Raw genomic sequence first — 144179 nt, forward strand, 5'->3', positions numbered from 1 at the left:
GGGTAATCTGGTTGCCTGAAGCTGGCGGCTGCCGGGTCTGGGGAGGGAGGGGAGAGGCCGAGCTTCTTGCTCTGAATTTCTGATGCACTATCAAGCACAGATGGTTTTCTCACTTCTCAATTCTCCTTTATGAAGTGTATTTTCTCTGAGGCGAACACCACTTTCTCTGGAGAACTATTAATTCCCAAGGAGTAAGCCATTGAAGCCTGCATGGGAACACCCCCTCATTTGCAATTTGGCAAAAGAGTCTCCCACAAAGTAGAAGAAGGCTTGATTCAGGGCTTAAAGGAAACAATGGAGTCCATTTAACAAAGCCAACATTTAATGAACTCAAAACAGTGTCCTTAAAAAAAAATAAGTTAATAAAGTAGCCTTTTAAACTTTCACGCATGCTTATTAGCTTTATTTCTAAAGTCCCATCTGTTATCCCAGTAAGGGTTTCCTGGTTTATTTATCATCATGATTCATCACCTATATGATTTCTGAGCGATGAATGAAAATGTTGATTGGAATTTTGCAAATGGCAATCCTTTGGTGTCCGGGTCAGCTTTCACAAATCATGCAAGACCTTCAAATAGAGTTCTATTGCCTGGCAATTCGCAAAAGAAAGACAAAGGAGAGACAAGCTCACCTTTCAGATGAGTCTACCCTAAAACCCCCTTTACTGGATTCTTTTAAAAATCCTGGAAGTGTTCAAATCTTCCCATCAGTTTTGTTCATGTGTGTGATAGAGAAATCTCAATGAGTCTCAGTGGGAGACTTTGCTTTGGGATCCATCCCCCAGTGGCATCCCTCTGCCGCCAGCGTCCTCTCCAGAAGGGAGAAGGGTGTTGGAAAAAGCAGAGAGGGGATGGGGTGGGGTGGCAGAACAGTGGGTAATTACCACGAAAAAATAGGAGCCTCCTACCTTTTATCAGAGCAAGTATCAAATACTGTTCTGCCCAAGTACATTGTGTCCTGTTCTGTTTCTTATGCAAATTCAACATCTAGGGAGCAGCCTGCCACAAAAGTTGACTCGGCTTCCCCAACTTCATTCAACTTGCCCATGAAAGGAGTATCATATCCCTGATTGTTAGGCAGGCCCCCACATCCAAGAAACCGTAAGCGAGATCTTATCATTATCAGGCTTTTCTGGAAATCAAAAGCACCTGCTCTTTGTGAAAGTGGGCTTCTAAAGAGAGATTTATTCCCATTAGAAAATGCCCAGAGTTCATACGGGAACACTACTGACACGTTCTCAGTCTGAGGATACCATTCTCAGGTGAATAAACTTAATGGCAGTAAATCTTTACTGAGCACTTACTGCGTACCAGGTCTTGGGCTAAGCAATTTACATGTATCATTTCATTAGGCCCTTGCGACAGCCATTGGGGATAGGGAGCCCCGTTCTACAGCTTTAGAAACTAAAGGCTTAGAGAGATCACGCTATTTGCCCAAGATCACACAGTCGGAAATGTGACAGAGCCACAGTCTCTGATTCAGAACCTGTGCTCTTTGCTACTTATGACATAATTCATCCTTGATGGCAATAATATATACACTAGCCAGTGATGACCCACTCCTAACACACTCCCCTCTTTGGATTTCCCAAGTAGAACGAAGCATAAATCAAGTCTTCCCTGATGCCCTGACCCTTATAGAAGAAAATAAACTGTGTCTTTATAAAACAATTTATATCTTATTTAATACTCTAACACTATGTCATAGATGCCATCATATCCTTTTAGGATAAGAGGAAATTAAGGCTCATGGAAGCTAAGTAACTTGCCCAAGAACCCACAGCTAGTAAGTGCTAGGGGTGGGCTTCTGATCTCAGGCCAACAGCAGGGTCTGTCTGCCCAAACTGACCCTACACTTCCTCACAGCATCTTGTAGGTGTTTATCAGACATTTCCACTGGGAGACAAGAATGGTTTTGATTTCCACTGCTTCACTTTCCTTGAGAGAACTCTGCCCTTCCAGGTCAGAGGCTAGATGATCCTGTTGACCTGCTTGGGCCAGAGTTGGTCGAAAAGAAGTCCATACCTGAAGATGTGTGAAAAAAAATCTTCTTGGACAATAGCCAAACCATGGAAAGAACCTAGATGTCCATCAACAGATGAATGGATAAAGAAGATATGGTATATATATATATATGTATATATATATATATATATAAATACTATGCAGCCATCAAAAGAAATGAAATCTTGCCATTTGCAACGATGTGGATGGAACTAGAGGGTATTATGCTGAGCGAAATAAGTCAATCAGAGAAAGACAATTATCATATGATCTCCCTGATATGAGGAATTTGAGAGGCAGAATGGGGGGCTTGGGGGATAGGGAAGGAAAAAATGAAACAAGATGGGATTGGGAGGGATACAAACCATAAAAGACTCTTATTCTTACAAAACAAACTGAGGGTTGCTGGGGGGTGGGGAGGTAGGGAGAAGGTGGTTGGGTTATGGACATTGGGGAGGGTATGTGCTATGGTGAGTGCTGTGAAGTATGTAAACCTCTTGATTCACAGACCTGTACCTCTGGGGCTAATAATACATTATATGTCAATAAAAATAATTAATAAAAAATGCAATTCCTTTAAAAAAATTCTTGGAATAGAAACAAGAATCCCAACCTATAGAAAATAACAATAGTGGTTATCAGTGATGAACAATCATTATGTCAAATCAGAGGGCCATTCTCTAGAGGCTAGGCTGCTTTGGCCCTCTGTGACCTGGCTTCCTTTTTCATTCCTTTGTCAAGCATTTTAATTTTTCCCTTTCCCCTCCTCTCTATCCCATATTCCATCACTCTGTGCCTCCCCCACCCACCCACCCAGTTCCTTGACACCATTGACTTGCCCATGTCTTCCCAGTGCACAGTATACTATTGGAGCTCAATAGATGTTTAGGAAAAAGGACAAAGAAAGAAACACAGAGTTAGTGCTAAGCCCTAGGAAAGAGAAACTCAGAGAATTCACACATACTTGTTAGAGTCAAGTGCCTTTTTTGTGCTCAGAAAGTAATGCCTATAATGAACTGTGAAGATCAATATAAACAAGCCACAAAGAATTTGATCCTAGTGTCTATATAAAAAAATTAATATGTTCTATCCCCTCCCTTCTTCAGTCCATTTAGTCTTTATCCATAAAATACATGCTTGTCCATTATACATGCATGTCTGTTGTACAATATGCATGTCTTTATCTATAAAATATGTACATGTCCTTTATACAATATAGATATGTCTCCTGTTAAATGAATCTATGAGGAACACGTGGTTCTTCTCTGTGGGGGGGGGTTCTCAAGGACATACACACTTGCATGAAACTGTTGGTTGTCTTTTCATGTACTCTGTTATTTATTGACTACTTCATAGCTTGTAAGAGCCTTCATTTCATTGCTATTCTACTCCATAAGGTAAGCCCAGGGTTACGCCTTCATTTAGAGAGAAGGAAACTGAGTCACGGAAATTTTTAAGGACTTGCCACAGGGTTGCTTCCTCAGTTTTTTGACACCATCATTGTAAGACATACCAGCAACTTACCATTAGATTTTTAGGAAATAAGAAATCGCTACCATGTTAGGTGTGCGCATTGCTTATAAACACATCCCGGTGTTTCCACAACACTAAATTATGTGTGCTCAGAAGGAGGAATGGGTATCTTAAAACTAAGGAAATGTGGTAAGTAGCAAAACAATGCTTTAGCCCACTACTCTAACTCTGAATCACTGTGTATTGGTGACTTAGTTTCTCAGCTACATTATAAAGCCTTGCAAAAGGAGGGCACTTTCCAGTACTTTTTACGAAGGCTCTCCAAGGGCTTTACGCAGTGCCTTCCATTGATTGATAAGAGTCTGTTTCCTTCAAAAACAAAAATTAAAACAAACACTGATTCTTCATTCTTAAATTTCTGGGTGATTAAAAAAAAAACCCTCAGGTAATATATTCGGAAACTTCTCAGTTTTATCTGTTGTTTTTAGGGAGATCTTGTTTGGTGACTGAGGATTGAATCATAAGATTACCTTTCTAAATTCCTTCTTGCAATATCACTGCTCTGAGGACTAACAAAGCTTCAAAAGCCTGGAGATCTAAATTATAAAGTTGGATTCAGGATGACGTTTTAAAGAAATGCCAGGATGACAGTCTAGTTCAGAGTTTACTAAAAAAATATGTGTTGGCAGGGTGGCGGGGGGATCCCTTAACATGTTTGCATTAATACAAACAACCTATTTTTTGTTTGAGTAGCAATTGTAACACTGTCCAACTTGGGTCCTCTTTCATTTAAAGTTTAGATAGCCTCCATAAAAAACTAAGAATGCAAGAATTAAAGCCAAGAAACCAAGACATAAAAAAGGAAAATCGTCTTTTAGAAGGGTGCAGAAATTAGTTGGCCTCCAATCAAAGTTATTTTTTGTAAGAGGGGGAAAAATTCACCTTTTTATTCCAATCCTGTTTGAAGCAGTTAAAAACAACAACAACAACAACAACAACAAAAATGGTTTTTCCAACTCTGTAAAGTAAAAGGAACTAGATTCAAGTGGCTGAACCTGAGCGTCCCATCGGATTACTACGCAAGGTTTCCCTTTACTTCCCCCCACAGTGGGCAATGCATGTCCATTGTGATTTATCTGGAGCTGGTTTCTTTTACACCCTCAGCTGATATAAAGTCGAGCTAGGACTGAGGCTGGAGTTTTAGGGAGCACCTGGGAGGCAGCCTCTACAATCCGGAGAGAATGAAACAGTCGGAAACATGAGCAACGGCATGTGTCACGGACGTTCCCAGTGGTAGGAACACCACTTTTTGCCTCTCAGCACAGACAAGGAACCATTAAGAAAGGGGGACAGAATTATGGATCTCCCTTGAAAATTTCCCCCAAGATTATGTGTGCTGCTTTGTTTTCACCCTAGATTTTTAACTTTTCGCTCCTGTTTCTGACCTAGAATGACCCAGGCTCGGGCTCTCTGGCAGGATTGTGAAGATTTGGCCAGCTTGGTTTCAAGGCCAACTGGCAAAGAGCAAGTTCTGAGAAGCGATGGTGATGAGGGCCTTTGTCCTGTTGGCTGTCTTTGTGGAAGCCTCTGCGAGATCTTGCACTCCAAATAAAGCAGGTATGCCCTGGGGCTAGCCCATCTTTCCCTAAAGGGAAGTTTCCAGGAGACTGTCTTTGCAAAGTTCAGAGCTCTGTGCTTCTCTTGCTATCAAAATGCAGTATCAGTACCCTAACCAGGTAGATGCAGTTAAGCACGCCAGTGCCAACCAGACTTTTCCCATAGGAAATAACAGTGCATTGGAGAAACTTGAGACTTTTAAAATTATAGAATCCTAGAGAGATGAATGGATAGATAGATACATAAATAGATATGAAAATATTTATTTTTAACAAATAAATATATTACAATAATTTAATAAATACATAATCTATTTCCTTTTTGACTTATTGAATCTATGTCCTGTGCATGAAATGGACATTTTAAAAAATTTTTTAAATTATGTGCTCACTTCCATAAGCACAGAAATTTGTATCTATTTCTAAATTTATCTATATTTCTTTTTTTTTTTGAGATTTTATTTATTTACTTGACAGACAGAGATCACAAGTAGGCAGAGAGAGAGGAGGAAGCAGGCTACCTGCTGTGCGGAGAGCCTGATGAGGGTTGATTCCAGGACCCTGAGACCATGACCTGAGCCAAAGGCAAAGGCTTTAACCCACTGAGCCACCCAGATGCCCCAGAATTTATCTGTATTTCTAATCTGTTCAATCTGGTTTAACAAATTTATTCCTTAAAATAGATTAAAGCTGAAAAGTGGACCAGTTTTGAGTACATATTAAGTATTGTGCAGATATCACATGATGTAGCAGAAACTAGAAAACTTCAGTGACTGAGGTTTGGGGAAAACAGTCATCATGGTTCATGAAGAATAGCAAGGAAAGTGTTTTTAACCAACTGCTTTGCATGTTCAGGTGTGGCTAGAACCCACTGTCCTTTATGAATATTAATATGATTACCATACCTGATTTCAAACCATTTGTATCCTTTTCCTAGATGTCATTCTTGTGTTTTGTTATCCCAAAACCATCATCACCAAAATCCCCGAGTGTCCCTATGGCTGGGAAGTGCATCAGCTGGCCCTCGGGGGACTGTGTTACAATGGGGTCCATGAAGGGGGTTACTATCAATTTGTGATCCCGGATTTGTCACCTAAAAACAAGTCTTACTGTGGAACCCAGTCCGAGGTAAGTCTAAGCCACACAATGAAGAGTTGTTAGGATCATGCAATTGGGGTCCCAAAATAAGATGTCTGCTGTCTACCCTTAAAAGGATTCAGAATTCACCAATTTCCTTTTAAGAGCCAATCCTAACTCTTACTTCCTGGAATGTTAGTGTTACTTAAATTCTTCTTCTCTGCCTAGTTTAAGTGACTCTTTGGATTCGAATTTTATTCTCCTAATTCGTTGCCTGAGTGAACTAAGCCACCTTTGGTGAGTAGAACAATACACATTTCCTACCTCCACCTTGCTCTGAATTCTGAGCATGTGCTCACAAGCTACCATCCTTCCTGGTTGGATGGTGGGACATCCTTGGCTCAAGACTTTGAAGTAGTTGGAAAGGTACTTTACAGGAATAACCAAAGTATAATATAATTTATAATTGAGTCTTGTGAAGTACCTGGGACAGATAATCAAAATTAGAAGGAACCACATGCAACCTCTTGCTGAATATCCTTATAGGTCAGAGGAGACGTCGGAGACCTTCCAATAAAGTCAAAGTTGGGGACCACAGGACCAGTAGGAGTGTAGTCACAAAGGGAGTCTTCTCCACTGCTGACCTCTAGCATTCCTACTACCTTGACCTTGACTGCAGAAGACGTAGGGTCTCAGAAAATGACAGCAGACAGTACCCAAGGCCACCTCCTCTTCCTAAAGGCCCCATGAGGACTCAGTGGTTTAGAGAGTCATGGACATGATTCACAGAAACATCATGTCTTTGAGTATCCTGGAAGAGTGAACTAGAAATCTTCTGCGTGGTCTTAGGCAGGTCACCTCTCCCATAGATGTTCAAGATCCCTTACAACTCCAATATTCTGTGATCTGGGAGTTCAACAAGCCAGAGGAAAAAGCCACAGAAATAGTGTTCATTATTGGAAGAGGGAAAGAACAAATAATGACATGTTCTAGACATGGGAGATAGGCGAAGGCAGTCATGTAAGATTATTTGGATGGGGGAAGTGGATAAAAAGTTGATGCTGGGAAACAGAGATTCTTTAGCCTATTCTTTTTGGTTAGAAGCCCAATACAGATCTCTTGTAAGTGTGTAACATTCAACCCAGATTATTTTAAACAATCTTAGTCAAACATACTCAAGAACTCTTTGCAGAAATTCTCAGCTCACCATTGACGTCTCCCCATAGGTCTGACCATCTTTGATCACTTTTCCCAGGACCCTCCTTCTCATCATGGGGTCCAGAGCCACCATAACTGCCTTCTTCCTCTCTCTAGTACAAGCCCCCCATCTACCACTTCTATAGCCACATCGTTTCCAATGACAGCACAGTGATTGTAAAGAACCAGCCCGTGAACTACTCCTTCTCCTGCACCTACCACTCCACCTATTTGGTGAACCAGGCTGCCTTTGACCAAAGGTAAGTTGCTCTGAGAGTGGAGGGCTGGCTGCCTTGTGTGTGTTCTGCAGTCCCTGTCAATCAGGCATGTTTCAGTCCTTATGCAAAATTCTCTCCCCTTTTCAGAGTGGCCACTGTTCACGTGAAGAATGGGAGCATGGGCACATTTGAAAGCCAGTTGTCTCTCAACTTCTATACTGTAAGTGGTCTCCAGGATCTCATTAGTGCCCTGTGGTCTTTTCAGGAGATGACGGGAGGCTTCCTTGGGGTTTGCTCTTCCCTAAGCTCTCTGCAGAGCCCCATTCTTGAATTCAAATTAAGACATAAGCTTCAGTCTAGTTTTAAACCTCTTCAAAGACTAGATGCCACAGGAGGGTTGAGTCATAGACTGGGTAGAGGAGCCATAAAAGGGCCACAGAGATATAAAGTGCACGTTCCCATCTCATGATACAACTGAGGCAAGAGCAATCCTCTGAGTCATCAGAAGTCAAGAGGCAGTAAGACAGCCAGTGTCTAACTCTTAAACCATCTTAGTGTCCATTGCAACCTGCTCTGGAGAGTGGTACTAGAATCTAGCTTCTGTTAAAGCATCATTGAAGTTAAAGGCACACTTTGGTCTCTCAAAATAAAACTAAATAAGCCACAGCCATTAGCCCAGCTGCCCTCCTGTCTAGAAGGGGTGTTAGGTTTTTTAAACCTGCAGCTTCCAACGAAGAGGCATACTTACAGTGACGGTCCAGCTGGCTAGAGGAAGACGCAGGCAGAAATAGAAACTTTTACAAAGAACATTAGAACTGGGAGACATCCTTAGAAGCCATCGTGCCCAATGCATTCATTTCACAAAAGAAAGGACTCTATTACCTGGAACTCCACTGGCCTTGAACTCTTTGAACTTGCTTTACCTGCTCCCTAGAAGCTACCAATCCAGGTGAACTCAGAAGGTGAGAGATCCTCTAGAAGGAATCCCAGAGTCACCAGGTCCATTTTACAGTCAAGGATCTACAGCACAGAAGGAGGAAATGGTGTGCCCATGACCCCACAGGTAGTGTGGAGCAGTGCCCAGTCTAACATATGGATCTCTTAGCCCTGCTCTCTGAGCCTTACTTCCTATGAAGGGGATGGAGCTTGGGTTTCATGATCCTTCTTTTGCACTGGCCCCATTTAAGGCTCTGTGTTAAATTTCATATTCAAAATTTTTATTCTTTTTTTTTAAAGGACTCTCTAAATTATACAAGAGTTAAGGTCCCAAAGAACCTAGGTTGGACCCTGACCACACACGGCTAGTGATTAATTCCAGAGAAAAGGAATCTCTTAGAACTCCTGGGCCTATAATCAGGAGGGTGAATGCAGTGAGGAGCAGCAGGGGGATTAAAAGATGACAACATCATTGCAGTAACTGCTGAAGGTTGTCCAGAGAGAAAAACGGACTCACTCATCAACAACAGTCTCAGGGGACATCACGGCGATGGCCGGTCTTTACTACTGAGCCCCTGTCCAGATATGCATGATTGTTACTTTAACCAGATAAAATCATAGATATGATCCTATGAAGATTTTATGACAGCTGGCAATAGAGAGGCATGAGGGTTCTCAAAAATCATCACCTACCATCTGCCATGTTGGGCTAAGTTTCGGAAATATATATCAAATCTTAGCGTTGGAAGGAATCTGTTCTTTTTTAAGAAGACAAGCAAACAAAAAGAGGTGTAGCCTCATCATCTCCCAGATCATCCTCTGGGCTGGATAGACAGAATTACCAGGACACTTTCTTGAGCTGTTCTAGAAATGAGGCTAAGGCGTCCCCTGGGGCCCATCAAGACCCTTACAGGACAAACAGGTCTCAACAAAGAGGGGGTCTGATGTTGCAACAGAAACTTTTGTACTGATTAATATTCCTACCATGGGCTTGGTTTCCTAGGCCTGACCCGTGTGGCTGGTATTTTTCTTCTCCTCCCTTCTTCCGCTCTGAGAGCATTCTTGTGTGTCTCTGAAGCAACAGCTGCCCCCTGCATACATTTCCATCAAATTACCAGAGACAGAGCTGTGCCCTCGATTGGACAAAGGAATCAATGCACAGCTAATTGCTTAGGATTCCAAGAGCTCCGAGTGTTGGGCTCCAAAAACACCAGTTCTACTCAACGTGCTTCCTCTCTTCTCCCTCTACCCCCTCCCACTCAGTCCTGCCAACAGCCCATAGTTGATATTCCTGGCGAGAAGTCGGGAATTGACTTTATTTTGGCCCCTAATCCAAAATAAAGGAAGGTAGTCAGCCTGCAGAAGTGGACTAGCAGTGTGCTTAAGAAAATAGTCTGCCGTTGGCCCACTGGTTTAAGGTCTACTTTTGCCATTTACTAGTTGTGTGATCTTGGGTAAGTTAGTTAACCCCTTTGGGCCTTCATCTATTCATTTGTTAAATAAAAATAATAATAGCACTTATCCCATATGTTTATTAAGAGGATTAAATAAAATTATTTTTATGAAGCATTTACCATACTACCTGGTACAATGTATGTGCCTGCAAAAGTAGACTAACTCATGGTCACAGCCTTTGGCCCCATATAAAGTGAAAACTCTGAGAGTTCCTGGCACCAGCAGTTACCATTATAGTGTTGTTACCTTTACACCGTCAATGTCAGTGTGGGATTGGGTTGACTTTTATGCAATCAAAATAGTATTGACCATTCTTCTTAGTTAGACAGAGACCCGGGGAAAGACTTGGGATAGAACAAATGCAAGCAATAGAGTCCAAATTCATAGGCTTCCAAAGTCAGAACAATCTTCAGAGGTGATCAACCTTGTTCCTTCCACCCAATGTCCAAAGCTCTTCTGCAAGATTGCTAAAGAGTGGGCTCCCTACCTTTCCCAAGGACAAGGGCAAGTTGACCTTTCCCCTTTTCGATCAGCATGTGAAATCTGATATCCGGAACTATAGCCCATTGGTCATTGTTCTGTCTTCTGAAATAATACTGAGTCATGCTGTTGCTGATGGCCCTTCAACTATCTCAAACTTATCTTCCCCAACATCTCCCCACCACTGGTGCTCCATCATCCTACTCCCTCCTCTCTGGGGACTATCCAGTTGGCCACTGCCCCACTACAAAGCAAAGCCCAGACCTGAAATGTTATATTCTAGACCCTTTCAGACTTCTGCAGGGCACAGTGGGTCAGGGGTGACCTTCTTAGTTCTGAAAGACTCTAGGAAGATGTTCCAGAATTATATTAGCTTCGTGCCGCTCTCTTTCATTTCTGTCTCACATTGAGCTTATAAGCAACAACAGCTCCCAGATCTTGCCCACATGAACAGCTGTTAAAACAGATGTATTCATCCTAACCGTGTCAATGGACCATTGTGATTCAGTCTTTCCATCAAGTGAAGGGACTGGAAGGCTTGATTTTTCAAGGTGTTCTTCCCTCTTGTTCCACAAATGAGTAGTTTATGTGGTGTTTCTATGTTTCCAGGAATGCCAAAACAAATGATACAGGTATTATAGGATAAAGATATCTGGAAATGGGCCCCTAACCATGTTATAAAGAAAGTAGGAGATCATGCTGAGAAAAGAATTGCCTTAGCTATAAGGTGAGAAGTGGAGAAACGGACCATTAAAAGTGTTTGTTCCAGAAATGGAATTAACAGTACAGATTCTCCTCTCCACTTTGTAACAGAATCACACAAGTTCCTCTGCAAGTAGAGGCATTATTCCAATATTCTACTACCCCATGGGCTGGTTCCTGGGAGATGGGGCTGGGAGAAGCACCTGTGGCTAGGTTGGGGGACTGCACTGTGGTCCCCAGGTTAGGTCCCACATTTGTTAACAGTCTTGGGAAATATGACTAGTCTCAGAAAGTAATCATAAACAGTAACAACCATTGTAAATCTGCCACTCTCACTGTATGGTAAGCTAGTAAATCACTGATGGTTAAGAACATTATTGTTTAATTATTGCAACCATTTAAGGGGTACAGAGGTCGGCCGACAGGAAGAAAAGAACTGACTTCTGAGTGACTGACTTAGGGAGCCCTAGCTGGACCCAAAATCAGGAAAAAATACAAGAGCCACTAGAAGGTGATTCTGAGGCCTCTCAGCAAATGCCCTAAATTAGATGAAAAGGGGCTAAAGTCCATTGCAACTAGATACCCCTGCTGACTCTGTTTACTCATTGTAGTTCTGCAAATCTCTAAGTCCATGAAACTCAATCTTTTAACTAGCATCCTGGTTTAAGCTTTATGCTTCTATTACATAAAATCACCATCATAAAAACATTTCTGCAAGGTTGATGAAGGCAAAGATTACTTCCATTTTGCAGATGGGGAAACTGAGGACCAAACATCTGACTTGCCAGTAAGTTGGTGGTGGGAGCTAGGATTAGCCCAGCGACCTTGTCCTTCTGTCATGATGCTGTTGTCTCTGGAGGCTCAACTCAGAGAGTAGTGAAATGTTGTTACTAAAGTTGAGTGAAACTAAGACAATGAATGGAAAAATCAGCCTCCTTGGGTAGGTCCACTGGACATACTACTATATTGTAATAACTCCCCCAGAACTGCCTGATGAAGAGACGAAGTGAAGATCGCACACACCACACCAGGGACCAATGGCTGTTGCTCCTGTGTTTCAATCAGGGCCATACTCCCTTGGCACTTAGAGAGGCGACCACAGTCTTCTGGATCCATCCCCACAGCCTCTCCCACTTCACAGCCTACCCCCCTCACTTCCGACCTTTCCCCCACCCCCTCTGCTCACTCAAGCTTCAGCATATTGGCCTCCTTGCTGTCCTGCTAGCTACACTGTCACCTGGGGCTTTTGCCTTAGCTGGAACATTCTTCCCCAGATGTCTGCATGCACTATAGGCACTATAGAAGCATTTCTTTTGTATCAGTACTTAGCCTGGAAACACAGGCTTCCTTGCTTCCTTCAAGTCTTGGCTCAAATGTCACAACCTTGATGAGAGCTCCTTAACTACAACTGTATTTAAACTTGCAGCTTGCCCTCCATGCACTTCCAATTTACCCTCCCCTCCTCTATACTTGTTTTTCTTTTCCTTTTTTTTTTAAAGATTTTATTTATTTATTTGACAGAGAGAGATCACAAGTAGGCAGAGAGGCAGACAGAGAGAGAGAGAGAGAGAGAGAAGCAGGCTCCCCGCTGAGCAAACCACCTGATGTGGGGCTCGATCCCAGGACCCTGAGATCATGACCTGAGCCAAAAGCAGCGGCTTAACCCACTGAGCCACCCAGGTGCCCCTGTTACAGTTTTTCTATATCATGTACTGTATTCTCTTCCAACATATTGTATAATTCATTTGTCTACTGTCTATTGTCTGCATCCCTTGCTGGAATGTCAGGTGGTTAGAGACAGAGATCTTTGCTTTGTTCCCAGCTATATCTCCAAATACTGGATATCCTGACACAGAGACTATCCCAATGTAGAGAGTGGTGCCTGACACACAGTAGGTGATCAGTTAGTTATCGCTGTTGCCTTTGTTGGTAACTGTACTGGAATCAGATCATACACTCTCTGACCCAGGCTGGAATCTGCTCAGGCAAACAGTGGAAGTGAGCAAGAGCTCAGCAGGGTTGTCTATGTTTTATCCCTATCCCCATGGGTGCTTAAGTAAAGCCCAGTGCTTCAGCATTCTTGGATTCTGCCTTTTTTCCATAAGCCAAATCTTGCTCCTGGCTGGCAGAGATGAAGACATAGAGTATGTGTCTCACTGTGACCAGCAAATCCAGAGATGGGATACCCTCATCCCTTCCAAGATGGCACCAGCATCCTAGGAAGTGTAGCTTCTCTAGTCCCTGAGGGTCTCTCGGTGGTGTCGCCCATGCCTCTGCCCTTGGCTATGTCCCCACCAGCAGCCCACCCCAGACCGTCTGCTCCTATCACACCCAGCTGCCCAGTCTGAGAGGTTGTAATGTCCAGTGTCAATTTCTTCCCAAAGAATGCCAAGTTCTCCACGAAGAAGGAAGCCCCTTTTGTCTTGGAGACATCCGAAATCGGTTCAGATCTGTTTGCGGGAGTAGAAGCCAAAGGGTTGAGTGTCAGGTAAGTATGTTTCCTCCCTGTTTATATTTTTAAAGCCAAAGAAGAGAAAAAAAGATCAGCCAAGAGACTTTTTAATTACCAGATGTTTCTAGGCATACAACTCTCTGGCTCAAGGTGATGCATTTTATTGCATTTCCAGGTTTAAAGTGGTTTTGAACAGCTGTTGGGCCACCCCGTCAGCCGATTTTATGTACCCCCTTCAATGGCAGCTAATCAACAAGGGGTGAGTACCACCCTCCAGAGCACGGTGCTGAGAAGTGGGGTAGATCTGGGGCCCCTTTGGCTTGGGATGGCTTGGGAAGAAGAGGTGAAGCCTGAGGGTCACATCTGTGACACCCTCTGTGCCTCCGGACTGAGCACTGATACTAGCAAATATTTATACAGAGCTATCTGGTACCAGGTACTCTTCTGAGAGCCTCACCATGTATTAACTCTTTTGCCTTACAAGAGGCAGCCATTATGACTACCCTCCCTATTTTCGAGGTGAGGAAACTGAGGCACAGGAGGGGTTAAGTAATGTCACTTACCTAGTGTGTGTATTTGTGGGGAAGTGAGTTCAAACCCAATTAATCTGACACCAGAACCCTGGTTAAGACCTAAATCAGACAGTCTGTATAAAAAGTTAAGCATGTAGTACCTAGTCAGTATCCAGTCATCTTAATTAACATCACTGTTTTTTGTTACTGATTCAGTAGATAATGGGATAATGGGGAGTTCTTAAAATTTTTGAGTAGAGGACAAAAGTATTGGGATTCTACAATAGAAAGACAATTCTGGAAGTCATCCATGGCATGAATTAGAAGCAATATATGGGGGGTGGAAAGACCAGATTAGAGGCCATGGCCTGAACTGAGGTGTAGCCAAGTGAATGGGAAGGTCATCCAAGGGAGGGAGAAGTGATCAAAATTTAGCAACCACTCAGATATGGGGTGGAGAGAAGGACAGGGCAAGAAGCCTGAGACATATGTGCCATCACAGTTATGGGTTGTAGAGGTGAGGAACTGTTTGGTGTTGGGCATTAGGGAAGAAGATTCTGGATAAGGTTTTGGAGTCTCCTTGAGTTCCGGGATGACATGGTGAGCTTGAGAGGACAGTTTTCTGGAAAACACCTAGAATTGTACTTTTGGAAAAGAGAGGACAGGTTGAGCTAGATTAGAGATGTGGGCATCAGACACACAATGAACAGTAAATGCAAAAGAGACCATTCCCCAAACCCAAATGGACCAGTGTGCTCGTGCTGCCACCAAAAGCCTTCAGAGCTAAGTAGACATTGGGGTTGGGGACAAAAATGATTAGATAACAAAGGCAGAGCCACCTTGGACCTTTAACTATTTATTATTACTTAACAAACACTTAACAGCACTTACAACATACCAGCGTGTTCTAGGTCAGTGCCTTACAAACACTAATTTCATCAAACCCCTATAAAGTAGGTAGTACTTTAGTAGTAGAAATCTGAGGTGTAAACAGGCTCAGAAACTTGCCCAGAGTCTAGAGCTACTCAGGAGATGAACGATTTGGGACTCAACTCAGGCAGCATTATTTCCTGAGAGATGTCGGTAGGACAGGCCAGCAGAACCACATGTAAGTAACCCAGCAAAGCTTCCTGCAGAGATGGTAGCTTCATTTGGACATCATACCTATCACAGAAGGATTCCTTTAGGTTCTCTTGACAATGGTGCAATCAAATGACTTCAGGGAGATTGTGAAATAAATTCGTGACCTATAGGGACCTGAAATTATGATCAGGCTCTGGGAAGCTCTCAGACAATGGCTACACAGGACAAATGCTCTGCCATACCATGGAAACCTCTCCCTGCAAATTGCTCTGGTACTGCTGCTTCCAACTGGCAGATGTGTAAGATGGCAGACAAAGGAATGCTTGTGGCTTTGTGGTGGTCTATTAACCACAACAGATTCTAGTGCATATAGGAATTTCCTAGGGTATCTGTTACACATGCAGGCACACAGCTGACCTACCCCATCAAAGGGTTCCTGGGCAAACCCCGAGAACCTACGTTGAAGCAGAGCCAAATTAAAGAAGTCCTCATCTAGTTTCATATTCTGCCTAGCTAAAATGGCCCCTTGAGGTTGGAGATACTTGCACAAAAACCAGTGAAAAGAGAGGAATGAGAAAGTCCACTCCCTTAATCTCCCAGATGCTTTGGGTTCACACTGGGCCCTTTTGGAGGAAAATCCAGTTTCCAAGAGCATACAGAGGGGTTAGAAGAGATGTATTATTAGGAATTTTGATCTTAAGTCAGGAAGAAGGCTCCTGTGGTGATGTCACAAGAGTCTCCCTTGGGCTTTCCACCATCCCAAGTTGTCTGTCACAGAGGGGCAAGTGCCACAGCCAGTGCCAAGAGGAAGCAGAGCCAAGACATCTAATAAGTCCGCCCAGGACTTGCCTCCTCCCGCCCCCAACAAAGCTCTGTTTACATTGTTTTCCATTGGCTGACACCATGCCTTGGACACTCCAGCTGCAAGGAGCTATTTTAAGGACTCAGGTCCTGAGTTCATACAAGGCTCTCAGGTTTATTCACCAAATGAGCCACCAAGGTCTTGTTTCACAACTCGGAAAATGCCTCCAGCTGTCATTGCTCAGAGGTCACCACAACCATGGCCAGGCTTCTGACCTTTGGTCCAGAATAAGGTATACCGTTCACTTCTCATTTTGTTACTAACTCATGGAGTTGACATTCCTTCAGTCCTACCTCTAACTTGCCCCCTGATGTCTGGTTCTGATGGAAGTGTGGAGGAGGGCACGTCTCAAGGGCTCTCAGATAGTGGGGTGGCTCTCTGGTGTGTGTATACTGGGTTGGATTGACAATGGAGTGCACTCTGGGAGGAGCATTAATTTTGGGGTCCTCTGTGGTGCTGTCCCCTGGTCTTAAGCTTTTGGACCCATAGACCTTCTTCCACAAAGGACAGAATCTGCTGATCCTTGCCACCTGCAGACAACACTCCCCAAAGTGCACGTGGGCCTTGCTGTACATTTGTGTCTGCTCCCAACACCTCGCTGAATGTCTGCCACTTCAGTAGGGAATGAGCGTGTGTTTGGTAAATGAAAAACATTATTTTCATCGTAAGTTATTACCTTTGGGACTTTGGGATTTTCCAAATGCTACATTCTCATAGAGAATTTGGAAACTATATAAAGATATAAGAAGAAAGCAGAAACCATCCATAATTCCACCACTCCATAGTAGCCAGTATTAACATTTAGATGGTATCCCTCCAGTCATTTTTTTTCTGTGCCTATATTAAAAACATGACCAAATTTTTACAAAGGTAAGTATACAATATAGAATTTAAATAGCACAACATAAATTCAAATTTCCCAGCGGCAAGCCCTCACAGTATACACAGAGAAGGGCGGAAAGTATGACTTGGCTCAGGTGGCTATGGTAGCATCTGGGAAGTGCTGTTCTCAGCACCAGTGTCTTTATCTTGTAGGTATACTGGGAGTCAGTCCCTGTCCCAATCCTTCAGATGACTTCATCTCTCAGGAAATTTCCCTTCTTTGAGATAGAGGTGTGGTGACTTACCTGGTGTGCCGCTTCTCCTAAGTCTCCCCCTTCCACCCCACTGTCCCCTGTCTATAGAATGAGAACCAGCACACCGCCCCATAGCTCCTCAACTTGACCTCATATCCTGAAGATAAGCGAGGTGCTGCCAGTCAAAGTGCTTTGTAAGGATAACGTGCTGTAGAGAAGCCCAGGGCCGTGTTGCTGTTGTCTGCCAATCTACCTCAGATTTTGCTAGAGTTCACAAAGTAATTTTCCCTCCTCCCTGCCCCATCTGCTCCAGCTGCCCCACGGATGAAACTGTCCTCATACACGAGAATGGGAAAGATCACAGGGCCACCTTCCAATTCAACGCTTTCCGGTTCCAGAACATCCCCAAACTCTCCAAGGTTTGGTTACACTGTGAGACATTCATCTGTGACAGTGAGAAGCTTTCCTGCCCAGTGGTGAGCCTCCTCTCTCCAGAATGAGAATGTGACCCGAGGTGGGGGTGGGGGGTGGTATTTGAGAAGATGTATTTTTAGCTTGGAATCGTAACCAGACCGGTTACGAGGAGTGTGCTGAGGGCATTCTGGAAGAAAGGTCACTGGGTGTAGGCGCAGACATTCGGGCTCTATCCGTCCTGCCACCAGCAAGCTACATGGTCTGGCACATGCCGCTTACTCTCTGGAGCCTGGTTTCCTCATCTCTAAAGACAGTGGTGATGTGATAAGTCACTGTGGCCCTTCTCTTTTCAGAGAGCCATATTAGGTAAAATGAGAACAGTACCAGGCATGGAAATGCTTTGAAAAAAGTTAAAAGCACAAGGAAAATTTAAAATGTTGGTAGTAGCAATAGGTACTGTTTGGAGTCAAAAGATGGATACTTTTAGCTCTTGCCCGGCCAGCTTAAGGGTCCATCCCTGTGACTTGAAACGAGCCAGAGAGATGCCACAGAAATTCCCAACACCCGTTATTGCTGAACTGACTTTGTGAGAGGAAGCCCTGGGCGGCGGGGCCCCAGGTTCACAGCCAAGTTCAGTGCAGCCCAGGCCAGAGGCCAGTTTCCCCTCTGCACCCCCCAAACTGAGAAGCTGTTACAGAATCTATCCATGGACATGCAGAGTGAGTCGCACGTGGGAGACAGGTTTCCACGACAGCCAGGCGTGAACCTGGTCCTTAGGACAGTGGTGCCACAGCGTGGTCCCCAACAGCTTCAGCATCACCTGGAAACTTGTTAGGGACGCAAACTGTCAGGCTCCCCAGACCTCCTGATTCAGAAATGCTGGGTGGGCCCAGAAATCTGTGCTGCAACAGCCCCTCCAGGTGATTCTGAGGCATGCTCGGACCTGAGAACCACTGCCTTCACCAAACAGTGATAAACCAAGAATGACTGTCTGCTCCGATCTGTCCGGGTTAGAGACCCCAGAGAGCAGGAACGCGGTGTTTCTCAAGAGAACACCTGCTCATGTAGCCTGCGGTAACCAACCGAAAAAAGAGAAAAAGATTATAATCTCTATTTCTACTCATTTGTTTTAGCCAGAAAATGGTCACACAGAAGCACGTAAAAAATGGGGAGGGAGCAGACAGATATCTTACAGGTGATGAAGGGATAATTAGCGGCCCTACATTTTAAAGAGAAAAGAAAATGAGCCAGAGCACAATTCTCAAGTGTCCGCTTCTCAAACTACTGTCAGGAGACTAACAGCAGGCAAAAGCCTCACTTCTTATCAGAAGAAACCAGGCCAATCCCTCCCACATCCAACAACCCCTCCCCCCGCCCGCCGCCCCCAGGATTTCTTCCAGTTTAAGGAGTTCCTAGAGTAAAGCTTTGTCCTTCTCCCAAGTTAGAGAAGGGATGAAGACAGCACTCTGGATAATACACAAATAAATAGACAGACAAATAAGGTAACCAAGATCTGTTGATTGGGGAATTTTGACTCTATCAAGTTTGCGACTTCTTTTTTTAATCTCTTGCCTTTCTCTCTTTTCTCTCCTGTGTGCATTTCTCATGCCCCCTCCCCCACTCTTCCGCCATCCCTGCCCCTCCCCCATGGCTGGGGCTCTTCAGACCTGTGACAAGAGGAAGCGCCTCCTCCGGGACCAGACAGGGGGCGTCCTGGTGGTGGAGCTCTCCCTCCGTAGTAAGCTTCTCTGTTTTCCGAAAGCCTGAGTTCCTGCGGGGCTGCGTTTACAGGCACAGCAGGTCGGAGCATTTTAACTGAATTGCCAAACCAGTTGTGCTTGTAGACACTACCTTCACCTGCGACTCAAGGTTTCCCACCTGATGGGGAGGGGGAGGGTGAGGGGGAAGCCATAGCTCAGGCCAAACCAAGAAGTTGAGGTTTGTTAACTACCCTGAAACTGTCTGTCTGCAGCCTAAATTCCAGTGCCCCCAAGGAATTAGGAAGTGCTGAACTTCCCGGCAGAGCAGGCAGCCAACTGTAATAGCGGACAACGAAATGTACTGGGAACGTCCAGTGCGAGTCAGCAAAACTCCATAGAGCACCCAGTGCTAGCCCTGGGCTGGGCTGGACCCTGGGCTTCAGAATTAAAGGAGACCACATGGCCCTTGTCTTCAAGAACTCATCACCTAGCAAGGAGTGAGCTGCTAAATGCCAAGGGCAAGGGAGGGGACGATCAGTGGGTGTGCAGGAGGTAGGGCGCTAAGGGAGTTCACGGCAAGGGGATTCACCCAAGTCCAGGGCCTAGGGAAGACTCACGTCGGTAATCTTGCTGTGTGACCTGAAGAGTGGTATGGCATGAAGGGTGATCAGGGCCTGTGGGAAGAAGGCTGGGGCCTTTAGTAGCTATACAATTTTTACTAGCTAAGAACAATTTTTACCTTCTTATGTGGTTGAAAAAAAAAAATCAAAAGAATCATAGTTCATATTTTATGGTATATCATAAAAATGATATGAAATCAAATTTCAGTTTTCTATAAAGTTTTATTGGAACACAGCCACGCGTGTTCATACAAGGTGCTGTCTCCAGATGCTTTCACCCTATGGAGACAGTGTCAAGTAGTTCCAATAGGGACCAAATAGTTCCATAGGGCCCATAGCTGAAATACTTATTATCTGGCCCCTTCCAGAAAGTTTACGAACCCCTGCCTTAGAAAGCCAAGGAGAAAATGGTTTTCTTCTTCTTTCAAAGAAGCATTGGTGAACCCCGCTATAAACTTTGTCTTAAAGGCAATGAGGGGCTATTGGTTTAATCGGGAGAGCACGTGGTCAGGTCTGTATTTTGGAAACACATACCTGAGGCTCCTTCCTTGATCTTAAACCTTCAGTTTTCTCTCTCTTTACTCATTACAGGCAGGGGATCCTCCCGTCTCTATAGCTTCTCAGGTAAGGAAAAGAGGCACCTCCGGGAAGGGTCATGGGGCAATGCCTTTAAAAGGTAGATGTGTGTTTTAAAAGAAGCTTAGCTTTGGCCCCAGCAAAACCTTGAGGAATTGAAAGCTGCTCTTTAAAGCACACCTGAGTGGGACAGAAGGCGGTAGAGGTAGACTGATGTCTCTCCAGCCAGCTCCTGAGCTCTGCAGGAAGGGTGCATCTGGAGACAGATTGGACGAAGCAGGATTGGGTCCCACCTCTCTGCAAAAAGCATCACCAGGGGGCTTTGCTTGGGTTCCTGCATTTAGAGAATGTGATTTTCAATGATACATTTTTTTCAACAAATATCTCTGAGTCCTTGCTATGACTCTGCCCCTCATTCACTAAATGACCTTGGGCAATGAACTTACCCTTTCACTCCCCAGTCTCCTCTAAGAAATTGGGCAAATAATGGCTCCTATCATACATGGCTGCTCTATGGATTAAACGTTACAACCAAGGGCACCAAAGAATGCCCTGCATAGAGCAAATATCAGTAAGATGAGCCATCATTACTCTTCTAGGCACTGGAGCTCCTACAGAGGGAGATGGTCAAGGCCTCTGCCCTTCCCTGTAGTATTGGAGTGGGGGTAGAGGAATGATTTAGATAGTGGCCAGAGAAGCCTCTCAGAAGAAGAAACATTTCAACTAAGACCCAAGACCTTACCGAGTGATGAGGAGAACAAACTATGGGAGGAGATGGGGTAAGACAGTTCTATTGATTAATAAACTCACAGATGGAGACTTTGCTCTCACGGTTACAGGAAGTACATAAACCAACTTTTTAAGACTCTAATCCCAGATCTTCATTTCTAAAGAAGTCCCATAGCAAAGCCCTAAGGTAAAACGTGCCATCACTGTGTTGCCCGTGTTCAGACGAGGAAGAGGGCTAGGAACTGACAAAACCAAGGGGCAGAAACCCCAAAAGATAAATGGATTTTATATAAAATGTGCAGAGTTTTATGAAAACCCACTTAATGCTTCTGGTTGACTCTTTTGTCGAGTTAACCTCTTGTTGCCTTGTCGTTGCTCCACGTCAAGTGTTTCTATCTGCTCTCCTATCTGATTCACAGATGTCCTCTATCACCTCATCGTCATGCTGGGGATTTGTGTCGTGTTGTAGGAAATCGCCAGGCAGCCAGCAGCATCTCCTCCACCCAATATCACCTCCTGTGTCCGTGACAAACTTTTATCATGCTGCCAGCAAGAACCAACAGAAGAGCATACTGTTGGGAAGCAGAGAATAGTGCTTTGCCAATTACGTGTTCCAGTGATTTTTGTGAATTTCAGTGATTGCCTCGGGTGCCCCACTTCCTCCTGGGACTTCCTGCGGCTCTGAGATCCTGCAGTTCCTCTCCTGCGGCTGGCGGAGGAGTCTCCTTTCCCCCAAGCTCAAGGCAGGGCTGCAGTGGACTCCTTTGAAAGCGATTCTAATTTTAAAAGACTAGCACACCCAACCAAGTGCAGCTGAGCATTGAGGAGAATGTAGGGCATAACCGCAAAGTCAGTGCTATGTACAGAATGAACAGGAATAGCCAACTTTGCCAAGGGGGGGGCCTTTGTCATTGATGCCCTGCGATGCTTATTTAAGAACCAGGGCTGAGCCACCAGGCAGGGGTTCCGATCTTTCAAATGATAATGCAGGAATCAGACTGGAATATAATACTCAAACCTGAGTGTTAGAAAGGAAAACAATTCTTGAGAGGCCACCAGGGCAAACCCAATTTGTTTTTAGTATAGTGTTTCTTAAATAAGTATAAACATTATATAGATATTAACTTGTTTTTATAGCTGATAGAGATTTCAAAAATCAAAAGAAAATGAACGATTAAATAGGACTAAGAAGGATAAAACCCACATTAACAGAAATTTGACATCATGATGTGGCATTGCCTAAATGAAACCACTGCTGGCACATGACGCTGGAGTGACATCTGTGACATGTCCACTGAAATTTGTCAACCCAATCCTACTCTACATCTTGTGATGCTCAATGCTCTCGCAATTTTTTTTCTATTTGATCTAAGAAATCGTCATCTGTGTGGAATCGTCTGACCTTATTTAGTCTTTAACAGTCAAGCATGTATCTATCTGTTTTTGTCTCATTGATTTATGATCATTAGAATGGAACCTACCAAAAAAATCAGAAACACAACTGCAAAAAAGGTCAGTGGCATCGCATGGCACCACACCCTGAGGCCAGCCCCAGCCCAGGGATTAAGAATGCATGGATGTTAATGATTTACAGGGCCAACAAAATAAAAACTGATGAGCCAACCCTCATAGACCCTTGGGCAAGTCCCAAGAATGCACTGTCAACACCAGAAGCTAGAATGGGACAGGAAAAGCCAGAGCTCTCACTTTTTTTCTTAGTCCTGTACAGACTTAATTAGTGGGTTTTTACTTTGAAAACCCATCAGTGTGTCTCTCTGTGGCTAATGTATTTGAGAAGTTTTGAGATGTGTAGTTGGGTGGGTCTTTTAGAACTGTGCTGAGGAACTCAGAAATCCAGCTAGTTCCCAAATTTCTGGAAACATGGAATACACGTTTGTTTAGCAACAGACTAGATTCAAATGACTCAGCGGCGTCTAAACTGTTCTCAAAGCTGGAGCTCCAGCCGGTTTGGGATTTCTTCTTCTTATAAATTCAGAATTTTTATAACAAGGAAGGACTGAAGACATTTTATTGGTTCTAGTCAAAAACTCTTAGTCTATTTAGAGCCATGATCAAATCTTTGGCTGTCAGAGTAAAACAATGTTGTATTAGTTTTGCTTTATTTTATCATATTGTTTAATGATCTTGTATCTCCAATTGGTGCTTTAGGATAAATAAAATACCTTAAAATAGATAACCTGTGATTACAGCTTATGGTGCTACTCTATCATATTAATAGCCAATTCCTCTACCCTCCCACGGGTTCCTACAGCTAGAACTTCTTCGACTCACACACATACCACAGACATTCCATCGTTCTATCCGATATTTACTTTCCAAAACTTCCAGCATTCGCTTTCCAACACAAGGAGACAATTCCATCCGTATGATCTCCCCATCTCTAACACCCTAACACCAGCCACCAGCAATCAAATGTGTTTCAACCTCAGGTGAGCTAAAGCCCCTTCATGTCTTCTAATTTCTCTACCAAGGAATTAAGAGGAAACACTCAAAATAATCTCTGTTATAACTTCTCATGAGTCTTAAGCATAAAACATGTTTAGAGAACAAGGAAAGAGTAGATAAGTCCCTTAGGTATCCTTGGCTGACATAGAAAAAACACCAGACATAGATTTTAAGAAGTTAATCTTATCAAATTCCTGCTTATGATCCTTAAAGACTCCCTCTCTTAAAACTTGAGTAATATATAGAAAAAAATATATACAGACATGCATGTATCCTGAGTATATATACCCATCTAAGTCTCTACCTATTGATCTATCAATCAATAGATATGTATTTAGATACAGAGATTTCTCTGTGTGTATATGCATGTAGATACATATACATGTATATATGTACACATGTGAATGGACGTGTATGCACACATGTGGGTATGTTTTATGTGTTTGTGTGTGTATGGATGCCAAATGTTTATTATGTCCAATGAAGAAGGCAGAAGTAACAAAGTCTTTATTATCTAACTTCTATAAGCATGTGAGCTAGAGTTGAAAGGAAATAAACACACACACTCCATACTGACACAAAGATGGGATGATAATAGACAATCACTATATCCCATCCCGTCCCTACATCAGTGTACCATTGCCTAATGCCTTTTAGATGCAACAACGTTGGACTGCTTTGTTACCTCTGCACTTTCGTGCACACTTCTATAAGCCCTTAATATATTGCAGTACTACTGGTATGCTACTTCTCTTCAACTAATCTGAGAGCTAAACATCAAGGAACGTTTCATATTCTCATTTCCCTGGTGTGGTACCTGGCACAGTGTAAGTGCTCAGTAAATGCTTTTTGAATTAATGAACTGTCATATGGATGGATGGGTGGATGGATGGATGGATGGATGGATGGATGGATGGATGGTTAGGGTATGGCCTATCTCTCTGGATGGATAGGGTATGGCCTCTCTCTCTGAAAGGCCTCAGAGCAGAGGTTGTTCTGTTCCCTTCCATGGGAGAAGAAAGTGTTTGGAATCCAGGCACTCTACTCCCAAACAAGGGAAGAAGTTCTGAAGTATAAGAAGGTAAGTGTTGTCCCGTTGTCTCCATGCTGAGGTGGCAGCAGAAGCGCCCCTGTCCCTCTCAGGTAAATGCCTCCTTTTGACTAACGCTGTCAAGCCTTGGTGCTAAAGGCCTATGGGGAGGAGCAGAGAACTACCACAATAAAAATGGAATCATGTCAACAGAAAATGGAGTCTGTGAAAGTCCTTGAGTTGAGTTGCCCACCTCTGGGCAGAACAAAACTGCTGCGAAAGGAAACACACAGTAGCTCCACGGAGACGGGGCTGTCCGTAAAGCGCACCTCTCGGCCCCCTATTTAGCGGGCCTCTTCCTGAAGAAAGGCAAGAATTCCACCAAACCTTCCGTAAGATTTGATATTAAAGGCTCTCAACTCACCAAAATTATTTTCCTCTACAGAGTTCAAAAATATCTCTACAAAGGCGGGTCACAGGTCAAGTAAAAAGGAAACGTCCCCGATCTCAGTGGTTTTCACTCCTTCAGTCTTAGGAAGTTCACCAGGAAGGGGTCTCAAGCACCATACATTGTCCAAGCTGCTCTCCCATATTCAGGAGCCGCCACGAGGAAGATAATCGGGATGTAAGGAGCCGCAAGGGATTTAAAAAAAAAAAAGAAATAGTGCAAAGTGCATTAGTGGTTTAGTGGTTTAGTCAGTCTGCTACAAGAACCACTGACAGACACGGCGGCACCCTATTCTCTGTGTGAAGGGGGAGATGTTCATAGCAGAACGGATGGGTTCCTCTTCATCTGCTGGAGGTTGGAAAAAATTAAGCACTTCATATATCAATGAAATATTCCACTTAAACTTGATTGAAAGCAAAGCCTATCTTTGATCCTCTGCTTTGGATAGGAAAGAAATTAAGCAATAAATCGAGAGTGGGACATTTCCGTTTGGAAACTGCAGCACTCACAGGAAGTCAGAGCTCAGGACCAGGCCTTCCAGAGACCGGCTGCCCTAACCGGTCTACCTGATCAGGAATGGCCTGATCCTGTTGGACCGCTCGCGGACTGCTCACACCTTCCATAGCGCTTTATCCCCGGAAAACATTCCTGAGATGCCTTCTGATAACTAAAGGTTAGGGAGCAGGACCTGGTTAAAGACCATGGGGCCGGGGGGAGGGGGGTGCCAGCAGCCCCCGCAGCCCCAGTTTTTGTTCTCCAGCTTTTCTCTCTCCCAGAATGAAATTGGGTTCACCGCAAATTCACAAGCTAGTGGGCCGGAAATATCTGGGAGCTAGGGCAAGTTCACTGGCAGGTCTGGGAGCAACAGCCCAGCCCTGGTCCCCCAGAAATGAGTTCACCCTATTTGCTCATCCCAACTCCACAGAGCTCTGGGGCAGGAAGAGGAGGCCCGCTAGATAGCTCCCCCTACTGGTAGATTAACTCAGTACCCCACATCTACATCCCCTGAATGGGGTATTTAACGTGGTATCTAACCCAATGGTCCTCAGACTTTCATGGGACCCCACAAGCATCTTTAAAGAAAACACCTCAGTAGCTCTCCAGGACTTTAGCTTTTTCCTCAGTAAATTCAGGGATTGGAAGAATGATTCAATCAAAAACTTGTTTGTTCTCCTTTGCCCTGTGGGAGGCAAAGGAAAGTCACAGAGGAGGAAAGGCTGCCCGTGAAGCGAGTGAGCCCTCCGAACAGACAACTCGGTCTCCCTTGCTTGTTGACTGAAAATGTTGTTCTTAGCCAAGGTGCAAGTAGGCAGGAGAAGCCTCAGGGAAGGAAAGGCCTCATTACAGATGAAATGTTGATTTCCTTGGGCTTTGCTGATAAGCTTCAAAGACTAGTTAGCCATGGCCTCGGGGGTGAGGGCCCATCAAGGCTGAATTTCACTAAAAGGAAATCTTTCAAAAATAATAATAAAATCTATGAGCTCTTCTGATCAGTAGGGCACCCGGTGAAGCACCTCATACACATGTTCACATTTAATCCCCACAGCTACCCTTTGAAGGTAATATTATCACCATTCCCATTTTACTAGTGAAAAAAAAAAACAGGTCCCCAAATCAGACAGCCAGTAAAATTCAAAGCTAGGTCTATACTGATGGCTTCTAGAAAAATCTTTCCCTCACCTGAAGTCTGTTGATGAGATATAGTACTCGAGGGCCAGGCTCAGCACACTGGGGAGTTGATGCCATTCCCTTCTCTTTCACTTCTTTCCATGAATCCCCATACCCACCCAAACACCTAACATCATAGTAACCACTCACCACTTCCTCCGTGACCATCTCCAAGATGTTCTTGAGAACATCCATTCCCCCGCCCCACCAAAGGCCGATGGCTATCAGAAAGATGAGAATGCATTACGGTGTGTTTCAGATGGGCTAGATGGAGAAGGCAGAGAGGAAAGGGAAAAGAAATTTAGATGAATTGAGATGAGGTCCTCTGTCCCCAAGCCAATGGGCCTCTTTCTCCTCTCCCTGGCACTTTAGACCCAGGAGAAGGTACTCCGTAGAGGAAATATGGGCATTATAATTACTGGCCTTGTGCTTGCTGTTGCCTTGTGAAAGACTAGACTGGGGTATTTAAGTAGAAGCCAGGAGACCATTTACAGCTCGGAGAAAAGAGGTATCCCCAAGGTGGAGAGCTGCCATAAACCAGTTCTTGCCTAGTTACTAACTTGGTTGTGACTTGGGGGCCAGTGGGCAGGGGCTGCTGTGGAGAGGGAAGCCTCCACTGCTCGAACTCTTGAGCTACCAGCATCTCTCATTAAAGTTAACCACAGACAACCTCTCTGAGACACCCCCAACCATCCAGATATTCTTCGAACGCTACCAATATTGCTCAAACTTCAATATGTTCAGTTTAGAAACAGTAGACAGAACTAACTCCATATGCAAGCTGGTACTCCCCATGGATGGAGGTCCACTGGGCTCCTCGGGCTTCCTGGGATGGTCCCAGAGCCAGGACACATCACTGAAAATGAGGGTCACAACCAGCACTGCCTCCAGATTCAGGCTTGGAAGCTCCATCAGCAGTCCCATTTTCAAGACTTACCCTTAAAAATCTTGATTCACAAGTTTAAAGAGAGGTTTCAATCCATGTTTGAGACTTGGCCGATTAACGCAAACAATGAAGTAATCAGGAGAAAAAAATTTTTTTTTCTTTTAAAGATTATTTATTTATTTATTTATTTGACAGACAGAGATCACAAGTAGGCAGAGAGGCAGGCAGAGAGAGAGGGGGAAGCAGGCTCCCCACTGAGCAGAGAGCCCAATGCAGGGCTCGATCCCAGGACCCTGGGATCATGACCTGAGCTGAAGGCAGAGGCTTTAACCCACTGAGCCACCCAGGCACCCCAAGAGAAAAAAAAATTTTGTATGTTTTTATATATTGTGGAAAATTTAGAAATTCTAAAGGATGTCAACCTAAACATTTTGAAACTTAAATCCCCTATGTAATTTTTTTTCTAGCTGATAAACATCTCAGCCAATAAATAGCATATATTGTCTAGCAACAATTAATGCAATAAAATTACTGTAAAGCACTAGAATATGATATCCCCTGGAGTTCCTGCCCACAGATTAATTCTGCATCACCAAAACTATACTCTGCATCGGGGATGGGCAAAATACCACCCACTAGCCAAATCCAGCCCACTGCTGGTGCTCACAAATAAAGTTTTATTGGAACATGGCCACACTTATCACTCACATATTATAAATGGCTGCTTTCAACACTAAAACGTAGTTAAGTAACAGAGACTATGGCTCATGAAGCCTAAAATGTTTACTGTCTGGCCGTGAACAGAAAAAGCTTGCTGACTCCTGCTTTTCCTTTTAATGACCTTATAGGTGTACCTGGCTGTTTAGAATTGAAAATCCTGGAAAGAAGTAGTCGTGTGTGTTTACACAGAAAGCACTTGTGCAAAACCTACAAAATCTACAAAGATTGTGATCAATGTTGTCTGAAGTGGAGAATGATCTTATCCTCCAAATGGAAAACAGTAGACAAAATGAAAATGGCTCTGCTGAAACACCCTCCAGTGAAACGCGGGAGGGCGAGGGGACAGTGACAATTGTGTTTGCAAAGTACGGTCCATGATACCCACGCAGACCGCTGCTTTCCATTCTGGAGGCCATGTTCACGGTGTCTCGGAACAGATGGTACCTGGGCATGGTGATTCCCGCCCCACCCGCCCCACAGGACCTCCAAGAAGGAGAGCAGAAGGGCACAGGCCATCTGCATTTCCCAAGGGCTGGCCTGTGCCTGCACACGAAGTCCGTGAATGCAATTCGACAAGTATTTTAGCGCCCCCTTCAGGCAGAGATTGGCAGCACTTCTTTGCGCTTACAAAGAGGCAACCGAGGGCACCTGGGTGGCTCAGTGGGTTAAAGCCTCTGCCTTCGGCTCCGGTCATGATCCCAGGGTCCTGGAATCGAGCCCCACATCGGGCTCTCTGCTCAGCAGGGAGCCTGCTTCCTCCTTTTTCTGACTGCCTCTCTTCCTACTTGTAACCTCTGTCTGTCAAATAAATAAATAAAAATCTAAAAAAAAAAATAAAAAAAAAAAGAGGCAACCGACAGAATCCTTGGCTTCGGTGGAAAACAACATAATCAATTACGATAAGCTGAACGATGGTGAGCCCCACTCGTTCACTTGCAGAAGCCTGAACTCTCAAGATGACGGTATTAGGAGGCAGGGCCTTTGGAAGATACTTAGGTTTAGATGAGGTCCTGGGGATAGGGCACTCACAATAGGATTAGTGCCCTTATACCAAGAGGAGACACCAGAACTCTCTTTCTTCGCTATGTGATGAAAAGAAGGCAGCCAGCCTTTGGTGAGATAGGAAGAGGGTTATCATGGGAACCGACCACAATGAAACCCTGATCTCAGACTTCCCTGCCTCTGGAACTGTGAGAAAGTAAACGTCTGTTGTTTAAGCCACCCAGTCTACAGTATTTTGTTATAACAACCAAGCTAAGACAGAAATTAATGATGATGTTATTCATGCACTCATGTGAGCAAAGCAATTGTGGCACAAATGTGGGAGTAATTAATTCTGATTATGGGCCAGGTTTTATTTTAGTCAAGCCTCAGAGGCCAGGTAGGAGCAGGTCTAGCTACATAGCCTACAGGGCCTGGTCTAAAATGAAAATAAGGAACTCCTCATTCCAAACCTATTAAGAACTTAAGAAAATTAATAATTATTATTAATATTGTAACAATATTATAGTGATAATTATATTAATAATTTTTAAGAAAATACATTAATACTTAAGAAACTAAGAACGTTAAACCAAGTGATGGTTGCTTCCGCACAGGTCACATGCCCATGAGTTTGACCCAAAACAGACCAAAGAGGCACAGGAAATAACAGCCCTATTTAACTGTCCTGCTTCTTGGTCTCCTCCTAACTTTTGGTTCAACACCTTGGAGTCTCTGGGTGTCTTCTCTGTCCCCAAGTAATCTGGCTAGCTGGAAACACATTTACAGAGACAATTCAACATTTTGTTTCCCTTTGTTACCATTCAACTTCAGGGTCCTAAAAACCTCAGACCTAGGACTTGAATCCAGAACCACCCGTTGTCATCCATGGGTCCTAAGGCCAAGGGCTGTCTACTGTGTGGATGCCAGTCCAGAGCCTGAGCTGCTCCTCAGGCACATGCCCAATCGCGAAGTAGATGATGGCACTGAGGAAGTGCAGGGACATCGTGGCAATCTCATGCACGTGATGGATTCCATCGCGAATGGAAAGTCCGCTAGCCACCATGTACGCTTCTCCAGTGATTTCCACCTGAAAATAAAGCAACAAAGTGGCCTTGCTCTGAGGCCCTCCACTTTGAAAAGCCTCCACTCCTTCCATGTCCCAGCATTTCCAGGAGTTTCTGCCCTTGTCCTGCTTCTTCCACAAAGCCTTCCTTCCCCAAGCCCTCATGCACACATTCACTGCTTTCTCCTCTGAACTCTGAGAGTGGTGGGGACTGTATTTCCTCAATTCATGTTCAAAACCAGTTAAACAGGCAGCAATGCACAAATGGGGTAAATATTGAAGAATCACATGCATCCATCAAGAGGACTTCATCTTACCCAACCTGAAGGTACATACGAGAGCTTCACCCCATACAAGGGCTCTTAGATACATTTATACATAGGTATGCATTAGACACAACATATATGCTTCTACTTATGTACAAATGCATTTATCTGCCTGATTTGTCCTTTTCTCTCCCCTGATAAATCCTAATAAAATCACCTTTCAGATGTCTCATTCAAAATAGAGAATAAATGACTAGTGTAAACTTGAAAGGTACTGCCCTTTCCAGATACGTATGCATTTTAGCAGAATCCAAAGATGATGCAGTAAAGGTGGGATTTCAGGCTTTAGCCGGGCAGGAAAAGCACCTCTGTCTACTGGTCACCCCAAAATTATACAAAATCAACCCATACACAAGTCTGATTGCTTCTAGGCTACCTGTCCCCACCATGGGTACATACACCCTTTAGACACTGACACTGATTTAGTATTAACTCATGCAAAACGTAACGAGGAAGAGAACACCAAGAGGAAATCCCAGAAGATACCCTTCTGAGCTACCCTTTGATATTAGCCTCACCATCTTTGCTTTTACCCTTGAACAGAGGCATATCTGTGGGGAACATTGGGGGATAACCATTAAGGATATGTCCTTGTGGACATGACCACACTGTCCCCCAAATCTCCCTGGTCCCAGGGCCACAGGCAGAGCCCTGCAACCATGGTCAGAGCTGGTTGCCCCAGGCATGCGTGAGTTTGGGCACCTGCCCTCGGGATCCGGCCCCATCAGAAAACTCCGAAAACACCCAAAGCAGCCATCATTGCCACCACTTGAATGAATCCAAATTATTCATTTTTGCTATCCTCCCCTGAACAATCTTTTTTTTTTTTTAACTCTGAGTAACCATACTCCTACATCCCCTGAGTGGCACGAGGCAGATCATTGTTTCTCATTTTAGACACAAGTCTGATAGCCTACCCTTGGAAACCCATCTTCAACCACACTGGTAAGGATCACAGGAACGGAAGTGAGACTCACATAGGGTCCAAAGACAATCTTTAAAGGACGGTAAATGTGAGCCCCTCTGAATACGAAGGAAACATCAGGACCGAGCTGGAGGAATTAGTCAGTAGAAGGTCAATGCCTCTTTAGAAATGTGTTTACTGCGAGATAAAATAATGGAAGGAAACAAGGAGCAACTGGTGATTCTTGACAAGCGCATACATCTGTGATTAATTAAGCCCTTTCCCAAGAAAAAAACAAATAAAATATTGAGTTTCTGCCATGCACCAAGATAGACTGCCAGCCTGAAATAGAGCCTTCCCCTGGCTGACAGCGAGGGCGGCGTCCACCCTCACTCCAGCCCCAGAGTCAGCGACAAGGAGAGCGTGTCCCCTCACAGCCCAGGAGCCAAGTGTCTCACCTCATACACGTCATATGTTTTAATGATGTCATCAAATAAATTGTGCAGGTCATTAAAGAGCGTCACAACTTGCAAGGGGAGCTGAGAGAACTCAGATTTGTGAATCCAGCAATGTCAGAGAAAAAGATTGTCATGGACTCATGTTCTGGTTCCACAGACCTTCCGGCTGTGCGCTGTTCTCCAACGAAGCTGAAACCAGAGAATAGGGACCAGCTTTGAACAGACTCTCTTACTCATCTCGTCTCTTACAGACCCTGGCAGAGTCATGCTTATAGACCCTTTGGCTTCAGTGGATTAGGTTTTTGGTGAACAAAAATTCCACCACCTAAAGAGATTCTTCTGACTTCCATTTCTCCACCTGCATTTTCTCCAAAGAGATACTTTCCTTGGTGGGTATAAATTGGAGAAGGGCAGAGCAGGTTACAAGGAATGATTTTACCATAAAGATTTTCTCCCGGAGGGCATCTCATTTTCCCCTATTGGCTATAGAGTTTGATGGTAAAGATTCAATCTGCAAATGCAGGAGGAAAAGGAAGCAGCCACCAATCCACAAACCAATATTTTTGCCCTACTCCACCAATCTCACATCAACACATTCAAATCCCGATTCTGCTTCTTTGTCAAGACACACAGGAAGGGTGCTGGAATTTTAACAGCAGATGCTCCTGCCAAGTGTTTAGAGAGAGTACAGATGCGATTATAGCCAAAAATGAAGCGAGTTTTTAATCTGAAGTCATGGGCGCATATTGCATTGCGCAAAGAAAGGTTTTGGAGTACAATCCAAAATACTGGGGCGCCAGCAATTAACCAGACTCGTGCGGCCAGAGCGCCATCTAGTGGTCGCTCTGCTGCTGCTGCAGCCATCATCTTTTCCGTAAGACATTCTCTAGTCCTTTGAAGGGCCTTTGCCCCATCTCCTTTTACAATTTGGGTGTACCAAATTGCCTGCAAAATGCTTCACCCATTTCAGAAGAACCTGACTTCCTCTTATTAAAGGAGCAAAAGAAATATTCTCTCTATGTGGAGCCTCTTAGATAGTGACGCTATTTTTTTCCTGGGTCCTTTGCAAAGCTCCGTCCCCACCCCGTGCTCTGGGATACCTAGACAGCCTTGTGGACAGAAGCCTATCCACCTTCCTCTTCTCCGCCATCAGCTTGTTGGTCCTCTCTCCCACCACAACCTCCAGGTGATGGGCACACACCTCCAGCTTGCTCACCACACTGTCTAGGATGTTCACGAGGCTTTAAAACAACTCCCACATGAACATCTTTTCCCAAGAACTTTAGGGCCAGAATGGAGCACAACTTCCAGCCTTACATCCCAAGAAAAGAAAACATGTCTTGCCCTTCAGGTTCCCTACTTCAGGGCTGCCCATGGGCAGAAAGGAAATGACCATGGCAATGAGGCTACACGGCAGGACAGAGGCTGCCTTCTACCAGCTCTATGACCTCGACCTGCCCCCTTCATCTCCCTGAACCTCAGTTTCTTCATCTGGAAAATGAGGATAATAACACATACTTCCCAGGGCTGTTCTGAGGGTCTAGGGAGATAATGGGCATGCGGTGCCTAAAGCTTCATCTGGCACTCAGCAAGCATTTAGTGAACAGTGCCCTCCCCACTTCCCAACATCCTCCAGGTCGCCATCATGGTCAGTCGAAAATGTAGATTTCAGGACAGGTTTTTGGGTTGTTGTTGTTGTGTTGTTGTTCTTTTTTTCTGAACAATACCAGCTGTTTTCTTTTCAGATAAAAGATGTAAGGGGCACTTCTAGATCCCATAGGCTCTGGGTTTAGAAGCGTCTTCAGAAAAATTGTTTAAATTTCCCATTTTTCAGATGAGAAGACTGAGGCTCATATAGGAGGTAGACTTACCTTAACATAAGAGAGCAGATTTTCTGAATAAAAATCATGATTGACCTGAGACGTATCATTTAGAACAATTTTGATGTGGAAAATGCAGAATTCTGGGCTGTTGTGTTAAGAATGCACAACAGAATGGCCAAGTTAAGAGCAGATGCCAGACTTCCAGCCCAGGGCCCTTCTATCAACTCCAGCTGCTTCTAACATGGCCGTGCCCGTAGGTGCTCAATGTGCCAAAAGAAGACACTATCATCCTAACGTGAAGCAAGCTACTATTGAGGAAGTTGCTTGGGAGGCGTGAATAATTTAATCCTTTACTCTAAGGTCGGTGAATAGTTTTTTATCCCATCGTCCGACCCCAATGGATGAGTCATGACCCTTGGAACGTTGATTCAGAAAACATTCTGGGGCCATGTCAGAACTCCCCGGGAAAGAGTACCTGATTGACTAGTAGTATCTGGAATGGACAAAGGAGGACAATGGAAGTGCAGATGTCTGATACATTTTTGTATCACTTGTAAAACAAAGGGAGAATTTTTCACTCTACTTAGCCAGCGTGTAACACAGAGTCTTGCACGTGGCAGTCGTCTAGTGGGTAGATGATGAATGAATGAAGGAGTGAGTGAATGAATGAGTGGAGGAATGGATGAATGAATGGACTGAGCCACACGGGAGCCATCACAGCCACAGAGTTTCAAAATTCTAATGGTTAAATGATTAGGAGAAAATGTGATGTATCTCACTCACCCTTTGGAACTGGCTTCTTGTAAAATTTTCTTAACGGAAGAGAAAGTGGGCCTTTTCTCTGGAGATCATCCCAATACTCCCTCACCGTGACCACAATCTTCTCGTTCCCCTTCTCCTCCAACAGGGGAGGTCGAAGTGGAACTGGCGTGGGGTCTTTGATTCAGCTGATGATTTCTGAAACTCATGTGGGGTGGAGACGGCCAAATGACTGAAAACTGTGTGCCATTAAGGACACTTTACACATATGTGCTCTTCAATTTGTAAATTGAGTTTTTAAATAAATTGAGTAGACTGGAATGTCAGAGAAATCTGAATATTTTATGAGAAATACTTTGGAACCTCCTGGAAAATGCAGAATCCTACTGTAAAACATATAAGCACCTTTTAATGAACCTGTTTTTAGATTAAGTTTTTTTTTCTAATAGAACGTCTCTTGAAGTAAAGCATATATATGTCTATGTGACTTCAGGAGTGTATAAGAATTTGGGGTGCACGTTATGCAATTTGCATTCCATATACAATGTCACATAAAAGTTATTTTAGCAAATAATAGATGTTACCACGTACTGCCTCCATGCCCAACTTTGTAAACTTACTTTCTTTCACTTTGGCCTTGACTTCTACTGACATTTATTAAACACTCTGCTTATCCAAGTTTTGTAAAGGAAATAATAATTTGAGAACAATGTATACATGTTTTGGTATAAAAATACAATGGGTGTAACAATATGGATGAATCTTTTTTATTTAATTAATTTATTTTTTATTTGAGAGAGAGAGAGCATGAAAGAGATATCATGAGTCGGGGGAGAGCAGAGGGAGAAGCAGACTCCCCACTGAGCAGGGAGCCTGATGGGGGACTTGATCCCAGGACCCTGGGATCAGGACATGATCCAAAGGCAGGTATTTCACCAACTGAGCAACCCAGGTGCCCAACATGAACGAATCTTAAGTGCGTATTACTAAGTATAAAAACATACTCTGAAAAGGCTACACGATGTATGGTTCAGTTTATATGACATCCTAGAAAAGGCAAAATTATAGAGACAGAAAACAGAGGAAAGGCTGTCACTAGTTTGGGGAGGAGAAAGCGTTGAACAGGTGAGGCACAGAGTTTGTTTCAGGTAATGAGACTATGCTCTGTAATACTGTAGAAGTGGGTACATGTTATTGTGTATTTGCCAAAACCCATCGAACTTTATAGCATAGAGAGTAAACCTCAAAGGACACAAATTCTTAACAATAACTGTTAGGCTATTGGACAATCCCAGGGGAGATGCAGACCATGACGAAAGAATGACTTGAGACCCTTATGTCTAAACACAAGGATCCGTTCACAATCCCTATATTCTAGTCGGCAGGATTGCATCTCATGAGGGGACAGAATAAGGACTCTGAAAGCACCACACATGTACTCTGGGATTGGATAAGTAAATAAATGGATGGCAGATGGTGGGAGCAGGGTCTCACGGTTGGAAAGGGAGGTTTGGATAAGTGATAGGGAGACTAGAATAAATGAACCATGTGGCAATGATGTTGGAAATGTCAGTATGAACTCATGTTTAGCTTATATAGACACAGCTAGGTAGATACGGATATGGAAAAGTGTGTACACGGAGGGTAGTGTACACACACACCATGGGGCCTAGAGGCAATAGCACCCCAGCAGCTATGAGCACACCCAGCATCTAGGTCTTGGTTTCCAATATCATTCTCCAGTAAAAAGAACCAGGGTTTGTGTACCCTTGACATGATGGGACGAACATGACCATTGACCTCTGTGGGCTTCCTCCCAAGAAGCAGAAGCCCAGTCTAGTCATGAGGAAAAAAATAATCAGACAAACCCCAATGGGAAACATCATACAGAATACCCAGCCAGTGCTCCTCAAAAGCACAATGTCATGAAAATTAAGGACAGTCTCTGAGAAACAGTCCTGAGGAACTCGGAGTAGACATGATGGCCAAATGCACTGCGGTGTCCTGGATGGGACGCTGGGGTAGGAAAGACACCGGGTTAAAGACTAAGGACATTGGGGAGCACCTGTGTGGCTCAGTTGGTTAAGCATCCGGCTGTTGATTTTGGTTCAGGTCATGATCTCAGGGTTGTGAGATCAAGCCCTGTGTCAAGCTCTGTGCTGGATTAGAGCCTGCTTGAGATTCTCTCTCTCCTTCTCCCTCTGCCCTTCCTTCTCCTTTTAAACAAACAAACAAACAAACATAAACAAAAAAGCCCAAGGAAATCTGAACAAAGTGTGGCCTTTACTTCATAATAATAATACAAGTTCTAAAACTGTGTAAAATACTATCTTGTTTTTGTCAATGTACATAGTCGTGTTTAAGTGCATTTTAAATGCACCAAAATAATCTGAAAGAAAATACATTTTAACAAAGGATATACTATGGGTAACTGTGTTTTATGTCCCAAATGAAGTATCACCTGAGACGTGGGACCACAGTGGTTTCAAGGAGGTGATTAGAGAATCATTATCACTGCACCTTCCGCTTTTCTGTATTCAGCTCTGAGAACTGATAAAATGACAAAACTTTGAGCCACGGGTTCAAATTCAAATTGTGGCTCTGCCGCTCGGAGTACACATGTTCCGGAGCTGGTGATGTGCAGTCATTCTGTTCTTCTTCGGTGTGTATTGGGAAGGGGATGGGGAGCTTGGTAAAACACAGTTTCTGGGCCTACCCCCCCAATTTCCAATTCCGAAAGCCTGGGGTTGGGCCTGAAAATCTGCATTTCTAACAAATACCAGGGGGGATGCTGTTGCTGCTGGTCCAGCGTCACACTAGGCCAGGGCTTCTTAGACTGTGGGTTTTCAACATCCTCTGGGAACATGATAAAAATGTAAATTCTTGGGGGCGCCTGGGTGGCTCAGTGGGTTAAAGCCTCTGCCTTTGGCCCAGGTCATGATCTCAGGGTCGTGGGATCGAGCCCCGCATCGGGCTCTCTGCTCGGCGGGGAGCCTGCTTCCCCCTCTCTCTCTGCCTGCTTCTCTGCCTACTTGTAATCTCTGTCTGTCAAATAAGTAAATAAAATCTTTTAAAGTTAAAAAAAAATGTAAATTCTTGGCCCTCACCCCGGACCTACTGAGTCAGAGACCCTGAGGGTGGGACCCAGTGAGTCTATGTTTTAACAAGCCCTCCAGGTAATCCTGATGCCCACTAAAATTTGAAAAGCACTGGTCTAGTGTGTGCAGAGAATCGATATCTATCCAGTTCCCAGCACCAGGACTGTTTGCAGGGAAGTACGAGAAGTTAATGGAAGAAGTGTGTTTGTCCATAAATTAGGTGTACCTTGTACTTTTCCTGGTTGCAGTCCTGTGTATACATAGTCCCATATGGCCAGCTCTCATTTAACCCTGCGGGCATAGGACTACAGTGAAGGGCAAACATACCAAATGTATACAGTCTCCCCACCTCCACTGTTCCCTTCCCCCCAACCCCACCGAAGTTGGTGCAATCCCATGGTAGCTGAGCTTGGCGAATATAGATAGGCTCCTTCCTGGGCTCCGTCTGGGAAGACCTATGTAGCTGCTCGGTTCCAAGGTCAGTTGCACTTGGATTTGGTATGAACCTCTTTGAGTGAGTCTCCCCTCTATTTCACCTGACCATAGATTAGAAACTGGAATCCACCTTTATTTTTTAAAGATTGATTTTACTTACTTACTTATTTATTTATCTGAGAGAGATTGCAAGCGAGAGAGAGCCTAAGCTGGCAGGGAGGGGCAGAGAGAAAGGGATAGGCAGACTCTCCACTGAGCAGAGAGCCTGATGTGGGCCTCGATTCCAGGATCTGGGATCATGACCTGAGCTGAAGGCAGACTCTTAACTGACTGAGCCACCCAGGTGCCCCAGGAATCTGCTTTTAAAGCAACTACTTACATTCAGAAAGGCTCCTGACTTGAAAAAAAGTCTCCGGGGAACGCATGATGATCTAAAGATGAGACTTGAGGCTGGCCCCTGGGAAAGGGCTAGAAATTGTAGGCAAAGGGATTAAAAAAATAAAAAAATCAAGGAAGAAACTTTAGAAACTGATACACACACACCTCCCTGGGCTCGCTCTGAGATAGCGGCTCTCAGTGTGGGCTGCACGTTGGAATCACCCGCAAACCCTGATGCCCAGATCATGGCATAGGACATCAAAGTCTCCTTGGCTAAGACCCAGGTAGTAGCAGTTTTTAAAGTTCCTCAGGCAATTCTAGTGTATGGCCAAAGTGGAAAATAAGAGCGCTGGGGGTTATACCCCCTATGCTTTTTTTTTTTTTTTTTAATAAATCTGGATCAAATTTTTCTTTATCTCCCACCACTTCTGTCCTTAATTCCACGATGGGATGTGTGTTAAGAGACAACTCAGTAAAAAAATAAGCTTGAATAAATCCTATAAAGAAAATTAGGTAGCATTCATCAAAAAAAAATTAAATATGCTTAAAATACATTTATCTCTTTAATTTTATGTCCACAGAGATACAAGGATGCTCACTGAAGCAACTACAATAACCAGAAATGGAAAACAACCAGAAGGTGTATCAATCACTAATACATGACATAGCTTTACAATGAAAAATTGTGTAGTCCTTAAGAAAGAATAAAACCAATTTGTATATACAAATATGAGATGAGAGCTGCCCAAGCAGAAGGAACAGTGTGTGCAAAGGACCTGGGGTAAGAATATGTCTGGCATGAGGGAGGCACACAGAGGTGACCAGCATGACTAAAAGGAGCAAACCATGAGGGATGGAATTAGGGAGGTATACCGAGCTGAATGGTGATGCTCAACAAGATACGCCCATGTATTAGTCCCCAGAACCTATGAATGTGACCTTATTTAAAGAAAAGTTCTTTGCAGATAAACTTAAGCATCTTGGGTTGAGGGGATCATTTCAGATTTCCAGGTGAGCTCTAATCCAATGACAAGTGTCCTTAGAAGATACAGACGGAAGAGAGGTCTACAGAAGAGGAAGCAATGTTAAGGTGAGGGCAGAGATTGGAGTGATTTGGCCACAAGCCCATGAAGACCCGGGCAGCCACCAAATGCTAAACAAGGCAAAGAATAAATCTTCCCTAAAGATTCTAGGGGGGAGCACTGCCCTGCAAAACCTTAATTTTGGACTTCTGTCTTCTAGAACTGTAAGTAAATAAACTTCTGTCATTGAATTCTAGCAGGTTTGTGGTTAACTTATTATGGCAGCCACAGGACACTAATAAAGAAGGCCCCAGAGGTCGGGTGAGAGGGCTTTAGTGGTCTTGCAGACCACTGTAAGGGCTTGGCTTTCATTCCCTAAATGGGAAGCCAGGGGAGGACGCTGTGAACAGAAGTGATGCAACTGAAGTCACTTTCCAACAGGATCGCCCTGACTGCTATCATAGAATAAAGTGTATAATCCCGAGTTCCTGGATTGTTTTTATAGGCAAACTGTAACTAGATTTTTAATTTAGAAAAGAACATAAACTTTAAAAAAGAAAGACAATGAGATAAATCCTAAATTAATAAACATTGAATTAAAAAACAAGCATTTGAAAGCTAGCCCACAGACCAAAGCTTGACAAAGAGACTCTTTGAGCTCTGGTACCTTGTCGAGGCCATCAAAAGGCCCGTGGTCCTGGGGGTTGGATCAGCTCCATCATCAGGAAGGTAAAGCTGTAAACATCTCCCTTTGGGGTGCCCGACCACGGCGCCTCTGGGAGCCCCAACAGCTCAGGGACCGTCCAGTAGAGAGTTCTGCAAAGCAACAGTTTTGGTAAGGGAAGCATGTGGTGGGAAAGGGGCAGGAAGGAAGGGGAAAGCCACCTCTCTTTCTCAGGGAAGCACAGAAGAATTGAAAGGAGCCAGCCCCTGAGAAATGTGCTGTAGTGTTGCCTGACTTAAAGAGCAAATCAGAATCCGTGGGTGTGCATACAGAGAAATCAGGGGCCTGCACTAACATCTTTTCTGTGCCCAATACCTGCCTGTGTGGTTAGAAGAGCTCTTCCTTTTTCTTCCCCTTTCTGTCTTGTCTACATTTTAAAAACTAATTTATTAAAGTACAATTCATAGAACATAAAATTAACCATGAAAGCAAACAATTCAGTGGCATGTAGTACCTTTGCAGAATTAAACAATCAACCACCCAAAGAAGTCCCAAAACATGTCCATGGCCTCAAAGTAAAATCTTGTTCCAATAAACAGCTTCTGCCTGTTCCTCTAACCTCTGGCCCTGGGCAACCACCAACCTGCATTCTGTCTTTAAAGATCTCTGTGTTCCGGATATTTTGTATAACCTACATTTACTGTTTGCTGTGAGTTTTATAGGTTTATTTCACTGGAGGTTACAATTGCTAAATTACCCTGTAAGTGTATATATAGAGAGATGGGAAAGTAGAGTGGCTACCACCAGGTGTTCAGAATTTCCGCCTTTGTCTTTATAGGTTTATTTCACTGTAGGTTACAATCAATAAATGTATATGTATGTATGTGTGTGTGTGTGTGTGTGTGTGTGGTGTATACATGTACATACACATATATATGTGTGTGTATAGAGAGAGAGAGATGGGGAATAGAGCAGCTACTAGCAGGTGTAGAGAATTTCCCCCTTTGTCTTTTTCTGTAAGGCATCATGCTGTCCCATGTGACAGAAACTCCCCACGTACGCACAGCCAGGCTGCTGACAAGGTGCTGCTCCAGGGAGGGGTGGTCAGAGCCCCGGGGCAGGCGGGAGGTGAGACTCAAGGGTGCTCAGTTCACCGTGGAGGAGAAGGCTCAGGTAACCGAGTCTCTGTTTGCGCATGTGCAAAAGGGGATGGGGGGTTTGGGCTCCAGGCAGAAGGTCTCCTCCTGAGATAAGACGAGAATCATTGGAGAGCTTTTAAAAAACCACGCGGGGGGCGCCTGGGTGGCTCAGTGGGTTAAAGCCTCTGCCTTTGGCTCAGGTCATGATCCCAGGGTCCTGGGATCAAGCCCCACATCGAGCTCCCTGCTCAGCAGGGAGCCTGCTTCCCTCTCTCTCTCTGCCTGCCTCTCTGCCTACTTGTGATTTGTCAAATAAATAAATAAAATCCCCCCCTCCCAAAACAAACAAACAAACAAACAAACACGTGGATGCCCAGGCCCAGATTCCCTCTTCAGATATTCTGGTTCAGTTGATCTAGGACGGGACATGGCCACCTACGTGTATTTTTTCAAGCTTCCCAAGAGACACTGGAGCTCATCGTGTTTAGAGTGCCTGCCAATGATGCGCTCTGAGAACGCAGGATGACGACGCGGTGGGATACCGAGGCCTGAAGAGAAGGGCAGTGATTTGCTTCCGGCTGCCCAGCTTGGCCAGGATGAGACCCAGCCTCCTACCTCAGACCTCATACCACGGACTCACTGCCCTGGAGGCTATTTTTCTCTCGCACCCTCGGGTGGCTAGAACAGCCACACATGGTCAGCTCCGAAGGCAGCTCCCCGGCCCGTCCCTGAGCCAGTGAGCTTCAGAAAGCAGAGGTGGGTGGGGTCAAGGGCCCTGTGGCCACTGTGCTAGTAGTAGTGGGTGCAAGATCTCCCAGTGGTTACCAATTGCTTTGTCAGTCCCTCGCTGGATTTTCTGTAGGTCCCGACCCAAACCCATGAGCTTCACCTGTATCCGGCTGTCCACCAGGCAGGTGGAAAGCTTCGGGTTGCCGTGGGACCCCAGGGGGCTCCCAGGGAAGAACAGCATGCCCTGGAAGGGTGAAAATAAGCAAAGGCATTAGAGTAGGTAACACTGGCCCCTGCTGGAAGAAATAGATGGACAGAAACAGATGGACAGAAACACAGACTCAGGGGAGGGGGATGTGCCCATCTCTAGGTTCATTTGGTCCTAGAGCCACTAACATAGCCCCTTGCCCATGAGCCATCCTGGGTAGGGGTACCCTAAAGTAGGGGAAGACTAGTTCTGGCCCCCTGGTGTGGAGCCACAAAGGCAAGGCCAGCCTAAAACAAATAAGCTAATAATAATAATAAGCTAAATACAATAGAGTCTGACTAAGTGGTCAGTCAGTCTCCTTAATTGAAATCCCAGCTCTAACACTTAACAGGGAATAAGTTACTTTGCCCCGTAAGCCTCATTTTTCTCAACAAAATGGAGGCGACAATAATCCCTACCTCCCAGGATGGCCGTGGCGGGTTCATGGCATAATATTCGTGAGACATGTGACATGGTGCATGACACAAATTCAATCCCCACCATAAATTGTCATGAAAAACGTGAATAAATATGATAAGGGACACCAACAATATGGAAACAACACCATATAATTAAGACAATTCTCTTATTACCTACGTGTTCCAAATTATATTCTATTCCTACCTACATATAATGATTCTATAATAATAGAATATTACATTCTGTTATGTGCACTTAAGGGTCCTGTTTGAGCACTTTGCAAGGGAAAGGCACTAAAATGAAGGATGTTGAAAAATTTGCATTTCATCCACTGTGTTCTTAAGGGTTTATATTTATTACTATAATGTAATAATAAAGTACCATTACTTATGAAAAGGCCCAGAAAGAACACTAAACTCCGAAGGCGTGCATTCACATCTCCTTTTGACCACTCAGTCTCTTCAAGCAAGGCGCTCCATCCCACTGGGCTTCTATTTGACCATTTCTAAGATGGGCCTAGATCCCCACTACTTGAAAGATGGCCCGGGGACCAGCAGCAGCACCAGCATCTCCTGGGAGCTTGGCAGAAATGCAGAGTCTTGGGCCTTGCCCAGATGTACTTAATCAGACTGTGTATTTTAACCTGATCTAGGAGATTCGTGTGCACATAGCTTGAGAACATCTGTCCTCCTTTATTGTTCCGCACCTTGGCTGCCCATTAAAGTCCCCTGGTGAGCTTAGAAAGAAAAAGCCAATGCTTAGACCTAAACGCAAGAGCCTGTATTAGTTACAGATCACATGAGGTACATGCCACCAACTGCTGCTAAGAAGCCCAAATCAAGAGAAGGATCAGAAAGGGGAAAAGAGTGCCAGTGGGAAGACCTAGCTCAGGGTGAGTCACCAAGGTGGAGCACGGGCTCATTTGGCAGGGAGAGGAGGGCAGAGCATACAGATCTTTCCATAGGCAGGGAAGGGCTTGCAGAAAGACCTAGAATGAGGAAGTAAACAATGATGGCGGGAGGACAGAGAAGAGATAAATTAAAAAAGGAGAGCTGTCACATTTGACGCAGGATCAGACTGATGGATGTTGGTATTTCTCTGAGATTTCCCAGGGCTGGCTAGCAGCAGTGAAACAAAGGCTAAGGGGAAAAGGCAGACTGCATTTCAGAAGTAACCACAGTAGCGCAGGGATAGGGGTCCCCACTGTGGGTGATCTTGGGGTCTTTATTTTCTTACCTTCCTTGATGGCATCACCATAAGACATTCCATAATGCATACTCAATATTTCCAGCTTCTTGGACTTTAAGTACAGACATAAAGGCTCCCCATATCTTGATCCAAATTTCTGAGCCATTTGCCAACTACCCAGCATGGGAGCTGGCGGAAGGGCAGCAGCCTCAGGATGCCGCAGGTATGGAGCTCTCGTGGAGCTGTTTTACCTGCATCAGCCTGGGAAGCCCAGGCCCCTCCTCACACCTGCCTCACCCCTGAGGTTCCGGACAAGAGCAAACCTGACTATGTCTCTCTCAAAGGTCTTACTGGATCTTTTTCTGGTTTAAGTTTATAGTGCTAGCCTTATGTGGTATCGACCAAAGTTCCTTACTTGAACCAATTCGTGTAAGTCCCCCAGCGACCCTGTAGATGACAGAGGTGGTATTATCGCTAACCTCATCTTACAAATAAGGAACTAAGGAAAGGGAGAAACAAAGAATTTCACCTGTGCCAGCCCACAGGGCTGGCCTGGGGTGGAGCAGGACTGGGATGGCCGCAGTCCCATTCCCACATCCCCGCCCTTGACCAGCTGCACGAATGCCAAATGCCCCGTGGCTGACGGAAGAAAGCTCTGGAGGTCCAAGATGAGAGATGACTCTCTGAGCATTGCATTGAAGCCACAAGGGTCCGTGAAAATTCACACGGTGGTCTGGATCCCTGATGAGCAAATAAATCACAACAAAGCTTTCTTTGGGTACTTGGTACTATGCACTTTGCTTTCTTAATACATAGGATCACATTCTGTCTTTCCGGAAGATAGGTTAATATTCTTATTCTCTGTTTTCCAATGATTAAACTCACAGTTTTAAATTGCTCCCAGAGAGCGAGGGCAGAGCTAGAAGATAAACCCAGGTTGGGTTGCCTTCAAAACAGCCGCTCCTAAATCATTAGATTTTCCTGTTTCCGGTGCCCTGGTGATTGATTGTACAGGAGGAGGAGGAGGGCGGATCAAACACACCCATTCTCCTGACACCTGCTACGACCTGCTACAACAGCCAGGTTTGAACGTCTCCCAAGCCCAGCTGAGGAGGGGGGTGAGGTCACCCATGGGTGTGGTAGCAGGAGGCAGTGACGGCACTCAGTGTTCCAGCAAGGAGGATTACGAGGAGGCCCTGAATGGACTCTGCCCCCAAGGAGGGTGCCTTGGGCCTCGTGATCACCAGTACAGGGACTCACTCTGCTCTAGCAGGGATCACAGTCTGAATCACCGTCCTGCTTTAGCAAGAGCCCCAAGCCAATACTGGAAGTGCAGGCTAAGGCCGAAAGCAGGACTATGGACACACCACTCCTGCTCCCACCCCAAAATGCAATTTTTGTTTTTTGAGATGATACAGTTAAATTACATTTTAGAAACCACAACCCACTCACCCAAACCTGGAGAGGCCTGGCTGAGGCTGCCTCTGGAATTCTGTAAGGAGGGTCCAACAAGCTGAGGTCTGGGTTTGAAATCTGGGGAGACCTATATCCAATCCAGAATTCCCTCTCATTTTATGGAGACCTACCCATGCACCAGGGCTGTCCCTGAAGCTTTCAACTCTCTCTGCCCCTGCTAGTGCCAGGCCCACCCCAGGCAGGAGACATTTTGTTCAGTCATCACTGATTACCCTGATATCCAGGTTTATTGGCAGAGTTTACTCCATTAGAACATAAAGAAGATGTTTAAGATGATTTCGTGTATATTGTCACAGACCAAATAGGATATGATATCAAGGTTGTGAGATCCAGTCCTGCTGGGTGTGTAGCCTGCTTTAAGATTCTCTTTCTCCCTCTCTCTCTGTCCCTCCCCACCTCTCTAAAAAAAAAAAAAAGATGAATTAATAGTGGAGTTAATTGCTAATTATTAACAGCAATGTCCAAGAGAAACACGATATGAGCCACAGGTATAATTTTCAATTTTTCAGTTAAGGAAGTGAAATTAACTTTAATAATACATTTTGTTTAACCCAATGTATTTTTAAAAATCTTATTTTGACATGCAATCAACATAAAAATAATAAGATATTTTACCTTCTGGGTTTTTTGGGGTTTTTTGGTTGTTTTTCTGAGTCTTTGGATCTGGTGTGATTTTCACACTCAGAACACACTTCAACTTAAGCTCCCCACATTGCCACGGGCAAATAGTCCCATGCAGCTGGTATTGTTTGGACAGTGCTGGCTTACCCCAGAGGATCGTTGGGGGAATGAAATTTCTTTTTCAAGATTTATTTATTTATTTGAGAGAGAGAGAGAGAATGTGAGTGAGTGGGCGGGGGAGCAGAGGAAGGAGGGAGAGAATCTCAAGCAGACGTCACATCCAACAGGGAGCCCAACGTGGGGCTCAATCCCATCACCCTGAGATCATGACCTGAGCCGAAATGAAGAGTCGGACACTTAACTGGACTGAGCCACCCAGGAGCCCCTTGGGAATGAAACTTTTTAAAGGTACATGTTTTTAGTACTAGTTAGTCCTAGTAATGAAGTTATCTCTGATAATAGTAATACTACCACTCCTACTAACAATGAACATTTACTTCCTGGCGCCTGTTATAGGAGGGCATGGTGCTAAGCATACTTACTTCTCCCAACAACTCTATTAGGTGGGCACTGCTGTTATCTTTAGTTGATACACAGGGAAACTGAGGCTCAGGGTAGGTAAGATCACCTAGCCAGTAGTGTAGAGTCAGGGTTCAAACCCCAAGACAATTTCTATGATAACTGCCTTCCTCCTCTTAATCCATCATGACTTCTCTTATGAAGAAATGAAGATCCATCCCTCACTCAAGAAGAATATTATAATCTCCAAAGCTCCTTCCCAGGCTGGCTCCACTGGATTGAACTCTTTAGGGACAGGACGATGAGCCTATTCCTCTGTGCCCTCCATGCCAGAATTGGGTCTGAGCCAAATGAGGTGCTCAATCAACATCCATTTGTTCACTTGAAAAGTCTGTGGCATCTCAGAATCTCTCTGGTACCTGGTATAGAGAATGTTCTGGTCCAACAGACATCAAGAGAGGAACTGTTTTTATGATTGATATGGGATGGCCAGAAACGCAATCTGACCCGCAGAGCATGGCCAGTGCTTGGGTTCATGTCAAAGTCACCAGTGGGGAAGACTTGAGAAGCTGTAGTGAATTGTTACTCTTAGTCCCCTTTGAAGGAATGCTGGCAGAGAAATGGACCTTAAAGGGCCTAAATGTGCCTTGACCTAACTCACTCTGACTTCCTTATACCATCCCCTTATGTACACACTCGATTTCAGAAGACGCCAATCCTTCTAAAGCCAGGCGTCAGGTGATCTTCAGCTCCCCTGGCGCGAGGTGGGGGATAGACTCAGTGACCTGAGGTGACTGAAGACAACCAGGGAGACTTTCCATTCAGAGTGCCGTTCTCACCCGCCCTAGAATTTCTTCAGAGAAACTTTGGGGTTAATTCCTCTTGAAAATCAAATGCCACGGGGCACCTGGGTGGCTCAGTGGGTTAAGCCGCTGCCTTCGGCTCAGGTCATGATCTCAGGGTCCTGGGATCGAGTCCCGCATCGGGCTCTCTGCTCAGCAGGGAGCCTGCTTCCCTCTCTCTCTCTCTCTCTCTCTCTGCCTGCCTCTCTGTCTACTTGTGATCTCTCTCTGTCAAATAAATAAAATCTTAAAAAAAAAAAATCAAATGCCAATAGAAAAAGCTAAATCTGTTAGTTATCCCTACCTTACCTGGGGAGAACTTACTAGTTTTCTCTCCAGAGGCTGACTAGATAGATAGACAGATGATATGAGCAGCAGGAGACTGATCCCCAGAGTCTAAAGTGCTTCCCTGGGCATGGTGAGGAGGGATGGGAAAGTGGGTGAAGGGAAGGAAGGAGCAGCCCAGGGTGGGAGAAAATGCCGTATCAGATCTTCCTAATTTTTAACCATCCCACCACTTAATTTTACATGTGCATTTCCTGACTTTTTTTTTCCCCTGTAGCTAGATTTTAATCCACTCAGAGATAAAAGCAAGTCCTTGTCTTCCTATGCAAATGCCCAGAGTAAGGCAAACCCTTAAGAGATGCTCAGTGAAGTCTTACTGAAATACTAACCAACAGTGGTGGCCCAGGGTCATCTGTGAGAACCCGGTATGGGAGGCTTCTGTTGTCTGCCTTTCTTGGTAAATGACAATATGCTGGTTTCCCACTAAAGCCTAAGATACCAAAGTTTCACAAGTAAGACTCAGTTTCTCAGAAGTTAGGAGCAGTTAAATCCTAGGGGAAAAAAGAAAGCTCTTTGGTATCGATCAGGCCAACCTCATCTCTTAATCCAGCACGGAGGCTTCCCCTCCAGCAAGAGGAAGTGGCTTACGAAAGTCACTTCAAGAGCCACCAGCCCTCTACTGCAGGAGGGTAGATCTTATGTCTCACCCTGTGTCCCTCCCAACACTCAGGCCAGGTTTTGCCCAGAGGAGTCTGTTGGTTGCTGAGTGCATGGACTATTGATTGATGGATGATGACAGCCCAGTCCTGCTGCCCGTGTGTCAGACTGAGGGACTTCCTCACCAAGACCTACTCCCATGTCATTGGTGTGGTCCCCTCTGATGGTGAAAGCAGACACAGCGAGATTACAAAGAGCAGCTGGATTGTAGCCCAGGACGAGGTGGACAGCCTCAGGATGCTGGTCCATACTGACATGGCCCCTCTACTCACTGTCCATCTATGAAGTGGATAGAATGACAGATCTACCTCATCTCTTGTTGTGAGAATTAAATAAGTTGATATATACAGAGTGATAGAAAGTAGGCAAAAATAAGCACTAAATATATTTTAGCTACTGCTACTACTATTGTTACTCTTAATCTTTTTTTGCAGACACAACAGCCCTCTTTGCCCAAAGTAAAGACTCTGCCTACATGTACACCTTCCCAGGTCTGCATCTAGCCCACCTCTTAGGTTAACGGCTTTGTGGCCGTTTTCTGGGGAAAGGAATAAAAAAACGAGGCAGAGGAAGGGATGTTAGGAATCCTTCTCCCTGGCTTGCTTCATGGTCTCGTAATTAGATTTTCTTTGGGGTAAAAAGTTGCAGCTTGGAGTGTAAATACTTTGCTCCTTCCCGATTGGATAAACCCAGCATCCCTTTCAACTCTTCAACTCTAGTGTAAAATAGTTCTCGCTAATTACTGAGATCAGGGAGGGAGAAAAGGTTGGAAAATCTGATTGAAGCAGTGAATTTTAGAAGTGGAATCATTTTGGGGCGCCTGGGTGGCTCAGTTGGTTAAGCAACTGCCTTAGGCTCAGGTTATAATCCCAGGGTGCTGGGATCGAGCCCTATGTCAGTCTCCTTACTCAGGAGGGAGCCTGCTTCTTCCCTCTACCTCTGCCCACTACTCCACCAGTTTGTGCTCTCTCTCTCTCTCTCTCTCTGCCAAGTAACTAAATAAAATTTTTTAAAAAATGAGAAGTGGAATCATTTTGTTTGAGATCTGAAGAAGATCAGAATTTTCAGGAAAGATTACAAAGTATTACAAAGTCTTTTCTAGTAATAAAAATTGTATTTTGTATAATTTTGTAATAAAAAATCAATGTAAAAAAATTGTAATCAGTTACAAAGATTATGAAGTCTTGGGTTCAGTTTAACTCAACAACTCAAAAACACTGGTAGTTGTTCTTTAAATAAGTTTTATATGATACTTACATTGACAATGTCATATGCAAAGGAGAGTTTGAATATCCAATCCATCTCATTATCTGAGTTTCTCAAAACATCCTCAAAAAACAGTTACTCAAATTATCACCAGCGGCTCCACTGCAAGCCCAGGGAGCTTCGTGTGCTGAATGGATTTGATTCTAATACGCTGGAAGACTTTGACCAGAACTACTACCACCCAAGGCAGAGTACTCTACAGCCAGTACTGGAAATTTCCCAGGAGATATAAGTGGATTCAATGTTGAGAAAGTCACCCAGTCTGGAGTCTTTTAAATACTTCCTTGTTCCTAACGTATAGCCGATGGTCACATACGATGGGTAGGATGAGCCCAGAAACATAATTGGGAAGTGGCTCTAAAGTCTTGAGAGCTGATGTCAGGCTCAGATAATTTCCACCCAGAGCAAAGGAAACCAGACTATTGGCAATTCCACTGCTAATCATTGCCCCTGCAGGTAGCCCAACAAGATAATTCATGTCTTGGGATTAGACAGGAGAGGAACTGTTCCAGGATGAAGGGCAAAACATTGATAAGGTTCTTCATTATCTGCTGTTAATCAAAGCTGATATAGCTGTACTAGTTTGCTTACCTTAAGACTCCCTTTCTTGCCATACTGGATGACAATGCAGATGTTGGGTGGTTCTGTGCAAATACCATAGAAGGGGACAAGGTTTTCATGGCTTAATTCATATAGCTGAAAATAACAGTAGTAGCTGATGATTACAGTATGTCTTCTGTTCTAGGAACTCGTTCTGCACTTAGCATACTTGCAGCTAATTCTCACATAGAGAAAAGTGAGAAGAGAACTATGACTGCTCCCATTTTACAGATAAAGAAACTGAGGCTTAAACAGTAAAATATTGCATTGAAGATCATAGGGCTTATTAGTGGCAGACCTGGGAGGTTTATCCAGGCAGTGTACCTCTAACAAATAAACCAGAGGAATGATCAAAGTCTAACCTAAAACCACATCACAGTAAACAGACCAGACCCTGCTTCCAAATGTTCTTGGATATAAATGCCAGTGTGTGGAGGCCATGCTGGCTCACAGACCTCGAGCAAGAAACCAGACCCCACGAATCTGACTCCATCCAAGGACTAGGTTCAAGGGAGGTGAATTAAGGAGATAGAATTAAGGAGAAAGAGCAAGGCTAGAAGGGGTCCCAGATTTCAGGTGTCTGGGTCAGGCTAAAGGATCTGAAGCCCAATGTTTGGGCTGTGGGGGACAGGGATAGTGGGCCAAGGAAAGGGAAGCAGCTTCCTGTCATTGATCCTTTGGATGGCAGCATTCCCAGATGGGAACCAGGAGCGGGCAGCAGAGAGCCAGAGAACAACACTACTTTCTGTCTTCCAAGGGCAGGGGCCTCACCAGCCGGATTTCCAGCACAGATGGTTTCCTGACCCGGGCTTTTGCTCGGTCACCCACATCGCAGACAGCCACATGGTTTCCTTGGAACCAGAGAAAAAGTGGGATGTTCTTAATCTAGGATGATCCAGGAAAAAAGCTCCATTCAGAAGAGACTAGGAAGGGAAGCAGGAAAACTGGCAAGAAACATCTATGAAAGGGAAGACGGACAAGCTCCTCACAGTCCCATCAGCCCTAGGGCACCACTGTCCTTCAAGCAGGCACTCAGCTAGTTGCTCAACACGCGAGATCTCATTTAACAGACAACACAGTCCTGCTGGGGGGGCAGGGTTGTGATTAGCCTGTTTCCAGATGAGATCACTGAGGTTAAGTGACTTGTCCAAGGTCACACATTTGTAGGTAGTACAGCCAGAAGTTGAACATCTGACTCGAAGACTGCTCTGCTTCTGTTATACAGTAATGTCCCATTTTCTTTAAGGGGAATAGTGAGCTGAGGTCTTAAGTGTAAGTCTGGAATCCAAAACCAAGTTCAAGCCCATTTCTACTCCTTACTGCTTGCATAAGCTTGAACAAGGGATTTTGCTTCTCCAAGCTTCCATTTCCTCATCTGTACCATGGAGACTAAAAATAAAACTTACTTAGACTGTTCTTATGGGGGTTCAGTCAGTTGAAATATGTAACACTATTAACTCAAAGCTGGGCACCTATGAAGGTTTCAGTCAGTTGCCTGTCCTTTTGTCTGTCATTATCTACCGAGTTTGCTTTTAGAGAGTCTATCACTCACCATAAATCATAGGCCCACCTGGAAAAATCGATGTAGAAGAGGACAGAGCATCTGGATGTGAGAGATGGTAAGCCTTGGCATGATTTAAATGTCAGCCAAGACCTGCCACTTTTAGTATGGGATTAATTGCAAAAGACTCAGGACTGTGATGGGGCGTCCATGGAGGCAGGGACCTCTGTGGGATAGAGGAGAGGATCCTTGGAAGAGGTAAAGCTTAAGCTGAACCCCGAAGGGCAAGAAGGTTCCAGATGGAGTAGGGTAGGGACGGCAGGCATGGCATCATCTGAGGGTAAAAGACACATAGCATAAGCACCAAGACCCATTGGATGAGCACAGGGTTTAAGCCAGGGAAAACAATTTTTCTGAAAGTATGTTGGGACTAGGCAGTAGAGAACCTTGAGCCTGTGTTAAAGAGTTTGGACACTATCGTACGGGCAACAGAGGTGGGGACCCCAGTGATGGCACTGGAGGGGGAAGAGGGCAAACATTTCAGGAGGCTTCACCAATACAGATACGCTATGCATTGTTGGTTGCCATCTCTAAATGGCTACTTGACCATAATATACAGTTTTGTGGGGCACCTGGGTGGCTCAGTCGGTTAAGCATCTGCCTTTGGCTCCAGTCATTTTCCCAGGGTCCTGGGATTGAGCCCTTCATTGGGCTCCCTGTTCAGCAGGATGTCTGTTTCTCCCTCTCCCTCTGCTACTTCCCGATTGTGCATGCATGCTCTCTCTCTCTCTGTGTGTGTGTGTCTCTGTCTCTATCAAGTAAAGAAATAAAATCTTTCAAAAAATACAGATTTGTATTAATAAAGGTCCTTAAAGTTTGATGGGCGATGATAACCAAGACTGTTTTTTGTAGTTGGAAAACCCAAGTAAACATTTAGAAAGATAAGTTCAGTTGCATAAGGAAAGCTTTGGCTCCAATCTTTGCTAAATCCAGCTTAGGGCAAAGAACAAGTCTCCCCTTGCTTGGAGCTTTTGTTCCCTACTCTCCAGGACTTCCTTCCATTTCAGAGAATAAATACAAGGTTTATTCAGAGAATAAATACAAATACAAATAAATACCATTACAGAAAATAAATACAATAAATAAATACAAATCACATTTTTTTCACCCAGGGGACTTGAACTTCTAAAGAAGTGAAGACTATGAAACATTAAGGTGCTGGGAAACTAACTTTAAATTTTATATAATTTTAGCTAATTTAAATTTATTTAGCCTGCTGTGGCGAATGGCTACCTTATTGGACACTGATATCCTAGAGCTTGGATTACTGCATCCTTGGTACTTCCAAGCTGTGGAATCAGATGGATAATGGTGTTGCTGTGGTATAAGGACTGGCAGTTGCTGAAGCCTGCCGCAGAACCCCTGCCTGTCTTTGTCAGCCTCTCTCCCACACCCCAGACCATTATGGCTCCTTTAGAAGTTCAAGGTTGAGAAGCACCAGTCTAGAGCAACGGGACTACCCTGGCTTTTCCCTGGAGTGTCCCCCTATTCCCAATATCCTGCCTGACAGAAAGGACATGCAGAGAATGGGACAGAGACACATGCTCTGACCTACAGGCAGCCACTGTGCCCTCAGGAGTACCTGGCAAAGTCCTACCGGAGCATAAAGGAGCTCATCCCCCTGCTGGCTCTTGAAAAAAGAACTGACATCCCCAGAAATCATCACACCAGACGAATGGCTGTTGTCACATCTCGACACAGCTGTGCCTCTCTGGGATGGTTGTAAGACAGGAACAATTCCATTGTTCTCAGCACCATGACCAAGTCCTGAAGAGATGGTGCATTTTAGAGGTGAGGAAAATGAGTGCCAAGGTCACACAGTTAATAAATAGGAGAGTCAGGGCTCGGATCCTGATCCTCTGACCCAAAGTGTGAGTGCTTCTCTGTGACATGTCCCTCTCGTGTCCACACCACCACCAGACAGTGCCGTGGCTCGGGCGCTGGGCTCAAGCCAGTGCTGCCCAAATACTGGCTCTGGCATTTATCGAGATGTGTCACCTGTGTCACCTGAGGCCAGAATCCTCTTTCTAAATGAGCATCTAAGCACATGACCTCTCTATGTCATACTCCCAGTGCCTCCCCAACACCTGGAGAATGTGTTTAACACGGAGGAACCCTGTTTTTCAGGGAGACTCTTACCTGGAACCCTAATGCAGACACCAGGTGGGACAGAGCAGAGCTGCTTTGGTTGAAGAGGGAAGAAGGAGGCTCAGGACTCTTCTACATCACACCATCACCCTCCCTCTATCGTTCACCCCCTGACCAGACCAGCAAGCCCCAGAATCCCCAGGGACATTTTAAAAATGACTTGCTAATGAGTCCCGATCTGGTCTTCCCATGTTGGAGCCTCCTTGACTTTGGTACCTCCAAGTCAGCTTTTTTGGGAAAGTCCTAACTCACTTATTGAATGACTAGTGTATGTAAGGATACCAATAAGAAGAAATGACTACCACAAAGGACAGTTTTGAAAATAAAGCCAATATAACAGGAATAACATATACATAACATGTCTGATGTCTGATTTTGACCCATAATGTATTCCTCATCTTTACAGCCAACCTAAATGTCTGTTAGAACAAACTGTATACTTTGTCTACTTTCAGTGTCATTTGTTTCTTAATAAGCAACAAGGTTCAAGAAACTTTTCTTTTGCTTTAAACCTTTTAAGAGTCATACATCTGTTCCAGTACATAGATTCTTGTATTCTCTTACTACCTTGAGTAGCATGTGCCCCTGGGCAAGTACTATCTGAAATTCTAAACTCACTGATCTTTTAAAATTCATTGCACTTGCAGATTTCTAATAAGTTGAGATGAAGGTAAAATTGACCCCCTTTCTTCTCCCTCCTCCCAGGAACAAGGCGCTCTTCTTCTTTTTTTTTTTTTTTTCTATTTTTAATTTTTTTTAAATTTTTTTTTATTTTTTTCAGCATAACAGTATTCATTATTTTTGCACCACACCCAGTGCTCCATGCAATCTGTGCCCTCTACAATACCCACCACCTGGTGCCCCCAACCTCCCACCCCCCACCCCTTCAAAATTCTCAGATCGTTTTTCAGAGTCCATAGTCTCTCATGGTTCACCTCCCCTTCCAATTTCCCTCAACTCCCTTCTCCTCTCCATCTCCCCTTGTCCTCCATGCTATTTGTTATGCTCCACAAATAAGTGAAACCATATGATAATTGACTCTCTCTGCTTGACTTATTTCACTCAGCATAATCTCTTCCAGTCCCGTCCATGTTGCTACAAAACTTGGGTATTCATCCTTTCTTTTTCTTTTTTTTTTTTTTTTTTACAGCTTTATAAACATATATTTTTATCCCCAGGGGTACAGGTCTGCGAATAGCCAGGTTTACACACTTCACAGCACTCACCATAGCACATACCCTCCCCAATATCCATAACCCCACCCCCCTCTCCCAACCCCCTCCCCCCATCAACCCTCAGTTTGTTTTGTGAGATTAAGAGTCACTTATGGTTTGTCTCCCTCCCAATCCCATCTTGTTTCATTTACTCTTCTCCTACCCCCTCAACCCCCCATGTTGCATCTCCTCTCCCTCATATCAGGGAGATCATATGATAGTTGTCTTTCTCCGATTGACTTATTTTGCTAAGCATGATACCCTCTAGTTCCATCCACGTCATCGCAAATGGCAAGATTTCATTTCTTTTGATGGCTGCATAGTATTCCATTGTGTATATATACCACATCTTCTTTATCCATTCGTCTGTAGATGGACATCTAGGTTCTTTCCATAGTTTGGCTATTGTAGACATTGCTGCTATAAACATTCGGGTGCACGTGCCCCTTCAGATCACTACGTTTGTATCTTTAGGGTAAATACCCAGCAGTGCAATTGCTGGGTCATAGGGTAGTTCTATTTTCAACATTTTGAGGAACCTCCATGCTGTTTTCCAGAGTGGTTGCACCAACTTGCATTCCCACCAACAGTGTAGGAGGGTTCCCCTTTCTCCGCATCCTCGCCAGCATCTGTCCTTTCCTGACTTGTTAATTTTAGCCATTCTGACTGGTGTGAGGTGATATCTCATGGTGGTTTTGATTTGTATTTCCCTGATGCCGAGTGATGTGGAGCACTTTTTCATGTGTCTGTTGGCCATCTGGATGTCTTCTTTGCAGAAATGTCTGTTCATGTCCTCTGCCCATTTCTTGATTGGATTATTTGTTCTTTGGGTGTTGAGTTTGCTAAGTTCTTCATAGATTTTGGACACTAGCCCTTTATCTGATATGTCATTTGCAAATATCTTCTCCCATTCTGTCAGTTGTCTTTTGGTTTTGTTCACTGTTTCCTTTGCTGTGCAAAAGCTTTTGATCTTGATAAAATCCCAAAAGTTCATTTTTGCCCTTGCTTCCCTTGCCTTTGGTGATGTTCCTAGGAAGATGTTGCTGCGGCTGAGGTCGAAGAGGTTGCTGCCTGTGTTCTCCTCGAGGATTTTGATGGATTCCTTTCTCACATTGAGATCCTTCATCCATTTTGAGTCTATTTTCGTGTGTGGTGTAAGGAAATGATCCAATTTCATTTTTCTGCATGTGGCTTTCCAATTTTCCCAACATCATTTATTGAAGAGGCTGTCTTTTTTCCATTGGACATTCTTTCCTGCTTTGTCGAAGATGAGTTGACCATAGAGTTGAGGGTCCGTTTCTGGGCTCTCTATTCTGTTCCATTGATCTATGTGTCTGTTTTTGTGCCAGTACCATGCTGTCTTGATGATGACAGCTTTGTAATAGAGCTTGAAGTCCGGAATTGTGATGCCACCAACTTTGGCTTTCTTTTTCAATATTCCTTTGGCTATTTGAGGTCTTTTCTGGTTCCATATAAATTTTAGGATTATTTGTTCCATTTCTTTGAAAAAAATGGATGGTACGTTGATAGGAATTGCATTAAATGTGTAGATTGCTTTAGGTAGCATAGACATTTTCACAATATTTATTCTTCCAATCCAGGAGCATGGAACATTTTTCCATTTCTTTGTGTCTTCCTCAATTTCTTTCATGAGTACTTTATAGTTTTCTGTGTATAGATTCTTAGTCTCTTTGGTTAGGTTTATTCCTAGGTATCTTATAGTTTTGGGTGCAATTGTAAATGGGATGGACTCCTTAATTTCTCTTTCTTCTGTCTTGTTGTTGGTGTAGAGAAATGCAACTGATTTCTGTGCATTGATTTTATATCCTGACACTTTACTGAATTCCTGTACAAGTTCTAGCAGTTTTGGAGTGGAGTATTTGGGTTTTCCACATAGAGTATCATATCATCTGCAAAGAGTGATAGTTTGACTTCTTCTTTGCCGATTCGGATGCCTTTAATTTCCTTTTGTTGTCTGATTGCTGAGACTAGGACTTCTAGTACTATGTTGAATAGCAGTGTTGATAACGGACATCCCTGCCGTGTTCCTGACCTTAGCGGAAAAGCTTTCAGTTTTTCTCCATTGAGAATGATATTTGCGGTGGGTTTTTCATAGATGGCTTTGATAATATTGAGGTATGTGCCATCTATCCCTACACTTTGAAGAGTTTTGATCAGGAAGGGATGCTGTACTTTGTCAAATGCTTTTTCAGCATCTATGGAGAGTATTATATGGTTCTTGTTCTTTCTTTTATTAATGTGTTGTATCACATTGATTGATTTGCGGATGTTGAACCAGCCTTGCAGCCCTGGAATAAATCCCACTTGGTCGTGGTGAATAATCCTTTTAATGTACTGTTGAATCCTATTGGCTAGTATTTTGGCGAGAATTTTTGCATCTGTGTTCATCAAGGATATTGGTCTGTAGTTCTCTTTTTTGTTGGGATCCTTGTCTGGTTTTGGGATCAAGGTGATGCTGGCCTCATAAAATGAGTTTGGAAGTTTTCCTTCTATTTCTACTTTTTGGAACAGTTTCAGGAGAATAGGAATTAGTTCTTCTTTAAATGTTTGGTAGAATTCCCCCGGGAAGCCCTCTGGCCCTGGGCTTTTGTTTGTTTGGAGATTTTTGATGACTGTTTCAATCTCCTTACTGGTTATGGGTCTGTTCAGGCTTTCTATTTCTTCCTGGTTCAGTTGTGGTAGTTTATATGTCTCTAGGAATGCATCCATTTCTTCCAGATTGTCAAATTTGTTGGCGTAGAGTTGCTCATAGTATGTTCTTATAATTGTCTGTATTTCTTTGGTGTTCGTTGTGATCTCTCCTCTTTCATTCATGATTTTATTTATTTGGGTCCTTTCTCTTTTCTTTTTGATAAGTCTGGCCAGGGGTTTATCGATCTTATTAATTCTTTCAAAGAACCAGCTCCTCGTTTCGTTGATTTGTTCTATTGTTTTTTTGGTTTCTATTTCATTGATTTCTGCTCTAATCTTTATGATTTCTCTTCTCCTGCTGGGTTTAGGGTTTCTTTCTTGTTCTTTCTCCAGCTCCTTTAGGTGTAGGGTTAGGTTGTGTACCTGAGACCTTTCTTGTTTCTTGAGAAAGGCTTGTACCGCTATATACTTTCCTCTCAGGACTGCCTTTGTTGTGTCCCCAGATTCTGAACTGTTGTGTTTTCATTATCATTTGTTTCCATGAATTTTTTCAATTCTTCTTTAATTTCCTGGTTGACCCATTCATTCTTTAGAAGGATGCTGTTTAGTCTCGATGTATTTGGGTTCTTTCCAAATTTCCTCTTGTGATTGAGTTCTAGCTTCAGAGCATTGTGGTCTGAAAATATGCAGGGAATGATCCCAATCTTTTGATACCGGTTGAGACTTGATTTAGGACCAAGAATGTGATCTATTCTGGAGAATGTTCCATGTGCACTAGAGAAGAATGTGTATTCTGTTGCTTTGGGATGAAATGTACTGAATATATCTGTGATGTCCATCTGGTCCAGTGTGTCATTTAAGGCCTTGATTTCCTTGTTGATCTTTTGCTTGGATGATCTGTCCATTTCAGTGAGGGGAGTGTTAAAATCCCCTACTATTATTGTATTCTTGTCGATGTGTTTCTTTGATTTTGTTATTAATTGGTTTATATAGTTGGCTGCTCCCACGTTAGGGGCATAGATATTTAAAATTGTTAGATCTTCTTGTTGGACAGTTCCTTTGAGTATGATATAGTGTCCTTCCTCATCTCTTATTATAGTCTTTGGCTTAAAATCTAATTGATCTGATATAAGGATTGCCACTCCTGCTTTCTTCTGATGTCCTTTAGCATGGTAAATTCTTTTCCACCCCCTCACTTTAAATCTGGAGGTGTCTTCGGGTTTAAGATGAGTTTCTTGTAGGCAACATATAGATGGGTTTTGTTTTTTTATCCATTCTAATTCCCTGTGTCTTTTGATTGGGGCATTTAGCCCATTAACATTCAGGGCAAGTATTAAGAGATATGAATTTAGTGCCATTGTATTGCCTGTAAGGTGACTGTTATTGTATATTGTCTCTCTTTCTTTCTGATCTACTACTTTTAGGGTCTCTCTTTGCTTAGAGGACCCCTTTCAATATTTCCTGTAGAGCTGGTTTGGTATTTGCAAATTCTTTCAGTTTTTGTTTGTCCTGGAAGCTTTTAATCTCTCCATCTATTTTCAATGATAGCCTAGCTGGATATAGTATTCTTGGCTGCATGTTTTTCTCGTTTAGTACTCTGAATATATCATGCCAGCTCTTTCTGGCCTGCCAGGTCTCTGTGGATAAGTCTGCTGCCAATCGAATATTTTTACCATTGTACGTTACAGACTTCTTTTCCCGGGCTGCTTTCAGGATCTTTTCTTTGTCACTAAGACTTGTCAATTTTACTATTAGGTGACGGGGTGTGGACCTATTCTTATTGATTTTGAGGGGGGTTCTCTGAACCTCCTGAATTTTGATGCTTGTTCCCTTTGCCATATTGGGGAAATTCTCTCCAATAATTCTCTCCAATATACCTTCTGCTTCCCTCTCTGTTTCCTCTTCTTCTGGAATCCCAATTATTCTAATGTTGTTTCGTCTTATGGTGTAACTTATCTCTCGAATTCTCCCCTTGTGGTCCAGTAGCTGTTTGTCCCTCTTTTGCTCAGCTTCTTTATTCTCTGTCATTTGGTCTTCTATATCGCTAATTCTTTCTTCTGCCTCATTTATCCTAGCAGTGAGAGCCTCCATTTTTGATTGCACCTCATTAATAGCTTTTTTGATTTCAACTTGGTTAGATTTTAGTTCTTTTATTTCTCCAGTAAGGGCTTTTATATCTCCCGAGAGGGTTGCTTTAATATCTTCCATGCCTTTTTCAAGCCCGGCTAGAACCTTGAGAATCGTCATTCTGAACTCTAGATATGACATATTACCAATGTCTGTATTGATTAGGTCCTTAGCCTTTGGTACTGCCTCTTGTTCTTTTTTTTTGTGGTGAATTTTTCCGCCTTGTCATTTTGTCCAGATAAGAGTATATGAAGGAGCAAGTAAAATACTAAAAGGGTGGCAACAACCCCAGGAAAATATGCTTTAGCCAAATCAGAAGAGATCCCAAATCGTGAGGGGGGAGAAAGGGGATAAAAAGGTGTTCAGAAAGAAAAAAAAAAAAAACTATTAAAAAAAAGAAAGCTGATAAAGAAAAAATATAAAAAGAGGAAAAAATATATATATATTAAACTATTTAAAAAACGTTAAAAAAGAAAACGGTAAAAGTTAAAAAAAATTTAGCAGAAGAAGAGAAAAAGAAAAAAAATAAAAAATTGAAAAAGAAAAAAAAATTAAATTAACTGCAAGGCTAAAAAATCATGGGGAGAAAGCCATGAGTTCCGTGCTTTGCTTTCTTCTCCTCTGGAATTCCGCCGCTCTCCTTGGTAGGTGAACTTGGTCCTGGCTGGGTTTCCCGTTGATCTTCTGGGGGAGGGGCCCGTTGTAGTGATTCTCAAGCGTCTTTGCCCCAGGCGGAGTTGCACCGCCCTTACCCGGGGCCGCGCTGAGTCATCCGCTCGGGTTCGCTTTCGGGAGCTTTTGTTCCCTGAGCGCTTTCCGTAGAGTCCGGAGAACGGGAATGAAGATGGCGGCCTCCCGGTCTCCGGCCCGGAGGAGCCGAGAGCCCCGGGCCCCACTCCTCAGTGCGCCCTCAGAGAACAGCGCCCAATGACTCCCGAGCTGACTGAGCCCGCGACCGGTTCAAGGCAACCCCGAGCTGAGAGTCACTCCTTGGCTCTGTCTCTGCAGCCGGCTTCCCCGTTCTAATACCGGTAAGCTCTGGGACACTCAGCCCCCCCCGATCCTTCTGTGACCCTGCGGGACCTGAGGCCGCGCTGACCCCGCCTGGGCTTCACCCCGGTTAAGCCTCTGGAGCGATGTCCCTCAGCGGAACAGACTTTTAAAAGTCCTGATTTTGCTCCGTTGCTCCGCCGCTCGCCGGGAGCCGGCCCCTCCCCCCGCGGTCTGTCTTCCCGTCGCTTTGGATTCACTTCTCCGCCAGTCCTACCTTGCAGAAAGTGGTTGATTTTCTGTTTCTAGAATTGCTGTTCTTCTTCTCTTCAATCTCCCGTTGGATTTGTAGGTGTTTGCAATCTTTAGATAAGCTATTTAGCTGATCTCCCGCTACCCGAAGTAGTCTCAGCCTGCTACTTCTCCGCCATCTTGACTCCTCCCTCCAACAAGGCGCTCTTCTTAAACTACAGAAACCCAAGTCTACCTTTCTACTCTAAAGATCATTTCTCACTAACATTTTCCATAGGGCAATATGTGCTCGAGTGATTAGTATACACTTGCAAAGCTTGCACTGGTGAATATGAATAACAAAGAGAAAAAGAAAAAAGGAAAGAAAAGACACTTCAGAATTCCAAGCGAAAATATGCTAAGTCATAAGAGATGGTCAGAGTAGTATTTTTTGAAATTATGTAAATGTTATATACTTATCAAATAATGTTATGTTTACTAAATGTGTGCCAAACCTCCCAGCCTTGAGTACCCCACACCTGGGTAACCCTGTGTTACTTTTCTCCTGCTCACCACTAGCAAAGCACTCTTCCCAAATATCACCTCCTTTCTGAAGCCTTCACGATGCTGAAACCTTTACCCCCATTTGTAGGGCTTTCATCTCACCATGTAGACAGACGCCTCTCAGAGTGCTTGCCTCTCTCAGAAGACATAATCTGTCGCGTGTCGCCATACCCCGCACTATGTCTGACCTTCAGTCCCTGTCTCGTGTGTGTGTGTGTTGAGCAAATGAATCCTGTCTTCATCATCAGTAGATCAAAGGAGTTAATGTGGTTTTGAAAATATCTGTAGGCTGCCCAGGAGACAGCTTTAATGTTTGAACAGGATGTGTGGGTTTTTATGCCCACAGGGTAATAGGACTGAAGGGAACCTTCAAGACCATCTGATCATTCTTAAGTATTGAGAAACTGAGTCCTGGAAATGATATCTCCCAAAGATATTCATCAAGGAAGAAGTGGGGGACCCAGAAGCAAAATGCGTAGCTCAAGACTCTGTTAAGCACCCACTTTATAAAAAAAGTTGCCCTCAGCTTTCAGAAACTTCTAGATGAGGTCCCTTCCACAAATCACTAGCAGTGAGCAGGAAATGGATATGGAAATGGTCAGGTGTGGCCTCACCTTGTTCTGCTAGAATGGTGACATCATCATACTTGATCTGCCACCAAATGTCTTTATTTTGTTTTTGCAATTTTCCACTCCGCATCCTTAAAACAGATCTATGATCACAATTCTCAAGACAGTAATCAGGAGGGTCATTGTGAGGATCACAGCAGTCCCACGTCGGGGGCAGAGACCTGTCATTACTACAGTCTGCTGGAGAACCACACTGAGCACATCCGGGGTCCTGGCTGGTCCTGCCAAGCAGATGCCTCAAAGGCAGGGGCCCCCGCTAGGATATGCTGGGTCCACTGAGACTTGCCTCTTCCAAGGATTCTTTTCTGATCTCCCCTTCGGTTCCCGTGGCAACTACTCTCCCCTCCCACCTTTGTATGGAAACTTCCATTGTAGACAATGGTGATAACTACCACTTCTACTGAACCTTTACTGTGTTTTCTCCTTAGAGTCGTTCTTACCTACGATCCGTCTAACTTCAGGGCTGGTCTCCGAACCACAGGACCACACTCCCTTGTTCAGACTCTCTCTAACACCTTAGAAACAAAGTCCCTGAGACTCACATCCCTCTAGAGCCAGGTTTCTCTAGAGCCGAGGTTCTCTACAGGGGAGGCAGGCGATGTTGGAGATGTGGGGGGTTTGCTGCAACCAGAGTGTGCTGCTGGCGTGTATGGGGTGAAGGCCGGGCCACTGCTAAGCATTGTACAGTGCACAGGACACGTCCCCACACAAAAAGCAGCCTGCCCAAAATGTCAATAATGCCACTGCCATTGAGACACCCTCCCGTGGAGAATCCCTACCTGCCACCTTCTCTGATAACCTGCACTGACCTGTAGAAGCAGGTGTGGGTTCACAGGCTCATTATAAAATCCGCAGCGGGGTCTGTGTTCAGGGAGGGAGCCACGGGGCCAATGAAGCATGGAGAAATTCCTCATGGGTCTTAAAAAAATTTTTTTTAAAGTCAGGGCCCACTTGATTTATTCTGTCTCTAACTTAGGCATAGGAGCAACAACTTAAACATGAGTGTCTTTAAAATAAATTTGCAACAGGCTGACCTTGGTCTCTTAATTGAAACACTGGGTGCCCTGTCTGATTTCCACACCTCACCTAGATTCTTCAAATTCACCTGCAGGTAATCTAATTCATGAAAGGGCAATATCTTTCTGTTGGGTAAAAGAGGTGACTTAAGCTTTTGATTTAAAAACAATATCCCAACCCTTTGGTGCTGCTGGCGTTTTCTCCCAGGTCTAATAGAGACAAATCTTGTTACAGAGCACCTTGCCGTTTCACAGACCAAAACATCTCCCCCCATGTGGAGAATGACCATTCCTACCACGCTGAGGATCTATTTTGCCACGGTTATTGCATTTCCTGGGCCAAATTACTTTGGCACATTAAAATTCCATGAGAGTAGGGAGAGAAAAAGTGACAAATCAAATCTGGATTAGGGGTGGTGATGGTGGGGACAAGTAGAAATTCAATTCAATTTTAAGTTTCCTTTGAGTTTTCTCATTGATTAAGAGCTGAGAGAAAAAATGGATTTTTCTAGGGATTCCTGGGCTCAGGAACCCAGGACAGCAGCCAGGTCTTGGTATCCACAAAGCTCTCAGTTTGGGAATCAGGGTGCCTGGGAGTAAGTTTGGCTGGCTGGGGACTCAACACCACAGGGGGCACTCTGTCCCATCACCCCTAGGCCAGGGCCTCTCCCTGAGGTCACAGGCCAGTGGGACCTGCCTGGCTGCATGAGAGGAGGCCCAGGTCCCACTGGAGGTGCACTTGGTGCCGGGGGCAGGTGGGGTGGGGGGATAAGGTTGCTATGATCTCAACTGGAACTAGAAGTGGCTAAGCCACACCCAGCGTCAAGGTCAAGATTTTTTTAAAGGCCTAAAGTTGATCTTTATGAGTTCAGAGAGCTCCAGACAACCTGTGTGGTGGATTCCAGAAGCTGGATCTCAACCCGGGCTAATAGCAGGACCCCCAGACCACTCTTCCCTTCCAGGTCCCTTCCTGTAGCACCATGTAAATGCAGAGAACTGTCTTTCCCAGTACCCGATTACCTTCTGGTAGAAGGTAATGACCTTCTGGTAGAAGGACCCACAATAGGTCACCTTGGTCGTAATGGAACCCTTGTCATCAGTGACCTGTCAATATGTTCCAGGTCAGCTCTGTCCCATGCTGGGAGTACTTCCAGCTCTGGCAATGGTGTCTCCGTAAAAAATTCTCTGTGGGAGGGGTGCCTGGGTGGCTCAGTTGGTTAATCATCGGCCTTTGGCTCAGGTCATGATCTCAGAGTCCTGGGATCGAATCCCACATTGGGCTCCTTGCTCAGTGGGGAGCCTGCTTCTCCCTCTGCCTTCTGCTCCCCCTGCCTGTGCTCTCTCTCTGTGTCAAGTAAATAAATAAAACCTTAAAAGAAAGAATTCTCTATGGGAACCACTGTGTCCCATCATCCCCTACAGTCACCACTGGCTGGGATCACCTGGGATCACCTGGATCACCTGGGATCACCACTGGCTGCTGGTTTCTCTCCTATCTTCCCCCTGTGCCAGACCATCTGCTGGCCTTGACCTGTCCTAGTGCCACATCTCTGATCCCTCCATTCTGGGGCCTGATTCTGGCCTCCTGCCAAGCGAGGGAACTGGCAAAAGGGAACTGGCGTGGTCCGAGCTCACTGCTATCTCTTCCGCTACTTCCGTGCACTGGATTACTAGATACTCAAAACCACAGCTCAGAGGCAGATGTTTGCAGGAGTCTCATTTTTCAGGTAAAGAAACAGACGTACATGGAGGTTAAACAACTCCCCCTAAGGCCCACAGTTAGTAAATAACAGAACTGGGATGGGAACCCAGATCTCTAACTCCAAAGGTCACTGACATTTCACCTAGCATCCTCTGTCCTTCCTTGCGATGCTGGGGTGCAGATTTCACAAGACGTCATCAGACTATTATTTATTGTAGGCTCTGGAAGATGAGAAAGTGCGTGCTTGTGTTGCATATGCATGTGTGTGTGTGTGTGTGTGTGTGTGTGTGTGTGTGTTAGGACTGTGAGGGGAAATAGAGGGAGACCATCAGAGCCAAAGACAAACATCCTCTGAGAAGGGGGCGGGGCCCGTGCTGGAAGTAGACTTGTTTCCAGAAGCCTTCATCTCCGGGACCTTCTCCATAGGAGTCCGGGGCTATAAGAAACACTGACTCGTAGACCGCGGGGGAAGTGTGTCACCTTCTTATTTGTCAATACTTCCTTCCAAAAGCTGTCTTAAAACACAATGAAATCAATGTCGCCATTTGTAGGAAATAGCCCCGTTCGATGGAAGTGCCTAAAGATGATGTCAAATTTGAAACTCTTCATCATAATCCTCGGAAACACAATGACTCTGGAAAGCCTGCCCCCCGCCCCCCCACCGCCCGCCCACCACCACCAGGTCCATATTCTCGAGCCAGCCCAGAAGCAGTGAGAGGGAAGCCAAAAAAGAATAATAAATAAAGGCTTACCTGGGGTGTCAAGCAGCTATGATGCAGAAAGTTTACCTTCTAGCAATGGGTGGCAAAAACTTGAAAAATTGAGGACTGTTGATGCTCAATTTTCTGCTCGTGGCTTCCGTGGTTTGCTAGGATCGTTATTATCTGTGTTATTACTATTATGAAATTAATGTCCACTTGCTCTATGTATGCATACATGAGGTACAGACGGCCTTTCCCGATTTCCCTACGGCCCCCTCCTGTCTGTTCCGAGAGGTATCCAACCATTCTAGGCCTGTACAGAGGAGTGTGGGTGTGCATGCATGTACATTTTACATAAATAGTATCACACTAAAATGCTGCTCTGCACCTGGATATTTTCCCCACACCTACACCTATTTTGGGGATATTTTACAGAATGAATTTATGCTCTTCTTTTTTTTAAAGCTGGGTGAGTTCAATTGCATGGACGTTGTATGGTATATTTTTATTTCTATAAGCTTCTGCCACTGCAATTCAGTGGGAAAGTGATCAGGGAGGCTTGGGGGGAAAGCAACAAGGGGGCTGAGGGCTTCCCTGCCAGTACTAGGACCTGTCCCAGCCTCTCTTCACGTGGCCGCAGGCAGAAGTGATACAAGTGAAGAGAAAGGAGTGGCCAGCAGTAACACAGGGAGGCAGGGGGGTGTTCTGGGAAGTCTGGCATTTGCTTAGAATTCCAATTGCTGTCCAGAGAAATCCAGAGAAATACTTCTTGATAAAAAGGTAAAAACTCCAGACCATTGTTATACATTTTCCTTTACTTCCTCTTGCTCTATTTCAGCTCACGATTATAGAAAACAAGCTTACTTTATGGCGCACCTGGGTGGCTCAGTTCGTGTTAAGCATCAGACTCTTGGTTGCGGCTCAGGTCACGATCTCATGGGTCGTGGGATGAAGCCCCGCTCAATGGGGAATCTGCTTAAAGATTCTCTCTTGCTGCTCCTCTCCTCACTCGTGTTCTCTCTCTCCCAAATAAATATATAAATCTTAAAAAAATAAATAAAGTAAAACAAACCAAGTTCACTTTAAGAAGGGTAAAACTGCTGTTTAAAAAAAAAAATCATACAGCGTGTCCATAGCTAAATGTACTTGGTGTTTTTTAGAAGCCTGCGAGTGGGATGACGCTGGGGCCAGCCTGCTCGGGTTTGAATACCAGCTCTCCCTGCTCCTAGTCATGTGGCCTCGGGCAAGTCATTTCAGCCCTCAGGGACTCAGTTTCCTCATCTTTAAAATGAGGACAATAAAAAGTGTCTCCCCGTGGGGTGGTGTGAGCTGAAATGGGTTTCCATATATCAGGTGCTCATGGTGGGGTCTGGTACCCAGTCGACACTCCATAAGGCAGAGCTCCTGAGGCAAAGGGCTCAGTCCCAGGGTCCAAAAGACCCAGTCTGGAGCAGCAGCTATGCCCCTAGGAAGCTCCGAGCTCTTGGGTGAGGTATTTCAGTTATCTGAGCCCCCAGTTCTTTGTCTGGAACCCTAATAACATCTACCTTCCAAGCCTGTCGGAAATGAGAGCCACGATGGTGCAAATCAGGGCTGGCATATCTGCCTCACGGGGCTCTCGGGGTACCGAGCACAACAGGACACATAGTACATGCACATATAGGAACTTAGAGGAGGGAACGTGGTGTGCGTTAGCCGTCCCGATCATCACCACATAAACCAAACCACCTAAGACCAGTATGGGACCAGTATGCTGGTCTCTCCAGGCCTTTGCTGGGGTTCCAACAGGGACCTCTCACCCATGGTGCAGAAGAACTCTGGGTAAATTCTTTCTGCTCCATTTCAGTGTCCCAATCATAAAACAAGGACATGGGTTACCTGGCTCAAAGGGTGGTAATGAGTCCTCAGTGAGCTAATACACCTGACACACAGCAAGGGTTCCTTACTCGTTCTTTCTTTCTTTTTTTTTTTTTAAGATTTTATTTAATTATTTGAGAGAGAGAGTGAGTGAGCAACAGAGAAGGTGAGCGGGAGAGGGGCAGAGGGAGAGAGAGAGAGTCTCAGGCAGACTCCCCACTGAGCACAGAGCCCTGTGTGGTGCTCCATCCCATGACCCCAAGTCATGACCTGAGCCAAAACTAAGAGTCATGCTCTCCACTGACATGCACTCCACTGACTCAGGCACCCCGACTTGTTACTTCTTACTGTGGGGGTCCCCGAGGGCTTACCAGCACCCACCTCTGACTGCCGCACAATAATGGAGACAGATTCTCCTGCGCTGGTTCCCAGGTTCTCTGCAGCCAGCAGAATAAGTTTTGCATCCTCTGAGCTTCAGGTTAGGATGATAACTAAGAAGAGAAAACCAAATCAGTCCATCACACATGCTTGTGCACACACAGACACACGTGCGCGCGCGTGCTTTTTAAAAAGTGTGGCCTAAAGCCGCTCCCAGTGAGCAAATGAGATGTGAACTTTCTCTTTCCTTGAGCATGCTTGAGGAAACAGGGATGCCTTAACCTATCCCCAGCGTGGACACTTCCTGAGACACGTCCACAGCCCCCAGACAGGTAGCTTTGGCCCTGCACCCCCAAATCCTCGCCGTGGGTCTCTCTCGAAGTGTGAGCCAGCAAAATTGGTTTTCTGCTTTTGTGCTCAGTTTCTTCATTTAACTCACTCAGAGCAACAGGTCTGGCTTGTGGCTCATCAGCCACTGGGCGGTTAGGAGGGGTTCGCTGATGACTCAGAATCAGGAGCGTTCAGACCTGAGTCTGGGTGGGGGGTGGGGAGGAGGAAGAGGCCATCATGCTTTTCTCCCCTGCAAACACATCACCATGCATTTTGAGGACACCCAAATGAAGCAGTGACTTGTTTTCTGAATGTGGTAAATGAGAGCCTGCTTATTGGGGTCCCAATTGTGTGTCAGGCATGGCACTAAGCACAGGATACAGCAGCTGGCCAGAGAGAAGACCCGTGCCCTCGGGAAGCCGACAGTCACACAACGTACACGCAAACACATTAAAGACAGCATGTAAGATTCTAGTTAGTGAGGGGGAAGGATGCTCTGATACTATGGTGTGTTGGAGGGTGGGGAGGTGCTTCTCCCCATCAGGCAGTCAGAAAAGGCCCCTCGGACAAGGTGGGCTCTGGGCTGAGTCTGGAAGGCTAAGAGGGAGCTCCCCACAGGAAGAGTGCTGGGCGCGGGGCTTGTGGAATGGCAGGTAGCACTCCAGACCAAGGGATCAGCAAGTCCCCAATCCCAAGGCTACGAAGACCGTAAAGGGCTTAATTTATTTGAAGAATAGAAAGGAGTCATTACTGATTCATGCTAGAAAGGAGAGCCTCTTAAGTATCCCAGTAAGAGTGATTGCTCTCTTACGCCGACCCGTTGTGCCGAGCGTTGTTCAGCGCTCTACAGGCATGACTTCAGTTAATCCTCACCATTCTGTGAGGTGGATAGGATGACTGTCTCCATTCCACAGGGAAGGTACCTGAGGCACAGAGAAGTTAATGCACTTGCTCAAGAGCACACTGCTAGAAAGTGTCAGAGGCTGGTTTCAAATCCCGGGCTGTCTATCTCCAGAGCCCATGCTCTAAACATTAACCCAAACGAAGGAGCCAGCCCACCTGGAAGAGGCTTCCAGAACCTTCTCTGTGCCTCATAACACTATAAACATCCACATTTCACTTTAGATTAAAAAAAATGACTTTGTTGTTGGTGATGCTTTTATACTTCATTAATTTTACACCCTGTTTCTTTCTGCTTCTTACATTCATAGAAAGATGAAGAGTTCTGAGTTGTTGTTTTTCTCAAACAATCTGCTTTGCTCATTTGTCTCTCTAAACATAAGCAACAGAAGACTCTTTCCTACTTACTTCTGGTAGCCAGTGACAGCCTCTAAGAGTCTTTTGAAGGAAGGCTCAGTCATTGTTGGTATAATTCACACTGACAGTGACGGTGAACTGGGATTTGAGTCCATTCTCTACAACCTTCCACAGTTCATCCACTCCATCCCAGGAGGAAGTCCCAGAGTGACCTCCAACATTCAAATATGTTTCCAGCCCAGATACCAGAGCCTTCTCTAGAACACATCACCAATTTTGTTCCTGGGTGGCATGAGTGTCACACAGGTGTCATATAAGAAGTTATCCTCCAGTTTTGCAGTTTAACAAGGTCGAACACAGGGATATTCCACTCTGAGCCCAGCAAGCCAATAACCTTGAAAGGAACCAAAAGGATGTCTTTCCATAATTCAGTTTATGCTACACTCAAACCCCATGATAAGGTATCTGTATAATCTTTGGCTTCCGTAAGTCTATGGGTCATACTGGACCCTCTCTTTTGGAATATTGATGATAGTGTCTTGGATCATCTTGAGGATGCAATACCTCAAAGGACAAGAGTAACCACAAGAAGCATTTATTGACTGATTTGTTCCTCATTCACTTCTCAATACTTTTCATCAGGAGCCCATTATTTACAACCAACTTTGGAGACCTTGCTCTTAAAGGGGCTTATGATCAATTATTAGAGGAACTAAGACATAAACAAACAGTTTCAGAGTTGAATATACCTTTCAATATTTATAAGATATAGACTTATAGGGGTTAAGAAGTTCCTTCTGATTGGGGAATTAGGGGTATGAAGGGTGAGAGTGGAGAAGTGAACAAAAATTCCAGGGCATTTGAACTTGACTTTGAAGAATGGGCAAGCTCTGGACAGCTGGAAATGTATCAAAAGAAAAATTTCGGAAGAGACCAAGATCCAAGTTCAAACGTGAACTTCATCTGACACCAGCCACTAATGACAGTTCTGCAGTATTTTTGAGCGTAAGGGCGAAGATGCTCCTTCCTAGTCTGCCTTTGCATCCACACCTCTCTGCGTGCAAGATACCAAAGACTTCCACAAAGCTAATCCCATTTACTAAACAGAAACAAGTCATCTGTTTGTCTTCTTTGCTTGTCCCGGCTTGTTGTAATCTGTCAAACTTCACTCTTTCCCATTTACCGTTAACGTCACTGGATAGTTTATTACACCCACGAAAGGGAAACCTACACAAACGAATGATGTTTTTCTGCTTGAAACGGAACATTCATTTTTCTACTTAATTTTCCTGAGCCGTGTGGCTGACAACATTTGAGGGAATGGTACGAGTCTATACACAACAGCACCATGTCCGAACAATCGACAAGTTTGTTAGTGAACCTCTGCCTAATGAGTATTGATTTGACAGGCTTTCTTTCAAGAGGATGTTAACCATTCTAATTACATGGTCTAATTACATATCAAAGAAATGGTACCCAAATCCTACAGAGTTATTATCTATAATAATGTCATCCCTGCCACGAGATCATTCAAGTGTATCCCATCACCTTTAAAACCATCCCTTCTAATGACAAACAGCCAAAGTTTTTAGAAGGATATCCTCTACCTCAGTTGCTACTGGATGTGCTGGTCCAAACAGGGCAGAAATCTGTTGTCTCTGGACCTGATTGGTGAGAATAGCAACAGACTCCCTAATGCTGCAAGTTGAGTTGGTGTAAGTGAGTTTCCAGCTGAAGTTTCTGAGGTCCACTGTCTCTGAGTTGATCTTGTCCATGGTAGTCTAGAGGGCTACACCCAGCCTTTGCACACTGAATGAACGGGAGATGTTCCAGGGGGCCTGAAAGGCCACAGTGAGGTTGGCAGCCTCAAGCCACGTCACCAGCATACTGGTGAAGAGTGTCAGAACTAGTGTTGGGTAGACAGCATGACCTTCCATCCCCAAACAGAGCCCAGTCCTGAATGAAGCTTCAGCTCCTATCCTGGGAGCCAGGGATGGCATCTAACACCTGTATCACTGCCGAACTCAGGTGCTCAGCTTCCTGACCACGCATGGCTGGAGCTTAAAAGGTAGTGCAGAGTTCCCTGAGAACCACAGCTTGCTTTCTGGTCAATGCCATTGGTTAATCAAAACCTTCCCTTTTCAGAGTCTGTCCTAACACATCTAGAAGCTGCAATCTTGAAGAAAGAGGCTGGGGTAAGGAGTCAGCAAAACCCTGGTAATGGATCCAAGTGACACCACTGACAAACTTCATGGTCCTGGGAATGTCACAGCCCCGCCCCCCATCCTCCTAAAACCCAAATCTCTCCTCACTAGTAAGGGAAAAATCAAGAGAACCACTCAAATGTAAGCAGATGGCCTGGGCTGGAATTCTAACTCCACCACAAATTCTGTGACCTGCGACATGTTACTTCCCCTCTCTATGCCTTCATTTCCTGATCCCTAAAATGGGGGTAAAACTATAAAGGGACCTTCACCCAAGTGACATGGTGAGTATTGAAAGCAATCCAGTGCCTGACACAGTGGCTGGGCAAAGAACTATTTCATACACATTAGATGACTGTGGTGGTAATGATGATGATAGTGATGACTGATGATGTTGATATCATCACAAGGATGATGATTATCACCTGCTGAATCCATCTTACAGGAAATACTCCTAGATTGAGCAGTCTGAAGTCTGGGAGGGGGCTTACTCACAGCCACTACCATCCCTACCCCTCACCTAGTCCTAGGGCCCCCAGGGAGACGTTATTGACAGATCAACACTCACTCTCCCTCTATACAGCTCAGGGCCAAGCTGGAGAAAGTTCTCTGTTGATTAATTACATATGAAGTATTACATAGGTAATCGTTTACATATGAACTATAACTTCACATGAAGTAATATAAGATAGCAGGCCCCTTGGAAAGCCATCGCTATCCCCAGGTGAGATAGCCCAGCCACCAGCTGGGCAATTGCTCACCAGTAGAAAAGATTCAGTTTCCTCCTACCATGGGCTTTCTTCCGTATCCCACTGGCAGGGAAGGAGCTGGCGTATCCCAGTCACCTCAGGATTAGTAGACTTGCTATGGCTCTCAGGGCTTGACCTAAGGACCACCTACATCAGTGTCTTCTGATGATCAGATGGATAGGTTCAAGGGCCCCACTGCAGACCCTCTGAACCAGATGTCTTGGGTTGACCCTGGGAATCTGCATTTAACAGGCCCTCGTGTATCCCTATGCACACTAAGGCTTAAGAAACTTTGAGACAGTCTAAGGTGAGAGGGGGGAAAGGATAGCCTAATGACTATCCATCCTCTGGTTATGTTCCTTCAGTAGCAAGCTCCCCTCCCTGCCATGGGATTACTGAGTCTTAGGTCTTGCCTACCTCATAGGGCTGTTTCCAAACCTGTGGATTAGAGGGATTGGCTTTTCTCCAAACCAAACTCCTCAAAACTGGTTCTTCACCAAGCTACAGATTCTCTTTCTCCTCTGCTAGGACAGCTCAGTGTCAAACTGGCAAATCATATGAGTCTAGACTCCCATGCTCTAACCATAGTTAGAGTTCCAGGGACCTTTTTGACTCAGATGGTTACCAGATGTATGTGGCCCTGAGTAAGTCAGTTACATCTATGCCCTAATTTCCTCAATTTCAAAATGACATGACAACACCCCTCTGAGAAGGATGTTGTAAAGATATTGTGAGATTATGTAATTCCTTAGCAAGCTGCTTCCCATTTAGCTCAATATAGGAGCATCCTTGATGGGTATGTCATTGAACTGGTCATAATGCCAAAGCAAGGATTCTAGAAACAATGTCTTATTACATGCTCTGCATCCCCTCTCCCCCTCCCACACAAACTTCTTAAAACTTACACCCCCACTCTAGATAATTTTAGATTCTTTACATTTACAGATAGTCTTTCTCTGAGAAACTCTGAGGCCAAGGTGACTGTGTGGGTCCCTCCTTGTATCCTCAGACCCAGCACACTGTTGGGCCTTTAAACATGCAAATTAATATTAGTCATAATTAGTATGAGTAATCTTTGTATTCTTATATTTTTAAAAAGATTTTATTTACTTATTTGAGAGACAGAGAGAGCACAAGCGGAGGAAGGGGCAGAGGGAGAAGGAGAGGTAGAAACAGACTCCCCACTGAGCAGGGACTCCCCCTCCCCCCCCCCGCCCAACGAGGGTTGCAAGCCCAGGACCATGAGACCATGACCTAAGCCGAGAGCAGCCATTTAACCAACTGAGCCACCCGGGTGCCCCAGTACTCTGTGTATCCATAATGTGCTTACACGTTGATATGGTCAAAACCAGAAGAAGATACTAGTGAGATTCGGTGTTGGTGAGAGTTTGTTTAATCAACAGACATACACTGCTGATAGGAAAGTTAATTGATAGCAGTTTTTCCATATGCATCCAAGTCTTAGAATATATACATTTTTGACTGAGAAATTCCAATTTGGGATATTTGACCTGAATAAAGAAGATCATATAAAATTTAACTGCAGTCAAAAATCAGACACAAACTGTATACCTGAAACGAACATAACACTCTATGGTAACTATGTTGGAGTTAGAATTAAAATCTTAATTAAAAAAATTAAACACAAACTTTCTGTCCAACAGTAGGGGCCCGGATAAATAACCTGGCATGAATCCATATGATTGAGGACGAAGCAGTCATTCAAAATGATATTTTAAATGTACATTTACTGACTTGGAAAAACGGTCACCATGTTTTAAGTAAGGAAGCACACTATAAAAATGACATGTGCAGGTGTCTCTGGGTGGCACAGTTAGCCGAGCATCTGACTCGATTTTGGCTCTCAGGGTTATGAGATCGAGCCCCGTGTTGGGCTCGGCACTAAGCACAGAGTTAAGATTCTCTCTCCCTCTGTCACCCGTCCCCCCCTCCCTCCGCGCTCTCTGTCTCTCTCTCAAATAAATGCATAGATCTTTTTTTTTTTAAGAGACATGTACAGTATTCCATTTTTATTTCTTAAAAAGGCACACAGGCAGTATAGCAAAGATCACATACACCAAACCACTCCAAGTTGTTCTCTCTAAATGATAGAAATCATACTGGGTGGTTTCTTCTCCTTACTTAATTTTCATGTGTTTTGTCCTAATGTCTGCAATGAAGAAGAAAAGTGAAAGTTTTAAATAATAGTACACCCTACAGACTTGCATTTGTGGAGTAAAAGTACGGGCTTTCACTCATGCTGTCTGAATTCTCAGATCAGAAGAACCTCACAGCGGTCTGGGTCCTCACACCGCTTGGGTACCTGGCTTCCCTCCATGGGCTCTAAGTATTCCCTGTTGAACTCAGTCCCTTCCATTCTCCATTGCCTTCAGAAGGGGAGAGCACCAGAGATGCAGTGGTCCAGACGATGGCGATCACCACCAGGAAAACAGTTGCCATAGTTACAGGCCCACCTACTTTGTGTGAAGTGCTTGATTGGCTGGAGTGGAAAGGCCTGAGGTTAAAAGCAGCTTGGAGTGGGGGTGGGGGAGTTTCTGAAGGGACTGTGGTCGCTGAGAGGGGCCACACTGTTCCACACTCTGCTTCTCCAGCCCTCCTCCCTTCTAGGAGCCGGAGTGGTTGATGGGGGAGGCCACGTGGCTGCACGCCCAGCAGAGGTACAGAGTTTGGTTTCTTATGTCAGTGGGGTAGTGCTCAGACTCCCAGCAACTTTAGCCCATCTCTGCTTTCTGAAGAGATTATTACAGAGGGAGGGTTCTTTCTGCCTGGTTTATGGTTTCCTCAATCCTGGCCAGCCTGTGCCATAAACCAGACAAGCCAGCTGCTCAACATCCACGATCAGGTAGGATGAGCTGATCCAGGCTGGGAGAGTTTTAGTGAGATCTCTGGCTTTTCTCTAGCTGCCTTCCCTTTCCTCCTGCTCCCCCCACCCCAGCTGCTTCCCTTCAGCTTGTAAATCTGTGCCTTAGTCATGTTTAGAGAAAAAGTAAAGGTTTGAAATGTGTGAATTTGAACTTGTCCAGAAGCAGATAAAGGTGTGGAAGTACAAGATGAGCCCATAATCCCCCTGACAGAAAGACAGAGGGAGAGGCAACCCTCCCCCTGTCCTCACACGCTCTCTCACATCTCCTTGGGTATTTTGGGAAAAGGCATCAACCTCAGGTTTTGCCAAGTAAATAAGACTGGATTTGAGCCTCTGTTTTCTTATTGACAAAGTGGAAAAATGCGGGGGGAAGAGACCTTTGACCTTTCCAGTTCCTTGTTCTAAAACCCTAGGGCTCTGATAGATTCATAACTAACCAAGTATCCCATGCTTGGAGATGGTAGCATGTTTCCTTCAGGTCTGCTTACAGGTTTGCCAAGGGAGCGTCCCTGAAGATCTAGCACACCTCATACTAACCCTCCCGAGTATGAGCAAGGTACAAGTCAGCTAGTACCTGTCCAGGTGTCCACTGCCAACTTCCTGCCGTGTTCTCCACTCTTGCAAATAGTAGTGATGCGGTCAATGAATACAAAGCCACTAGAGAGCAAATGTTTGAAGAGTCACAGGACAGTGGAGTAAAGGTTGAACTTGTGTAAAGGGGGGAGACTGTGTTTCCTAGAGCTGAAACAAAGCAAGTTCCTTGGATCCAAAAGCCACTCCTTTAGGTGATCATGCAGACACCAGTCCTAGAAGCCAAGGAGGGGGCACTGGCCTTGGCTTCCTGATGATGAAATGATGCTCGTTTCTGAAAATGTTGACTCGAGGGGCCAACAATCTCCTTTCACAGCGACATGACCTTTTATGTTCTTCAGCACCTGATATGTATCCTGGAAGGCTAAAGACTCCTCCCCTGGCTTTGACGTGTTGTTCTTTCTCACACCTGTTTCCACCAGGAATGAGTCGTTGCCCCCCTGAATGGGGCCTCTCACCGTTTCAGGATCCTGAACCATACTTTGAAGTCTTCTTCTGGCTCTGCGTATAACCTCAAGTCTAGCAGGTTGGTTGAGCCTGAACCCCATATTTCTGATCTGAATATTTATTTTGTGGTCTTTGACCCTGTCTCCCAGATTACCACTCCCAACCCCCTACAAAGCCTTAGCAAGAACAAAAACATCCAGAAAGTGGAGGGGAGAAGGGGCAGCTGTCTGCTCACTAATCAAAGATGCTAGATGATTAACAGTGAGGTTTACTTCCCAAGCCACTTTCAAGAATGTTCTACGTTTTCTTTTTTTTTTTTTTAATATTTTATTTATTATTTGACAGAGAGAAAGATCACAAGTAGGCAGAGAGGCAGCCAGAGAGAGGGAGAAGCAGGCTCCCTGCTGAGCAGAGAGCCCGATGCAGGGCTCAATCCCAGGACCCTGAGATCATGACCTGAGCCGAAGGCAGAGGCTTAACCCCCTGGAGCCCCCCAGGCACCCAGTAATGTTCTATGTTTTCCAAGAACACCCTCATGGCTCCAGTGTCTCAAACACTGAGCAAACAAAATGTCCTTGGCTTAATACATCTTTTTCTGGCGAGGGTGCACTTTGAACCCATAAGCATGATCTGCTTCTCCATCGGATCAGGGACCCGTGTGGCTCTAGGCTTGTCGTCTGAGCAGCTCCTCTCCGGCGTGTAGCTCTCTAAAGCCAGGCAGGATGTCCCTTCTGCCTCCTCCACCCTCTTCAGCTTCTTGTCAGGAGAGACCAGAACCCCTCCCACTTCCTGGTATTTCCGCTCCACTCCTCGTGTGAAAACTTCCCAAATAACTCTCTAGCCAGGCACTCAGGGCTATGCTCTGGTGCTGCGAGCCCAGGGGGCCAAGACTGCAGAGCAGAGGACCATGTCCTTAAAGGCTCAATGAGGGAGGAGGTGTTGGCCTGCCCCCCACCCCCCCCCAGGAATTGACGCCCCCATTACGCCGATTCCTGCACAGTGAGGACTGTGGTTCCTGACTCGCTGTCCTGGAGGAGGTTGTGCAGTGAGATGGCTGGGACCACCGGTCTGGAAGGAGATTTAAGCTGACTTGGACACGTCAGGGAGTGTCTAAGCCACAGGCTTCCTTATTTCTAAATACCCTAATGAGCTCTCGTGAGGATTAGATGGAGTAACAGAGGGATGCAGGACACACAGGGTGGTGCCTGGCGTGGAACCAGCCAGAGAGTGACAGCAGGTTTGTAATATGGAACTCAGTCAAGGTCATGACCTCTGTCGAATGGGGGCTACAGAAATGAGAGGTTCAGGTAAAAGACCTTGCTGTCTTCAAGTTCCTCCAGAGCCGCTGTGACATGTTCGTGGCTGCCACTGGGTGACACCACTTGTGTTTCTATTCTAAAGGCATTAAGGCCGAGGACCTTTGGTCTAAATCAGTGTTGCCCGAGAAAGATACAATGCAAGTCAAACACGTAGCTTAAAAATTCTCAGCAGACTTCGTTATAAGAGGACAAGAAGCAAGGAGAATTACTTATCGAGCGTATCCTGGATTTTATCACTTCACCGTGTAATCAGTATGCTAACAAAATGGAGGTGTGATGCTGTTTTCTTCATGCGAAGTCTCCAGACTTTGGTGTGTGTTTTGTACACATCTAAATGTGGACTTACCCCCCTTCCAGTGCTCAGGAGTCGTACGTGGCTCCTGGTGAGAGAAGCATGCAGCGCAGACCTTAAGCTTCTCTCTGAACTCCCTGTCTAACCTGCTGGGAAATAGTGATGATCTTTATGGGGTTGTTGAGGGCTCTGGGAATTTAGAGCCGACACCTCTGTCCGGGATCTTTCCACTTTCCATCTGATTCTTAAACACTCTAGGAAAGCACTTGCTGACAAAGAAGCAAGTTGTCTGTGTCACTCTGTGACAACCTTGCTGACATCATGAATCTGAGAGCAGGTGTATTTCTATGACCCACCAATGCCCCGGATGAGGCTGGTCACAAGCTTGTGACCCAGCCATGGCGAAGGCTGAGGTCAGTACGTCGTGGCCCATCCGTGTGCTGTGGCTTACCAGTCAGAAAGCTCTGATCTAAGTCTACTAGGCAATTGCTGTGTGTGTATGGGAGCGGGGGCAGGAGGAAGGTGGCATATCTGGGGAGAAGGAAAACTTCGTATTGCAATCTGTACAAACACTTTTCTCATCCACCAAGTGCTTGTACTTGAGTAACACTTCCTTCCCACAAAGAATGACCAAGTGGCCTCAAGAGCCTGGGTGCCCCAAGCTGTGGCTGTCCATGACCCAAGCTAAGGAAAAGTGAGCTGCTCTAGCCCGGATCTGGGGGCCAGCTTCCCGCAGGTGTGTTGTGAAGTCCCGTGGGGCAGGATGGACAGCGGGGCCCAGCATGGAGCCGTGGGCACTTGCAGCACAGCAGACCACTGAGCAGACCCCCTGAGGGTCACACAGCTGGATCTAGGGTGCGGTGGCCCCTTCTACGTGAGTGAAGTGAGGCTCCGTGTGGGAAATGATCTCAGTGGCAGGAAGGATATCCAGGCAGATGGAAAGCCCTTCTGAGGAGGGAAAGTAGCTGTCATTCCACCCTTGGCATCAGAGGCTTATGGCTGGCATTGTGTCCTGCTTCCTCTAAGACAACAATTCTTCATTTTCTTTGAGAGGACAGTGAAAGATCCCAAGATAAATGCATATATACATGAATGTATATGTATCTGTATATATATGTGCATATATATGTACATATGTATGTATATACGTATATATATATATATATACACACATATATATACATATATATATATGTATATATATGCATGCTGGCAAGGGGTTCGTAGAATGGATTGTACTCCCAGGTACACACGTAAGCACTGGGCTCAAAGGTCCTTCAACTCAAAATCTGACTCTGAGACTCCACCAGCTATAAGCCCCATGCCTTGGGCAAGTTAATTGGCCTCTCTTAGACTTTCTTCTGCGGAATAATAACTTCCGCGTGGTGAGATTAAATGAGATATTGCAGACGAAGCTCTCAGAACAGCGCCATCATGTGGGACATGCTCAGTAATGTTCCTGACCCCCTTGAAGGCCTTCAGAAAGGAGTTGCCATGAGAACCGTAGATTGCTACCTGAAAAGGTGTACTTTGAGTGCCATAAGCCTTTTGAAACGTCAGATAACCAAGGGAAGGGTGGGTATGGAATCCTGATAATTGGAATGGCAATTAGGGCACCCTTGTTAAGAGTTTAAGGAACTTTGCCCCTTCCTTTTCACATCTCAGTAGAAGGGTAAACTTCAAAGTCAGCTCTGCCATGTGGGAAGCTAAAGGTCAGTTCCCTGCAGACTTATTTGTGTCCACGTGCCATCACGATGTCTGTCCTGCCATACAGCCCTTCTAGAGTGGGGCGTCTCGCCTCCATCCTCTCTGAGCCACCATTAATACGTTAACCTGAGTAGACTCCGCCTGTAGCCCTAGGGCTCTGCTCTTTCTCCTTCGGTCACATTGCCCGACTTCTAAAGACTTGAATTAGCAGTCAAAACTGGCTAAAATCCTTCCTAAGGAAGTGTTCCCCATACCACAAATCATAATCATCTGGCAGGTCTACTGGGAGGGCCAAAAGACATTCTTGTCTCGGGCCCCAACAGATACCCAAGGTTTGGGTGCTGAAGGTGCTGTCCCCACATATAACTCACAGGTTTGTTAGATAATAGTGGAAACGTTTTCTAAACTGGGGGAAGCTGTATAAATGCACTGTGGGGCTACCCCCCAAACACAGTCCCTTATGGTGTTCCAATAGTGGGGCTCACGAGAGGCCAAGGGGTGGCTTGGTACAGCATTGCTCCTAGTGGGTTTCCCAGACCAGCAGTGTGTCTGTCACCTGGAATTGTTAGAAATTCAGATTCTCAGGCCCTCACCCAGGCCTAGGGAATCCTAAGCTCTGGCACCAGCCCATAAGTCAGTATTGTAATAAGCTCTCCAGGGGCCCATGCTGTTCGCTAAAGTCTACAAACCCCTGGTTTGGAGCGTCTTCCTCTACCAGGTCTGGCATTGGTAGGTTGCTAATGAACACAGCTTGGCAGGGGGCCAGCCAGATGAGTCCAACTGGTGTCCCCGGTTCTCAGAGAACTGTATGTCCTTTGGTTACCACTCACAAAGCCCTCTTTCTTCAGGTGCTGAGGCCAGACTAGGGCTGTGTGCCATGAAATGACTTTAAAGAGTTAATGCGCCTCAGACCCGGATGAGAATCTGGCCGACTAACAGCCCCTCCTTCACACAGGAGTTTGCAAGACGAGATATTGGCTTCTGACTTTGATGACATTGGTTGACTGACTGAACACAGTTAGAAGAAATCCAGTGCAGCATGACCACCTATTTCTGCCAGCCCAGGATCCAGAAAGCGGTCAAGTGTCTGATGTCTGCGGGTGGTTAAATGAACACGGGTCAATGAAGCAGAATCCTAGCCGGGCAAAGGCACTGGGGTGACTGTGTGGGGCCAAGATCAGGTGTCGCTTTCACAACGAACTAGTTGTATAATTCTGGGTGATTTCCTTCACCTGAAGGGCCTTGGTACCCTCACCTATAACACAAAAACTCAACACAGTCTGTGAGTCTCTTTGTTTTCCTTTCTGTTGAGTAGTGAGTCTCTTTGTTTTCCTTTCTGTTGAGTAGTGGTGCCCTGCAGTCTTGAAGATTTTAGAACCAGAAATGGTGACTAGTGACCTCAGCATGCAAAGAGCGAGGGGCACCTGCATGGCTCAGTCGGTTAAGTGTCTGACTCTTTGGTTTCTGCTCAGGTCGTGATCTCGGGGTCATGAGCTGGAACTCCGCGTTCGGCTCTGCGCTCAGCATGGAATCAGCTGGAGATTCTCCCTTCCTCGGCTCCTCCTCCCACTCACTTTCTCTCTCCAAAATAGAAAAAAAATAATAATACCTTTTAAAAAAATGGAAAGAGAGAGCAGAGGTTGAACCGTGATGTAATAGCAATGTGCTTCTTTAAGGGCCTTGCTAAACTGTGGGAGGTGAATTCTCCCCGAGATTCTGCATTCTAAATACAGCCCAGGTAGGCTTGTCCCTCAGTCTAGATGTTGGAATGATTCAACTTATTTCGTTGTCTTGGAAATGTTCTAATTATGCAGGGGCCACTGGCCCCTTCTAGCAGGAGTCTGGTTTTGAAATGCAGACCTCTGCTTATCCGATTCTTAAAGTTATAGTTTGAGCCAATCAAGGTGCCTTCCCATGTTCTTCTCAACCTCAACTCATGGGCTTTATAAAGGTTTTGCTTGTTAAACATCAGCTTTTGGAGCAGAGGGCTGTCTTTCTTCTTCTTCCTCCTCAACCCTTGCATAACAATCTCGGTTTTAACCTTTTACCAAATTCTATGCTTGTCGCTGTTGGAGGTTACTCCAATGTGTTTGAACAGGTAACTTCTACCTTTGAACCTCTATCGCAATAGGTTCAAAGGTTCCAGGGAAGCTTGTGGGTCACTCTTGGGATGGGACGCATTGGCTTCAGATGTGGTCTTGTTGCAGGAGCTGTGGAAGGGGCAGAGGTGTCTGAATGAACAGGTATAGCCAGCCGTGAGGGGGCATTTTCTGGACGCAGCAAGTGAGCGTATTCTTACAAGGTAAGATGCAGTAACGCTCCCTACTCTAAAGTTTATACATTTATGGGACAGCTAAGGACGGGGGGGTGGGAAGGTGAGATGCAGGTCTCTTCTCGGTCTAAGGGCTCTTTTCCAACATGAGATTACACTTGATTAAGTAGTAACCTCAGCTGACCTGCGTGGAGGCAAAGGAGAAACCAGTTGGAAAGCGGTTGGAGACAGCAAGGCTATGTGAAAGCTGGCAGGGGGTAGGTCTGGGAGAGAAAGTTGTTAATTTCACTAAATGGAAACTAACACAGAGTTAAAAGCCTTAACTAAGGGTTAGAGACCGAACCAAGCTGCCTATCTCCATCTTTCATTCAAAACTTTGTCAGGATGGTTACAAAGGCTGTCTGCCAGCTGCTGATGGCAGCAAATCCCATTTGGAAGGGACTAGGGGAAGAGAACACTTAGTGGACATTGTCTTGGGTGCTGGAGTCTATACTAGGTGTGTGACTGTGTGATCTGCATTTCCTCATCCACCTGCCACCTTCTGTGAGGCAGGTGGTATTGTTCCCGTATCACAGGTGAATAAAGGGCTTTGGGGCTGTTCAACAGCATGCCCTGGGCTACCTACCTAGGAGGTGGTACGGCTGAGATTAGAGTCCCGATCCGTCTGTCCCTCTAGGCTGCTGCCGCCTAATGCAGAATTCTCGTGTGTTTCCAAAATCTTCCATTATTTCCTGAAATCTTGGGAGTGTCACTTATGTGCACCTAGGATAGAATAGGAATGCGACTCCAGCTGGACTTTTTGAACTTGGACATCCAGGTACTTCTTCTTCTGAACTTGGGCATCCAGTCCTGAAGGAAGACAGGAAAAAAACGGAAAAGCTCCTCTCACTCCAAGCTCTTCATTTAGCTGGTAAAAGAAGCCAGCACTCTGGGTGTTAGAATAGCTGAAACTTGACACCTAGTCTGCTCTAGGCTGGAGGGAGCTGCTTCTTAAAGGAATGAGCTCCTGAAACTAAGCAAAGCCAAGTTCCCTCCAGCTGTGAGATGACCCAGGAGATAGATCGGCAGGGTGGCTAACCACCTCTTCCCATACTTAGTCTCTCTTCCATGTCTAAAGTGGGCTCCTGTGAGGCCAAGGGATCAGCTGCCATCTCTGAGATTGCAACATAGCTCACCCTGGCTTTTTTTTTTTTTTCCCCCTAGTTTGGAGGTATTTAGGATCTCCTCCCTATAGAGAGAATGAGTCCTAACCTAGCTCTGCTAAAGGGCCAGGACCATGCTGAACTTAACATAAGCCTTTCTGAAGTGACTAAGGCTGGAGAAAGTGTTGCTTCATTCTGGGGTGTTGGTTGTGGGGGGCAGGAGGTAGCAAGAGAACTCATGATTTCGACCTCCAAATTTAAGAAGCTCTCGTGCCCTTCTGTGGTCCCAGCCTTAGGCGAGTCCGGCGAGACTCCTGCAGGTCCTGATCTGTAGACCAATCTCCAGGACACTTCCAGGGGGTCTCCAGCTTCAGAACAATTTTCATAATAACACTAAGAAGCGATTTGCCTTTTCCTGTTACCGGCTCACGTGGGTACAGTGGGTTTTCCAGAAGCTGCAAGATGTGGGATCAATCAGACAGGGCGCGGTGTACATGCTTGTTGCCTTCCTTTCAGAAGGCCCCAGTTTTTAATTTGGGGGAGGTGAGGGAGGCAGCGGACTAGATTTGTGGTTTATATTTTGAGGTATGAGAGGGATGAGCTGATGGGTCAGAGGAAAAGAACACAGCCTCTGTTCTGTTCTGTGGTTCCTGACTTGCTTGTTTTGTTGACTTTATTGGAAGTGCCTGGGGACTGAGGCAGGTGGGGGTGGGGAGGCGCAGGGGTTGGAGGAGGGTGCCCCCAGCATCGGAGGGATGCGCTCCCTGCCCTTGGGAGTCGAGTGGGGAGCCATGTCCCCTTCCCGGCACAGGCCATCTGCTTGGGGCTCCTCCAGTCGTGCAGTTTGTTTGCTTGCTTGGTCTCGGTTTCACGGTAGTCAGACCCCGGAGCAAAAGGTGATTGTGGGCTGCCGGCAGGCTCTTTTCAGCCCTAGGGCTAGGGGTTAAGGCTTTGAAAAGGAGCCAGGGCAGCTTGGGCGGCTGTTCTCCTCCTGGCCAGAACAGCTTCCACTTTCAGTTGTGAGAGAAAAACCAGGAAGTGAGGTCCCTGAGCACGTTAGAAAGCCCGGCCATGGCCTGACTCCGGACAGCTCAGGCAGGGCACCGTGGGGGACACTCGGAGCTGTGACCACCTGCCTGCCGGGATGCTCTGAAGCCAGCCGGTCCCTGGAGGAACCGGGGCTGAGGGAAGAGGGCCAGGGATTCTGTGCCAGGAAGAACCCGGAGCCAGGAAACCCCATTCGGAGGAAGCTCTGAGAAATGCACCCCCCTCACAGGGTAAGGGGAGCGTCCTGGTGGGGGGGGGGGTATTTAGCAAGGGGTCTGGTGAGCATGGGGCAGAGGCTGAAGGGGCACCCTCACCCCCAGCTTCAGCCCATCTAGAGCCTGCCAGGTCCCTGGCACGTGTCAGTGCTCCCTCTCTCTCTCTCTCTCTCTTTCTCTCAGATCTCTAAGGGACACCTTTAAACCTTCCTTACCAGGAGGCACGAAGGGAAGGAGGAATGTGTGTGTGGGGGGGTGGATTGGATTTTCTTTCCTTCTCCTGCCTCTCTTGGGGGAGGAGGACTACATGAGAGACCTCTTCAATTTTCATTGTGAACATTGGCTCCTTCTATGGAGAGAGGTAATGAATGAGTGGAGGATAGATGGTTTCTGGATGAACTTAGCTCTGTTTCATGGGTAGAGCCACAAGTTGAATCTCAGGTGGACTTCAAGGACCTTCAGAGAGTGAGCTGGAGGAAGGAGCTCCCTGGTTGGGGCTTATTACCTTGCATGGGTATTAATCTGCTGGGTGCTTTGAAAAGGTAGATTGAATCTGGAGCTCTAACATGTAGGTGGCTGGTCTTTTCCATCAGTCGCAGAGTCTTAAAAGTAGTAACATTGAATTTTTAAAAAGATTGATTTAGTAAAAAAATTTTAAAAAATGGAATAATTGATTTCACTTGACCCCTCCCTTTCTATTCCAGCACGAGAGTAACTCTGTCAGGGTCCCCTCCAACTGATAAGTATTTGAGATGAACACAGAATAGTCTTGGAAGAGGCAGGGTAAAAATTCTTGCACACATCACTTGTGTGCCTGGCACAATGAAGAGAACAAAAATCAAAGGCCACAAATACTTATAAAACAGGCAGATTAAAGAGTTAAATAGATGATATGTAATAAGGTGCAAGGTGGGGGTTCTAGCAAAATGCAAGGTAGGTGTACCCCCAGGTAAACACATTCCAAGTTAATTTAAACACACACACACTCCAGTCCAAACAGAATGTTTCAGCCAGGTATTTCTCTAGGTCCTGACCTAAAGTAGTCTTCTCTCCCAGGCTATATTCTAACTCTTTGAGGGCAAAAGCACTGACTATAACATCAGAGTATCATCGAATGCTTAAGTGCTAAACACACAGTGGGGGCCGCAGATTCTATAGGGAAGCTCGGGGTCCGAGAAGGAAAGAAAAGATGGAAGATGGAGCCATGGTCAGCACCAGCTCCTAAGAGCTGCTCTTAACATTTCCATAAGACAAGCTTATGACATGGATGGTTTCACCATCTTACAGCTGAGGAGGTTCAGAGAAGCGAAGGACCTTTCCAAGGTCAAACAGAGATCCAAGGTGTAGTCCGTGTGCTACTGGAAACCAGGCTGCATCCACTCCTGTGCGGAGTTAGTCTTTCTTCAGATTTTCTAGAAAATCGCATTTGTACAAAGATTTTCCTACGTGGGGACCTGGGAAGATAATGAGTTCACTTATGTATTAGTACTTTCAGTTGGGGACATTTTTCTAGAGCTGCAAATATGACCGCTTCCATTCATTCACTATTTTCTGTGGGGCAGTGCTAGGACTTTTTTGGGGGGGGTGTGGAGTTTATCTTTGAATCTTCTAAACAGTCCTGCAAAATAGGTTCATTGTTTCACAGATGGGGAAACTGAGGCTTAGCTGTAAAGAAACTGGACACGCTCTGAAAAGGTTGAAACTGGAATTTGAACTTTGGCTCCTGTAGTGAAGAAAGCAAATTTGTCTCCATTCCAGATGAGTCTAGAGGTGCTTGGGTGGCTCGGTCACCTGAGGGCCCCGCTCTTGTTTCAGCTCAGGTCATGATCTCAAGGTTGTGGGATGGAGCCCTGCGTCCAGTCTGCTCTCCCTCTTCCCCTCCCCCAGCTTGTGCTCTCTCTCTCTCTCGCTCACAGACACACATACAAATAAATAAATAAATCTTAAAAAGGAGAAAAGAAAAGAAAAAAAAATTCCAGGTGAGTCTAGTTTAGTGCCTTGACCAAAGAACTAGAAACTGGGAGAAACCTCTTTTTTAAGAACCCTCCCACTTCAATTCCTTAGAGAAAGCAGACAGGTGGTGCTGGGGTCAGGAGAGGAATGCGGAATGAGTGCTTAATGGGCACAGGCTTTCCTTTGGGGGAGACAGAAGTGTTTGGGGACTAGACAGAAGTGGTGGTTGCACAACAGTGTGAATGTACTAAATGCCACAGAATTGTTCATTTTGAATGATGTTATATGAATTGTGCCAGCGGGGGGGGGGCACAAAATCGTCCTACCTCCAGGCAGGTGATCTTGGGGCAGGATCCGGCAGCCGGTGAGAAACCAGGAATGAGGGTTGTGCTCCCGCCGATCTCCTATTGTTGGCCAGCAGGTGCACTGACCCTCAATGGGTGTGCAACCCGAGGTGATTCTCAGGCATGATGACCTGTCCCCAGGAGCCCCGAGTCAGCCAGCATTGTTCTTGTCCCACTCTGCTGTAAATGCATGCAGGGCTTTCTCTCCTGTAGGCGACGAGGCATCTGAGTCAAAAGAGGACTCTCTCACTCACTCTTCCCCTGGAAACCTAGGGCCTGACATGTCTCAGGCTCTTAATCCATGTCTTTTGAATAAATACATGAGTTTTGGAGTTTGGAATGTCAAGCAGCCCTGTATAGCTGCGGCCAGGTCACGGTTTCGTCTCTCTTCGGGGGAGCTGGTAGCCGATCTTGGGGTCTCCGTGGGTCAGTCTGCCCTATGAGGTGCGAGTTTGTGAGTCCCTGCAGGACAGGATACAGGGGTGGGCTAGGGTTGGAGGAGAGAGCTGGGTCAGAATTCAGGGCTACGCGGTGCCCTCTCCAACAAGACATCCTCTGTTTAAATAGAAATGAGAAGTTGTTAAGACCTTTGCTTGTAAGCTGGAGGGCAGTTATAGAATGAAGGTCATGATCATCACTTCTCTTTCAGGAAGCCTCAGGATGGAACATCTGATACTTGACAAGGAGTCAGACACTGGGGAAAGTGGGAGGGGGAAAGGGAGCCAGTCTTCCCAAGGACGTCCCATGTACTCAGCAGTGCACTCGAGGGGAGAGTGTGCAGCATCCCTTTTAAGAAGGAACTGTCACCTGTCTCTTCTTGTGTGCAGTTGAGGGAAACGGGCGCTCAGTGACATTATGTAACTATCTCCTGTGCCACATGAGGGGTGGAACATTGTTCCAGCGCCCGAACAGGCAATGGCCTTGAAAGTTGGCTGCTGGAAATGAGACCATTGGCAATAAAGCTAATTGTTTGCACTTTGACTCCAGTGACCCTGACCACTGGCAGACCAGGTGGCAGGAGGGCTGACTCTGCAGGAGTCCAAGCAGGAAGGCCTCTCTCACAACATTGTACATCAGGGCTTTTAGCCTGCGTGGGTGACAGGGGCCTAGCACTTTGTCCACACTATCTCTTTACAAGCTCTCTTATCAAGTCCAGTGGACTTCTGGGACTGATTCTCCTGACCCCACTTGTCCCATCATCCACTCGGACAGCAACAAGCTTGGGAAACCTTTGGGGGTGCTTCCTGAGTCAAGGTTTTCCTTAGAGTAGGGCTGCTGGGCCGTGGTTTTCTGGAAGCCCCATGGTAGATCCAGGGGGACTATGTTGATCTGAGATCTGGTGGGATTTGTCACTGCCAGCCACCAGGCTATGGGTGGCTCAGCTGTCCTATGCTATCTTCACAAACTGAGTTAAGAGGCTTTCGGTATTTGATGTAATAAGGGTTTTTTCTTAAATACCACTCAGCTCAACTGCAAGGCCTGGCACCACAAGCCTTGCTGGTGTTGGTGAGCTGAAATGACTTCCATCAAAGAGTGTCTCCACCAGCCCCGGGTATTGTCTCCCCCAGCCTTCTTGGAGGCTTTTCCTTCCCCACACCCTTTCAACCAGAGATGGATTCTCTACCTCCATCAGAAACAGCCCTTCACTGTTTCCCTTTCCCAGATAGGATGATTGTCTCATATTAGTGCCTCGAGCCATACTCTACCTCTCCCCCCACATCTCGTGGTTGCCCTCCCTGCCACCTTCCACTTAAGTTTATCTGGCCTACTGTGGTAACTTGTCTCTCCATTTAAAAAAAAAAAAAAGGATGGAGAGTTGCAGGCAACAGTTGAAAAAGATGGTTTGGTGACAGAGACTCTGGTTAGAATCAGAGTTGGGGACTTAACAGCCATTGGCTTAATTGGTGGGGTAATCCTCCTTAACTGACCTTGGAAATGAAACTGTTGGCAATAAAGCCAGGATCAAAACCCACATATCCTTGAGAGTCTAGTGTTCCATCTACTCCAGTCGACTCTAGGCTCTCCCTCCTTCAGATTTATTAGCTAGCCCCACTTGCTGAATCCTTCTAGAATTGTTCTCAGTGTTCAACAGACCCATAAATCCCCAGAGAACAAGAGGTATATCTTTTAAGTATTTGTCCCTCTGTACATGGCAGAATGCTGGGCACACAGTTGGTCTAAGACCTTTGCCTTATTAAAATATGTAAATTTATAAATAAAATACAGAGAGTCAATATATCTCTTGTCACACATACTTCTCCAGTCCACCAGATGCTCCCAAGTCTGGGGTATATGACATGGTGCATTTGTTTACTAGCTGGGGAATTGGCTTTAGCTCTTAGAAGACTATGAAGTCTGAGTGTGATATATGAGCCTGGTACGTAGTATATGCTAATGCTTGCAGAATCGGTGGCCCTTGAGCTCATTCAGGTCAAGCTGTATAGAGTTGCCCATGCCAGGGCACGTAGCTTCTGGCAGTGGCATTTCTGAGGAGGGGTCAGCCACCTATGCCCCACCCTGTGGATAGGAGCACATCATGTCACCACGAGACTGAATTCCGCAACCTGTTTCCTTCAGCAGATACCTCTCCCCACTTCCCTTCTCTGAGCCTGTGCCACTGGTGAACGAACAGGGAAAGTGACTCACTGGCACCCAGTGGATTTCCCACTGTACCTCAGGCACCATGTTGGGTGCAGTAGAATTTGAAGGCTAAGGCAGCCTCTGTCTGGGAACCCCCATGGCCAAGGTGTCCATGGAGTCACAGGAAGCTTCCCAAACCCAAGGATAGAACTGATCCTGCTCTGATTTGTACAACCCTCCTGAACTCTGGTTCCTGGAGATTTTCCCATGGGGTTCAGCAACAAAGATCTTACTGATGCGTATGCGCTGAAGACCTCATGGTTTATGGTATGCTTGTCTGTGGGCCAGGAATCCTGTTTCAAGCCTAGCCCTTTCTCATCTCCCTGCCAGCTGCCTTACATATTGGAGTTGTTGGGTATGGCCTAGCAGTTGGGCTGGGGAGAGCAAGATGTGTGATTTTGAGAATGCTTTCTTGTTTTATTTAAGCACTCATGGAATCTTTCCATGGTGTGGAAATGACCGCTCAGTTACCCTCTGGGTTTTAAGAGATCTCCTTCGGTAATGCCATCCCCCTTCCCTGTCCTGCATGATCCTGTGGAGATAAGGGGGTCCTTTCTCATCTACCTGGGGACATTGCCTAGTGTGTATACCACAGAGTGTCCTGGGTGCCAGGCCCCAGATGGACAGAGATGGTGCTGTGCCCAGTAGCTTGACACTGCTTTGCTGGAGAAAGCTAATATAGGCAATGGCCTGTCTGAGCACCTAGGGTGCCCTCTTATGACAGCCTGTCTTCTCGGCTCCTTGCAGTAAGTGTCGAAAGATGACCTTTGAGGCTCTGTTTGCCCCGATGATCCAACATTTACCTTTGCTCTAGCTCTTTAACTGCTAAAGAAATGAATGAAAACCTACCTCCAGAGCTGCTGTTCAAACCGGCTTGCTCTGTGGCTGAAAGCATTGCATACAATGTGAGCGCTTGAAAAGGCCACGTGTGTTGAAGTGTGGCTTTGGTGGTGGGAAGGCTGCACTTGCCAAAACGGGGCTGAGGCTGTGCTCTTGGGTGCACTCACACGAAATGCCGCCAACCAAGGTGACAAAACTTTCTAAGTCAGCTGCCTCGGTCAGAGGTGGGGTGATTTGGAGTTGTTGGTTTTTATGCTCATTTTTTTTTGAAACATGCATATTTCAGATTAAACTGTGTATACTCTTAAGTTATCTTCTCAATGAGACCTACTTGAAACCTTACCCCCCTGCTATCCACAATCCTCTTTCCTGATTCTATTTTTTTAAACGTCCATATACAATATAAGCTCATAATTGTTCAGACTTGTTATCAAACTCGCCAATAAAATACAAACCCCCAAGGGGGGGGGTTCATTGGGAGATCCCCAGCACCTAGAACAATGCCAATATACAGCCAAGCCCTTAAATATCTTTGGGTTAATTACTGAATACTCAAAACTTTCTGGAAAATCCATTAATGATTTCTCCTCTTCCATCTGTCTTTTCCTATGAGGAATATACTTCCAGAAACACAAAAACATACACATTTGTCCAAGTTGTTTTTTTGTTTTCTTTCTATTTGGCGATTATCATAGAGCTCTTTCCACATAGGTACACACTGATATGAATAAAGCAGACCTGCTTTTATTCTTATAAAGCAGGTCTGCTTTATTCTTATTGCCTGCCAAGAGTGCCACTGCGTAGACATGCTATAATTTATGTGGCTAGTCTACCAAGGGAGGCTTTCCTGGTCTCCAGCATTATAAGCAATCCTATAGAGGTAATGACGATGAACGTAAGACCAAGTGTCTGGGCCTATACACTAGGCACTCTTCTAAGTACTTTACAGGCACATTAACTCATTTAGTCCTGAGGAAGATATTATCATTGTTAGTCTGCAAACAAGAAACCACAGAGAGGTTATCTAACCCAGGTCACAAGGAAGCTGATCACACAGGGTATGAACCCAAGTACTCTGACTCAGAGCCCCACCCCGAACCAGTACCTTACACAGCCATTTGGGATGTATTTTACTGAATATTAAAATATTCACTGATTTTTTTTGTTTGTTTTGATTTTGTTTTTTAAGATGTATTTATTTATTTATTTATTTGACAGAGAGAGAGAGAGAGAGCGAGCGAGCACAAGAGGCAGGGTGGCAGGCAGAGGGAGAGAGAGACGCAGGCTCTCTCCACTGAGCAGGGAGCCCGATGCAGGGCTCGATCCCAGGACCCTGGGATCATGACCTAAGGTGAAGGCAGCTGCTTAACTGACTGAGCCACCCAGGCGCCCCTGAACTGATGTTTTTCTACAGGATAAGTTACTCGAAGGTCATTAGGCCAAAGGGCACACATTTTAAATTGTGGTAGAAGGCAACGGGCGCATCTCTAAGGGGCTGCCCCAAATTTACGTTTCCCTGATTAAGAGTGCATTTTACACGATTTCCTCATTGCCAATCTCATGGGTGGGGAAAAGACCTTTTCTTTAAATTTGCAACTTTTAAAACTACTCGCAAAGATGAGGGAGTGGGACTTTGACACAGGCTGAAATCCTGCTGTGGGGCTCCAAGGGCCACCTCCATATGCCAGAAGCAGCCCTTGAAAGACACTCAAGAAAGAAATGGGGGGAGGGGTGTAGCTTCCCTCTGCCTCCTCTTGTCCTTCCGGTCACCACCAAGAGCGTCTCCAACCACAATCTGTTTTCGCTGTGAATGTTCTAGTCATGACCTTTTTTTTTTTTTTTTTTATTGTGTTGTGTTTTGGTTTTCATTGACTTTAGAGTTTTCCTTATTGAGGAAATGAGCTCTTTAGACAGTATTTGATACTTGCCCCCGTTTATCTTTGTCTCTGGTATTTTTCCTGCAGGGCAAATATTTTTTAAATATTTTATGGCTCAGGGCCGCCTGGGTGGCTCAGTGGATTAAACCACTGCCTTCGGCTCAGGTCATGGTCTCAGTGTCCTGGGATCGAGCCCCGCATCAGGTTCTCTGCTCGTTGGGGAGCCTGCTTCCCACTCTCTCTCTGCCTGCCTCTCTGCCTACTTGTGATCTCTCTGTCAAATAAATAAATAAAATCTTTAAAAAAAATTTTTATGGCTCAAACTTGCCAGTGTTTCCATTTATTGCTCCTAGGTTTTGTGCCTGTCTTGAATCTTCCTCACGTCAGGATTATAAAAAAATTACCCCAAATACTCTTAGGGTTGTCATTGTTTTATATTTAAATCTTTGATCCATCCTGAACTTATTTTTATTGTAGGAATAAGACAGTAGTAATCCACTTTATGTCTTCTCTCTGAATGGCTAGCCAGTTGTCTTGATACTTTTATTTAAGTGAAAAAAAAAACTGTCCTTATTGGAAATGCAATTTAGTATATGATATTATGTCCACTGGGAGTTTCAGGTTTATTTTGTTACATAGTTTTGTCTATTCACAACCAATGGAAAACTTCTCTAGCTCTATAGAAGCAAATTTGGTAATGTTTAACTCTGTCCCCCTACCCCCAATTCCTATTATTTTTCAAAAATTTTCTGACTCTTTATAATAAGCTTTGTTTTTCTGGGTGAACCTTAGAATTAACTTTTTAATTCCCAAATCATTCCCTTTGGTCTTTATTAAAGTTGCATTAAATGTTTGGGTACATTTAGGAATATGGGGTCCCCTTGACTATTTGGAGCATGATTTGCAATTTTCAAAACTTATTATGTTCCTCAGATCTAAACTTTTTAAAATGAGTCTACACATTTATTAATATGCTACTGTGAATGACATTTTCCCCATTATTTTTGAATTAGTTATTTGCATGAAATCAAGGAAAGCTATTGACTTTGTGGCTACTGATTTGTTAACTGGTCACCTTACTGGATTATTTCATGGCTTCTAATTGCCTCTTCTTTCCTTAGAGGGTTTTTAGGATATCCCTCTCAGCTGTTTTTTTTTTTAAATTGGAAATATGACAACATATTTTATTTTGGATAGAACTGAATGCTGACCCTTTTGAACTTTGCATTATTTTATTTTATTTTATTTTTTATTAACACATAATGTATTTTTGCTTCAAGGATACAAGTTTGTGAATCATCAGTCTTACACAATTTACAGCACTCACCATAGCACATACTCTCCCCAGTGTCCATCACCCAGCCACCCTATCCCTCCCCCTTGAACCCCCACCAACCCTCAGTTTATTTCCTGAGATTAAGAGTCTCTTATGGCTTGTCTCCCTCCCTGGTCCCATCCTGTTTCATTTTTTCCCTCCCTTCCCCCACCCCTGCCCTGCCTCTCAAATTCCTCATATCAGAGAGATCATATGATAATCATCTTTCTCTGGTTGACTTATTTCACTCAGCATAATACCCTCTAGTTCCAACCACGTCACTGTAAATAGCAAGATTTTGTTTTTTGATGGCTGTATAGTATTCCATTATATGTATGTGTGTGTATATGTGTGTGTATATATATATATATACACACACACACCACACCTTCCTTGCCCATTCATCTGTTGATGAACATCTAGGTACTTTCCATAGTTTGGCTACTGTAGACATTGCTGCTATGAACATTTGGGTGCACATGCCCCTTCGGCTAACTACATTTGTATCTTTAGGGTAAATACCCAGTAATGCAATTCCTGGGTCATAGGGTTGCTCTATCTTCAACTTTTCAAGAAACTTCCATACTGTTTTCCAGAGTGGCTGCATCGTTTTAAATGGCATGAGGAGTTAAGACTTGCCTTTTTTTTAAGGAGTCAATGCTTTTCCATATCCAGGTTTTCTCTGTTAAAGTTTTGTGAAATGGATAATCATTTCAAATTATGTTATCTTTTATATCTTAATAGAGGAAAACTACATTTGATGCAGAAGAGTAAACTGGTGCAAGAAAAAGTGAAAAGCCCTTAGTCCCAGTGTCTGAGGAAATTGGGTGAAGGGTCTTAGGTCTTACAATGGAATGTTTATCTGTTTCATGTTTGTTGCATTCATTAAGGAAAAGGCTATTTTCATAAGGCTGCCAGTTTGTAATGTTCTTTTGATCTTTTGCCATTACTTTGGAATTTGTCTAGAAATATTGATGATGTGGTAAAGATCTGAGATGGAGGCTTCCTAAGTTGAGGGCAGCAGGAATTTAGGGGGCTGGGTTGGTGACTTAGGACCCAACGAAGAAGGCCAGACTTTCATATACAGCCTTCTAAGTCACACACAGGCCCCTTTGGGGTCATTATGAGTTGGGAAGCCTTGGAACCTAGTCTCTAAGAGAAAGCACATCATTCGGTACAGAAGAACATGTTAGCCAGCTGAGTATAAGAACCTGGGGACTCTGATCTCTCTTTTAATGAGCTCTCTATCACCACAGACTGAGCCCAATTAAAGAGAAACCAATTAAATACAAAATAGGATAATTAGAAGGTAGATTTTTTCCCCCCAAAAGCTCATAATTGAAATTTGTATCTCATTTTTGCACAGAAAATAATGAATTCTTCAGGCCTAAAAATGAAGATAATTTGCCTTATTTTTCTTTGAATTCCAGAAGCCTAGGGTAACCATAATTATTTATTTCTAGGCTGGATTTCCTGCTCACTATTGTAAATGGCTTCATTCGATAAGATTCATCCTGTATTTTCTTTCAAGCTCAGAGGATTATACTCCTCCTGAGCAGTCCTTGATACGTGTTAGAAATACATCCTTTTCACCCTCTTCCTTCCCTAACCCAGTGCTGTGGTAAATATTGATTTGGGAGTGCCCATCTCAAGATTGGCTAGAGTGACTTTGGATGATATAAGGTTTGGGAGCTTAGGAATGGGAGCTTTACTAAGGGAATAACTAAGGGATTAACAAGAGAGTATTTAAGACAGACAATTCTGAACCAGAAAACTGGTAATTTTTTTTCAACAACTGCTGATTGAAAGCAAACTATGTGCCAGGCATGGTGTAGGCATTGGAGACATAGGTGAACAAAACAAAATCCCTGTTCTGATTAGAACATCGGTTCAGTAGAGGCAACAGATGATAAGGGAGCTGGTGTATCTCAGATAGCGAACAGTGTTGTGGAGAAGAGAAAACAAGATTCTGTGATAGTGATTGGAGTGTAAAGGACCATATCAAATAGGGTGATCAGAGAGAGTCTCTGAAGAAATGACATTTCAGTTGAGGCCCAACCTATAACACACAACCATTTCAGATCTGGGGAACAGAGTTTCAGGCAAAGGGAAGATCAAACACAGAGACTCTAAGGGAATTGACTTATGGTTAGTGAGCTGAATACATGTAGGAGAAATAAAATCTTTCTAAGGAAAGGGACTACACGACAAGCATTATTTGCAGGCTAAAGGGATAGCCTGAAAGCTTCAGAGCAATAAACATAGTTGACCAAAAACTAGAGTAGTAGAAGGGTCCATGTAAGGACTTTGTTCAAAGAAAATGAGACTTAATGAAGAAATGGTAGCCCAGATCCTCAGAGGAGCAGAACTCAGAGCTGAATATGGAGTGATCCAAACCTAGACGCTGAGGCTGGTCCTGGGAGTTGGCAAGCAGGGGTTAAGGCAGAAGGTATCCTTCAGCTAGCTTGGGAATTAAATGTGTTGGGAGCTAGGAGATGACTGACTGCATCCTTCCAGGGGAAGGACTGGGACAAAGGGACATCCTGGTGTATGGGGTTATGGCATGTCTCTATCATCATATTAAAAAGCAGAGGAGGTTTTCCACCTGGGGCCATTGTAATGTACATTGTGGCCTGCACAACCATCCTTAGATGACCTGGAACAGAAGCTCCCATGTACAGTGTAACACAGCTTTACCACCATTGCACTTTCCCCTACCCCATTCTTTCCCAAATAACAACATGGCGGGAGGAGGAAAAGCCACCACATCAACTGTTTGCTGGAGGCTCTGTGAAATGCCCAAACCAGAACTGTAGCTCAGGTTCATAAGACACGTGACAAAAGAGATGGTGGCTTTTCTTCTCATTTACTTGAGTGCATCCAGAAGTGTTAATAGAGTCTAGAGTTTAGAATGCTAACCAGAGCTTCCTAAATCCAGTAGTGGTGGAGCCCAAAGGTTGTACCATCTCTTGGGCCCTCAGCTTCTCCCAACTGAACAGTGAGAGAGTGACATGATGCATGGTTGCAAATCCTTTCTGACACTTGCATCAGAAGGTTCAAGATATATGTATGTGTTAAAAAGCCTATCAAGATAGTGAAAAGATCACTATAGAATGGGAGAAAATATTTGCAGATTATGTATCTGATAAGGGACTAGTATCCAGAATATATAAAGAGACAAAAAGACAAACCTCCCAATTTAAACATGAGCAAAGGGCTCTAACAGACCTTTCTTCACAGAAGAAACACAAATGATCAACAAGCCGTTGAAAGGATGCTTGACATCATTAGTCATTAGGGAAATACAGATCAAAACCACAGTAAGATGCCATTTCATACCTACTAGGATAGCTATTGCCCCAAAACCCCAGAAAATAGCCGGTTTTGGTGTGGGGTACAAAGAAACCAGAATCCTCTGTTTTGTTCTTGGGAATGTAAAAAGGTACACCTCTGTGGAAAACAGTTTGGTGGTTCTTCAAAAGGTTAAATGTAAAATTACCATGTGACCCAGTAATTCCACACCTACATATTTACCTTAAAGAACTGAAAATAGGTATTCAGAACAAAATCTGCACACAAGGGACGCCTGGGTGGCTCAGTTGGTTGGGCAGCTGCCTTCGGCTCAGGTCATGGTCCTGGCGTCCTGGGATCGAGTCCCACATCGGGCTCCTTGCTCATCAGGGAGCCTGCTTCTCCCTCTGCCTCTGCCTGCCATTCTGTCTGCCTGTGCTTGCTCTCTCTCTCTCTGACAAATAAATAAATAAAATTAAAAAAAAAATCTGCACACAAATGTTCATTGCACTGGTCACCGTAGCCAAAAGGGGGAAAACACCCCCGATATCTATCAGCCAATGAACAAATCAGTAAAATGTCTTTCCACACAGTGGAATGTTTACTCAGCCCTAAGAAATGAAGCACTGACATGTGCTATAACATGGATAAACCTTGAAAATGTTATGCTTAGTGAGAAAAGTCAGACACAGAAAGTCACATATTACATGATTCCATGTATATGAAATATTAAGAATTTGTCAGAAATTATTCAAATAGAAGTAAAGCTAATGGTTGCCAGGGGCTGCAGGGAGGAGAGAGTAAGTACTTAATGGGCACTTGGTTTCCTTTTGGGGATGGAACTGTTTGGGACCTAACTAGAGGCAATGGTTGTACAACATCATGAATGTACTAAATGCTATGGAATTGGACATTTTAAAAATGGTTAATTCTACCTTCTGTGGATTTCACCTCAATTAAAAAAAAATGTGGAGAAGCAGAAAGGAACCATCTGAAATTCTGTACATGATCGTATTTGAACTGACTACTTAATTTGCCATTGCAAATTGCTATTTTAGTTGTCAAGTAGACACATCCCTCAGTGTCTTCTGCTAATAAAATCCCTTGCCAGTGTAAGCAAGGTATTTTGTTCTCCTGGAACTGCCCACCTGACATTTGTAAGTATCTCCCTTGTCTGTTACAGAGTAGACCCTCTCATCACTCGTGGGCAGTGTACTGGAACAGGTCTAAAAGGGAGGACGCAAGAACAGACCATGGTCCAGACTAAGCCAGATGTCTTTCTGTTTGTCTCATACCAGACTTACTAACCGAGCCAATAGTTAAAACTGAGGTTTCACAAAAATTCAGCGTTCTAGATTTTCCAGGGAGAAAAAAATCTGATGGTCTGGTGATCCTGAGCTCCCATTACCGAGCGGTAACAATCAGTGGGGGTGATAACAGGTGGTGCCTTTAGACTGCTCATGGGCTCTCTCTCCCTCTTCCCTTCCCTTCCTGCTCCCTGCTGGGCTCCTCAACCCCTCTCCTCCTTAGCACCCCCTCAAACACCAGTTTCACCTTGAGACCCTCTTTTGAAGACATTGTTTGCAAAGTCCCCTTTTTTTTTTTTAATGATTTTATTTATTTGACAGATAGTGATCGTAAGTAAGCAGAGAAGCAGGCAGAGAGAGAGGAAGGGAAGCAGGCTTCCTGCTGAGCAGAGAGCCTGATGTGAGGTTTGATCCCAGGACCCTGAGACCATGACCTGAGCTGAAGGCAGAGGCTTAACCCACTGAGCCACCCAGGCACCCCGCAAAGTCCCTTATTAAAATGTAAATCTGCAAGAAGACAGCAAAAGTCCTTAGTGTGACAATTTGTTCCCACAGACCAGAAGGGGAGTGAAGGTAAGAATCTCTTAATTTGAAGGTGTGATTAGGACAGAGAAGAGACTCTCAGATCAGAAGATACTGCCAGGCTGAGGGAAAGGGATGGGAGTGTAGGGTGGGCAGCACCACACAGGTTTCTCCTCCTTTGAGCGCCTGCTACCCACTCTCAATTTCACAATTTCCCCCTGGGGCCGCCCTGTTCCCCACCTGGTGAACAACAAAGTCCTACAGGGCTGGCTCTTGAACACATTCTGTCTCCTGGACATGCCACTTCACCATACTAATCCAGGTGAGGCTGGATTCCAAAATTCCCGGCTCAGAATCCTGGCAGGTGGTCACAGTAGCTCCTATTGTTAGGTAACCTAGCCCTTATGGGGCCTCGCTTTTGTTTTTGTTGTGTCTTTTTTTTCTTCTCCTAAACACAATGTGGAAGAAACCAAGGAGTGGGGGACAGTCATCCCAGTCTGTGGAAGTTCAGCTTTTCTCCATAAAATGGAGAGGGACGGCTCCAAGTTCAGGTAATAACCTGTCATGGAGCGGAAGAATACTAAGATGACTGACTGTCCCGTTCCAGTTCCCACACACATTTCCCAGACCCCCCCCCCCCACTTTGTTAGGGTAGAGGGAAGTATGTGTCTTCATGGAGAAAGTTCGAGATGCCGGCTAATGGCAGTTGCCCCAAAGTTCTCAGGCAGCTATGATCTTGCTCTTATCAAACTCTTTATCAGGCATGCTTTGCTCTCTAGGTTTTAAGTTGGAACACTTGGCCTCCTCTCTGAGATATTTTTCTGTAGGGCACTGTGATGAACTTTGAAAAACACAACTTCTGAATTTCCTTTGCTGTTGTCTATAAGGTTCCAGACAGGTTCAGTTTCCTTGAACTCTGTAGCTAGACTCGTGAGGAAAGAGGAGCTGTGGTTTTTGTAGCTTTCAATGGGGGAAGCAGCAGTGGGAAATGATGAGTAAACTTGGACAAGTCACATTACCCCTGGGAGCTTCAATTTTTCTCATCTCTAAAATTCTACTTCACGACATTGGTTGGATTTAAATTCCATGATCCATGCAGACAGCCCAGTCTGAAAGCAGTTTGGGGCAAGGGTTGGAAGAGATGGCCTCCACCAGAGGAAGTTCCTAGGACCTGCCCGGATACTAATTCCTGCGACTAGAGCAGTTTGAAGCTGAACTTTGCTGGAAACTACAGGAAAATCTGGGTTGGGGAAAACCTTTGTGGTGTCAGTTCCTTGAGGTCTCTTCCTGGCCTAAATCTTCAATGTTCACTTGCTACCAAGGGTCGGATCCATTCTCCAACACTTTTCCTGTGAACCTGGCCAACGTTGCCTCCAGTAAAAATGGTTTCTCTGGAGGAGATGACATTGGACAAAGCAAGCTGACAGGATGTTGCTCACTGAGACTCTCCCAGTGCTTAAAAAAGAAAGCAATGAGCAAGGTGCATCTGAACAGCAGGAAATGTCCTTCATGCAGAATGCTTGATTTTTAAACTCTGTTGAGTCACCTCTACAGATGTTCCCTTTTCTGCTTTATACTAGAGAAATACAGGCGGGAACAGTCCTTCCTGATGCTCAGTTGGCCTGGGCAGGGGAGGGTCTCTAGAGTGCCTAGCTTAGTCTGTATCTGACTACCAGCTTAGCCTGGATGCAGAAGGGCTTCTTCTAGGCCCCATGGGCCAAAAATAAAAAGACAGTCATTTCTTCTCTCTCTCTCTTTTTGTAAGATTTTGTTTATTTGACAGAGAAAGAGAGAGAGAGAACACAAGCAAGGTGAGTGGGAGAGGGAGAAGCAGGCTTCCCACTGAGAAAGGAGTCTGACGCAGGATACGATCCCAGGACCTTGGGATCATGACCTGAGCCAAAGGCAGACGCTTGATGATGGAACCACCCATGTGCCCCAGAAGGGCAGTCATTTCATAAAATTGTTGAGCAAACAATTAATTTGTTTCCTTTGATCCTTCCTTTGTCCTTGTGGAAGGACAGTCAAGTCACAGGAGTGGAGAACGCATTCTGTGATTTCCAACATTGCTAAAGCAAACAGTAATAGAAATTCTTTTGCTAGAGAAGGCCAGCCCTGTTTTCTTGGAGGGTTAGAAGTCTGTGTATGTGTCTGTGTGTGTGGGGGGGGGAGGGGTCCCTTTATAAACACAGCTATCGAGTAAAAATTTCAGCCATTTCCTTTAACTTTCTTTCCTCTTTTTTTTTTTTTTTTTTTTAAAGGCTTGAACTTCCTGCTGCTATCCACAAAGATGCTTTTTATCTTTAACTTCTTGTTTTCCCCACTTCCAACCCCGGCACTGGTCTGCATGCTGACCTTCGGAGTCGCCATCTTCCTGTGGCTGGTCAGTAGACCTCAGCCAGTTTTGCCTCTTGTGGATTTGAACAACCAGTCAGTGGGAATTGAGGTAACTTGCCAATCTTCTTTTTAGTTTGCTCAAGCACGAAGTGTAATTCAAGACCTTGGGATAACTTGGGAAGGGGAAGGGATCTACGGTGAAAGTAAGCCATTTAGGTTAGTAATCACCAGAAGATCTACGAATTTGGACTTCAGTTACTGGCGTACTTTGCTTTGTAATAAAAATGAAACCACAGGTAGATTTTATGAAGCCAATAATCAAGATCAGGGTTGGTAAACTATAGCCCATGGGCAAAATCCACCTTTTAATGAGCAACTAGCCAGCTAAGAATGGTTTTCACATTTTTATAAAGATACATTAAAAAAAAATAAAAAAGAAAAGCAGTTCATGTGTGTTCCACAGAACCCGAAGTTTTTCCTGTCTAGCCCTTTACAGAGAAATTTTGCTGACCTATGATCTAGATGATAGAGCCAGTGCTTTGGGGGTAGGAGAACGTTTTCATTAAAATACCCAATATCTGAGAAGGATAAAGAAGTTATTTCCTTGAGTTAAATTCTGGCTTTGAGTTAATAGCCAGTCTTAAAACTGGTGGAGGTTGAAGTGGGATTTTTTCCCCTCAATTCCCTGACTTTCAGGAAATCAGCTTCCTACATCTCCAAGCAAAGGAAAAGCTTCCAGAACGTTCTTTTATCATCTTTCATGTTCAGTCCTTTGCAGAGAAGAGAGCATTTCTGTTCCTTTATAAGGCTCACCTCTTCTGAACTTTTCAGGAACTTCTTTCCTCTACCCCGGAATCTTACTCCAAGTTGTATCCACTCTCCACCACTAACACTTTTTTGGGAGGTTGTTTTCATGGTTTTTGTTGGCCTCCTCATTTGCGTTGATCCTGTTCCTTCAATACCACCTCCTTTTAATCTTCCTTTTCCCCACTAGAGTTCTTTAAGAGTAACCTGTTGATTTCCTTTCCTGAACTTCAGCCCACTGAGATCTGACCTTTACTCTGACCATCCCCCCCAAACTCCTCTGGGTCACTCATGACCTAACTTTAAATTTCAATGATTTCTCCTTCAGCCTTCTTCTTACTTGACTTGAGAATTCTTCTCTTAGAACTCCTTTCAAACTATCTTTCAGTGAGGTTTCTTCCTAATTCCAAAACGGTCTTTGTCACTCAGCTTCTTTTCTCCCCTCATCTAGAGTTTCATTCTCACTTTCTCAATTCTCTAAGGCAGGGTTTGGTAAACCTGTGCTGACCAGACTGAATTGTTCAGGCTTTGAAGGTCGTGTGGACTCTCTTGCAACTACTCAACTTTGTTGTTGTAACATGAAGACAATATGTTTCATGCTGTTGAAAGCAGCAGACAATGCATAAATGAATGAGCACACTGTGTTCTAATAAATCTTTATTTGTAAAAGCAGGTGACAAGGCAGATATGGCCCTAGATTATAGTATGCCAATCCCTGTGAACTCCTCTCAGCTGAGAAAAACCCCTCCTCTCTCATGACTTAGAATTGTACCTAAAATGTTACAACACCCAAATCTGAATTTCTAGTTCTGATCTCTCTCCAGTACCAGACTATCTCAGTGGCACTCAAGCTCAACAAGTCTCTTTATTAGATATCTTCTCCCTCACACACACACACACACACACACACACACACACACCCTTTCCTATTTCCCCTCCTGCTCTATCTCAGTTAAAATGCATCTCTTCTCATTGAGTCTGAATCATCTTTCCTTCTTCCTTCTTCGTCAGCCCATCTACGTAAACCAACAGTAAGACGCTATCTTCCTTTACTAGACAGGGAACTCCATTGTTGACACCTTTACTAGACAGGGAACTCCAATGTGACATCTGGAAATTTTCCCTGATGCTCTAGACGAAGTTAGAGCTCTCACTGTGTTATGTTACCCTGTCCTCCTTTAGCCCTTATCTCAGTAGTAACTTACATTTTTGAATGTTTATTTCACTGATTCCTGGTCCTCTCTAGACTAACTTGTAGGTTAGACTTGCTGGAGGGTTAGACCATGTTGTAGCTTGTCTTGCTGCCCCAGGATCCTCATCAGGGCCTGATCCTGTAGTTCCAGCTGATTTGTCTAGGCACATCTGTAGCTACTGCCTCTTCCTCTGATACCCTGCTCTCTACAGGACTGTCAGAGGCCACCCACCAGACTCTGCAATGTGTCTTTTCGTCTCTGTGTCTTTATTCAGGTTGCTCTTTCATTCTGAATTGTTCTTCTTTCCCTCCCCTCTACCAAACCATAACTTTCTGGTAAATGCTTAGTTATCTTCTAAGTCCCTATGAAGTATTATTTCTTTGCCACCTTTCTACTTAATACAGAATGGGTAGCATGACCAGCTCCCAGAATGTATGCCTTCATTACAGCATGTACATCACAATATTATAGTTGTGTGTTTGTCCTTTTCACCCACCTCCACTCCAAAGTCTCTCACTCATGAGATGTTGATGGACAAAGGTTTGGTCATAACTCACTTTGTGTCTATAGTAATCATTGCACTGTGTTGGCACATAGTATGTGCTTGGTAGATGTTAAAACTGGGTGTGATCTTTACAACGTAAAACCATACTATGATTCTCCTCTCTCCACATGTGTATGTGTGTCTGCCTATAGGGGTTGGGGGAGATTGCCAAAAACATAACTGTGACAGTCACTGGGTTTCTATAATGTAAGGATACTACAATTTGGGGATTTAAAAATTAATTGAATAATAAAGAGCTCAATGTTCAGGATTTATGGTCTCTTCAATTCAATATAAGGGTTTGGAAAGGGTGGAAGAGAGTCAGGCTTGGCCTCAACTTGGTCTTGTGTCCTAGGGTGGGGCACGGAAGTGCGCTAGCCAGAAGAGCAACGAGCCACTATCTTACTACTACTCAGATGCCAAGACAATGTATGAAGTTTTCCAAAGAGGACTTGCTGTGTCTGGTAAGCCTGGCAGTCTAACCTTGACTGCAAGAAGACGGAGGTGGGGATCTCATAGCTTACACTTCTCTCCTGTCTCACTTCTTAAACACCAGTGATAGTCTGAAGGCTGATGTATAAAAGGTAGGGGATGTAGCAGAGTATCAGCACAGGTGTCGGAAACAGTGTAGGACAGACTTGCATTGGAAACCCAGCTCTTCCATTTCCAGGTGTGTGACCTGGCGTAAAATCACTTTGCCCCTCTGGATCTGTCCCTTAATACAAGGAAGACTTCCCTGTCATGTTGGTAAAGATCTGATAATAATGTGGAGGAAGGTGTTTTGATTAACTCACTGGTACCTTATTTTTGTTCAGAAACAGGACTTAATATAAATGCAGTTCCTTGCATTTATAGATGTAGAATCTGAGCCAGAATTAGCACTCAGGGCTCCTGACTTCTTACCTTGTCCTTGACCCTAATGCTGGTCCATGCCCATACTCTTTAAGACCACAGAAAGCAATGATCTTTTGGACTTCCTTAGAAAGGCCACCACGTGGACTTGGGCAAGTTCATTTGGAACTTATCAAGTCTCACTACTTATATCTGTATTACTGAACACAACGTGAGGTGCGCTAGTTTCCTTTCAAAATCAACCAGCTTATACTTCTCCCTCTACCTTCTTTATATATCTATATCTATCTATCTATCTATATATGTATATGTGTGTGTGTGTGTGTGTGTGTATTCTGTCCAAACATAGGTTTGCCTGTGTGACTTTTTAAAAAAGATTTTATTTATTTATTTGAGAGTAAGTGAGAGAGAGCATGAGCCAGGGGGGAGGGGCAGAGGGAGAGGGAGAAGCAGGCTCCCTGCAGAGCAAGGAACCTGATGTGGGGCTTGATCCCAGGACCCTGGGATCATGACCTGAGCTGAGGGAAGATGCTTAACAAACTGAGCCACCCAGGTGCTTTTGCCTGTGTGACTTCTCCCTTGTTCCCTTCTGCCTTTTCACTGTGACAATATTTACTAGCCAACTCCTGTCAAGTGCCAATGCATCAACCACTACACACATCCCAGCAGCTTAACCTCCCCTAAACCTTAGGATTAGCTGTTATTGCCTCTATTTTTAAAAAATGAGGAAACAGACACTGAGAGGTTCAGGAGCATTCCAAAGGCAACAGAACTAGAAAATGTTGTAGTTGATATTGAAATCTGTCTAACTAGATTGTTCTATTTTCAGTCAGCTCTGAAGTGTTTTATAAAAGTAGTTGTTCCTCCAGACAAAGAAAGGTTTATTGTAAAGAAAACTTCTATATGAAGGCTCCAAGTGGGACCATACTTGGTGTTTCTGACTCTAAATCAGTACTTATTTAGACTTCCATACAAATAACAAGCATTACCCAAAACATCCATTAGTTTCTTTCCTGTTCGGCAACCTAAGACACTATATGGCTAATATAACAAACTTGCCTTTGGAATTTTCTATTTTTCAAAACTTTCTTCATTGAGTTTTCTTTCTTGTGTCATTGCTATAACTAGAACCAACCCATTTAGCACATGTTATGTGGCATATAAGATCCTTCATTTAGAATATCTTTTTCAATACTGAATCAAAACTTAACAGGTAAAGTTAAAATGGCTTCTCCTCTAAGCAGTTAGGAGAAATAGAAAAATGATGTCTGGTCCCAAGTGGAGATGAATACATCGGCTTTAACATACACTCTTTCTTTCTTTCTGTCTGTCTTTTTTTCTTTCCTTCAGAAAGGGTGACAGAGGCGGTGGGGCAGAGGGAGAGGGAGACAGAGAATCTCCAGAATTCAGGCTGAGCGTGGAGCCTGATGTAGGACTTGATCTCAAGGCGCTGAGATCATGACCTCAGCTGAAATCAAGAGTCAGATGCTTAACCAACTGAGCCACCCAGGTGCCCCTGGCCTAACCTGCACTTTAACTCCTATCCAGTAGATGGTCTATATTGAGAATCCGCTAAAATACAGCTCCCCTAGCACCACCTTGTTGCAGAGGACCAGATTTCCACACAGTAAGACCTAAGAATCTGAATCTCGAACAAAGCTTCTCAGGGGTTCTGCATGCCACAGTTTCAACTCTGCCTAGCTGAGGGCAGCAACTTGGCCAAGAAGTTAACTGGTGGGGTCTTTGTAGATGACCCTACTGTTAGAGCAGACGGACGTCTGAGTTGAATATGTGAATCAAGGGCTAAGCTGTTGCCTGGTCGGGACTTGGGCTAAATAGGCTGAAGCTGATTGGGCCCAGAGTTTAATGAGACTTCATTTGGTGCCCCTAAGGGCCAATTATCTGACGTACTCCTTGGCCATGGGTCTCTGCTAGAACTTTCATCATTAGGGAAGTGACGTATGGTTTTCCCACATTTGCTGCCATTTCTTACTGGGTGAGCTAGAAGACACTGCCCCAGTCCTCCACGATGCTTCGTACCTTAGGGATAACAATAGTTGGGTAACGTGCACAGAGAACATTCCATCAGTGGTGGATATGGAATATTAAGACGGTAGACTGTCTGAGGCACATTCTCTGGGATGGAGTGGTGGCTGTGAACACCTCAGGACCGGGACTTGCCTTGCCTCTTGGAAAGCGACCGTGTGAGTCCCCACGTCTTGAGCTGTCATGCAGCTCTTCTAGCGGAGAGAAAAAGTCCTCATGTTTCCTGTGGACAGGCCCCTTGTTCATTCCTTAAATATTTCTTTCATCAAAAGGGTTCTGTCTTTCCAGGTTTCTTTCCCTTTCCTTCTGTCACTTAGATTGCAGGGTCACTGCTTTGTCTGCTTTGTCTCTGAATTCTTAGTCACCCTGTCTCTGAACGCTTCCTTTTGGCAAGACCTGAGTCCCTCTCAGCAATCTGACTAGAACCTCTAGGTAAAATTTCCTTCCTTCTACTTTTCTCTTAGTAACTCTCTCTCCCTCTGGCTTAGATGTCGGGACTTCTCGGTTAGTTAGCGTGGCTCTCTCACCCAACAGCACTATGCCATGGCTCGCATGGCTGACAGAACTGTTTATTCTAGTAAGCATAGTTCCCAAACTTGAGCTCTTCAGACATTTCATTCTTCTACTGTCAAGTGTACGACACAATTGTAAAGATATTGAAGGCAGATGTACGTGTGTACGGACAAGTGTGTACCTGTGTGTGTGCAGGTGTGTATGGGTTCCTGTAGTTCCTTATGAGCCTTGGTATCTCAGGAGACGTTCTCGTATAAATGGGAAAAGTACATTAACAGATGATTTGAGAGAGTAAATGAAACAAAGCAAAAGGTCCCACTTTAAGAGCTGTTAAAGTACTAACTTTTTAAAACCTAGCAAACAAGAAGGATATGGGAAAGATACTATTGGGGGTCTACAGCTTGGTGTGTCACTGGTGGGAGAAAAATCCTTTTCTACAACTGTTCTGCTAAGCAATGTGGTTCAGGAGATCAAAAACGTGAGCTGTCTGTCCACCACAACCCCCGAGATCCCCCCAACACACACACACCAACCACGTTGTTTCATTTCAGAGACTCTATTCTATGAAATGTTCTGAATTTGATATTAGCAATTTGGAAATATTTATCAGAGCATTATTTCAGGTATCAGACTTGGAAATGACCCAAACACCCCCCCCCCATGAGAAAAAGTCACTGCCACAGAGCCCTTCCTCAGTTGGCCAAAAAAGTCCACGGAAATCTCTGCAAAGAAGAAATAATAACAGGAATTTTCATATCAAATGGGGGATGAAAGTAGGATCCAAAACATATCTGTGGATTGAAAATAATCCTGTAAACCTATACAAAGGAACTTTGAAAATCAATATCAGTGTTAATAGTGTTTGGGTGGTGAAATCATTGACAGCTCATATTTTGGGTTTTTTTTTCTATATTTTTATGAGCATACATTTCTTTTATGATAAGGAAGCTCAATCCAAGATTGTCTGATAGAGGCGGGCTGTTTGTGTTTACTTACAGGATTTTACTTGTTCACATCATGTGAACATTTTCTCCAAATGCCTGTTACCACAAATGCCTGTTACCACATATTCCAACACCAAACCATGCTGGATTTCTCCTCCTTTGTCTCTTATCTCTCCCTAATCCTCTTTTACCTTCTATGATCCAAAGGATTTGCAGGTGGTGCTGATTTTCTTTAAATGTCATGTTTTTAGACAATGGGCCTTGCTTGGGATATAGAAAACCAAATCAGCCCTACAGATGGCTATCCTACAAGCAGGTAAGTCTTGCCCATTGTTTTGGGGGTAGACTCTTTTGTTAGTGTGGCATTCTAGCTAATTTGCTCTCTTTGGGGTCTTGTCCCCTCTCCCCACTCTCCATCTCTCTTGTAGGTGTCTGATCGTGCTGAGTACCTGGGTTCCTGTCTCTTGCATAACGGACATAAGCCATCACAAGACCAATTTATTGGCATCTTTGCTCAGAATAGGCCAGAGGTAACCATGCTCAAGTTAACTTCAGAAACTAAAGACTTAAAACCTGGCCCAAAACCAGCACTCTGACACTTGCTCACGATTTACCAAAAATTTTTAAAGCTCTCTTATTCTATAAATATTGTCCCCCCAGTAAAGAGTTACAGTTCAGTGCTCCCTTAATTCCTGGTTGAATGTCTAGGGTTCTAAGTTAGTACCTGGATTTCTCTTATTTCCTAGCCCATGATGATTCACTTTAAGTCCATCTCTTTGTTGTATGAAGAATATAAGGAAGCTATGTGGGGCTGGCAAGTAAGAGCTTGGGGACACTGTAGAAAGGGGGAGGTATTTTATTAGAATGGGAACTTGCATGTTATACTTGAACTTGTCAAACAAGGTACCCAGTGCTACCGAGAGAGACTGTACACATCTTTCCGCAGTGATTGAAAGCAGATGGTAGATGTTAAGATGATTGGAATTAAGCTTTAGTTAAGTCTTAGACCAATATCTTCAGAGAAAGCCTTTTTCTGCTGCAGAAAGGTTGGATGGATGTCCTATGCTCCCTAGAGCCGGCTGCTTAACCAAAACCCTGGGAGGGCACTGGCTGCACTTTGAGGTGATTCTACATAATCCACCTTTGTGACACTCTCAATCAGCCTCAGTAAGAAGAGATGTCCTTGACTCTTCATTTAGGAACTTAATGCCCAACCAAGTGTATTCGACAGCTTGGGCTGCCATAACAAAATACTGTAGACAGGGGGAGCTTAGACAATAGAAATTTCCTTTCTCATGGTTCTGGAGCCTGGAAGTCCAAGATCAGGGTGTCAGCAGGTTTGGTTTCTACTGAGGGCTCTGTTCTTGGCTTGCAGGTGGCCGCCTTCAAAGTGAGTCCTCACACGGTCTTTCCTCTGTCATCTCTGTCTTCCTCTTCTTACAAGGACACCGGTCATATGGGCTCAGGACCTCACCCTTATGACCTTATTTAGCCTTAGTTACCTCTTTAAAGCCCCTATCTCCAAACGCAGTCCCATTGGGGGTTAGGGTTTCAACATGAATTTAAGGTGGAGGGGACACAATTCAGTACATAGCACCTAGACTGGCGTTCAAGGCACCATTAGCAGATTCTGACCCACCTTTCTAATTCATTTCGTATTGTTCTTCATGCTGCTTGATGTACACACAGAGATATTGTGCTATCCTATCTTTGCACATCCACTTCCTTCTTCCCTGAATGCCTGCCCTGCTTCTAGCTGCCATACTAAATCTTACCAGTCCTTCAAAACCCTGCCCAATTTCCATCACTTTCCCCAAAGCAGTTCTAGATGGCCTTTACCCCTACCCTAAAGTGATTTCTCCCTCCTTAAAACTGGGGCACCTGGGAGGCTTGGTCAACTGAGCATCCAACTCTTGGTTTCAGCTCCGTCCATGATCTCAGGGTCTTGACATCAAGCCCCACGTCCGACTCCACGCTCAGTGAGGAGTCTGCTTGGAATTCCCTCTCCCTCAGCTACCCCCTCCTACCTCCCACCTAAAAACAAAATCCCTTAAAACCAGTGGTTTCTGTGCCCTTTATCGATGGAACTTACCATACTCTACCTCTGTATTTTGGTCCTCTTGTATTGTAGTTGTCTGTGCTAGCTTATCTCTTCTTTAACTTTACTTTATAGCATTAGCAATGGAAGTCTCTAGGGCCCCAAGTGATTTATTTTAACACAAAGGCATCAAATAAGCACTGATTGGCTGAATGACTGAAGTAATACTCTTCCTTTTCAAAGTGTTCTCTAGTTCTTACTTGAGCTTTTTTCCACATAGTGGATCATCTCTGAGTTGGCTTGTTACACGTACTCCATGGTAGCTGTCCCCCTGTATGATACCTTGGGAGCAGAAGCCATCATATACATTGTCAACAGAGGTAAGAGTTTGCTATTAAATTATAACTTGATTCTATCTTAATGCTGAGTAATTCCTCAATATCTGCTTTTGTTAGCCAACTTCAAATGCTATGGCCAGAATTTGGGGAAGTCTTTCCTGTTCTGTAATACTGAGGATATAATTTATAAGGAAATTACAAAGAGCCCAAGCAGGTGTTGGCTTCTACACAGAAGGTTCAATGAAATGTTCAAGGCGGCAGAGTGTGACAATAGAGTTTAGAGATAAGACTACTTACATTGGCCCCACTGGATAAAAGGTCATAGAGTGAGTCACTAAGTCATTTAATTGACTAAATCACTATGAAACCACTGATTTCATTTCCTATCGTTGTAAATCCAAGTCAGTACAGTTAGTCAGCATGTACCAATGGTACATCCATTTGTAGAAAAAATTATCATTATTAGAGAAATAAGTACAAGTTCAGTGGCTCAGTAACAACCCATTCACATATCCAAAATCTAACTTTCTGTCCCAGAACTAGGAGGTTAAGTGACTAGACCCGTTTGGACTATAGACACAATTGCAAGTTTTTTTTACCTTTACAGACAAGTATCCAAGAAAATGCTAACATGTAGAATCATAAACTGTTTGTCTGCTAAAATGCCATTTGTCCCTTCTTTTCCCTTCTATTCCCTACTCCCCTCCCCAAAATAAAACACACTGACAGAACCACACCTGAGGGATCCATCTTTGTTGTCTGTATTCTTAAGCAGGAGTTTTGTGACTCTAGGAACTGTAAACTGTCTGGGCAGCTTGCATGAAAATTATGCACTTCCGTTTCCGTTACACTCATTTATTATTGATAGAATGCTTCAGGTTTTATGCATTATAAATCTGATTTGCAGATGTAATCTCATCTGGGTACCTACTAGTTTTGAAATTTTCAAAAACGTCTTCCCCGTTGCAAAGCAATCAGGTACAGGGCAGAGCAGGAAGGTGACCTCCAGCTCTGTTTCTGCTTTCAGCTGATATCACTACAGTTATCTGTGATACGCCCCAAAAGGCATCAATGCTGATAGAGAATGTGGAGAAGGGCCTCACCCCGGGCCTGAAAGTGATCATTCTTATGGATCCCTTTGAGGATGACATGAAGCAAAGAGCAGAGAAAAGTGGAATTGAGCTCTTATCCCTGTTTGATGCTGAGGTATGTGCCTTAAATTGAACTACTAGCTCCAAGGCTGCTCTGCCACTAGGCATGATGAGGAGGATATTGACAGGAGAGCACAGGCTGCTGTCAGCCAGCAGTGGAAGGGGAGGAGTCCATGAGACTCCTGCTGTGAGGCTCTGAGGAGAATTTCCCTTGAACAATTCAGGGACTGTGTCAGAGGAGAATGGTCTGTGGCCAGTAGGCACAGACTTCTAAAGTAGAGGACTTATCAATACGGAGTTCAGTGGTAGCTAAATATAGGGGTCCTGGAGTCCGGTGGCAGGATTCACGTTCCAGCACCACATCCAAGAGTTAGGTGATCTGAGGCAAGGTTCTCCGCATCTCCCTTCTCCCCTCTGTAAGATGAGGCTGACAGAGTTCCCACCTCGCAGAGCAGTTGTAAAGAGTTGCCTGAGTTAATCTATAGAAAGTGTTCGGAACAGTGCCTGCCATGTAGTAAGCACTGAAATATCAAGGATTCCTGTTACTCAAAAAGGTTTAGTAATGGTCCTAGATGACTGAACCTCAAGAGTAGATGGGAAATTTGGACATCTGGAATCTGTCCTCCGGAGGTTGGAGTTCTAGAGAAACTCTATGCTCTATCCCTGGGCCTTTCACTGTACCTGCATGTTGGCTTCTGGGCCTGATTTGGGTTACAATTTTGGTTTTATTCTCACAGAAAAGGGGTGTGTTTGCATGGAAAAGAGAAAGAGACGGCTGTATTTGTCATTAGTCATCCCATCTTAACTAACTAGACTTCCTTTCTTGGCTTTCTGTTCATGTAGAATCTAGGCAAAGAGAACTTCAGGAAACCTGTGGTAAGTTTTCTTCTGTTCAAATTTGAGTCTTGCCCTGTTAAATTCCCAAAGTTCTTAGTAGGTTAATCTCTTGTGCTTCCCCCTCTAGCCTCCTAAACCAGAAGACCTGAGTATCATCTGCTTCACTAGTGGGACCACAGGTCAGTGTGCATGAAGCTGTCCCAGAGGCCCCTGGTTGGCCAAAAACATGGCTTGAGTCACTGAGCATGGGTGGGCTGGTAAATATTCCCTATAATGAGCCCTATCCTTAGGGTCTTACACCCCGAAGCTTTTGAATATGGATGCCCCAATGGAAAAACAGGTATAAGCAAATAAATTTCATAGAACACACTGGGAAGGGTTTCCATGCTCTGGATTTCAGGAGCCTTTCAGATGGCATCACAAAGTCAACTTTCTTCCCCAACCACCACTCTCTCAACTTGACATCGTCAGAATAGTTTCGCTCAATCAAGGTGACCCAGAGAGAGTTCTACGCAGATCAGTGTGTGTCTTCCCCACCCCTACAGTGACTTATCCTATTAGAACTCCTAATAGCTTTTGATATGGCCCATGATGGCCTATAGTCATATTCTCCTGTCCACTGAGCCAGTTTGTAATGTGATAAGTAATAAAGTTAGGTCTGAAGTCCTAAATATAAAAACAGCACAAGGTGGGGTTACTTGGATTTTTGCTTTTGACTGTTACAATCTGAAAATGTGACTGTACCCTCTGTGGTAGTAGAAGGCTAACAGTATTGTCAGTGGTGGTGTCTCTGGGTGCATTAATTGTTCATAAATGCTGTCCCATACCATTCATAAGAGGACACAGTGACAGGAGAAGCTCTTGGGTCTCTGGAACAGAACCAATGGAATGCAACTTCTTTCATAGCCAAAGGCTACCTTTTAGTTATTTAAAGGCTCTTTCTCTCCATGCCCTGTTTCCTATAGGTGACCCTAAAGGAGCCATGCTGACCCATCAAAATATTGTTTCAAATGTTTCTTCTTTCCTCAAGTGTATGGAGGTCAGTGGTCCATTGAAAAAGAGGTCCTCATTAAAATGTAAATCTGTCTTAAGATTTTAATCTTGATGGCAGAGGAGGCAGAGACAAACACAAAACAAACCAGAAACAAACAAAAATCATGTTAAAGGCCTGGATGTAGACAAATAATGGTGCATCTTGGTCCAGAGGTCTGTGCATTTTCAAGCCTTGGTCTTTTAGAATTGCTGCACATCTCTACACTCAGTGAAGTTAAGGGACAACCTCTCAGACTTATACAGTGTACTACCTGTACAACTGTGTGTGACAGTCCTAGGAAGGAGTGTTCTTTAAAATCAAAGAAAAAATTTTATTGAGATATAATTGATATAACATTGTGTTAATTCCAGATGTACAACATAATGATTCATGTGTGTGTGTGTATTTATATACATATATATGTTACAAAATGGTCCCCACAATAAATCTAACATCCATCACCACATGCAGTTAGTTTTTTTTTCTTGAGAACTATTAAGATCTAGTTAACAATTTTCAGATATACAATACAATACTATAAACTATTAACTATTGCTAACAATAGTTTGTTTTAAATCTCCTTTGGAAGCGAAAGCTGGCATTAACCCAATGTTGTCTCCTCCTTGTTCTGATCGCTAGCATGTTTTCAAGCCCACCTCAGATGATGTGACCATATCCTACCTCCCCTTGGCTCATATGTTTGAGAGGGTTGTACAGGTGAGTGTCCTGTGTTCCCAGCAGATATGTGAAAAGACAGTCCTGACTTGCTAGTTCCATGTTTTTTCCAAAGGCAGCTACACAGCGTTTCCAGTCCTTTCTCTGATGGGAACGCACAGGGAGGGAGCAGGTGCAGCTGAGTTCTGAGCCCGGCCTTACTCCTCACTTGCTGCGAAGCCTTTCTAGCAGGGTCTGGGTCTGTCCAGGGGGGCTGATGCTCGCTTCTGCCTTCACACAGTGTGCCTGTGAGTCCTGAAGTCCAAGCCAGGAGCTGACTATCTGCTCTTGACTCTGAGCTGGGAGAGGAAACATTAGTTCCTCTTTTACATTTTGTGTTGGTTAGAATTTTTTTTTTTTTTAAATCTTGGGTTAGACCAGGGCACCTGGGTGGCTCTGTCGTTAAGCGTGCCTTTGGCTTAGGTCATGATCCCAGAGTCCTGGGATGGAGCCCTGCATCAGGCTCCCTGCTCGGCGGGGAGTCTGCTTCTCCCTCTCGCACTCCCCCTACTAGTGTTCCCCCCTCACTGTCTCTCCCTGTCAAATAAATAAATAAATAAATCTTAAAAAAAAAAAATCTCAGGTTAGCAAGACGAAAGTTAGCTCCTGGAAGGGCAGAGAAAGAGCATTTGATCCGGCAAGATGTTCAGTGTGTGTGTGTGCCAGAGAGCTGCCTTTCTGTGAGTGGACTGCTGGCTTTTCAGGCAATTCTGGGGCGGATTTGAGAACTGAAAGCAGTGCTGGCTTCCCAAAACCCATTTGGTAAGATGGACAGAAAATCCCCTCTCTGCTTCCTGCTTAAATCCCTCTTCAGCCAGCTTATCTGTTGATGGGTGAAGTGCCAAAATGAACAGTTCAGCTCCTTGGGTTGAGGTATTGACATCTGATTAATACGATATCAGTTTTAATAAGGATACTTTTTCACATTTTAATGTCTCTGAAACTGAGACGTCTTGCAGCTATAGGCATGTTCTGGTCTAAGTGGCAGTGTTTTCCTTAGTGCTATGGAGTGAATGAACGGTCTCTGACAAAGGACAGTGTCTCAGACTGTCACTCAGAGCTCTGGGTGGAACAGGGTGGGCCCTCAGTCTCACGGTCTGTCTCACCCATCCTGCCACCTCAGCAGCAAAGAGTTTCCAACCTGTCCTGGGGGCAGGCTCTCAGAATTCTGGGTATCTGAAACGAGTGGGTTGGGGGCTATACAGTGGACAGTGTGCATGGATGTCACCTTGGTTCCTCGATTCTGTCTAAAACAGTCCTTACCCAAAGGGGGCCTTTGGCTCTGAGCCCTGATCTCTGGTTTTGCTTTTAGGCTGTTGTGTACTCCTGTGGTGCCAGAGTTGGTTTCTTCCAAGGAGATATCCGGTTGCTGCCTGATGACATGAAAGCTCTGAAGCCCACAGTATTTCCCGTCGTGCCTCGACTACTCAACAGAATCTATGATAAGGTACTAACCTCGCTTCTGCTGGGCTGGCCCTGAGGTGAAGAACCTGTCTGTGGCTGAGGCCTGACTAAGCTCTCAGGGACTCCGTGTTGCTAAGACATTTTTTCCACGTCCACCCTATCGTCCCTACAAGCACCCGCCTATGGCCACATTCACAAACGCGACTGTGAAACACCGTAGTAAATGAAACCCCTTCATCTGGATAGGATAACGTGGACAAGATCTGGAGAAAGAGCTCAATTCAGAGACTTGGTGAGCCCCTCAAATTTAAGCTGACTTACTGAGGAGTTGTCACTCTGATCAACACCTGTTGCTACGGAGCTTCCTGCTGAGGCACGGGTCCCACAGTCAACATTTCATATGCATTCCATTATCCAAACCTCACAAAATCACAGGAAATCACATCTGGACTTACCATTTCCAAATTACAGCTGAGGAGACTGAGCCTCAGAGGTTAAACAAACAAACAAACAAACAAACAAGAAGCTTGACTGAGTCTATCCAATGAAGGGTTGGGCCACAATCCTACTGTCACGAAGTCGTTCCTTGTCATTGATCCCTGCTCTGTTTTTCTTCAGAGTTTACAATGTGATTTTTCTAATTCGATTAATTCATTTACTTCCCTCGAGTTCCTTAGCTGAGGTTCTTTCATAACGACATGACAAATATTCTTTCCCTTTATTTATCAATCTTCAGGATAATGAACTGGTGCCTCAGTGGTCTTCAGAAATGACCCAGATTTTTTGCTTTGTAATATTACGAACTTGTGATTTGCATAGTTTTACACTTAATGCACTTCATTCTTCGTGATGTCCAAATTGGCCCACCGTGGAAGCTGGGAGCCCCATCAAGCTGTTCACGTGTCCTTTTGACCTAACCCCTGTAGTTTCTAACAGCTTCCCTGCTTTATAACATGTCCCCAGGTTATCTTTTTTTTTTTTTTTTAAGATTTTATTTACCTATTTGACAGACAGAGACTACAAATAGGCAGAGAGGCAGGCAGAGAGAGAGGAAGGGAAGCGGGCTCCCTGCCAAGCAGAGAGCCCCATGAGGGGCTCAATCCCAGGACCCTGGGATCATGACCTGAGCCGAAGGCAGAGGCTTTAATCCACTGAGCCACCCAGGCGCTCCCCCAGGTTATCTTTAATGTCTCTCACCCAAGTCGTGGATTGTTTAATCTTCCCAAGGAGTCCTTGGAACTGGGCTATGAGCCCAGGCAAGATAGTAATAGACTCCAGGCTCTGAACCAGATGCTAGATCAGTTCATAATTGCACAGGCGTGGGAGCCCCCAGCAAATAACGGCCACATGGCACTCTTCACAGGCTTTGGACTCCACCGCTGAGACTCTAGCTCTCCCCTTCACACTGATTCTTAGATACTATCTTGGGGCTCCAGGGATGGGGCAGGCAGCATTCTAGAACACAGATGACCCTAGGACATTGAAAGTGCTGTCAGCATGTCATAGCAGCTCTCAGCATGCTATGGAATTATTTGCTGGTTATTATGGTTTATGTTCATGTTGTTAGATATTTTTACTTTGGAAAAAAAAAAGATTTATTTATTTATTTGTGAGAGAGAGAGCACATTAGCAGGAGCAGAGGAGGAGAGAATCTTAAGCAGACTCCAGGCCAAGTGTGGAGCCCAATGCAAGGCTTGATCTCATGACCCTGAGGGCACGACCTGAGCCAAAACCAAGAGTCAGACACTTAACTGACCCTACCACTCTGGTGCCTCAGACAATTTTACTTTTTTTTTTTTCTTTATAAATAAAGATCACTTAATTTCTTTTTTAAGATTTCATTTATTTCTTTGAGAAAGAGAGCACAAGCAGAGAGAGGAGGAGAGGAAGAGGGAGAAGCAGACTCCCCACTGAGCAGGGAGCCTGATGCGAGACTCAATCCCAGGACCCCAGGATCATGACCTGAGCTGAAATCAAACACTTAACTGACTGCGCCACCCGTGCCACCGCCCCCCCCCCCCCACGTTTTTACTTCCAATGGTTTTTTAATGATATGGTGATACTTAACACAGAGTTTACTTGTGTCACTTATTTTAAAAATGGAGGACTTTATTAGTTTGAGTCTCCAAATTCCAGCTTTTGTCAGTGACTTATTAGGAGGAGATTATCTTGTGACTAATGAAGATAAATCTCTTAAGGTTGAAAGAGGTATCAGGTATGACAGGATTCTGGCAACATTTGACTGTAGATCTTAGAGCTGATGAGACATTAGTAAAACGATGGCATAGGCATGAGTAGATGCCTAGAGCACTTTTGGCAGTTGAACAGCTCTATTGGCTATAGGCTCAGAAATGGAAGTATCGATAAGGAAGATGGCTGGAGAGTTCTCTTCCAATTTTGTGCAGGAAAAGAACCTTGGTTTCCTTGAATCTGACTTCCAGTAGGATGGAGTCCTGAAGGCCAGAATATAGGGTTCAGGATTTAATTTTGGAAATAAGGGGGATTTCAAGTTGTACTTGAAGCTCTCCTTTGGCAGGTGTATGTTTGAAGGATTAGAGTCAGTGAGGCAAGGGAGTCTAGAGAAATAATGTGAGCTTGTAAAATAGTGTCAGAACTAAGCCCAAAGTGAAGAAATAAATAGGAAAGTCCATTGGGTTTCGTATGGTGTGGCTAGAGGAACTTTAATCATAGAGAAAAGTGGTGTTTCTTCAAATTTAATGTATATAAGCTTCAGAGGTATGGGGATGGGGGGATGTCGTGCTTGTTTAAAAAAAATAATCAGATTCCTAGGTCTTTCTTTGATCTATTGAAAGCCCAAAAGGTATTGCTCATTGAGCTGTTTCTTATCTATCCAAATGATTTTTGTAAGCAGATATTGAGAACATTTTGAGAACATGATCAAAGTTGTCAAGATTGTTTGCCAAGGACAAGAAATCTGCAGGAGCTTGAACTCTGTACATATATACTCAGTGTACTTATGTCTTGGTGTGGCCATAATTATCTGGAATTATCATTATTTAGCAACCCAGTTCATGAATGAAAGTCACTTCCTTATGAAGCAAGAAGGCACTATCTCTTGCTCACTGATGAATGGCTTTGGTGAGCATCTCCAATAGGTTTTGAACTAAGAGGAGCTATCATCTTGCAGGTACAAAATGAAGCCAAGACACCCTTGAAGAAGTTCTTGTTGAACTTGGCTATTTCCTCTAAATTCAGTGAAGTGAAAAAGGGGATCATCAGGCGTGACAGTTTATGGGACAAGTTCATCTTTGCAAAGATCCAGGTAGGTTGGCGGGGTCTTGGACAGAGCCAGGCAAATATCTGGGCTTTCTGCTAGCTTATCATACTTGGACAACTTTGTCATTAAAGGAAATTGGTCAAAAAGAAAAAAAAATTGTTTTACTTAAGTTCTAACGTATACTCTTATTCTCTTAGGTGATCTGTTGACATTATATGTAATGCAAAGGGCCTGAGAATATAAATTATCTGAGGAAATATTTAAAAACTGCAGGTTGAGTCTCAGCTATGGGTGATAGGGACAAGGGCAGCGAACATGTTAAGTGCTCTTCCTCAAGGCCCGCCCTGTTCTAAGTGCTTTGCAAATTACCTAGTTTAATTCTTATACTGGGTAGGCTGCTCTACCCATTTAGCAATGGAGGAAATTGAAGCCAAGGAATAGGTTTCAGAGGCTTTTTTTTTTTTTTTTTTTTTTTTTCTACTCAACAGGCCAACCTGGGCGGGAGGGTTAATTTCGTGGTCACTGGAGCTGCCCCCATCTCCTCTCCAGTCTTGACGTTCCTCCGGGCGGCACTGGGATGTCCGGTAAGACAAGCACCTTCTTTGAAGATAGCTTATTTCATTTTTGCACAAATAGAGCTCACTCTTTAAAAAAATGAAAACATGACTGAAAAACACCATGGAGAAAGTTACCCCAAAAAAATCTCAAAATCAGTAAAAATAATCCTTCTCTTTATGCATCTGTGTATAGAAACTTTTATATAAACTGGCATCAGTTCTAAAATACTTATTAAACTATGTCCCATCCACATTGGCCTGGTCAAATAAAGATCTACATCATTTTAGTTGTTTTGAGGTAGTTTATTGGATATACCTGAGTGACTCATCTCCTACTGATGGACACTTAAGCCACTATTTTTTTCACTATTATAATCAGTGAGCTGATAAGGATACTGTCTACCAAAATAGTCATAATATATGGGTTTGCTTTGTATGTTAATGTAGATTATCACACTTCCCTCCAGAAAGGTCTTGTCTTTTTTTTTTATACATTCCTGCAAATAATGCATGAGACCTTATTTCCCTACATTCTTGCCAGTGTCAGGCTTTCTCAGTTATTTAAATCTGAACCAACCAGATGCATGAAAAATCTCAGTGCAGTTTTGTTTCTTTTATTGACACTGAACATCTTTTATATCACTTATTGGCACTTGTATTTCTTCCATGAGTTACTCTATTACTTTCTTACAGAAAAATTGCTATATCCCAGTTTCAAATGTTTATGTCATCAAACTGATTAAACTTTTTTACTTGTGGTTTTTGAATTGCTTAGACAGGACTCTCTGACTCCAGTATTCCACAAGACTGCTGTCCTTCATATTTTCGGATACTCAAATGGTTCTACTTTTTTCTAATGAAGTCTCTATTCCATCTCGAATTGCGTACAAGTGCTTGGGTGTGGACATTCTCTTTTTCCCCCTAGATAGCTAACTAGTTCATCCATTTGACCAACATGCACAGCATGAGAAAAACAGGTCCTTGTCCTCACCATGTCCCCTTGGGTAGGACCACCAACAGAAAAGATTCTGAATTGATGCAAAGGCCAGAGCTCTTCTATGCTTTCAAATTACCATCCTCTTGGCCATTTTTAATACTTTCATTTCCCTCGGCCCCTAAAAGCCATGGACCGGTAGGTCCTGTTGCCATCAGAAATGCCCCTTCTCCATCTCTACAGAGTCTGCCTAGCACGGCCCAGCCCGCACTGCAGTAGCTGGGGCCCTGGTTTGCCCCACCAGCCTCTCTCTGGTCAAGGTTATCCTCTATACCAGGGTTTGGCAAACTGCAGCACAGGCCAAATCTGACCCCGCTGCCTCTTTTCAGAAGTGAAATTTTGGTGGAATGGAGCCATGCCCATTCATTTACATGATGTCTACAGCTGCTTTTGTTCTCCATTGGCAAAGTAGTCCAGACAGAGCCCAGAGGCTCACAACACTGAAAATATTTACTCTCTGGTCCTGTAGAGAAAGAGCTCGCCAGTCACTCACTGTTCTGTATCATAGCTGGAGCTATTTCTTTCAAAAAGCAACAACGTAACACACCAAGAAACGAAACCCCAAACAACTGAAACACTGCTGTGTGTTTTCAATTCCTTTAGAAGGGCTCCACTGCTCAGGCTCAAGAGCCATTGTCCCCAGGTGTCACTCCACTTCAGAACTCACATTTTCCTGTCAACTTGAAATGCTACCTTTCCTGAAATACAGTAGAAGTGTTAATACTTTGGTCTATTTCTGGAGAATTTTGGTTTTTGGGTGCATCCCCGCTAACGATTTCGGAACTCAGGCGTGGTATTAGGTATTAATACCTGAAGGTATTAGGACACCAAGCATCTTCCAGACTTGAGAGACCTTCCTCCTGTCTTGCTGTAAGGTGTTGCCATTTCATGCTTTGTCTTAAGTTTAAGTCTCAGACCCTTCTTTGGTTTCCCCAGGTGTTCGAAGCCTATGGTCAAACAGAATGCACGGCTGGCTGTACGTTTACGTCACCAGGTGACTGGACTTCAGGTAGGTTCTCTGCCTACTGGGCGGGAGATGCGGTGGTTGGGAGAAAGGTTCTACCTGAACTAGGGCTTAGGTTAGATAACCTCAGTGCTCTGGCCAAATGTGGCACATGGCAAACTCAAGTTTCAGTCCAGAGGTTTCTATCCTGGCTATCCAGCATAGGCACCAGGTAACTTTTCAGTCTTTCTCTTTTAAAGTCAATCCAAAAATATCTCAGAAATGTGCCCAGAACTATCACCGGTTCATGGCTTCCCAGCTGAATTAATGTGGTGTGTTCTAGGGCATGTTGGAGTCCCCCTGCCTTGCAATCACGTGAAGCTGCAAGATGTACCTGACATGAACTACTTTTCAGTGAACAATGAAGGAGAGGTGGGTAGGTTGTGCTCTGTAGTCACGCCCAGACAATCAGAGTAGAGACGTTTATGTCAGAAAGAGCACACAACTGTGAGCAGACATGGGTTTGACTCGAGATCTTTAACAAGGAACTGAAAATTTGTGCACCTCACTTTGCCAGCACCTACAACAGGGACTGAAATCTGGTGGTATTCCCACTGTAGTGGGAATCATCCAATGGTTTAAGGTGGGAGCAGGTGTTTGGTCAGTGCCTCTGCTGGGAGTCCCAACCTTTGCCACTGGTACCACCCTGTGCTGTCTTCTGTGCAGATCTGCATCAAGGGCAGCAATGTGTTCAAAGGATACCTGAAGGATCCTGAGAAAACCAAGGAAGCCCTGGATGAGGACGGCTGGCTTCACACAGGAGACATCGGCCGTTGGCTCCCGGTGGGTGCTTCTTCAGAATTTCTGGAAGCCTCTGTTGTTGGACTGAAGAAAACTTATCTGTTTATAATATGCAGAGATACGAGTAGATTCATCAGCTGAGGCAGCTGGAAGGATTAGGTCTGTATCCTGCCTGGCTTGTGGCATCCTCAGACTATAAAGAGGAGAACACCACCACTGAAGAACCGGTGGGAGATCTGTGTTCTAGTCCCAGCTATTCCATGGACCAAGAATGTAATTCCGAGTACGTCCCCACACTAGAGTGACAGAGTGCCGTGCCTTATCAGTCATTTCCAGATAATGTCCATTAGGCTGAACTGAAAGCTAATTCCTGGAGTCAGCCTTCTTTATGGTTCCATGGTTGGTTCAGTCTGTTGTCCTACTTAGGGTGTGTTCACGTGGATTGTATTTGCTACTTGTCCCAATTCTACAGTTCAAATCCCTAAGAACCTAAGCTCCTCAGACCAATTGGCTCAGAAAAATGAAGCTGCAAATGACCTCGGGTGGCTGGTCAGAGCCTTCCCTGGCCCTCCTTCAGTCCTACCGAGCACAATCATTGACATGCTTCATTAGCTTTAGGACAGTGAAGCTCTTTCAGCCTGCTCAGGGTCTAACAGGAGCGATACACGAAAGGGAGTCAAAGACCAGGAGATCCAACTAATCCAGAAATCTTAGTAAATATAACTCCTTCCCTATTCCTGAGAGTTCTGGAAATGGAATAATTGGAAATTAAGTTATTGGAAATTCAGAGCTGCGAAGTTTCTTCACTGGATGAGGAAACCACTTGCACAGCTTCAGCAGGTCCTGGAGATGCTTTCTGAGGCTCTCCACCGAGGACAAAACAGTATAGACAGGTTCTTGCTGGAAGCCTCTCCCTCCCCTTTCCCCAAAGCCAACAAAGAAAAATGAAAAGTTTGCTCAAAAGTCTCTAGAGAGATCAAGTTTACAGAAGGAAAATACCTGTCACTTTGCCGCTCTATCCACTGACATCCCCCAGAGGGCTCAAACACTGACGCTCTTCTCTCTTTCCTATAGAACGGAACTCTGAAGATCATTGACCGTAAAAAGAACATCTTCAAGCTGGCCCAAGGAGAATACATTGCTCCTGAGAAGATAGAAAATATCTACATCAGGAGTAGACCAGTGTTGCAAATTTTTGTGCATGGGGATAGCTTACGGGTAATACGCTGATTTAACGATAGCCATTTTCAGATACGGGCTGCGCTGGCTCCAATAGCTACAGGAAATCTGGATAGGTGGGTGTTGGATGAAAAGATTTGTGTTTGTAAAACCAAATTAAGTGAAGTCATACTCCAACCCTCGAGGCAATATATATGTAAAAAAAAATCATTTAAGTGTGAGGGAGTCTGTGAACAAGTCAATAGAATTGTTCTCATGGTTACTCTAAAGAGTAGCCATTCAGTCACAAAGGGCCCCATGTCACACTTAGTTCCCACTACAGTGGGAGTTCCTCTGGCACAAGGAACTATTTTATACATACTGTGCTTAAACTTAACTTTTGGGGAGTGGGTGGGGATTAGCAAAAGACAGGCCATAGATGCTTTAGGCTTGATGCTGAATACCACTTTTTTTTTTTTTTTTTGCATAATCAAATTTGAATAGGACATTTTTGTAAAAAAGATACTGAGTAGGAAAATGGGATCAGAATTCCATGAGGGTTTGAAATACACGGTGAGAGGAGAGTGTGTAGTATAGTATGTTGAAATGAGATCTTGGGGAAGTACCTATTATCAAGCTAGAATCCTTGTCTTCGCCCCTATCCTACCTCTCACGTGGCCTTGTTTCCTTTCTACAGTCCTCCTTAGTGGGAGTTGTGATTCCTGACCCAGAAGTGCTGCCCTCATTTGTAGCCAAACTTGGGGTTAAAGGTTCCCTTGAAGAACTGTGCCAAAACCAAGTAAGTCTTCCTTAGGAAAGCTCGATGCACACCCCTGGGGCCGGTGGTGGCAGAGCACAGGCCGCTCCAACTCAGGCACCAATGATGCCTTTCTTTTTGGAAGAAGAGACCCTTCCTGTGCTTGGGATAGGTGGCTGTAGCTGAAACAGATTGATGGGTTTTATTAGATTGGAGGATAGGATGGGATGGGAAGTTAAAAACAAAAACCCCCTTCTATTCTTTTTTTTTTTAATAGATTTTTTTTTTTAAGATTTTATTTATTTATTTGACAGACAGAGATCACAAGTAGACAGAGAGGCAGGCAGAGAGAGAGAGGGAAGCAGGCTCCCTGCTGAGCAGAGAGCCCGATGTGGGACTCGATCCCAGGACCCTGAGATCATGACCTGAGCCGAAGGCAGCGGCTTAACCCACTGAGCCACCCAGGCGCCCCCCTTCTATTCTTTTTATAGTTATGTTCATTACGGGGGGAAAATTGGAGAACAGAGAATCAAAAAATGCCATCCAGAGGAAATCCCTGTTAACATTTATATTTGCCTTTCCTTCTCATTAGCTTCTTGAGCAATATTAAGCATGAAATGTGCTTGTACATACATAAACCTATATATGTCCTTTTATCCTGATGAGCTTTTGTAGGCATTTTGAGTTGGTTCACATTTAGCCCTTCATTTGTTCTCTTTTTCAAACCAGCCAGCTTTAAGCTGTGTTTTATATTCTTAGGTTGTAAAGGAAGCCATTTTAGAAGACTTGCAGAAAATTGGGAGACATGGTGGCCTTAAATCCTTTGAACAGGTATGTACTGCTGATATAATCCTGGTCTCTTAAGTCATAGTAGAAAGTTCTAATGTTTAGATTTATAAGAGGGTTTCAATGTGACTTCCAAGGGATGGATTTGAAGCTTTGTACCATTAGCCCACTAAGAACGAATGGCAGTGACCTTTTATAGTTACTTGTACAATCCTTATTTGCCATTTATTATCCACTTCCCCTTCTCCGTTCTTTCCCAAATTATGTTTGTGGGAATGGGCATGTGTTACTGTTCTCTTTACCCTCCCACTGCATCAACCCCGCTTTCCTCAAGTTCTTTACATAGCATGCAGGGGGCTCTGCAGAAAAGTCTGAATCACTAATAAACGTGTGTGTGTGTGTCTTCTCTTCTAGGTCAAAACTATCTTTCTTCATCCAGAGCCATTTTCCATTGAAAATGGGCTCTTAACACCAACACTGAAAGCAAAGCGGGCAGAGCTTTCCAAGTACTTTCGAAACCAAATCGACAGCCTGTATGAGAACATCCAGGAATAGATTAAGGTACTTAGAGCTGGAGGGGGCTCAAAGGTAGCCTGCCTTGTGGGAATATGGATTAAAAACTAATCCTGTGTTCATTTTCTGTCTTTCCTCTTGTCTGTTATTTTTGCCCATTAAATTAACAAAAACCATACTTTACAGCTTTCTAAAAAATATTGAATTATAATGTAAACGCTTAGCCCTGAACTATTTTGTCCTTCCCCTCTTAAATACTCCTGATACTTAGGTTTTTGGTCTACTTTTATCAACATGCCTTTCTTCAGGGTCCACTTGTTATTCTGTCCCTTCTTCACAACCTCTAAGCTTTGTAAATGACCACCAGTTCAAGAGCCAAAGTGACTTCTTCCTTCTTGTTTTACAGTAAACCCACCTTGCTGACAGTCCCAGGACTTAGGCATTCCAATGTTCAAATTAAGAGATCATTAAGTTTTAAGAACCTGTTTAGGGGTGCCTGGGTGGTCAGTCATTAAGTGGCTGCCTTTGGCTCAGGTTGTGATTCTGGGCTTTTGGGATTGAGCCCCACATCGGGCTCCCTGCTCAGCGGGAAGCCTGCTCCTTCCTCTCCCCCTGCTTGCGTTCCCTCTCTCGCGGTCTCTCTCTCTCGCAAATAAATAATTTCAAAAATAAAAAGCTGTTTATAATTCATATTTTTAAACTATTCCTCAAAACCACTGAAATTTTTAATCATTTAACCTATCACTAATATCAATCACACCTTTGGGACTAATTTCTTCTATGTGCTCCTGTGTACGCTAATGTCTGTCTACAGAAGGGAAGTTTGATCATACTGAACATTTCCTAAACTCCCTAGTTTCTGACTTAGGAGAATTTTTAAAATGGGGCCTAGAACATGTCCAAAATTCACAAAATGTTATCTACAGTAGTAACTGGTGACTAAATCTTTTCCTTACAGTTTGCTGCTGAATTGGAAGCTATGGGGGAAGGAGTTTAAACTCACGTCAAGTGCACTTTTCCAGTAAATGAAGCTGGCACTGAGGAGAAACCTCCTGAACTGGGAACAAAGACCTATGGGCAAGCATGGACCCTCCACAACAGGCTTATCTTCTGGGAAGAACCTGACTGATCTTTTCTCCACTGGACTCCAGTTCCTATTATACCTTACCTCCAGACAACACATTGCTTCCACTTGTAAAGTCTTTAAAATAAACTACTGCAAACATGTACACTGTGGTGTGTGTTTCCTCACGGACCATAATAAGAATCACAATCAAGGACCACTTATCAAGTAAGCTAGGGGCTCTCAAACTGGGCTGTAAACTAGAATTACCTGAGGGGTTTAAAGAGATCCTAATAATGACTGAGTGTCACCCTAGGGACTCTGACTGAAATGATCTGGGGTATGGCCTGGGCATTGGGATTTTTAAAAGATCCCTAGGTGATTCTAATATGCAACCTAGATCGGTGGCTACTAAAGGCAATACTGAGAAGACCAGGCCCTCTTCTCCCACAGCTGTGAATAATAAACAAATACCAGCTGAGCCCAAACTCTAACCAAGCACACGACTCATTTCCTCCTTTATCATCTGTGTTGTGCTGTCTTCAACAGTGTTCCTCTCTGACCTCTAACTGGAGGTAAGGAGAATGTTCATGGATGGTCTTTCTAGACCCTGAGCCCAGAAAAGCTGAAGAGATGCCTATTCTTGAGTATCTGCAACAAAGGGAAGACAAGAATTAACCTACAGGGTCCCTTGGTGGTCTATCTCCTATTACCTCCTTGACCTCTCCTGCTCTCTCCCTCCCTCATTCCAACTAAACCACACTGGCTTCTTTACTGTTCCCCAAACATGCCAGGCACATTCCAGCCTGTTGTTCTGGCTGTTCCCTCTGTCTAAGACACAGCTGGCTACTCTCAGAGGCAAACAACTTGTCCCTTCAACTGTCAAAGGTTACGTCCATCAGACCATCTTACCTGCTCTCTTCACAATGTGTATTTTGCTTGTCTGTCTACCCTTCACCTATCACTAGAATGGGACAGAGTCATGTTTCATTCATTGCTGAATCTCCAAGTGTCCTTCCCTTCATGTTAACTGCTATAACCCCCAAAAGCTCAAGTTCCCTGCCTTGGAAAGAATTAGAAGGGGAGCAGATGACTTCTGTAATTCTACTTGTGCCTAGACAAACCCAACATTAAGCATCCAATCTATCAGCTTAGATCCTACCATTCGCATAAACTTCAAGATTTGAGAGACTCAAGTGTATAGTTGTAGGAGTTGGAGCTCACCAGGCTGAAAGTTTCCCAGAATACTGTGATCTCATACCACTAGTTCATTTACTGAATATCTTAAGACTCAGGATTAAGATGCCAATTTCTCACAAGGTAGTAGAGGAGTTTTTCCACAAAGAACTATGACAAAGCTTTTTAGTCAGCCAAAAGAAAGAGGCTAGTAAAAAATTAGATTTATACAGAACAGCCATTGATCTTTATTTGATTTGACAAAATCTGCATTATTAAAAGACAGGTAATAAAATTTAAGCTTATATTGAATCTGACGTATGTTTTCTACAGTATCTAGAATATTACATAAGAAGTAACTGAGGGGGAAACAGAATAAAAGCATCACATGCAGATGCTCCTGGCAAAGGGGGAACTATATCTGCAGGTGAGGTCCATAGTGTGCAGTGCATAAAAAAAATCCTAGAGAAAATGCAATTGACTTACTTGGGTGAAGTGTTTTTCCTTTTGTGGAGAGGAAGAAGTGACAGAGGGGCAGGAATTCAAAGGCATATGCAGAATGGCTTCTCCATTTCAAAATGGTAATAAAAATATTTAGATTATGGCACTAGGGCACCTTTGAGGAAAAGAACACCTTAACCAGAGTAGGCTCATTGCATAATTCTTTAGTAATATGTACAATTTTCAAGTAATGGAGAGGACTTAAAGAGTAATTTTACTTCAGCAGTGGCTATCTATTTTTCTTCTCGCCCTCTGGGGCTTGATCTGTTTCAGCATCACAGGGACATTTCTCCACACAGTTTCTAGGGAACCAGCCTCTGATTCGTGAAACACCTGATGGAGAAAATGAAATTGATGTGAATAGATTTAGTGATATTGCTGAGCCAAATAAGTCCCTTTACTTCAAATCAGTAAGTTTTTAGTTCTGCTTTACTTTTTTCCTCCTTTACCATCTTTTTTAAGCATAATTTGAGAAAAAAAAATATGTATATGTTTAAAAGCTGTCTGTCAAGTCAGAAAACCAGTATTTCCCAAATGCTATTAGCTGGGAAAGGTGCTAATGTGGTTCAGGACAAGCCCTAAGTGGAGCATGGGGGTGGGGGGCACATGGGCAGGATTCCTCGATACGGGTGTTCACTTACATACGTGTGATCGTGGTGTTCTGGGCACTCTCATACTTCACCTGTTCCAGGGAACCACCTCCCTGTAGCTTCTGTGAATTTCCTTCTTAGGTTTCTTCCTAACATGTAAATTTCTGTGTCAAGGTTGCCTAAGCATATGGGGTGAATCTAAAGGCATCCAGAATTAATCTTTACTTTACAAAGAACAGTTCTAAAACTTAAAAAAAAAAAAAACTAAAGACACAGAAAATTTCAATCTGTTAGTTTCTGTAATAAAATCATAGGAATATGCATTCAGAGAGAGAGTTTAGGGCAAAGGGGTCTGGTGTATAGGCTCTAAAGCCGGACTGCTTGGGCTGGACACCTGGCTCTACCTGTTTTTAGTGCAGTCTTGGGCAAGGTGCTCAGTCTCCGCATTTTGGTTTCCTCATCAATGAAATGTAAATGAGGGCTGTGGGGGCTTCACCACAAGTGAAGCACTTCTACAAGTGCCTGTCACACAGATCATGACGACCTCCGATATTAGCTGCCACTAAAAAGACCTGATAAATAGAAGTGCTATGGAGAAATAATCTAAGAAGCCTTTTTCTGTTGCTTGATGGTGTGTCTTACTATTATATGTCCTAATGCACATGACACTGATTGTAACAGTTGTTCCCACACAATTTGGAATTATTACTAGCTGCCGGTCTATTAAACATTTCCTCCCATTTCCATACCTTCTACAGAGGCATCATCAAGAATTTTATCTCCATACAACCAGTATCTGAAATATTTAAAAGATTAAAATTAATTTTTTCAGGCTAGATGCTAATTTAAAGAAGAAATTCAGTACTTTCTATCACTCACCGTAACCCTCTTGTGGCTAAAATGAATTCCCCTTTCTGTAGCCTTATTCGAGGCTCTTCAGTGCAGGGGCTCGTGAAGAAGGTTTTGATTCCTTTATTCAAAGGACAGCAGGCACCACTGTAATCTTCTATTACTTTATACCGTACCTGGCATCAGTAATCAGAAAAACAATTTAATGTTTACCTCTGATTTCTGTAAATTTGAATTTAAATTGTTAAAGGCAGACCCAAAGTTATCAGGTGACAAGTCTTTCCCTCCCAGATCCTTTATAAGAGGCAACTGACATTTCTAATTCTCTAGGCTTTTCTTAGCCTGCATTTCAAGCACATAGCTACGAATTAAATTCTAGAGCAGTGCTGTCCAGTAGAACTTTCTGCAGTGAAGGAAATGTTCTATATTTGTGGTAACCAATGGGTAGGCCCTAGATACACACAGATACTAAGCACTTCTAATGTGGCCAGTACAACCAAGGAGCTCAATTTTTTATTTTATTTAATTTTAGTTACTTTAAATTTAAATAGCCACATGTGACTAGCGGTCATCAAATTGCACAGAAGTGTAAGGATGGGTTTCATACTGAAGAGCTATAATGAGGATTTCTGTTGGCGATATAAATTGACTACATTCCCTCCAAACCTCCAAACTACTTAAAAGAAAACCAAAGTGAAGTGTATCAAATTTCAACAGTTGTAGTAAGAAACATTATTTCATAAAGCCAACAGCTGGCCTCTACTCCGAGGCAATTTTGAAAACTATACAGCAGGGTAGAGGCTGACAAAAGGAAAAAGAAACTAGTATCATTGCAAAATTTTTACATACACTTCTGATTCTTTTATCTGCTTTTTGTTTCAACTGTTCAATCTGTTTGGAGATATAAAAAGAACAAATGTTATCTCAGTGTTGAAAACAGCCTTTTGCCATCTACTATCCCAGAGGGACACGACAAACTCCCAATTTTCCAGCATTTCACAGTGCTGACAATTCAAAGGCCCCATGTTTTTGTTTTGTTTTGTTTAGAAAAGTGGAAAGTGGGCTCTCTGACTGAGAGCAGGAGCTGACATGAGGCTTTCTTCTCCATAGTCTCTGTCTTCATCTGTGTGTACTTACTGAGCATTTGCTATGGCCCAGGGATCAGGGAGATGTACTCACTGCCCTCATGAGGATTCTAGGCTAGTCCTGAAAGTGATGATGACAGAGATTCACGGATTCTTCAGAGACAAGGTAGACAGACTGCAAAATTCATCTGCAAGTCTCCAATGAAAGTCATCATTATGATATACTTTTCCTCACTTATTCAGCAACAATTTATTAAATGGTACTATATTAGATATAGTAAGGGAAATCAAGATAACTCGTGGTCTCTGTATTAGAATCTTGTTAAAGTTGTAAGATAAAAGAATTAAATAAAAGTGAGACCTCATGGGCACCACAGAGTTGCATACGGTTAAGTGCCAAATCAAGATGAGGTGGAACTGGAACTGGCCTTCATAATTTCTGATACAGAAGAGGTCACAGAAGAGAGAAAAAAACAGCATGGACAGAGTTAGGTGGCAGGAACACACAAGGAGTTCACTGAGGAAACCAGGCCGGTTGGAAAGGGTGATTTCCATTAGGAAGTAGTTGGAGGCAGTTTTAGGCCAGATTTTGTAACTAAGTGAAGGGATCAGGGCTTTATGTCCCATGTATGGAGGATTAAAGAGAGATTTAAATTAAAAGAGAGAGAGGATAGAAGGAGTGCCTTGGGATTTTTAACTTAGATTTATTTTTGCCAAACTGAAAAAAACTGTATGACTTATCTTACTATAAAATGTCATCTGAGTTATGGGGCACTTAAGGAGACAAGGGCTAGATAGAAAGGAAAGCCTATTTGCGCAGAAATACTTACTGTTAAGCTGTACGGGTGACAGTCTTCTCTCACTGGCCACGCTAGTCCATTTCCCTCCGGGACCCCTGACCATGTAAATACCTGCTTAAAGTTCTTCCACCGACTTCCCATATCATAGGGAAAAACAAAGACTTCATCCAGTTGGTAATACTGAATTCGATCCTTAGCCTGTGGGTAACAAAGAAGTAAGATAGCAGATGCCTCTGCCTCCAATGGCTCTAAATACTGTCCTATTGATAGTATTGACAGTAACATACATTTATTCCTCAAATTTGTATCACTCCTAAAAATGCTTCCTCCCTGTTGTCATGTTACATAGAAGAGACAGACAAACTTATCATAATATAAGAGGAACTTGCTATATAACACTGACCTCATATGAGATCATTCAGGAAATATCTGACTGGGCTTATTCAGGAACACACATTCCAAAATCCTTATTAAAAGAGTTAATAGAGGGGTGCCTGGGTGGCTTAGTTGGTTAAGCATCTGCTTTTGGGGCTCAGGTCACGGTCTCAGGATCCTGGGATGGAAGCACGATGTCAGGCTTCCTGCTCAGCCAGGAGTCTGCCTCTCCTTCCACTGCCCCTCTCCCTGCTCGTGCTCTTTCTCTTTCAAATAAATAAAATCTAAATAAATAAATGAGTTATTAGCTTTTTTCCACATATAACATATCCTTAATGCTCTTTGCTCAGCAAAACAAAAGAATACAGGTGTAAGGAAGGGATGGTGATAAAAAGATTTAAGAGAAAGCAAGAGTTTATTCAGGATGAAAGGAACTGTTTCAGGGGTGCTCCAGAATGCGACAGTTGTATCGTGGGTAGCAACAACACCTGTGAAACGGCCAGAAAAATGGGTTCCAGGGGAGTCATCATTTTCTGAAAATTATTTTTTCAAAAATCTACCAGAAATGTGTAGATCCTCTTTCAGTTTTTTATACCATTATACATGTATATATATACTTATGTATATATGCATTTATAGGTGTACTTTATACATATACATAAATATTCAGGTTGTATAAATTATATTCTAGGCACTTAAATTGTTAACTTGAACTTAAGGAGGTAAACTGACTTAGAATTTCTTAAGTTCCACTGACACCTAGTGGTATAAAGATGCATAATTTATTCTTACAATAAGTGTACAAACCCAGCTGAAATTTGTATCAATTTTTTTATTTTTTAAATTTGTATCAATTTTAGTGCCTAATAAATTTCAATAAATTTTCTATATAGTTAATCATTTATTTGTATTTTTAGTCAGCAACAGAGTGCCAGTTTTAAAATAACTTCTGGATTTGCATGGTACTTTATGAAGAGCCTTGGTCATCAGAAAAAAATTATTAATCTAATGATATATTACATTAACTAGAAATGACACCTTGAAATACTTTATTATCGGGGACAATATTTTAGGGAAAGGCTTCTTGCTATTGCTTAGAAAATAATATTGATGTTAATTCAATTAAAATAACTGTCAAGCTATATATATATGTATGAATCTACTAAACTGCAAATTCCCACACCAACAGTAAAGGATAATTTATTTTCCCTTTCTATAAACAAAAGTCTCAGAATCTTCAAAATGGTTAAGAGTCTCAAAGAACAGAGATTTAAGCCATTAACAAAGAAATAGTGGTAAGGATGAGAGTAGCTTACAAAAAGACTGAGGCCTGGTCTCTGCCTAAGAGAAGCACTCCGTGAAGTTAGGGTATTCTATCCATACTGTGTTAAAAGGTAACAGAGGTGTGGTCCCTGTTGGCTCAGTCGATTAAGCATCTGGCTCTTGATTTTAGCTTAGGTCATGATCTCAGGGTCCTAAGATTGAGTCCCACATCAAGTTCTGCACTGAGTGTGGAGCCTGCTTAAGATTCTCTCTCTCCCTCTCTGTCCTTCCCCCCGGCTCATGCGCTCTCCCTTTCTCTCAAAATAAATAAATAAGAGAGAGAGTGAGTGACAAAGTAAGAAAGAGGCAACAGAGATGTGTAACAGGTGTTATGGGAAAGGCAAAAAAAAAAAAAAAAGTCCACTTAGCTAATCTAGGGAGAGTCAAGGAAGATTCTTTGAAAGAAATGACACCTAAACTAGGTCTTGAGGCAGAAGAAATCAGCAAAAAGGAGGAAGAGTGTTCTGGGTAGAGCGAATGACATGTGAAAAGATACAGAAGCATATGATGTATAAAATTGAGAGTTTTTTATTTTAGTTGGTATCAAGAGTTGAGATGGTGTGGGAAGAGGTAGAAAATGCAGAAGAAATAGACAAGGGGAAGACAGGAAAGGTTTGATTATGCATAAGCTAAGGAGCTTGGACTTAAACGTGTATATTAGTGGTTCTCAAAGCATGCCTTGCATACCTCTTCCAGTCCCCAAGATCTTTTCTTACGGTTCAACAAAGTCGAACAACTTTCATCTTAATACTAACATGCTATTTGTCTTTTCATTGTGTTGATATTTGCAGTAGTGGGTAAAATTGCTAGTACCTTTAGCAGGAATCATGAGAGTGGCACCAAACTGTGTAAATAGAGATTATAGGTCAAGATGGCGGAGAAGTAGCAGGCTGAGACTACTTCAGGTAGCGGGAGATCAGCTAGATAGCTTATCTAAAGATTACAAACACCTACAAATCCAACCGGAGATCGAAGAGAAGAAGAACAGCAACTCTAAAAACAGAAAATCAACCACTTTCTGCAATGTAGGACTGGCGGAGAAGTGAATCCAAAGCGACGGGAAGATAGACCCCGGGGGGAGGGGCCGGCTCCCGGCGAAGCAACGGAGCACAAAATCGGGACTTTTAAAAGTCTGTTCCGCTGAGGGACATCGCTCCAGAGGCTTAACCGGGGTGAAGCCCACGCGGGTCAGCGTGGCCTCAGGTCCCGCAGGGTCACAGAAGGATCGGGGGTGGCTGAGTGTCGCAGAGCTCACAGGTATTAGAACGGGGAAGCCGGCTACAGAGACAGAGCCGAGGAGTGACTCTCAGCTCGGGGTTACCTTGAACCTGTCGCAAGCTCGGTCAGCTCGGAGCGCGGCCGGAGGCAGGGTGACGGGAGTCATTGGGCGCTGTTCTCTGGGGGCGCACTGAGGAGTGGGGCACCGGGCTCTCGGCTCCTCCGGGCCGGACACCGGGAGGCCGCCATCTTCACTCCCGCCCTCCGGACTCTACGGACAGCGCTCAGGGAACAAAAGCTCCCGAAAGCAAACCCAGCAAACCCGAGCGGATGACTCAACGCAGCCCCGGGTAAGGGCGGTGCAACTCCGCCTGGGGCAAAGACGCTTGAGAATCACTACAACAGGCCCCTCCCCCAGAAGATCTACGGGAAACCCAGCCAGGACAAGTTCACCTACCAAGGAGAACGGCGGAATTCCAGAGGAGAAGAAAGCAAAGCATGGAACTCATGGCTTTCTCCCCATGATTCTTTAGCCTTGCAGTTAATTTAATTTTTTTCCTTTTCTTTTTCAATTTTTTTTTCTTCTTCTGCTAAATTTTTTTAACTTTTACCCTTTTTCTTTTTTAACATTTTTAACTAGTTTATCTAATATATATATATATTTTTTTCCTTTTTATACTTTTTCTTTATTGGTTTTTTTAAATTTTTTTTTCTTTCTTTCTGAACCTCTTTTTATCCCCTTTCTTCCCCCCCCCCCCCCCACGACTTGGGATCTCTTCTGATTTGGCTAAAGCATATTTTCCTGGGGTTGTTGCCACCCTTTTAGTATTTTACTTGTTCCTTCATATACTCTTATCTGGACAAAATGACAAGGCGGAAAAATTCACCACAAAAAAAAAGAACAAGAGGCAGTACCAAAGGCTAGAGACCTAATCAATACAGACATTGGTAATATGTCAGATCCAGAGTTCAGAATGACGATTCTCAAGGTTCTAGCCGGGCTCGAAAAAGGCATGGAAGATATTAGAGAAACCCTCTCGGGAGATATAAAAGCACTTTCTGGAGAAATAAAAGAACTAAAATCTAACCAAGTTGAAATCAAAAAAGCTATTAATGAGGTGCAAACAAAAATGGAGGCTCTCACTGCTAGGATAAATGAGGCAGAAGAAAGAATTAGCGATATAGAAGACCAAATGACAGAGAATAAAGAAGCTGAGCAAAAGAGGGACAAACAGCTACTGGACCACGAGGGGAGAATTCGAAGGATAAGTGACACCATAAGACGAAACAACATTAGAATAATTGGGATTCCAGAAGAAGAGGAAACAGAGAGGGGAACAGAAGGTATATTGGAGAGAATTATTGGAGAGAATTTCCCCAATATGGCAAAGGGAACAAGCATCAAAATCCAGGAGGTTCAGAGAAGCCCCCTCAAGATCAATAAGAATAGGTCCACACCCCGTCACCTAATAGTAAAATTGACAAGTCTTAGTGACAAAGAGAAGATCCTGAAAGCAGCCTGGGAAAAGAAGTCTGTAACATACAATGGTAAAAATATTCGATTGGCAGCAGACTTATCCACAGAGACCTGGCAGGCCAGAAAGAGCTGGCATGATATATTCAGAGTACTAAACGAGAAAAACATGCAGCCAAGAATACTATATCCAGCTAGGCTATCATTGAAAATAGAAGGAGAGATTAAAAGCTTCCAGGACAAACAAAAACTGAAAGAATTTGCAAATACCAAACCAGCTCTACAGGAAATATTGAAAGGGGTCCTCTAAGCAAAGAGAGACCCTCAAAGTAGTAGATCAGAAAGAAACAGAGACAATATACAATAACAGTCACCTTACAGGCAATACAATGGCACTAAATTCATATCTCTCAATACTCACCCTGAATGTTAATGGGCTAAATGCCCCAATCAAAAGACACAGGGTATCAGAATGGATAAAAAAACAAAACCCATCTATATGTTGCCTACAAGAAACTCATCTTAAACCCGAAGACACCTCCAGATTTAAAGTGAGGGGGTGGAAAAGAATTTACCATGCTAATGGACATCAGAAGAAAGCAGGAGTGGCAATCCTTATAGCAGATCAATTAGATTTTAAGCCAAAGACTACAATAAGAGATGAGGAAGGACACTATATCATACTCAAAGGAACTGTCCAACAAGAAGATCTAACAATTTTAAATATCTATGCCCCTAACGTGGGAGCAGCCAACTATATAAACCAATTAATAACAAAATCAAAGAAACACATCGACAAGAATACAATAATAGTAGGGGATTTTAACACTCCCCTCACTGAAATGGACAGATCATCCAAGCAAAAGATCAACAAGGAAATCAAGGCCTTAAATGACACACTGGACCAGATGGACATCACAGATATATTCAGAACTTTTCATCCCAAAGCAACAGAATACACATTCTTCTCTAGTGCACATGGAACATTCTCCAGAATAGATCACATTCCTGGTCCTAAATCAGGTCTCAACCGTTATCAAAAGATTGGAATCATTCCCTGCATATTTTCAGACCACAATGCTCTGAAGCTAGAACTCAATCACAAGAGGAAATTTGGAAAGAACCCAAATACATGGAGACTAAACAGCATCCTTCTAAAGAATGAATGGGTCAACCAGGAAATTAAAGAAGAATTGAAAAAATTCATGGAAACAAATGATAATGAAAACACAACGGTTCAAAATCTGTGGGACACAACAAAGGCAGTCCTGAGAGGAAAATATATAGTGGTACAAGCCTTTCTCAAGAAACAAGAAAGGTCTCAGGTACACAACCTAACCCTACACCTAAAGGAGCTGGAGAAAGAACAAGAAAGAAAGCCTAAACCCAGCAGGAGAAGAGAAATCATAAAGATCAGAGCAGAAATCAATGAAATAGAAACCAAAAAAACAATAGAACAAATCAACGAAACGAGGAGCTGGTTCTTTGAAAGAATTAATAAGATTGATAAACCCCTGGCCAGACTTATCAAAAAGAAAAGAGAGAGGACCCAAATAAATAAAATCATGAATGAAAGAGGAGAGATCACAACAAACACCAAAGAAATACAGACAATTATAAGAACATACTATGAGCAACTCTACGCCAACAAATTTGACAATCTGGAAGAAATGGATGCATTCCTAGAGATATATAAACTACCACAACCTGAACCAGGAAGAAATAGAAAGCCTCAACAGACCCATAAGCAGTAAGGAGATTGAAACAGTCATCAAAAATCTCCAAACAAACAAAAGCCCAGGGCCAGACGGCTTTCCGGGGGAATTCTACCAAATATTTAAAGAAGAACTAATTCCTATTCTCCTGACTGTTCCAAAAAATAGAAATGGAAGGAAAACTTCCAAACTCATTTTATGAGGCCAGCATCACCTTGATCCCAAAACCAGACAAGGATCCCATCAAAAAAGAGAACTACAGACCAATATCCTTGATGAACACAGATGCAAAAATTCTCGCCAAAATACTAGCCAATAGGATTCAACAGTACATTAAAAGGATTATTCACCACGACCAAGTGGGATTTATTCCAGGGCTGCAAGGCTGGTTCAACATCCGCAAATCAATCAATGTGATACAACACATTAATAAAAGAAAGAACAAGAACCATATGATACTCTCCATAGATGCTGAAAAAGCATTTGACAAAGTACAGCATCCCTTCCTGAACAAAACTCTTCAAAGTGTAGGGATAGACGGCACATACCTCAATATTATCAAAGCCATCTATGAAAAACCCACCACAAATATCATTCTCAATGGAGAAAAACTGAAAGCTTTTCCGCTAAGGTCAGGAACACGGCAGGGATGTCCGTTATCACCATTGCTATTCAATATAGTACTAGAAGTCCTAGCCTCAGCAATCAGACAACAAAAGGAAATTAAAGGCATCCAAATCGGCAAAGAAGAAGTCAAACTATCACTCTTTGCAGATGATATGATACTCTATGTGGAAAACCCAAAAGACTCCACTCCAAAACTGCTAGAACTTGTACAGGAATTCAGTAAAGTGTCAGGATATAAAATCAATGCACAGAAATCAGTTGCATTTCTCTACACCAACAACAAGACAGAAGAAAGAGAAATTAAGGAGTCCATCCCATTTACAATTGCACCCAAAACTATAAGATACCTAGGAATAAACCTAACCAAAGAGACTAAGAATCTATACTTAGAAAACTATAAAGTACTCATGAAAGAAATTGAGGAAGACACAAAGAAGTGGAAAAATGTTCCATGCTCCTGGATTGGAAGAATAAATATTGTGAAAATGTCTATGCTACCTAAAGCAATCTACACATTTAATGCAATTCCTATCAACGTACCATCCATTTTTTTCAAAGAAATGGAACAAATAATTCTAAAATTTATATGGAACCAGAAAAGACCTCGAATAGCCAAAGGAATATTGAAAAAGAAAGCCAAAGTTGGTGGCATCACAATTCCGGACTTCAAGCTCTATTACAAAGCTGTCATCATCCAGATAGCATGGTACTGGCACAAAAACAGACACATAGACCAATGGAACAGAATAGAGAGCCCAGAAATAGACCCTCAACTCTATGGTCAACTAATCTTTGACAAAGCAGGAAAGAATGTCCAGTGGAAAAAAGACAGCCTCTTCAATAAATGGTGTTGGGAAAATTGGACAGCCACATGCAGAAAAATGAAATTGGATCATTTCCTTACACCACACATGAAAATAGACTCAAAATGGATGAAGGATCTCAATGTGAGAAAGGAATCCATCAAAATCCTCGAGGAGAACACAGGCAGCAACCTCTTCGACCTCAGCCGCAGCAACATCTTCCTAGGAACATCGCCAAAAGCAAGGGAAGCAAGGGCAAAAATGAACTATTGGGATTTTATCAAGATCAAAAGCTTTTGCACAGCAAAGGAAACAGTGAACAAAACCAAAAGACAACTGACAGAATGGGAGAAGATATTTGCAAATGACATATCAGATAAAGGGCTAGTGTCCAAAATCTATAAAGAACTTAGCAAACTCAACACCCAAAGAACAAATAATCCAATCAAGAAATGGGCAGAGGACATGAACAGACATTTCTGCAAAGAAGACATCCAGATGGCCAACAGACACATGAAAAAGTGCTCCACATCACTCGGCATCAGGGAAATACAAATCAAAACCACCATGAGATATCACCTCACACCAGTCAGAATGGCTAAAATTAACAAGTCAGGAAAGGACAGATGCTGGCGAGGATGCGGAGAAAGGGGAACCCTCCTACACTGTTGGTGGGAATGCAAGTTGGTGCAACCACTCTGGAAAACAGCATGGAGGTTCCTCAAAATGTTGAAAATAGAACTACCCTATGACCCAGCAATTGCACTGCTGGGTATTTACCCTAAAGATACAAATGTAGTGATCCGAAGGGGCACGTGCACCCGAATGTTTATAGCAGCAATGTCTACAATAGCCAAACTATGGAAAGAACCTAGATGTCCATCTACAGACGAATGGATAAAGAAGATGTGGTATATATACACAATGGAATACTATGCAGCCATCAAAAGAAATGAAATCTTGCCATTTGCGATGATGTGGATGGAACTAGAGGGTATCATGCTTAGCGAAATAAGTCAATCGGAGAAAGACAACTATCATATGATCTCCCTGATATGAGGGAGAGGAGATGCAACATGGGGGGGATAAGGGGATAGGAGAAGAGTAAATGAAACAAGATGGGATTGGGAGGGAGACAAACCATAAGTGACTCTTAATCTCACAAAACAAACTGAGGGTTGATGGGGGGAGGGGGGTTGGGAGGGGCGTGGGATTATGAACACTGGGGAGGGTATGTGCTATGGTGAGTGCTGTGGAGTGTGTAAACCTGGTGATTCACAGACCTGTACCCCTGGGGATAAAAATATATTATATGTTTATAAAAAATAAAATTAATAAAAATTATAAAAAAAAATGAAAACAAAGAAAACCACGTTAAAAAAAATAGGGATTATATTCTTCACCATTACATACACATAATTAAAAAAATCGAACAAGAGTTTTACATAAGAATGTTCTTGATGATGCAATAAAAATAATTACTTTCATTAAATCTCAACTGTCAAGTAGATGACCTCTCAATATTCTGTGTGACAAGATGCAGAGTACACATAAAGCACACCAAAGCGCTTGTCTCAAGGAAAACATCTGTCTGCGTTGTGAACTAATAAAAGCTGTACAGCCAACTTTTTTCATTTAATGCAATTTTACTTGAAAGAATGAGTAATGAAACAAACTAAGGTTATTGAAACTTCAATATTTTGCAGAAATTTTCTCAAAAATGAACAAAGTCAAGCTGTTACTTCAATGTAAACAACTGAGTATTTACTGTCAGTGAAAAAATTAAGGCTTTCAAGTGAAAATTAGAATTTTGGAAAATTTGTATCCACCGCGATGAGCCTGATTGCTTTCCAAAATAAAGGCCCTTCCCCCCACAAAATTGGTAGTGATATGAATCAATGTGTCAGCATTTGGAAAATGTGCATTACTCTATAAAACTGTATTTCCCAAATGACCAATACCTGATGTTATAAAATCATGTATGGGTAAAAGGTCCATTCAAAGAGCAAGATGTACTGATGGAATGAAATGTACAAGAGTACAAAACGTTTACTGATAGGGCTTTACATCTCACATACAACTAACCTTTCAAGGCTATCACCTGTGAAGTTTTCATGTAGTATCAAAGAATATCCACTGTTAACTAAAAAGCCTATTAAAATACTCTCTTCTTTTCTACCTACTTATCTGTGTGAGGCTGGATTTTCTTCATATACTTCAATCAAAGCAACATATCGCAACAGAGTGAATGCAGGAGATGTGAGAATCCAACTGTCTTCTGTTAAGTCAGATATTAAAGAGATTTGTAAAAATATAAAACAATGCCACTCTTCTATTTTTTTACTTTGAAAAATATAATAATTTTTAAAAATATGCTATTTTTATTAACATATAATGGGTTTATTATTTTCAGTGAAATTATAAATCTTCAAAACTTTTCTCAGGAAATATGACAATCATTGATAACTACTACACACATTAAGAAAGCTCTTTAGTAAAAAAAAAAAAAAAAAAAAAAAAAAGAAAGAAAGAAAGCTCTTTAGTGTCCTTAACAATTTTGAGAATGTAAAAGTGTCCTGAAACCAAAAAGTTTAAGAAACTAGTCCTATAACTTCAAGCTATAGACTGACTGCCAGGGAGCTAAGTATGTCCTATTGGTATGTTTTATTTGGCCCACAAGGTTTTTTGTTTTTAATGTGAATTGCTTCCTAATATCTAAAAACAAAGAGATGTCACAGAAATCCAGATCTCTTACTCTTCTAGAAAAACAATTAGATGATTTCAGAATACTGAGTGAGTACCCCCGCCCCTCCATGGTAACAATCAGCTTCATCTGTTAGGCAGCTCTAGTACACAGGCTGGCTCCTGTCACCTAAGTGACCCGCCTGGCCGCCGCAGGCATGTGGGTTTATAGTCCCTGCTACAGTGATGGTGAGGCTGAGAAGCTGTAAGCAGGAGCAGAGTGGTCAGATTGACTTTACAACAGAATCGCAACAGACAGGATGAAGTATTGAAGTATATGTATTGTATTGTATAATATATGTGTACGTATATTGAAGTATATGTATTGAAGTATATGTATTAAGGGTTGGAGGTCTGTAACAAGCTATGCTCTAAGCCCTATGACTTATGAAGGTTTGTTAGTCCTAAAGCACTGAAAAAAACTTGATGGCATCTTGGTAGGAGAGATGTTCCTTTCCGAATGGTCTGCCTTAACCCCTAATCTGAGGAAGAATGGCCAAATGGTTTAATGGATGGCTTGGGCTTCTTCAGCAACTCAGGGTGAATGAGAAGCGTTTTTCTGTGGGAGTTATATTAAACCAAGAATGAATCAAAATGTTTCTTTCCTATATTTATCTTTTATGTGGCACGCAAATGACCAAAGAAAGCCATCTGATAGTGAAGTTTTCACTTCCAGGCATTTATTAGTTAATCTGGCCTATGAACGAATTTTTATTTCTTTTTATTTTTTCTGAACTAATCTTTATTGAGATTGAGGAAACAATTATTAAAATTTACCTTTTCTTCAATCCATGATTCAATAGAAGTTTTGTTTCTGAGAATTATTTTCATCTGAAAATTAAATGATACACAGTAAAATTTTATGATGAAACTTCAGTTCATTTAAGATTATCATCTTTGCAGTAACCCTATGAGATAATTTTTATTGATGCATTCCACTGATGAAGAGATCAGGGTAACAGAGGTTAAGTGACACACTCAGGGTGTGGTCTATCTGACTCTAAAGTCCTTGCTCTTAAGCACTGAGCTACAAAGCCTCTCCACAAAATGATTATGGTCATCATCCATAATCAAATCTGAATCTACTATTTTAATAAAGCTTCAGGTTTTAAGTACTACCTTCTGAACAAGGCTTCCACACTATTAATAAAACATTGATATAATCCACTTAATCAGTATTTGTGCATTTTGCTACTAAAATCGCTTATCACTATCTTTAATTAACCTTAAGTTTATGATTAATTTATTTACTACAAGGAAGTGACTCAGTCAACCTAGATATTCTGCTTGCTTTAAAAACCAAATATATTCAGTCTTGATTCTATTAATCAATTTTCCTGGCTATGACTAATTCCAGTTATCTGGGCTTTTACACCACAGGGTTTTAGTCTATTTCTAATATGATTCTTAATTAGAGGCACTGGGGGAATTTTTTCAAAGAATTTGACCCCAGGCTAATAGAAAACATAAAGTATAACCAAAACCAAGATATTTCAAAACTACGAGTTTGAAAGGGGTGGGTGATGCACCAGAGCCCTCAGGCCAGCATTTCTGATTCTATGAGAGGTCTGCGTTTCCTTTTAGTCCAGCTGTGTCCATAGAGACAGTGTGGCAGAGTAAAGACACACATGGGCAAGAAGTCCTCATCATATTCCCATGGCTGAGCACAACAGAACCTGGCCCACAGCGCGCCTTTGACTACTGAATAAGCTAACTGAGTGAATGGAATGGTTCACAACTGTTTTGTCATGGGCCACATCCTCCTCCCCTGTGCTCTCACAGCACTTTGTACATAAATCTATGATACACACATGAGCCAGTATTAGTTAACTGTTTACTACTAATTGTGACTTCCCTAGGAGCAGGACTTTTTTCATTTTCATTATTGTAGCCTCCGAAATTAGCACAGTAATTCACCAGAGTAGCCATTAAATAGCACTGTATCATAGGGTTGTTACTGAAATTAAATGAACTACTACATGTGATGTCCCTAAAACGGTGTCTTGAGCATAGTAAATGCTGAATAAACATTGGCTTTATTATGACAATGATGATTAAATACATGCTATTATAAAACAGCATTAATAATTATGTTTACTGAATACACAAGTGGGTTATCTTGAGTTAAGTCACTTCACCTTTCTGTGATTCAATTACTCATCTGTAAGGAAGGGGAAAATATTCCTCTTCAACTCTTTCTGGGGGTTGATGTGAAGATCAAGAGAGACCATAATGTGATAAAAGCTTTCTTAACTATAAAGTGATATATAACTCTAAGATAACACTTTAAAAATTCAATTACCTGGAAATTCTGGTAGTTACTTCAAAATCATCTGGCTAGTACAGAGATTAGCTACCTCGATGGAACAGGTAACAGTAACTTCCATTTCATACTGCACACTTAAATGTAGTCTTTAGCTCTTTCTCATTACAAGCAGCCCCAGTAAGTGGACAACTTTTAGCTAGAGGTAAACAAGAAACTTACCTGGATAAAAAACAACATCCCAACAGCTATGGTTGTTCCTAAAGCTAATCCCAAGGCAAACAAAGTGGCCGCAAATGCTGCTAATCCAAATGGAATAATTGGAAGAGGATCTCTCCGGGCTGCACTCATATCAATCTTGACTGTGTTCCACCCAAAGGAGAGCTACAAACAACAACACACA

At 43.8% G+C, this 144179-nt stretch overlaps 3 protein-coding genes and 1 pseudogene across 10 annotated transcripts in view; 2 read left to right on the forward strand and 2 right to left on the reverse strand.

The window, feature by feature from the left end:
- The first annotated feature begins 4716 nt into the window (after positions 1 to 4716).
- Positions 4717 to 23375, forward strand: TECTB (tectorin beta). Of its 2 annotated transcripts, none has more exons than XM_047703612.1 (11): positions 4717 to 4769; positions 4926 to 5093; positions 6030 to 6220; positions 7484 to 7626; positions 7702 to 7804; positions 13542 to 13645; positions 13785 to 13868; positions 17456 to 17618; positions 19222 to 19294; positions 20468 to 20500; positions 21601 to 23375. In XM_047703612.1, exons 2-11 carry the CDS (start codon positions 5018 to 5020, stop codon positions 21648 to 21650), a joined length of 1020 nt encoding a protein of 339 aa, XP_047559568.1. In that variant the 5' UTR covers positions 4717 to 4769; positions 4926 to 5017; the 3' UTR covers positions 21651 to 23375. The 2 variants fall into 2 exon arrangements, with proteins under 2 accessions (XP_047559568.1, XP_047559569.1); XM_047703613.1 differs by having other exon boundaries at positions 7732 to 7804.
- Positions 23376 to 26278: 2903 nt separating this feature from the next.
- On the reverse strand, positions 26279 to 71656 carry LOC125084413 (guanylate cyclase 2G-like; annotated as a pseudogene).
- Positions 71657 to 82078: 10422 nt separating this feature from the next.
- ACSL5 (acyl-CoA synthetase long chain family member 5) lies at positions 82079 to 126401 on the forward strand. Of its 5 annotated transcripts, none has more exons than XM_047702417.1 (22): positions 82079 to 82214; positions 100939 to 101123; positions 103911 to 104019; positions 108162 to 108226; positions 108339 to 108440; positions 110229 to 110328; positions 111314 to 111492; positions 112281 to 112313; positions 112402 to 112453; positions 113240 to 113313; positions 113947 to 114024; positions 115334 to 115468; positions 118574 to 118708; positions 119152 to 119247; positions 121151 to 121223; positions 121501 to 121589; positions 121884 to 122000; positions 123033 to 123176; positions 123814 to 123915; positions 124633 to 124704; positions 125074 to 125220; positions 126131 to 126401. In XM_047702417.1, the coding sequence occupies exons 2-21, from the start codon at positions 100968 to 100970 to the stop codon at positions 125212 to 125214; spliced, it is 2052 nt and encodes a 683-aa protein (XP_047558373.1). In that variant the 5' UTR covers positions 82079 to 82214; positions 100939 to 100967; the 3' UTR covers positions 125215 to 125220; positions 126131 to 126401. The 5 variants fall into 5 exon arrangements, with proteins under 5 accessions (XP_047558373.1, XP_047558377.1, XP_047558374.1 ...); XM_047702418.1 differs by lacking the exon at positions 82079 to 82214 and adding an exon at positions 84207 to 84603; XM_047702419.1 differs by lacking the exon at positions 82079 to 82214 and adding an exon at positions 99045 to 99067.
- A 1229-nt stretch (positions 126402 to 127630) lies between these two features.
- ZDHHC6 (zinc finger DHHC-type palmitoyltransferase 6) overlaps positions 127631 to 144179 on the reverse strand; it is a 23450-nt gene continuing 6901 nt past the window's right edge. For all 3 annotated transcript variants that reach the window (XM_047702423.1, XM_047702422.1, XM_047702424.1), the window contains 7 exons: positions 143999 to 144160; positions 142291 to 142344; positions 131267 to 131434; positions 130201 to 130242; positions 129382 to 129527; positions 129252 to 129298; positions 127631 to 128245 (listed from right to left, as the gene is read on the reverse strand). In XM_047702423.1, coding sequence (XP_047558379.1) covers positions 128142 to 128245; positions 129252 to 129298; positions 129382 to 129527; positions 130201 to 130242; positions 131267 to 131434; positions 142291 to 142344; positions 143999 to 144160 — 723 coding nt within the window. In that variant the 3' untranslated portion in view covers positions 127631 to 128141. The remainder of the gene's footprint in view (positions 128246 to 129251; positions 129299 to 129381; positions 129528 to 130200; positions 130243 to 131266; positions 131435 to 142290; positions 142345 to 143998; positions 144161 to 144179) is intronic.

The sequence above is a fragment of the Lutra lutra genome, chromosome 14 (assembly GCF_902655055.1).
Source record: "Lutra lutra chromosome 14, mLutLut1.2, whole genome shotgun sequence".
NCBI classification, from domain to species: Eukaryota; Metazoa; Chordata; class Mammalia; order Carnivora; family Mustelidae; genus Lutra; species Lutra lutra.

Coding starts and splice junctions, on each gene's coding strand:
- TECTB (XM_047703612.1), top strand. CDS start 5,018: ATGGTGATGAGGGCCTTTGTCCTGTTGGCTGTCTTTGTGGAAGCCTCT. Junction 17,619..19,221: donor AGAAGCTTTCCTGCCCAGTG/GTGAGCCTCCTC, acceptor GGGGCTCTTCAG/ACCTGTGACAAGAGGAAGCG. Junction 19,295..20,467: donor GGTGGAGCTCTCCCTCCGTA/GTAAGCTTCTCT, acceptor TACTCATTACAG/GCAGGGGATCCTCCCGTCTC.
- ACSL5 (XM_047702417.1), top strand. CDS start 100,968: ATGCTTTTTATCTTTAACTTCTTGTTTTCCCCACTTCCAACCCCGGCA. Junction 112,454..113,239: donor CTTCACTAGTGGGACCACAG/GTCAGTGTGCAT, acceptor TGTTTCCTATAG/GTGACCCTAAAGGAGCCATG. Junction 121,590..121,883: donor CAGTGAACAATGAAGGAGAG/GTGGGTAGGTTG, acceptor TCTTCTGTGCAG/ATCTGCATCAAGGGCAGCAA.